The 144,179-nt window shown below is 51.0% G+C and overlaps 1 protein-coding gene across 1 annotated transcript; it reads left to right on the forward strand.

Annotated features, from left to right (window-relative positions):
* Positions 1 to 1,681: 1,681 nt before the first annotated feature.
* LOC103000418 (cilia- and flagella-associated protein 221-like) lies at positions 1,682 to 79,929 on the forward strand. Its single transcript, XM_057539718.1, has 23 exons — positions 1,682 to 1,738; positions 3,090 to 3,275; positions 5,854 to 5,954; positions 16,032 to 16,118; positions 16,280 to 16,378; positions 17,936 to 18,036; positions 42,092 to 42,195; positions 48,558 to 48,717; positions 50,924 to 51,008; positions 51,092 to 51,203; positions 51,366 to 51,474; positions 54,363 to 54,450; positions 56,195 to 56,284; positions 58,762 to 58,860; positions 62,993 to 63,098; positions 64,238 to 64,371; positions 66,023 to 66,103; positions 66,869 to 66,976; positions 67,063 to 67,197; positions 71,761 to 71,919; positions 73,269 to 73,360; positions 79,551 to 79,643; positions 79,854 to 79,929. Exons 2-23 carry the CDS (start codon positions 3,137 to 3,139, stop codon positions 79,927 to 79,929), a joined length of 2,358 nt encoding a protein of 785 aa, XP_057395701.1. The 5' UTR covers positions 1,682 to 1,738; positions 3,090 to 3,136.
* Positions 79,930 to 144,179: the final 64,250 nt, after the last annotated feature.

Raw genomic sequence — 144,179 nt, forward strand, 5'->3', positions numbered from 1 at the left:
AAAGTAAAAAGCAATCTACTATATAAGCAAGTGAATTAATTTTTTTGCCCACTTGACCAACAGTTACTGGGTACTCACTCTGATCAAAGAACTGTGCCAATGGCTGTGGGAGATGCAAAGAGAAGGCACGGTCTCCTCCTCCTAAGAATTCTGCAGCTTCAAACACACACATAATGATGGGTTTGGCATATAAAAAGTGCCCCAAAAATGACAGAACAAAGTGGATGGGAGCCCAGAGGAAGGAAACACTCCTTCTGGTCTGGATGGTAAAGGAGCAGGTAGAGGATACACCATCTCTAGTGATATCCTTGAAAGACGGGGTGATTTTTAATCAGGGGTGATGGTAGGGAGAAGGGAGGCGCTGGAAAATGGGAAGATGGGAAAAATGAGCATTCCAGGGTGGGAGGAGGGGGGAGGGGCACAAAAGCACATGCAACACAAGTGATGTGGGTTTGGGAAAGGCAGGTAGCCTTATTGGATTCCTACAATAATCTCTTATCAACATGAAGCCATAAATAACATCAAGTAAGTGCCAAGTCATACAAGGAGGGAGCAAGACATGGACAGCTCCTAGGAAGAGAGACCTGAGCCGTCTGTGTAAGGAAAAATGTCCATGTGTGAGCAGGGTGGAGTAAACAGGTCAAGAGGTCTGGGGAGCTGGCCCAGTTTCATGGTTTATAACCCCTAAGTACCATTATTAAACAGAAACAGTTTCTTCAATGAATAAATTGCAACAACAACAAAAAGACATGGAGAGATGATGAAGAGACCTAAAGGACATATCAATCTATTGTAATGTGTGGATTCTATTTGAATTGTGATTCAAAGTGTCAAACTAAAAAAATATTTTATGACGTTTATGAGACAATTGAGTACCCAGTATTTGAAGATGTTAAGAAATTATTGTAACGTTTTAGGTACTGATTGTGGTTATATTTTTAAAACGAGGCCTTTTCTTTTGGACGTATATTCTGAAATGTTTATGGTTGATACGATGTCTGGGATTTCAGACATCAAAAAAATACAGGGAGTAGAGGAAAGGTAAAGATGAAACAAGATTGGCCATGATTTGATAATTGTTGCGGGTTGGTGTTGAAGGTTCATCATACTATTCTGCCTGTATATGTTTGAAATTTGTCATAATAGAAAGTGTATATGTTTAAAATTTGTATATGTTTGAAATTTGTCATAATAGGAAGTGTAAAGTGAACTATATTACAGTAGGATGTCTAGGACTGAATGTCCCTCGGGGAAGCTCCACCCACTGAGCCTGGTAAGCCCCGCCCCTTCGGCCCCGCCCCTTAGGCCCCGCCCCATCAGCTTCAGCACCACCCCCTTAAGCCCCGCCCCTTCGGCCCCGCCCCTTCGGCCCCGCCCCATCAGCTTCAGCACCACCCCCTTAAGCCCCGCCCGTTTCAGCCCAGCTCTCCCGCCGTTTGCTCTCAGGGTATCCAGTTTATGGTGTGTTCCGACTTCCTCGTGTCCGCTCGGGAATTCTTTGTCCTCAGACCCTATAAGTCGCTCTCTTTGTTCTTCCCCAGGCCGGAGAGACTGCTCCGAGTCCCCAGAACTGACCCAAGGCCTCCAGACCTCCAGCAGCGGCCGCCCGGGTCCCCCCACGTCCCAGGGGAGTTTGGTCGCGTCCGGTTGTGACCCAGGGAGCGCGTCCGCGTCGTCATGGCGACGCTCGGGGAAGGTGGCGGCGCCCGCGGAATCCAGCCCGGGAACCCGCTCCGGGGTGAGCGTCCTGGGACCTGGGGCCGTGGAGGCAGCCCGAACCCCGGACGGGTGTCCAGCCGCAAGTCAGCCTGGGTGGGGGGCGGAGGAGAGCCCGGGCCCAAAGGGTTAAATGAGGATGCGGGTGGCGCGTGGGTCTGGGTTCGACCCTGCTCTGGAGTAAAGGGGTGCTGAGGGGAGCAGGCGTTTGTCAAGGGTGAGAGGCCCTGCCCCGTAGAGCATGGGGCCGCGAAACCGAGGATGCCTGGGGGGGTGGGGAGGTGGGGGGAAGGGGGACAGCTCACCTTGGGGGTGAGTGACCTGGGATGGGAGCTTGGGTGACAACGGTTTAGCTATTGTGTCTCCCTGAAGTACAGGCAGGGAATGTGAGGGGAGGGGGCTGGAGAGTGAACCGGGGCGGGTGTTGAAGGCGTGGAGGGGAAGGAGTTGGGCGAGGTGAATCTTCAGCCATGCTGGCGAGAGGGGATGGGCCGAGAGTGGAAAGGAGAACGTTCCTTCAGAAAGTGATTGTTAAGCACCTCTTCAGTGTGGTCAGTGTATTTTGCTTGATGCTGTACTCTTTGGGGAATCTAAAGCTATGAGCCTTCTCAAAACAAAAAACAAAAGAACACACGTAAAGATCCACACGTGACTTTACGTCAATCTCAGGGGCTTCACAGAGCAGCCCCCAAGCTTAGAGACGCAGCTGTGGGAGATATAAAGATGTGTGGGATTTGTAAAGTGCCATCACAAGGCAATACATTATTAATGCCAGAAGTAGTGTAGGCAGCAATTGCTAAAGAACGTTAAGGGGCATTGGGATCGGTGTGAACTTTATGAAGGCAAGCCTGGCAAAGGGTGTGACGGAACCGGGGCCCTCGGTCCTAGGACAGAGCTCCTAGGAAAGCGCCCAGTGGCGGGGGAGGAGGTCTATGGCTCTCCACCTCCTCTCCCCAGAGAGGGGCCCAGGAAGGTGGCTCAAAAATGCCAGTGTCTCCCAATGTTGAAGGGTTTCATGGTCATATCCATCTAAGAAACTGATTCGGAGAAATCTCAGAAAGGAAAGCCCTGTTTAACTGCTGACTTCAACATTTGCCAAACTTCATCAACTGTGAGAGCCTCAGGAAGCATCAGGGCTACATTTTGGGAAAAGCTCTTGGGGAGAATTAAGGACCACGGAAGGGTTTTGAGCAATGGCACGGCACTGGGTGCAGCGTGTGACGTGTGACGCAAGATGAGTGGGACGGCCTGCGTCGGGGGGGCCCTGAGCCGCAGTAAACCACGCAGTGACAAGAAGTACATTTGTCAAGGGTTGAGGAAAAACAGTGTGTGGTTTCCTGTGGATGATTATACGACTACTGTTTTCTTCCCAGGAAATGACCTTTGGCTCTAAAAAGAAGGCTCCATTTTTCATGATAAAATGGCAGCGGTGAAAACCCCCAGCAGAGAAGTAAAGAATGCTGAAGAACCATTTCATGATGTATCGCCCCTCCTTTTAAGGAGCCTAGTGGAGGAACCCAAGAAACCAAAAGAAGTACCTAATCACCTCCTGGAATCAAGTAGGTGGTTAGGAAACAGATATGCTTTACAACTCACGTCTTCCCAGAGGATCCAAAGTCCAGAAAGCAAAATGGAATGTTGGGTGCTGATTTCTCTGTATGGTTTTACAGGCTGGTAATAGTGTTCATCATTAAGAACAATGGTTCCATTTAGATCCATCCACTTCACTGGTAGACTTTATTTTTTTAATATTTATTTATTTTACTTATTCATTTTTTTGGCTGCGTCAGGTCTTAGTTGCAGCACATGGGATCTTCCATTGCGGCGCGGGCTCTTCGTTGTGGTGCTCGGGCTTCTCTCTAATTGTGGCGCTTGGGCTCCAGAGCGCATGAGGTCTGTAGTTTGCGACACGCGGGCTCTCTCGTTGAGGCACGTGAGCTCAGTAGTTGTGGCGTGCAGGCTCAGTTGCCCGGCCACATGTGGGATCTTGGTTCCCTCGACCAGAGATCAAACCCGCTTCCCCTGCATGGGAGTGTGGAGTCTTATCCACTGGACAGCCAGGGAAGTCCTGTAACTGGTAGACTTTTGTGGTGGAAATTGGTCGCCAAGTTCTGCCACCTCCACTTCCTCAAATATCTTTCCTCTCTGTCCCCACTTCATGCTCAGCAGGTCACCAGGACTATTGCAGGGCCCTCCTCCCTGGCCACACTCTTCACAGCCTTGGCATTGTCCTTCCTAGAATCCATGCTGGCTCCTGCCCCCGTCCTGTTTGGATGCTCTCAGGGGATCCCCTTGTGCGCAGTTCCTTTGCTTGGCATTTGGCCCCCTTTGCCGTCGATCTGGACCTGCCCACCCAGGGCCCCTCCAGTCCCCCAGCTCCGGCCATGCCTGTTACTCCTGCTCCTTCAAGAACACTTGCATTTTACACCTTCTTGCCTTTGCCCACGCACATCCCTTAGCCTGGAAAGCCTGTTAAATCCTATAGCTGTTATGCAGAAGGCTACTCATTTTGCCTACAGTCTTCTCACTGAATCCATCGTATCACCACAATACCGTCTATTTCCATTTTACTGCTGGGGAAGCTGAGGTGGCCCAGCTAAGCGGAGAGGTGGTGTTCAGCTGTTGCAGCCCGGTATCCAGCTCCCTACGTCCCACTAGCTTGTTTCCCACTTGCCATTCAAGGCCCATCACGAATGCTGGGAATGCAGCATTTGCTGTGGCTCTGTTGTCACTGAAGAACACACTGAGTGCGAGTTAGTATACTTGACTATTTCTGGGCATTAACAGAAAAATGCCCATTTTACATCTATTTTGTGGCCCTACAAACAAAATCTTCAGCATTAAAAAAAATTACCACGGGACTTCCCTGGTGGTCCAGTGGGTAAGACTGCACGCTCCCAATGCAGGGGGCCCGGGTTTGATCCCTGGTCGGGGAACTAGATCCCGCATGCATGCCGCAACTAAGAAGCCCACATGCCACATGTAAGGCCTGGTGCAGCCAAAATAAATATAAATAAATAAATTTTTAAAAAGTTACCAAGTAATGTTCAATACTTACAAGTAATTACCAATACTTAAAAATTTACCAAATAAACTACGGAGATCATAGTCCCCCTGAGACACCACCCTCACCCCAGTCCAGCCCTTCAGTTTGGCGCACAGTTGATGACAGTGACCATTCACCCACGGAGAAGAAAAACACCAAACGTTTCACACCCACTATAGATGGGTACGAAACACGGCAGGCGAAGGATGGGGTCAGGGTGTCTGTGACTCACAAGATTTAGCTATAGCCAAAGGGGAAAGGTTGTCATTTGTAGGAAACTGGACAGGGCATTCATACCGCAGGAGGCAGTTTACTGGTCGGAACCAGGCCTGGGCTTGATTTTTACAAAATGGAAAGAATGGAGGGTTATAAACAAATGCCTGGCATGAAGCACGGAAGGCACGGAAAGGCTTGTGACCCAGTGTCTTCTCCACACATCTCAGTTCCTGCTGCATGAAAAGCCGGGACAAGTTCTGTAGACCTGGACTCTTCTGTGAGCTCAGCTGTCCTAACCTTGTTCTCAAAACTGGGAGCAAAAAAAGACACTCACATGACAAGAGCAGTTTGAGACTTTACCGTCCAGAGGCATAATTTTTCAGAGCCTTAGGATTACTCTGTATTGCACTGTAATTCAGTTCAGAGGAAGTCAAATAATAGCAGTTAAATACACAGTAATAAAATTAAACCCTTGGTGTTTGGATTCTTTGAAATGGATATTCATTACATAAAAAGCAATTGCAGTGTTATACAGAGAAAACACAGGGTGTGTGCTCTTCACAAGCTTGTGTTATTATGAAGACTTGTATAAAATGTGTACAGAGCAAGTTATTTTAATAGATAATAAACAATAAATGTGAATTTGTATTATGATGATAATATCTCCCAAGTGATGTGTAAGAATAGAGGGAGAAGCAGTCCAGTTCATGTGGAACAATCATTAATCTTGTTGACCGCTGTATCCTCTGTCTGAGACTTTCATATGCTTAAAATACCCTAGATTAAAGGGAGCTCATGTTGATAGGATCTTCTTTCATTTAATATACGTTTTTATGTCTCAACTCATGATATACTTATCTGCATTGTTTCTATAGAGGTTTATGCAAATCTTCTGAATAATAAGGTCATACAGGCAAAACCTGGCATATTGCATTTTGGAGGCTATCAAGTAGAAAAACACCACCAGCAGATACTGGTAGGTACTTTAAAAAAAATTTTTTTTTAATTTCATTGAAATATAGTTGATTTACAATGTTGTGATAGTTTCTGCTGTACAACAACGTGATTCAGTTATACATATATATACATTCTTTTTCATATTCTTTTCCATTATGGTTTATCACAGGATACTAAATATAGTTCCCTGTGCTCTACAGTAGGACCTTGCTGTTTCTCTATATAATAGCTTGCATCTGCTAACCCCAAACTCCCAATCCATCCCTCCCCCACCCCTGGGTAGGTACTTTCTAAGTGGGATAATTAATCACAATAATGAAATGACATGCATGTTCTGCATTTATATTACTCACTCATCTGAAGAGCAGCAAAATCAGCAGAAGTGCAGATATAAACTGGACCGGAAAGGTAGTTCTAGGATGAGAAATTTTAAAGTTGCGTCAGCGTCCTTGGACAGCTTTCCTCCCCCTGCCAAAGGCTCCTCCCAACACTCTCTCCAAACTGGTACCGTTGCTGAGTGACCGCAGGGGCCAGGAACTGTGCTTTGCGTCTCACGTGGTCCAGTTTAGTCTTTACACTAGCTTTGCGGAGGTTGTATTGTGGCTCTCTTTGTAGAGACGAGGAAACCGTGATTCCAGAAGGTTAAATGCAATACTTGCCTCAGGAACACAGGGACGGAGACAGAGTGACTCTTAGGCTGCCTGCCTCCCAACCAGTGAACTTTTTCTTTCTTTTTTTTTAGATTTATTTTATTTATTTATTTTTTGGCTGTGTCGGGTCTTCGTTGCCGTGTACAGGCTTTCTCTAGTTGCGGCGAGCGGGGGCTACTCTGTTGCGGCGTGCAGGCTTCTCATTGCGGTCGCTTCTCTTGTTGCAGAGCACAGGCTCTAGGCGCGCAGGCTCAGTAGCTGTGGCGCACGGACTTAGTTGCTCCGCGGCATGTGGGATCTTCCCAGTCCAGGGCTCAAACCCGTGTCCCCTGCATTGGCAGGCGGGTTCTTAACCACTGCGCCACCAGGGAAGTCCCAACCAGTGCACTTTTGCTCCACGCCTCCACCGCCAGGGGAGGGGGTATCCCTTTCTTAGAAGGGCCCAGCAGAGGTTCCGTTTCGCCTGCTCAGGTCAGATGCCCAGGCCTAAATCAGTCACTGTGGCCAGAGATACTCTGGCGTGATCTGGGGCAGCAGCTCCGCTGAAAGGGCTCCGGAAGGGACAGGTGAAAGGGCGCACTGAGGAGTGGCTGAAGCTGTGGGGACAACAGTCCACCGCAGAGCCACCTGAGTTCTGGCCTTCCTGGCCCCCCTTCCTTGACCTGGATGTCCAGACTGGGGAGGGCTCGGGGTGGCTACAGCACCCCTAATCCGCCACGGAAAGGGGGCCTGAACATTAAAGCAGCTGCACCACCTCAGCGACCCCACCGTGACCCTCCAGAGTCACACTGAGCGGGACGTCAGGACTACGGCAGCCGGCCGTGGAGCCGAGCTAGAGCGGGCCGTGGGCATGTGTTGGAGTGGGGCCGATAGGCGTGGGCCCTCTCGCGTGGGCCCTGAGGCTCCGGCTGTGTGGGTGGCGTCCCCTCCCACCGCGGGCGTCTGCGTTTACACACAGTGCGTTCTTATAAGCCATGTCTTTCACTTATTTATTTATTTTTGTTTTCACATAGCATCTTTTCTAAAATTTTTTTAATTTAAGTTTTATTTTATATTGGAGTATAGTTGATTTACAATGTATTCGTTTCAGGCGTACAGCGAAGTGATTCAGTTATACACGTATATATATCCACTCTTTTTTAGATTCTGTTCCCATATAGGTCATTAGAGAGTATTGAGTACAGTTCCCTGTGCTGTACAGTAGGTCCTTGTTGATTATTTTGTATATATAATGTGTATATGTCAATCCCAAACTCCTCATTTATCCCTCCTGCCGAAACCGTGTCTTAAAGTGGATCATTTAGAGGGAGAATTCCAACTATCGTGTTAGACTCATTCTCAGAGTGAGGAAAATCGCTGGAGGAAACTGACAAGTGGTAAAGCTGTCAGGAAGTGAGGTCAGGTTCTATCGGGCAGACCCCTGCTGACAGAGAATGTAGCTTCCAGAGAAGAGTCCTTACACACCTAACAGGGTGGAGAGAGAAGGGATCAGGAGAGGAACCTGTTAGGTGCCCAGTGCTTCCTCTTAGGAAAAGGGTCAGGATTTAAAACTGTGATTAGGAACTTTACCCCTCAATCTATAAGGGCACATTCCTTAGGACACAGCATCAAAGACCAAGGTTAATCATTCATTTTGGAACTTGCTTTTCCTGGTTATTAGGTTTGCTATCTAGATGATGGTAGGGTAAATCTAAAATAATTATTGTTCATAATTACTCATTGTTTGCAATGAGTGAACAATTCACCACCCGTTCCCACCCGCCTCACTCTCCTCATTCCTTTACCCACCCACCCCCACCTACGCAGCCACTGATCCGCCTTCTGTTGGTATAGATTTGCCTATTCTGGACGTTTCGCATAAGTGGAATCACACAACATGTGGTCTTTTGCGACTGGCTTCTTTCATTCATCATGTTTTCCAGGCTTGTTCAATTTGTAGCATGAATCAGTACTTCATTCCTTTTTATGGCCAAATAATATTCTGTTGTATGGCTTTATTACATTTTGTTTTGTCTTTTTAATTTTTAAAAAAATTTTATTGAAATATAGTTGATTTACAATGCTGTGTTAGTTTCAGATGCACAGTAAAGTGATTCAATTATACATATCTATATAAATATATATATTCTTGTTTTACAGTCTCTTCCACTAAAGGTTATTGCAAGATATTGAGTATAGTTCCCTGTGCTATACAGTAGGTCCTTGTTGTTTATCTATTTTATATATAGTGGTGTGTATCTTTTAATCCCAAACTTCTAACTTATCCCTCCCCCACCTTTCCTCTTTGGTAACCATACGTTTGTTTTCTATGTCTGTGAGTCTATTTCTGTTTTGTAAATAAGTTCATTTGTATCATATTTTAGATTCCACATATAAGTGATATCATATGATATTTGTCTTTCTTTTTCTGACTGACTTCACTTAGTATGATAATGTCTAGGTCCATCCATGTTGCTGCAAATGACATTATTTCATTCCTTTTTATGGCTGAGTGCTATTCCATTGTATATATGAACCACATCTTCATTATCCATTCTTCTGTCGATGGACATTTAGGTTGCTTCCATGTCTTGGCTATTGTAAATAGTGTTGCTATGAGCATTGGAGTGCATGTATCTTTTCAAATTATGGCTTTCTCTGGATATATGCCCAGGAATGGGATTGCTAGATGATATGGTAGCTCTATGTTTAGTTTCTTAAGGAACCTTCATACTGTTCACATTCCATCTATTCATCAGTTGATGCACATTTGGATTTTGTTTTGGGGCTGCTAGGAATAATGTCATCGTGGACATTTGTGTCCATGTTTTTGTGTGGATATATTTTTAATTCTCTCGGATATATATTAAGTGGAATTGGGTTGTATGGTATGTTAGTTTTCTGTGGCTGCCATAACAAATTACTACAAATTTAGGGGCTTAGAAAACTAGAAACTTATTCTGGAGACCAGAGTCCAAAGTCAAGGTGTCAGCCGGGCCTCGCTCCTTCCACGGGCTCTTGGGAGGAAGCTTTCCTTGCCTCTTCCAGATTGTAGTGGCTCTAGGTGTTCTTTGTTTTGAGGCTTCATGATCCTAAACCTTGGCCTCCATCTTCACATGGCTTCTCCCACTCCCTTTTGTCTTCTCTTCTGTCTCCAAAAGGATACTTGTCATTGGACTTAGGGCCCATCCGGGTAATCCACGACGATCTCATCTCAAGGTCCTTAACAGCATCTGCAATCACTCTTTTCCCAAATAAGGTCACATTCACAAGTTCCAGTTATTAGGGTGTGGCTGTATCTTTTTTGAGTTCACCATTCAACTCACTGTTGTTCTATTTGCATTTCCTTAATCACTAATGATGTTGAGCATCTTTTCATGAGCTTACTGGTCACATTGCACCAAAGGCTTGTGGTGGAGAAGCCATTCGGGATAGCCCAAGAGCAAAGTGAGAAGTGGGGAGCGGACACCCAGGGCATAGAGGGAGACGTGGAGAGAGGCTCGGGGTGGGGGGGCAAGCATGTGGCATATTTGGAGACCATTGTGAGGTCTGCTTTACCCCGATCGTAGGCTTTTTGGAGGGAGGTAAAAGCTTCATTCTGTGGAAGAACAGAGGCCGTCTCTGTCTTTTGTACAACACAATGCCTAACACACACAAGGCACTCAATAAACACTTGTCAAGATATTGAACTCACTTTACTGGAAGAGAGTGACTTGGTAGAGACTCGTGAATTCCAAGTAAATACAGGCTAGAGTCGAAATAATCACACTGCTTCTATCAGACATTGAAACAAACAGAAATGGATGCAAGTACAAAATTATTTCATCTTAATAACATTCTGGGAGAGCCAGCCTCCTGTTTCTATCAGCAAAGTTAAGCAGAAGCCTAAGGGAATTACCTTGAGACGCTTGCCAAACAAGGGGGGAAATCCAACTCTGCCTTTATCTTGGTTTTGTTACAGGAAACTGTGTAAATTACCCAAGAATGGAATGATTGAATGTGTGTTTAAAACGACAATAAATTGTTCATTAACATTTGAGATTGATCCAGATCTGGTTAAAGGCTTTAAAGCCTTTTTTTTTTTACTTGGATTCATATCAAAATCAATCTTTCGATTTAAAAGTTGAGATAATGGTTCCCACTTTTCTCAAAACCAAGACCTCTTAAAATCCCTTTCCCTCTGCGGAAAGACTTTGTCTGGGAAACTATATTTATTGAGGAAATAATTAATCAGTTTTCCCATGAGACAACCAGTGTTACTGTGGCCGGCCCCAAACAAAGTTGTCAGCCTCTACAGCCTTATCTCATGCAGCGCAGCATTCCCTTCAGGCTCTCTGCAATAATTGTATTAGTTTTCAGGTCCCCGTTGCAGCATTCAGAGACACCCCTGCCCCAGGATCTGGGTTCTCAAACTGGGGCCGCGAATCCCAATGTCTTCTAGTCAGTGTGCGAGGGTGGGGACTTGAAGCTACAGTGTAAACATGGTGCATCCTCCTGGAGCATCAATTTTACTCTCCCATTTTGGAGAAATGCAGTATCGAGCAAAATTTTAGAGTAAAATCCATTACCAACCCGCATTTTAAGGTAAAACTGTTACCGACCAGGGTTCTTGGACTCCGTAATCAATAGAAATTAATAGGAGGCCAGAGGAGACATTCAGGCAAGGCTTTCCTGGGGGCCCTGCTGCAGCGGGGGGAGCGAGAACACATAGCAGGTTCCCTGCTCCCCTTGCTGCTCCTCGAGGCGGGGCGAGCTGGTTCCTCATACGGGGTGAGGCTGGGGGCGGGTCCAGGGGGCGGGGGGGGGGGCGGGGGGAGGGGTGGCCTAGGTGCTCTGCCCACCCCCTTGGTGGGCTGCGTGCAGGCACCCTAGCAGGGCCCTGCTTTTGCTCCCGGCTCTTCAGAAGCGGCAGTTGCGTTTTTGGTCTTTTTGTATCATGTTGACCATAATTTGCCCTGACTGCGCATGCACGCAGTTATTTTTAGTCCCTTATAGTTTCTTTGTATCTGTTGCTCCAGGAGACGTCTGTCCAGGTGCCAGCGCTGCAGCAAAGGGTCCCAGGTCCCAGGTCCCAGCCTGTCTCAAAACACTTTAAAGAACTTACAGGGCTGCTTGCATTTTGTCCCCAGATCCCTGGCGTTGGGTATTATCCTCTGAGAAGCCGTGTCCCTGAGGGGAGGGGCTGAAGGACCCCAACTTGGAGGCTGAACTGTGTTTGGAAAATACTCTGATTAGTGCTTGGGGTTGAAGGTTAGGCCCTACGCTCTGCTCTGCCCGGTGGAGCGGCTGGAAGGGAGGATCAGAGTGGGCAGGGAGGGGAAGGAGCTGTGAGCAGCCCCTGGGAGAGCCCTGTGACCCTTGAGTAAAAGCTGTTCAACCCGTGACTGCCTAGTTGGTGGTTCCGCGCTTGCTTGCCTGTGCTGGGGGCCGTTCTGAAACGCTGAAGCGGGGGCTGTCAGTTGGGGCCCCGGGGGAGTCAGGGGAGGGAGTGTCAAGGTCGTGAGGACCCACGGGGCCAGGAGAAGGTCAGCTCCCAGGGGCGCGGAGAGCTTGGGGGTGGGGGGGAGTAAGGGCATCTATTGACCCCAGAATTGCGGGACAGAATAGGGTTTTAGGTGAGTTTATCTTGTCTCGCCTCAAGGGCAATCCTGGGTTGCTCACGTTTTCAAATAAACTTTAAATATTAATTTAACATACAATTTCTAAACACTTCATCTTACCAAGGCTTTTTTTCCCCTTTCAATGATGATTATTAACCCCCCCCCAGTTTTAGTTATAAATGAAAAGGCAGGAATGCCATTTTAGCCCTGAAAGCATATTATTTTTTAAAAAGAAATCAAACTGACCTGCTGACAAAGTGTGAAAAAAAAGATAGGGAATGCAGTTTGGGTACTGAGACATCCTGAACTCTGAGACGGGAAGAGCCCTAGGTTCCAGGCATCCTGGGCCCCAGCATACCAGTGTCTCCTGGAAGGAACATTCTCCTGGGTAGGAGACCCAGGAGCCCACACCTCACCAAGATTCCCCCATGCAGACCCCCTGGAGGTCGAGAGAGACCTGGGCAACTTTTATTTTTTCAGGCTTCTCACATATTAAAGAGATATACCAGACTTCCCTGGTGGCACAGTGGTTAAGAATCTGCCTGCCAATTCAGGGGACACGGGTTCAGTCCCTGGTCCGGGAAGATCCCACATGCTGCGGAGCAACGAAGCCCATGCACCACAACTACTGAGCCTGTGCTCTAGAGCCCACGAGCCACAACTACTGAGCCTGCGTGTTGCAACTACTGAAGCCCACGTGCCTAGAGCCCGTGCTCTGCGACAAGAGAGGCCACCGCAATGAGAAGCCCGCGCACCACAACAGAGTAGCCCCCGCTCGCCACAACTAGAGAAAGCCCACGCGCAACAACGAAGACCCAACGCAGCCAAAAATAAATTTTTTTAAAAAGTAACTTTAAAAAAAAAATTTAAAAATAAAGAGATATGCCATGTTGCTGCAAACAGCAATATTTCCTTCTTTTTTTATAACTGAGTAATATTCCATTATATGTGTGTACCACATCTTCTTTATCCATTCATCTGTTGATGGACATTTAGGTTTGCAGCAGCATGGATGGACCTAGAGATTATCATACTAAGTGAAGTAAGGCAGAGAAAGACAGATATTATATCACTTATATATGGAATCTAAAAAAATAATATAAATCAACTTATTTACAAAACAAAAACAGACTCATAGACAAAGAAAACAACCTTATGGTTATCAGAGGGGAAAGGGGATGGGGGAGGGATAAATTAGGAGTTTGGGATTAACAGATACACACTACTATATATAAAATAGATAAATAACAGGCTTTTACTGTATAGCATAGGGAACTATATTCAGTATCTTGTAATAATCTATAATGGAAAAGAATCTGAAGCTTGAATTTGACATTTGAAACTAACACAGTATTGTAAATCAACTATAGTTAAAAAAAAAAAAAAAGATATGCCAAAACGGGGTCACAAAAATTGTGCTCCTTTAAGAATATTCACAGGTGAATAGATAACTAATAAGAATCTTCTATATAAAAAAATAAAATAAGATAAAATTCAAAAAAAATATTCACAGGCGACAAATGAGAACTTTTAACAAATGCAAGCATCAGTATAATCTCATCAAGAGATTATGTCTCAAGTCTGATTTAGGGCCTCAGTGAACTCGAGGCCTTGGGCAGTGGCCGTGTGACAGGCCCAGCCTCTGGCCTGGACTTTGGAGACCAAAGGCCTCTTAGCTGTCCTCTGGCCCAGGTGAAGGCCAGATCCCAGAACCCAAGGTCCTTGCTCTCCTTTCATGTAGAGGAAGGAAAAACCCCTCTACTCAGAGGCCCAGTTAACTGACCCAGCAGGTTGTCCTGCCTTGAATGAAGGCCTCCTCCCGACCCCATCCGAGAACTCCTGACTTTGTGTTCTTTGTTATCAGCCCTCGCGATGGATTGGAGGCTGTCCTCTCCACACTCCTTTTCCTGATTTTTTGACTGCCTTAGTGTCACCAGGTCCCCAGGACAAGTGGCATGTAATTAGAGAAACTGGGAGTGGGTGGGTGGCTGGCTTCTTAGCTCAGCTGAATCACAGGACTAAGTTGAGTTCAACAAAAAGGTGCACAGGTAACCAGTCAGGGCAGGAGGAGGGGAGTGTGCAAGGCCATGCCGGGGGGAACCTGGGGCTGTAGCTCTGGAGAAGTCTTAGGTTGGGCAGAGACACATGGACATATTTCATTACTCTTTAAGTGGTGTTGTGTTTATTTTATTATTCGTTAAGTGGTGTTTGATAGATTTTGAATCTCTTGAAGCGTTTAAATGTGCACTGAAGCCAAAGCAATCTTGAGAAAGAAAAAATGGAGCTAGAGGAATCAGGCTCCCTGACTTCAGACTATACTAGAAAGCCACAGTAATCAAAACAGTATGGGACTGGCACAAAAACAGACACACAAATCAATGGAACGGGATCGAAAGCTCAGAGATAAACCCACACACATATGGTCACCTTATTTTTGATAAAGGAGTCAAGAATATATAATGGAGAAATGACAGCCTCTTGGATAAGTGGTTCTGGGAAAACTGGACAGCTACATGTAAAAGAATGAAATTGGAACACTCCCTAACACCATACACAAAAATATACTCCAAATGGATTAAAGACCTAAATGTAAGACCAGACAGTATAAAACTCTTAGAGGAAAACATAGGCAGAACACTCTCTGACATAAATCACAGCAAGATCTTTTTGGATCCACCTCCTAGAGTAATAATGAAATAATGCCATTTGCAGTAACATGGATGGACCTAGAGATTATCATGCTTAGTGAAGAAAGTCAGACAGAGGAAGACAAATACCATATGATATCACTTACATGTGGAATCTTAAAAAATGATACAAATGAACTTATTTATGTACAAAACAGAAATAGAGACATAGAAAACAAACTTATGGGGACTTCCCTGGTGGTGCAGTGGTTAAGAATCTGCCTGCCATTGCAGGGGACACAGGTTCGATTCCTGGTCCAGGAAGATCCCACATGCCGTGGAGCAGCTAAGCCCGTGCGCCACAACTGCTGAAGCACACGTGCCTAGAGCCCATGCTCCGCAACAAGAGAAGCCACCGCAATGAGAAGCCTGCGCACCAATGAAGAGTAGCCCCCGCTGGCTGCAACTAGAGAAAGCCCACGTGCAGCAACAAAGACCCAATGCAGCCAAAAAAATTTAAAAAATTAAAAAAAACCCTTATGGTTACCAAGGGGAAAAGTTGGGGGAAGAAATAAATTAGGAGTTTGGGGGCTTCCCTGGTGGCGCAGTGGTTGAGAATCTGCCTGCCAATGCAGGGAACACGGGTTCGAGCCCTGGTCTGGGAAGATCCCACATGCCGCGGAGCGACTAGGCCAATGAGCCACAATTGCTGAGTCTGCGCGTCTGGAGCCTGTGCTCCGCAACAAGAGAGGCCGCGATAGTGAGAGGCCCGCGCACCGCGATGAAGAGTGGCCCCCACTTGGCCGCAACTAGAGAAGGCCCTCGCACAGAAACGAAGACCCAACACAGCCATAAATAAATAAATAAATAAATAAATAAATTATTTAAAAAATAAAAAATATTAGGAGTTTGGGATTAACATATACACACTCCTATAGATAAAATAAACAGCAAGGATCTACCGTATAGCACAGGGAACTCTACTCAATATCCTGTAATAACCTAAATGGGAAAAGAATCTGAAAAACAATATATATATGTATATGTATAACTGAATCACTTTGCTGTACACCTGAAATTAAGGCAACATTGTAAATCAACTATACATCAATATAGAATAAAAATTTAAAAAATAATAAAAGTGCACCGTATCTCCTCACATCCCTTCAGGAGCAAGGTGAGGTGCATGTGCAGGTAGGTAAAGCAGTGGATTCACGTGAATGCTTCTTTTTCTCTCCAGCATGTGGTCAATATTTGCAATGAAGATTTACGCGTTCATATTTTACCCCCCCAAACCAAACACTTTCAGATCAAGTATGTGAAGAAGGTAAGTGTCCCTGGGGGGGCGTGTTCTCCCAGGGTGTTCACTGGTGGGCGTGGCTTTCCGTGCAGCAGGTCTGCCCGGGGCGGCATGTAGCGTGTTGTCCCGGTGGTCCTGCTTCCGTGGGCCCTGGGGCTCGTCTGGACAGGAACCCCCGTGTCTTCTAGGAGCACCACCTTGTCCCTGGCTTGTCCCTCACGGTCACCGTTACATTTACTCCAGATGAGTGGCGATACTACTATGACAGCATCTGCATTCACTGTCAGGTATGTCCCTTAATATCAGGGGTTTTCTGGGGCTTGGGGGTGGCATCAAACCTTATTACATCTTCAAGGGAAGAAGAGAGACGGAGTGACAAGTATGAAGTTTCTCAGCCTGATGCCTTGGGCAGCTGGTCTGAGTGGCTTGAGGGTCCTGGTCCGGTGACGTGGGTCCCAGCTGGGGAAGCTCCAGGCTGCCAAGAACTGGGGCAGAGCCAGAGACACTGCTTGCTGCAGGTTCCCACCTGCCCTGGCCTAAAAATCTCATTTATCTTGTGGTGCTGGGAGTTGAGGAAGGCTTTTCAAATAATATAAACACCCTCTTTAAGAGCTAGGTGAGAAGATCAGCAACAACCCCGAGTTGTCACTGGGCACCGGCAGCAAATGTCCTCCGAGGCAGCCCTGGGGGTCTGCAGGGAGGATACTTGTGTGGTCCGACCCAGACGCTGTGCTGTAGGAGTTCTCGCCGGCCTTTTCCAGGTCACCTAATTCATCCCCGGCCTCCGGCCTCCAGCCCCACGTGCCGTCAGTCCTTCCCTTAAAACTGGCACCTCCACACCCCTCTGCTCTGGGTTCCACGCCCAGCCCTTACAAGTTGAGAAGCCTTAAGGTTAAGCAAATTTACCTTTAAAAAATTAAAGTGGAAGAGTGTGCTTTAGTAACGAATGAGTCTCAGTTTTTAAAAAGAGGGGGGAAAAAAACTAAAAATGAAACCAGAATAGTGCTTTCAGGAGGAATATTCTGTACCAAGAACAAAAATCCCTAGGACAGGCATTGCATAGAGCACCAGGGAAGGTGTCCTGCTACTTCATAGCAATGCTGTTAGTACCTTGTATTTATGTGGTGCTTTAAACTTTTTAAGGCCAGTGCCTGCTTTAATTCTCAAAAATACCTTTAAAGAAAGGTGGACGTATCCCCACTTGAAAGCAAAGGAAGAAACGAGCTGTGGAGAGGTCAGAGGTCTTACTCAAGGTCATGCACGGTGCAGGTCTAGAAGCAGGCCTCTGTGCCTGTGGCTGGTCCAGTGTTTACTGTTCGGCGCTGTCTAGATCAGCTGATTCTGTGCTGGTTTCTGTTTATCTCAGGCCGCTCACGGTTGTGTTTCCCTATAACTTTCTGAAGTCGAAACAGGTGACTGTTTTCACCTCTATGTGAAGGCATCATTAGCTTTCCTGGATAATATTGAATGTCATTTCAGTGAAATACACTAAAAATTTTCTATACTTTGTTTATAACTAAGAAAACTCATTATTTCAACTGTTATATTTAAGCACTCAGTTGTTTTTTTTTTTAAGGAAATGTTTTCCCTTTTTTTCTGGAAGTAATTTTTAATGATAGAAAACAAGATAAGAAATAAAGGATCTACAAATTCATCTTTGAAAATTATAGTCTTGGGACTTCCCTGGCGGTCCAGTTGTTCCAAAGCAGGGGGCGTGGGTTTGACCCCTGGTCGGGGAACTAAATTCCCACATGCTGTGAGGCGCAGCCAAAAACAAAGAAAAAGAAAAAAGAAAATTATAGTCTTAAGCATGGTAAACTTGACTTTTTTCCCATTAATTTTAGGGAGGTGAGACTTTGCTTGTCCCCATCCATGCCTATCCTGTCATGAATAGACTGGACTTTCCCTCATTTATAAACCTATCAAATGTTCTACTTGGTGAAAGGTAAGTTATCAAAATGAATTACCAAACTGTCATGGGATGTGAAAAGTTAAGAGAGACTCACATAGATAAAAACTTAGATTTCTATTTTTCCTAATGGAAAGTTTTCCTTCTAGCTGAGTTAGACTGGACTTGTAGTTGCAAAGGCAAAGCAAACAACCAGCAAACAAACCCAACCGAGTCAAAGTATCGTTAAGCAAGAAAGGAATTTATTGGGTCATCAGCCTGAAAGGTGCAAGATGGCATGCACCTTCAGGCATGGCTGGGTCTAGGGGTTTAACAGGGGTTGCAGGGACCTGACCCTCCCCAGATCTTGGTTTTGCTGCCCTGTGCAGGCTTCTTTCTCCACAGGCTTCCCTTCACAGGGCAGGGTAGCTGCCAGAAGGTCCAAATACTGTTGGCGGTAGTTGGAGGGCCTGCAGGGTTGGGAGTATCGGTGTCGGAGCCCCAGGGAGGCATCTCAGGCCTGTACATTAACCAGCATCTGTTTTTGGACGGAATGGCTGCAGGGAAGGCCGAGACCCTGGACAGTCACTGTGGAAGCCAAATCTCAAATCCTCCCTCCTTGTTGGGAAAATAGTTGATGACTCTAGTTGTACTTCAAGATGTGTCTTGATTTAGCAGTAAATATTTACTAAATACCTACTACCAGGCACAGTGCTGTCTGTCCCTAGGGACATAAGGAAGGTAGATATTGAGCTGTTAGACACCGAGATACAATGGCCATGCTGGTTGTTAAAATCTTGTTAAACGCTGAAATATTTCTGTACTGGTTAGGAAATATATACTGTCCTGAGGCCCCGATCCCTCCCTGCCAGCTGCCTGGCCCCCCTCCTGCCGCCCCTCCCCTCCAGTGATTCCGTAACTAAGTTGTGAATACCTAGACATCTGGCGGGGTGGGGGGGGACCTGCAGGACCTGGCTCCAGCTTTGTATCCACGCTAGTGGCGCACTGCCCGTGAAGTCCTGTGTGGGTGATATTTTGAATATCACCTATGGTAAAAAGATGAATAGACAAAAGTTCTCATTCTGAAGGTCTTCAAGTCTGATGGGGACAGAACCACGTCACTGATCAATTACACCGCGTGCTAAGCGTTGTAATCAGGGCCCACACAGGGTCTTGTGCAGGCCCAGAAGAGCGAGCACAGAGCTGATTGGCGGATGGGGAAAGTCCTCACGCCTAAGCAGGGGACGTCCGGTTATCCTATCCGGTTGTCCACCGTGGGGTGGGCTGTGAGGGTGGCGGTCCAGGCAGGGAAACAGCACGTACAAAAGCACGGTGGCGGCGAAGAGTGTGCACGACGTCTTGCAGGTGATGAAGCCACGCAGTAGCTGGTAGATACTAGATGCCTCGTGGTCTAGGCCCAGACGGTGAGCAAAGACTGTGGGCTTCAGCCTGTGTTTGGGGGTGAAAGCAAGTTCAGGTGCCTGCGGGCAGCTCTGAGCAGGGCATACAAGTTGCTAGTGACTGGGTAGTAGAGGTAGAGAGGGGGCAACTGAAGCTTTCTGGTGGTGGCGAGGGACCAAGGTGTATGAGCTTCAGAGCCCTTGAATGAAACTCACCATCTGGATCTGAACAATCGCGTTGGTTCAGCTGACGTGAGATCCCATCCCCCGCCCAGCGGCTTCGCATGAGCTTCTGATGCACCATCTCTCTTTACTTAGTTTTTAAAAACAACTCTTTAAGAACTGTCAATAAGGGACTTCCTTGGTGGTCCAGTGGTTAAGACTCTGCACTTCAAATTCAGGGGATGTGGGTTCGATCCCTGGTCAGGGAACCAAGATCCCTGCATGGCGCAGGCAAAAACTAAACTAAACTAAAATAAAATAAAATAAAAATTCTCAAAAAAAAGAATTGTCAATAAATTATACATACAAAAGAATATGTAATACTACATACAGTTTAAAGAATGATAGTATAATGAACATTGATTTTAAGACATTAAGACATAAAGCATTGCCAGTAATTTTACGACTACTATTCTGAATTTAGTGGGAATCCTTTCTTTCATTTATTTCAATAGTTTCAAGACGTACGTGGGCACCCCTAAATAACTCATGGTTTGGCTCTGCCAGTGTTTGATCTTTATATAAATGGAATCATACTGTATGTCGATTCTTTTGTAACTTGCTTTTTTTCTGCAACATTGTGTTTCCGTGGTCCAGCTGTGTTAACACAGAGCCGTAGTTCACTGCTGTGGGGTCTGCTGCGTGGATTTACCACAGTTTTAAAACTCTGCTCTGCTGCTAATGGACCCATGGCATTATTGCCACTGTTTTTTTTTTGCTGCGACCGGCACTGCTGTTGTATATCCTTGTGCATGGCCTGGGGCACATATTCCAGAGTTTTCCAGGTTGTACACCTCGAAGTGGAATTGCAGGTCCACACAGCTTCAGTGTCACTATTTAATGCCAAATCGTTTTCCAAAATCGGTGAACCCATCACACACCCACCGGAGACGCATGAGAATTTCTGCTTCCCCTGCATCGTTGCCGACAGTGGGTATTATCAGACTGTTACACTTTGGATGACGTATATTCTCGGCCCCTTGCTCTTCTTTTCTCTACTTTTCCCAAAATGTTCTGCCAGAACGCTTTCCCAGCACTTCTTCCCTCCCCTCATCAACCCAGTCTTCACTGGGTCCTTCTCAGCACTAAGTGGGCTGAGAAGGGACCCCAAGGGGCTAATAGAGGTGAATCCCTCCTGGCAGCACCCACTCACTCTATGCATTTTGAGGCCAAACATAGCTATTTCCTTTAAACGGGTGAATAAGCAATTTTTAACCAAAATTGAAGTAGCAGGAAACAACTAACTTCCTAGTTCATCTGTCTTCCTCCCTCCCTCCCTTCCTCTCTCTCTCTCTCCCTCTTTTTCTTTCTTTCCCTCCACAAATCACTCCTTGTTTGGACCGTAAGCCAGGCTGTCGAGGTTGAGAACACTGGTCCATAGGCAGGAGGAAATGATGCAGACATCAGCCTTGGTTCTTCTTCTTTTTTTTTTTTCAGTGGGGTATAATTGCTTTACAATGTTGTGTTAGTTTCTGCTGTATAACAAAGTGATTCAGCCATACGTATACATATATCCCCTCCCTCTTGGACCTTCTTTTTTTTTTTTAACATCTTTATTGGAGTATAATTGCTTTACAATGGTGTGTTAGTTTCTGCTGTACAACAAAGTGATTCAGCCATACGTATACATATATCCCCTCCCTCTTGGACCTTTTTTTTTTTTTAACATCTTTATTGGAGTATAATTGCTTTACAATGGTGTGTTAGTTTCTGCTTTATAACGAAGTGAATCAGTTATACATATATATATGTTCCCATATCTCCTCCCTCTTGCATCTCCCTCCCTCCCACCCTCCCTATCCCACCCCTCTAGGTGGTCACAAAGCACCGAGCTGATTTCCCTGTGCTATGCGGCTGCTTCCCACTAGCTATCTGTTTTACATTTGGTAGTGTATATATGTCCATGCCACTCTCTCACTTTGTCCCAGCTTACCCTTCCCCCTCCCCAAATCCTCAAGTCCATTCTCTAGTAGGTCTGTGTCTTTATTGCCGTCTTACCCCTAGGTTCTTCATGACCTTTTTTTTTTTTCTTTTTCTTAGATTCCATATATATGTGTTAGCATACTGTATTTGTTTTTCTCTTTCTGACTTACTTCACTCTGTATGACTGACTCTAGGTCCACCCACCTCACTACAAATAACTCAATTTCGCTTCTTTTTATGGCTGAGTAATATTCCATTGTATATATGTGCCACTTCTTCTTTATCCATTCATCCGATGATGGACACTTAGGTTGCTTCCATGTCCTGGCTATTGTAAATAGAGCTGCAATGAGCATTGTGGTACATGACTCTTTTTGAATTATGGTTTTCTCAGGGTATATGCCCAGTAGTGGGATTGCTGGGTCGTATGGTAGTTCTATTTTTAGTTTTTTAAGGAACCTCCATACTGTTCTCCACAGTGGCTGTATCAATTTACATTCCCACCAACAGTGCAAGAGGGTTCCCTTTTCTCCACACCCTCTCCAGCATTTATTGTTTGCAGATTTTCTGGACCTTCTTAACAGATAAATCTGCCCACTTCCCTGGAGGCTCCTCCCAAGCTATTTTATACATCATGCCCTTCATTTGTAATCAGAATGAAAATTTCAGCTAAACAGTTTATGAAGCTGAGTTACTGTGTGTAACACTGTGATATTTTTAAAAATCTTTCAAAAGATAAGCGTGCTACTTTGTTTCTCCAAGCATTCTGGCAGCAGAGCCTTCCCAAGACTTGATGCACTTGACTTAATGGCTTTTCCCCAACTTTTAACTATGCAAACTGCCCATCACTGCATTCCAGCCCGGCGTGGGGGGGAGGGGTGGTGGTGGTGGTGACTATTTGAAAGGGTTTTCACCTGAAATCTCCTCTATTAATCCTAGGCTGCCTTGTGGGTTGAAGATATTATTTGGGTAGGTTCTTTATTCAACATTCATTCATTCATTCATTTAACAAACCTTTATTGAATGCCTACTATGTGCCAGGCACAATGGTAGGTACTAAGGATGTAGAGGTGATTAAACCCTCATCTTGTGATTAAATAGACAATTCTTTGTTTTTATTTTATTGAAGTATAGTTGATTTACAATGCTGTGTTAATTACTGTATAGCAAAGTGATTCATATATATATATATACACACACACACACACACACACACACATTCTTTTTTTTATTTTTTATTTTTTTTTTCGCCTGCACCACATGATATGCGGGATCGTAGTTCCCCAACCAGGGATCAAACCCGTGCCCCCTGCAGTGGAAGTGTGGAGTCTTAACCACTGTACCGCCAGGGAAGCTCCCTACACACACATTCTTTTTCATAGTCTTTTCCATTATGGTTCATCACAGGATATTGAATAGAGTTCCCTGTGCTCTGCAGTAAGACCTTGTTGTTATCCATCCTCTATGTACTAGTTTGCACCTGCTGACCCCAAACTTCCACTCCTTCCCCCCACACCCCCCTCCTCAGCAACCATAAGTCTGTTCTCTACATCTGCAAGTCTGTTTCTGTCTCGTAAGTTCATTTGTGTCATATTTTAGATTCCACGTATAAGCGATATCATATGGTATTTGTCTTTCTTTTTCTGACTTACTTCACTTAGTATGAGGATCTCTAGGTCCATCCGTGTTGCTGCAAATGGCATTATTTCATTATTTTTTATGGCTGAGTAGTATTCCATTGTATATGTACTACATATTCTTTATCCATTCCTCTGTCGATGGACACTTATGTTGCTTTCATGTCTTGTCTATTGTAAATAGTGCTGCTATGAACATAGGGGTGCCTGTATCTTTTTGAATTATAGTTTTGTCTGGATATATGCCCAGGAGTGGGATTGCTGGATCATATGGCAGCTCTATTTTTAGTTTTTTGAGGAACCTCCATACTGTTCTCCATAGTGGCTGCACCAGTTTACATTCCCACCAACAGTGTAGGGGGTTTCCTGTTTCTCCACACCCTCTCCAGCATTTATTGTTTGTATACTTTTTGATGATGGCCATTCTGACCAGTGTGAGGTGGTACCTCACTGTAGTTTTGATCTGCATTTCTCTAATAAGTAGTGACGATGAGCATCTTTACACGGGCCTATTGTCCATCTGTATGTCTTCTTTTTTTTTTTTAAATAAATTTATTTATTTATTTTTGGCTGCATTGGGTCTTCGTTGCTGCACGTGGGCTTTCTCTAGTTGCGGTGAGCGGGGGCTACTCTTCATTGCAGTGTGCAGGCTTCTCATCGCGGTGGCTTCTCTTGTTACGGAGCACAGGCTCTAGGTGCGCGGGCTTCGGTAGTTGTGGCACGTGGGCTCAGTAGTTGTGGCTCGCGGACTTGGTTGCTCTGCAGCATGTGAGATCTTCCCGGACCAGGGCTCGAACCCATGTCCCCTGCATTGGCAGGCATATTCTTAACCACTGTGCCACCAGGGAAGCCCTGTATATCTTCTTTGGAGAAATGTCTATTTGGGTCTTCTGCCCATTTTTCGATTGGGATGTTTGCTTTTTTGTTGTTGAGTTGTTTGAGCTGTTTGTTAAATGGACGATTCTAATTTCTAATTCAGTGTGTTCTGAGGAAGGACACGTAACCCAGCTCAGTGTGAAGTGAGTTGGGGGCAGGTGGGAGGGCAGAGCTCAGACAAGACTTCCTAGAGGAGAATGCGCCCGCCCTGAGCTTTTGAAGGACGACTAGAAATCAGCCAGCGGAAGGGAGCAGGAGCGAAGAAGGGTGCTTCAGGCCGTGTGGAGGCTTGGGCACAGGCAGAGATGTGGAGGGCACAGCACCCGTGGACTGGTCTGGAGCGTTCGTGAGCCTGGACCTGGGTTATCAAGGCTGTGGCAGGGAAAGGACTGAGCGAGAAGGGCCTCAGAGGCTTTGCTGGCAAACGTGGATTTCACCGAGGCCACCACTGAACGAGGGAAGCAGAGAAATGCACGGTCGTATGTACCTTCTAGAAACTGCACTCCGGGGTCTTCCCTGGTGGTCCAGCGGCTAAGGCTCGGTGCTCCCAATGAGGGGCCCAGGTTTGATCCCTGGTCAGGGAACGAGATCCCGCATGCATGCCGCAGCTGAGTCCACGTGCCGCAACTGAGACCAGTGCAGCCAAATAAATAAATAAATAATTTTTAAAAAGAAACCGCTTCTCTTTGAAATTTGGGGCATATTATATTGCATTTGATTGTCAGACTTTTAAGAGTTTGACTTTTCAAAGCTTACATTCACGTCATATTTGTGTGGGCTTATGTGACTATAGTAAAACTGTTTTGTACCTTTCTTTAAAATTTGCTTATAAGAGGTAAAAATACTACAACGATCATCAGAAGTATAATCATTTCACTGGCGTCTTTGAGCTAATGAATTGTATCTGAAAGCTATGTGAAAGCCAGGTGTTGAATAGTAGAGATTGTGAATTGAAAGTGTTTTTATTTATTTATTATACAGCGGGTTCTTATTAGTTATCTATTTTATACATGTTAGTGTATATACGTCCATCCCAATCTCCCAGTTTATTCCACCACCACCCCCCGCCCACTTTCCCCCCTTGGTGTCCATACGTTTGTTGTCTACATCTGAAACAGTGTTTTTGATTAATTATGAATGTTGCTGACATATTGTTTATTTTAAAATTTGGATCTTTTTATACTCTTTACCTACCTCAGTTATCAGTGAGTTTCAGAAGGGGGCTTTGAAGTATAATCTTATGTTCTACTTGATACCGTAGCAATTTCTATATATAGTATAACAACTCTATTGAATAAACACATCATGTACTTAACACTGCTGTGGAGAGGGGCCTGGAACACCTCAAAAGCAGGCACTGATTGCAAGTATTTAAATGTAGTAGTGGGGCCTTAGGTTCCTTAGAAGCAGAAACAAGGGTTCATTGCGCCTGACTTATTAAGGCATAACCCATAAAGGAGTGCAGGACAGGGATGGGGGTGCCCAGCCCCTCAGCCAAGGGCACTTCTCTGGAGAAGGGCAAGGGGAGAGTCCTCAGTGCCAGCCCTCCCAGAGCCGGGCGATGGGTCCGCCAGCTGGCCAAGGGGAGAGCACACAGCGCCACCACGAATCCGCAGCCGGCGGGCAGGCCCTCGCTTCACACACCCGTCTGTCCACCCCCCGTCCGGCTTCATCGGGCGCTGGCATTGTCCTTCTCTGGAGTGATGGTGTGGATGTGTGCGAGGGTGAGCTGATGTGAGCTGCTGCCTGGCAGAGGTGACGGTCTCCCGGTGGACGGTGTCACGATGGAGAGTGTGGGGTGACTACGTGGCGGTCCATCTCTGGGCTGCCTTCCCTCCCTGGGACAGAGGGGCGTTTGAATGTGACCACGCACTGTTCAAGGGTTATTTATTGTTTTAGCTGGTACGACACTTGGGTAGTTGCTGCATTATTCACGTAGATTTTTCTTTTTTACATTACATGTCAACGTACACTATTCCGATACATATAGTACATAAAATAAGATTCTTTAGAACAGTTATGCACAAGACATGCAATACTGGATTTATACATTAGGTCCCAGGATGTGATTAATAGGAGGAAAAAAACGTTGGACTAGGCGTTTTGACTAAAGGAACCAGAAGTTATATAACACAGAGTAGACACACATCTGGTTTGAAGGGCAGCTGCTAAGTATTATCCGTGAGAAAACACTCCTCCCACAAGGGCGGGCTGGCTGCAGCCACCGCTGGGTGCAGAAGAAGCGGCGATGCCTCGTCTGTGACCTCCAGTCTCACTGTGGTCCCAAGGTCCCAAGCGTGCCACTCGCCTGGGAGCCCATCAGCCCTCGCCCTCGAGGCTGCATTGCAGTCCGGCTCCTGCTGTTTCTCTGCCTCAGGCCCGCAGCCCCCAGTCCCACGTGCACACGAATACCCCCGCTGTGCTCCGTCACTTCTTCAGGGGCTGCTTGTGAGGTCCGGCTGCAGGAGCAGGAACGACACACCTGCAGGCGCTGCCTCTCTGCGCTTGTCCCAGCTGCTCGGCAGCTTCTGCGCCCAACCTCACCCACTGTCCCCCCCACCCCGCCCACCCAGAGGACCAGCACGCCCTCCAGCTGCACCGCCAGCCTGTCACTGTGTCTTACGAGGTGGGCGCCTGGCTGCTGGCAGCTGTACCTCTGGCTCCTTCTCCCATCTCATCCCCTCAACCTCAGTCCTTCCCGTTGTAGCTCCCTGTGGGGAGTAAAGCCCAGGATGGTTCTCTGAGGAGTTTTTGGATTGTTGGGGAGAGTGGGGAGCGTCCCACCAATCCTCCTGTCTTGTCTGGTGCAGACAGTTTATCCCTCAGCCTGCCACCCACCCATCCGTTCTGAATTTGTGGCTCTGATTTCATTACACTGCTGACCTGCTCCATTTGGTCCACATGGTTGGGGCCCACGTGATTTATTTTTTGTAAACATTTCAGGCTTGTGGTTGCCAAAGGGGAGAGGTGGGTGTCGGGGGGTGGGGGATGGACTGGGAGTTTGGGATTGGCAGATGCAAACTATTATGTATAGAGAATAGATACACAACAAGGTCCTACTGCAGAGCACAGGGAACTACATCCAGTCTCCTGGGATAAACCATCATGGAAAAGAGTATGCAAAAGAATGTATACATATGTATAACGGAGTCACTTTGCTTACTGCAGAAATTAACACAACATTGGAAATCAACTAGACTCCAATAAAATAAATTTTAAAAATTCCAGTTAGTTGCCAACATTTAGAAATCAGAAGATTGCACATGAAAATTTAGATTTCCACTTTTTGTTAAAAAAAAAAAAAAAAAAAGAGGAAGATCCAGCAGTACTAGGCACACATTCCTGCATGACCACAATCAGTTCCTCAGGGACAGACTGGAAACTGCCCCTTCAGAGGGCAGTACCTTTGCCAGGCCGCCGCAGTCCCCACCGCTCCCTGTTACCTCACACGTAGCCCTCTCCTCTCACTGTTACCTGCCTGGCCTGCGAAGACCCTCAATAAAGAAACTAAAAAGGAGACGAGGCAGTGCAGTGTCTAGATTCCAATCCAGGCTCTGCTTCGTGATGGATGTACGACCCTGAAAGTGACCCAAAAAATTAGGGTTTTTTTTTCAAGTTTTTCTCACAGAATGTTGAATCCCAGACTTTTGACTCCTGGAGAAAGCCATCAAAAGGCTGAAAAACTGAAATTTGGGAAAGCAATACTGACCTTATTAGAGCCTAGCTTGAAAATTGTAATACTCTGCTTTTCTCCCTTCGATTTTGTGCAAAATTTTTTTTAATTTCATTTATTTATTTATTATTTTTGGCTGCGTTGGGTCTTCTCACTCAAAATTCTTACAGACTGCAATTTCAGAACCGAAAGTATTTGAAAATACGCTGCTTTGCTTTAAAAGTTCATTTCTTATTCCACTGCCAAGTGAGTTTTTGTCCTTATAATTTCTGGTGGGTGAGCGGCAGGGACTTGGAGCTGCAGCCGGGCGCCTGGCCGGCAGGACAGGTCATTCATCTCCAGCCGAGTGTGTTTTAATACCTTCAGTGGGGCCTTGCTTCTCCCTTGTCTCCTAAAAGAGGAAAAGGCCATCAATAGTTCTTAGTGTATCCTCTTATCTTCTCCCAATAAGTGCTATATTTTTCTCAACTAAAAAGGAAATCAATCTGCAGGAGGCTTTTCAAGCCTTTTCAAGGCCTATTTGGTGATGGTTGCATAACAGTGTGAATGCACCTAATTCCACTAAAGTGTACCTTAGAAATGGGTAAAATGGTAAATTTTATGTTATGTACATTTTACCACATTTTTAAAAAAGGCGTTTAACCAGTATGAATAAGGTACATACTATCTCTGCGGACGACATGTCATCTGGTCACCTCTAACTTTTCCAGAATTCAGTTCCCTTCCACCCCCCAGAGAAATACCGTAACTTCCTTTACCAAGTATGCAAAGGGGACCTCATTTAATTCCCATTGTTCCCTAGTGTTTTCAGCAGAACTCCACCTTTTCCTAAACTACTGGGGTGTGGGTGAGGGTGAGGTTTTACCAGTAGGGAGAACTAGGTAGGGTTGGGGAAGGAATTGAAGTAAGGGCAAGAAAGGAGCTTGAAGGCCAGGCCAGCAAGAGAAAAAACATCAAACCTCCCTGACACTTTGATTCTTTATCAGTCTTTGCCTCTAACACTGGTCTAAGCCTAGTCTAAAAAGAGTGTGGCGTTTAATTCTATAAGGGCAAAAGAATAATTAGACGCCTGTTCCCTGAACGTTTCTTTATGTGAATTTGTGCTTGTCTTTATTTGACTATATCATTACGGATCATGGGTCCACTGTGCTTCTGGATTCAGGCCCCAATCCCAGTGAAGTGAATTGTGTCTTTGAAAACAAGATAAGCAGCCTATGAAAGTTCACAAGAACATAAATCATCTGAGATAAAAGAGCATACTTTGAAATTTGAAACATAATTTACTCTCCACTCTTTGTATCTTTTCAAATTGTGGCCCATTCCTTTGGGGGTTTGGGGGTCTGGCTTATCCGGCAACTAATCACTATGTCTGATTTCTTTCTGTTTTTGTTGGTCACATTCTGAATACAGCAGTGTACATCTCAAGCTTAAAGGAAAATAACTGGCCAGGCCCCAGATTTCCCCCTTTCTCTCTACATGCATGCCAGGACTTGAGGGGAGGTGGGTAACATCTGAGAAAAGGTCTTGGGACTTTATAAGCCTTTGTTGCTGATGGGCTAATTAAAGGACACGTCTTTCAAAAACCTCAAGAAATAAAGCACAGAGGGATCAGGGTTTTTTGTTTGTTTTTTGTTTTGAATTTTATTTTATTTATTTTTTTATACAGCAGGTTCTTATTAGTTATCCATTTTTTACATATTAGTGTATATATGCCAATCCCAATCTCCCAATTCATCACACCACCACCCCTCCCCCCCGCCACTTTCCCCCCTTGGTGTCCATATGTTTGTTCTGTACATCTGTGTCTCAATTTCTGCCCTGCAAACCGGTTCATCTGTACCATTTTTCTAGGTTCCACATATATGCGTTAATATACGATATTTGTTTTTCTCTTTCTGACTTACTTCACTCTGTATGACAGTCTCTAGATCCATCCACTTCTCTACAAATGACTCAATTTCGTTTCTTTTTATGGCTGAGTAATACTCCATTGTATATATGTACCACATCTTCTTTATCCATTCTTCTGTCGATGGGCATTTAGGTTGCTTCCATGACCTGGCTATTGTAAATAGTGCTGCAGTGAACATTGGGGTGCATGTGTCTTTTTGAATTATGGTTTTCTCTGGGTATACGCCCAGTAGTGGGATTGCTGGGTCATATGGTAATTCTATTTTTAGTTTTTTAAGGAACCTACATACTGTTCTCCACAGTGGCTGTATCAATTTACATTTCCACCAACAGTCCAAGAGGGTTCCCTTTTCTCCACACCCTCTCTAGCACTTATTGTTTGTAGATTTTCTGATGATGCCCATTCTAACTGGTGTGAGGTGATACCTCATTGTAGTTTTGATTTACATTTCTCTAATAATTAGTTATGTTGAGCAGCTTTTCATGTGCTTCTTGGCCATCTGGATGTCTTCTTTGGAGAAATGTCTATTTAGGTCTTCTGCCCATTTTTGGATTGGGTTGTTTGTTTTTTTAATATTGAGCTGCAACAGCTGTTTATATAGTTTGGAAGTTAATCCTTTGTCCGCTGATTCGTTTGCAAATATTTTCTCCCATTCTGAGGGTTGTCTTTTCGTCTTGTTTGTAGTTTCCTTTGCTTTGCAAAAGCTTTTGTTTCATTAGGTCCCATTTGCTATTTTTGTTTTTATTTCCATTACTCTAGGAGGTGGATCGAAAAAGATCTTGCTGTGATTTATGTCAAAGAGTGTTCTTCCTATGTTTTCCTCTAAGAGTTTTATAGTGTCCAGTCTTACATTTAGGTCTCTAATCCATTTTGAGTTTATTTTTGTGTATGGTGTTAGGAAGTGTTCTAATTTCATTCTTTTACATGTAGCTGTCCAGTTTTCCCAGCACCACTTATTGAAGAGACTGTCTTTTCTCCGTTGTATATCCTTGCTTCCTTTGTCATAGATTAGTTGACCATAGGTGCGTGGGTTTATCTCTGGGCTTTCTATCCTGTTCCATTGATCTATGTTTCTGTTTTTGTGCCAGTACCATATTGTCTTGATTACTGTAGCTTTGTAGTATAGTCTGAAGTCAGGGAGTCTGATTCCTCCAGCTCCGTTTTTTTCCCTCAAGACTGCTTTGGCTATTTGGGGTCTTTTGTGTCTCCATACAAATTTTAAGATGATTTGTTCTAGCTCTGTAAAAAATGCCATTGGTAATTTGATAGGGATTGCATTGAATCTGTAGATTGCTTTGGGTAGTATACTCATTTTCACAATATTGATTCTTCCAATCCAAGAACATGATATATCTCTCCATCTGTTGGTATCATCTTTAATTTCTTTCATCAGTATCTTATAGTTTTCTGCATACAGGTCTTTTGTCCCCCCTGGTAGGTTTATTCCTAGGTATTTTATTCTTTTTGTTGCAATGGTAAATGGGAGTGTTTCCTTAATTTCTCTTTCAGATTTTTCATCATTAGGGTATAGGAATGCAAGAGATTTCTGTGCATTAATTTTGTATCCTGCAACTTTACCAAATTCATTGATTAGCTCTAGTACTTTTCTGGTAGCATCTTTAGGATTCTCTATGTATAGTATTGTGTCATCTGCAAACACTGACAGTTTTACTTCTTCTTTTCCAATTTGTATTCCTTTTATTTCTTTTTCTTCTGATTGCCGTGGTTAGGACTTCCAAAACTATGTTGAATAATAGTGGTGAGAGTGGACATCCTTGTCTCGTTCCTGATCTTAGAGGAAATGCTTTCAGTTTTTCACCATTGAGAATGATGTTTGCTGTGGGTTTGTCATATATGGCCTTTATTATGTTGAGGTAGGTTCCCTCTATGCCCACTTTCTGGAGAGTTTTTATCATAAATGGGTGTTGAATTTTGTCAAAAGTTTTTTCTTCATCTATTGAGATGATCATATGCTTTTTCCTCTTCAGTTTGTTAATATGGTGTATCACATTGATTGATTTGTGTATATTGAAGAATCCTTGCATCACTGAGATAAATCCCACTTGAACATGGTGTATGATCCTTTTAATGTGTTTTTGGATGCTGTTTGCTAGTACCTTGTTGAGGATTTTTGCATCTATATTCATCAGTGATATTGGTTTGTAATTTTTTTTTTTTTGTAGTATCTTTGTCTGGTTTTGGTATCAGGGTGATGGTGTCCTCATAGAATGAGTTTGGGAGTGTTCCTTCCTCTGCAATTTTTTGGGAGAGTTTGAGAAGGATGGGTGTTAGCTCTTCTCTAAATGTTTGATAGAATTCACCTATCCAGCCATCTGGTCCTGGACTTTTGTTTGTTGGAAGATTTTTGATTCTTTTTTTTTTTTTTTTTTTAATACTTTATTTATTTATTTATTTATTTTTGGCTGTGTTGGGTCTCTTAGTTTTAGTGTGAGGGCTTTCTCCAGTTGCGGCAAGTGGGGGCCACTCTTCATCGCGGTGCGGGGACCGCTCTTCATCGCGGTGCGCGGGCCTCTCACTATCGCGGCCCCTCCCGTTGCGGGGCACAGGCTCCAGGCGCGCAGGCTCAGTAGTTGTGGCTCACGGGCCCAGTTGCTCCGCGGCATGTGGGATCCTCCCAGACCAGGGCTCGAACCCGTGTCCCCTGCATTAGCAGGCAGGTTCTCAACCACTGCGCCACCAGGGAAGCCCTGTTGGAAGATTTTTAATCACAGTTTCAATTTCATTACTTGTGATTGGTCTGTACATATTTTCTATTTCTTCCTGGTTCAGTCTCAGAAAGTTATACCTTTCTAAGAATTTGTCCATTTCTTCCAGGTGTCCATTTTATTGGCATAGAGTTGCTTGTGGTAGTCTCTTACGATGCTTTGTATTTCTGCAGTGTCTATTGTAACTTCTCCTTTTTCATTTCTAATTTCATTGATTTGAGTCCTCTCCCTCTTTTTCTTGATGAGTCTGGCTAATGTTTTATCAATTTTGTTTATCTTCTTAAAGAACCAGCTCTTAGTTTTATTGATCTTTGCTATTGTCTTCTTTGTTTCTATTTCATTTATTTCTGCTCTGATCTTTATGATTTCTTTCATTCTACTAACTTTGGGTTTTGTTTGTTCTTCCTTGTCTAGTTCCTTTAGGTGTAAGGTTAGGTTGTTTATTTGAGATGTTTGTTGTTTCTTGAGGTAGGATTGTATTGCTATAAACTTCTCTCTTAGAACTGCTTTTACTGCATCCCATAGGTTTTGGATTGTCGTGTTTTCATTGTCATTTGTCTCTAGGTATTTTTTAATTTCCTCTTTGATTTCTTCAGTGATCTCTTGGTTATTTAGTAATGTATTGTTTAGCCTCCATGTGTTTGTGTTTTTTACGTTTTTTTCCATGTAATTGATTTCTAATCTCATAGCGTTGTGATCAGAAAAGATGCTTGATATGATTTCAATTTTCTTAAATTTACTGAGGCTTGATCTGTGCCCCAAGATGTGATCTATCCTGGAGAATGTTCTGTGCGCACTTGAGAAGAACGTGTAATCTGCTGTTTTTGGATGGAATGTCCTATAAATATCAATTAAATCTATCTGGTCTATTGTGTCATTTAAAGCTTGTGTTTCCTTATTAATTTTCTGTTTGGATGATCTGTCCATTGGTGCAAGTGAGGTATTAGAGTCCCCCACTATTACTGTGTTACTGTCGATTTCCTCTTTTATAGCTGTTAGCAGTTGCCTTATGTATTGAGGTGCTCCTATGTTGGGTGCATATATATTTACAATTGTTATATCTTCTTCTTGGATCGATCCCTTGATCATTATGTAGTGTCCTTCCTTGTCTCTGGCAACATTCTTCATTTTGAAGTCTATTTTATCTAATACGAGTATTGCTACTCCAGCTTTCTTTTGATTTCCATTTGCATGGAATATCTTTTTCCATCTCCTCACTTTCAGTCTCTTTGTGTCCCTAGGTCTGAAGTGGGTCTCTTGTAGGCAGCATTTATATGGGTCTTGTTTTTTGTATCCATTCAGTGAGCCTGTGTCTTTTGGTTGGAGCATTTAATCCATTCACGTTTAAGGTAATTATTGATATGTATGCTCCTATTACCATTTTCTTGATGGTTTTGGGTTTGTTTTTGTAGGTCCTTTTCTTCTCTTGTGTTTCCCACTTAGAGAAGTTCCTTTAGCGTTTGTTGTAGAGGTGGTTTGGTGGTGCTGAATTCTCTTAGCTTTTGCTTGTCTGTAAAGCTTTTGATTTCTCCATAGAATCTGAATGAGATCTTTGCCAGGTAGAGTAATCTTGATTGTAGGTTCTTCCCTTTCATCACTTTAAATATGTCATGCCACTCGCGTCTGGCTTGTAGAGTTTCTGCTTAGAAATCAGCTATTAACCTTATGGGAGTTCCCTTGTATGTTATTTGTCGTTTTTCCCTTGCTGCTTTCAATAATTTTTCTTTGTCTTTCATTTTTGCCAATTTGATTACTATGTGTCTCAGTGTGTTTCTCCTTGGATTTATCCTGTATGGGACTCTCTGCGCTTCCTGAACTTGGGTGGCTATTTCCTTTCCCATGTTAGGGAAGTTTTCGACTATAATCTCTTCAAATATTTTCTGAGGTCCTTTCTCTCTCTCTTCTCCTTCTGGGACCCCTATAATGCGAATGTTGTTGCGTTTAATGTTTTCCCAGAGGTCTCTTAGACTGTCTTCATTTCTTTTTATTCTTTTTTCTTTATTCTGTTCTGCAGCAGTGAATTCCACCATTCTGTCTTCCAGGTCACTTAGCCATTCTTCTGCCTCAGTTATTCTGCTATTGATTCCTTCTAGTGTAGTTTTCATTTCAGTTATTGTATTGGTCATCTCTGTTTGTTTGTTCTTTAATTCTTCTAGGTCTTTGTTAAACATTTCTTGCATCTTCTCAATCTTTGCCTCCATTCTTTTTCCAAAGTCCTGGATCATCTTCACTATCGTTATTCTGAATTCTTTTTCTGGAAGGTTGGCTATCTCCACTTCATTTAGTTGTTTTTCTGGAGTTTTATCTTGTTCCTTCATCTGGTACATCTGCCTTTTCATTTTGTCTATCTTTCTGTGAATGTGGTTTTTGTTCCACAGGCTGCAGGATTGTAGTTCTTCTTGCTTCTGCTGTCTGCCCTCTGGTGGATGAGGCTATCTAAGAGGCTTGTGCAAGTTTCCTGATGGGAGGGACTGGTGGTGGGTAGAGCTGGCTGTTGCTCTGGTGGGCAGAACTCAGTAAAACTTTAATCCGCTTGTCTGCTGATGGGTGGGGCTGGGTTCCCTCCCTGTTGGTTGTTTGGCCTGAGGCGACCCAACACTGGAGCCTACCGGGGCTCTTTGGTGGGGCTAGTGGCGGACTCTGGGAGGGCTCACGCCAAGGAGTACTTCCCAGAACTTCTGCTGCCAGTGTCCTTGTCCTCACAGTGAGACACAGCCACCCCCTGCCTCTGCAAGGGACCCTCCAACACTAGCAGGTAGGTCTGGTTCAGTCTCCTACAGGGTCACTGCTCCTTCCCCTGGGTCCTGATGCACACACTACTTTGTGTGTGCCCTCCAAGAGTGGAGTCTCCGTTTCCCCCAGTCCTGTCGAAGTCCTGCAGTCAAATCCCGCTAGCCTTCAAAGTCTGATTCTCTAGGAATTCCTCCTCCCGTTGCCACAGCCCCAGGTTGCGAAGCCTGACGTGGGGCTCAGAACCTTCACTCCAGTGGGTGGACTTCTGTGGTATAAGTGTTCTCCAGTTTGTGACTCGCCCGCCCAGCAGTAATGGGATTTGATTTTATTGTGATTGCGCCCCTCCTACCATCTCATTGCGGCTTCTCCAGTGTCTTTGGATGTGGGGTATCTTTTTTCGTGAGTTCCAGTGTCTTCCTGTCGATGATTGTTCAGCAGTTAGTTGTGATTCTGGTGCTCTCACAAGAGGGAGTGAGAGCACGTCCTTCTACTCCGCCATCTTGAACCAATCCTCAATAGAGTTTTAAAGCAAGGGGTCAGTTTTAAAGAGAAAGTCAATAGGGAAGAAGATGGCCGTGCTAACAGTGAGATGTTCTTAGCTCTTGGCTGCTATTAGAGACCGAGAAGAGAGGTATAGTATTGCAGTTAAGGGTCCTGGGGTCCTGGCTTTAATTTCCACCTCATCTCTTATTAACTGCATGTCCTTGGATGGCCCCACAGGTCAGTTTATTTGTCCATGAAATGGGCATGGTAATAGTACTCACCTCACAGGGTTGTTAAGAGGGTTAGCTGAGGGGCAAGCACAGTGTGACCAGGACATATGAAGGGCTACTACCAAAAAGAGAAAAAAGACTTAAAAATTGCCAAATTATTATTCCAACAAGAAATGGGGTAAGGTAATCATTCACTAAAGGAGAAATGAGATGAGGAAGAGAGAATGCTGTTTGGGTCTGTTTTCTCCTTACTGCTGTGTAACAAAACACCCTACAAGTAGTGGCTTAGAGTAACAGCAGTCGTTTGTTTTGCTCCTGGATCTACTATTTGAACATGGCCTGATGGAGAAGGCTGCTTTGCTTCGTGCAGAGTTAGCTGGGGGCTCAGAAATCCACTTCCTGAGATGGTCCACTCACACTCTGGCCATTTTCTGGGCTCAGCTGGGTGGAGGGCGGGAGCCTTGGTTCTCTCCACGTGGGCCTCTCCACAGGCTGCTTGGGCTTCCTGAGGGCATGGCAACGAGGTGAGTATCCAGGAGGAGCGAGAGATGGCAGTTTCCCAGGCGTGGCCTTTAGAAAGCAGTACGGCATCATTCCACTGCATTCTAGTAGCTGAGTGGCCAGAGAGCCCAGATTCCAGGGAAGGAAACCTCTCAATAGAAGAAATGTTGAAGAGTCCCTAGACTTTTTTGTTGTTGTTTGTTTGTTTTTTTAATATTTATTTATTTATTTATTTGGCTGTGCTGGGTCTTAGTTGCCACGTGCGGGCTCTTAGTTGTGGCATGCAGGATCTAGTTTCCTGACCAGGGATTGAACCCGGGCCCCCTGCATTGAGAGCACAGAGTATTAACCGCTGGACCACCAGGGAAGTCCCAATAGATGTGTTTTTAAACTGCCATAATATGTAGTCCCAAAGCTTGCTCAGATTTGATTTTCCCATGAGTCTTCTGTACATTTGGAAGGGAATGGATGTCACAGAAACATCATTGCTGTCCACATCTTCTGATCTATAAATGGTTCCTGTATCAGTGAGTAGTTGACAAAGGAGAAGTCCTGCTAAATTGACATGTTATAGTCTGTTATAGTTTAAATTATACATATGTCTCTGTGGGGAGGCTTCCCTTTATCTTGATGGTGTTTCTCTCAAAGTTTTGTACATGTGTAATAGCTAATGATTAATTCATTGTGCTGTCTGAATCCAGCATCTTGTAATAAGTTAGCATTTGTCATGCTTATTATTGTTACTGAACCAAACTTGGGTCTGCTCACCCATGTGCAGCAAAGCCAATCTACTGACACCGGGTCGTGGTGAAGGAAAGTGCAGCATTTATTGCGGGTGCCAAGCAAGGAGTCCAGGCAGCTAGTGCTTAAAAGGGCCAAACTCCTTGAAAGCTTTCAGGGAAAGTTTTTTTAAAGACAGGGTGAGGGAGGGGGGTTGTGGGGTGTGTAATCAGCTCGTGGGCATTCTTCTGCTCGGCTGGTGGTGCGGTGATTGGGAGTCAGTGTCATCAACCTTCCAGTTCCAGTGAGTCTGGGGTCTATGTGCTTGTGGGCAGCGTGCAGTTAACTTCTCCCACCTGGTGGGGGTTTCAGTATCTGCAAAACAGCTCAAAGGACATGGCTCAGAATATTCTCTACAGCCCTTGAGGAGGAACTAAAGGTCCTTGAGATTGTATAATAGCTAAACTATTATTGTTTTGTGTTGCTTGACGGTTTTCCTTTCTTTCTGCATTTTCTCACTTCTCTTATTAAATTTACTCTTTGGAACTCAGGGAAGGCCTAGGAGGCTACAGGTTTTCTACAGCAAAGAGGCAGGTAGAGGACATGAGTGGGGTGTGTGTCTGTTCCGGGAAGGCCCCACGGTGTCCTACTCACTTACATTATCAGTTATTACCATAATTCTCCAAAAAGGAGTCCAGCGCTATTGATGGCAAGATGGTTCACTCATTCCACTCTCTAAACATTGAGACTTTTTAATTAGGGAGGAAATTTGATTTTATGTTATATACAATAAGTTCACAAGATCATTCATTCTCTCAAGAAATCCTTGATTACTCCTGAGACAAACACAATGTGAGATTTTAGGGTAAATGATAAAATAAGATCAGAGTAAAGTAAAAACAAATGTTATATAATTTACTAGAAATTACTGTGGTGTCTGGCCCTCTACTTGCATTTATTTAGAGAAGGGACAAGAAAGAAATTTGAGTTTATATTAAGTTATTTTATAATATTTACTTTCTGTGAGGCAAATTTATACTCTTTTCTTCTAATAGGCACAGAGTTTGTACATGATCATAATATAAGTCTAGTATTTAAAAGGTGTGGGTTGGATTTTACTAAAAATAAGGAATAATTCTTTAAAAATACTTAATATATATTTTATACATAGCCTTAGCATGTTTGATTAAATGTTTAAATACTAAAGTAGCAGGGGACTTCCCTGGTGGTCCACTGGTTAAGACTCTGCACTTCCACTGCAGGGGGCGCAGGTTCGATCCCTGGTCGGAGAAGTTCCGCATGCCTTGCAGTGCGGCAAAAAAAAAACCACATAAAGTATCAGGGATAAAAGTTGTCATTACCTCCGAAAGGACTAACTTCTATCTGCTTTCCTATTTTAATTGACTGCTTTCTATAAGTTATGGAAGAACTCTTAATTCAGGCTCCAATTTGCATCTGAAGATTAATAGGCATAAGATATGTATATTTATTCATGTTTCTTCACTGCAGGTCAGTTTTAATTGTATTTAGCAATGGGGATTTAGTTGATAATTTTTAAGTTCCCCCAGAATTTAACGGTATTCTGTTTCCTGAATGGAAAACTTCTAAAAAAACTAAACTTCATATTTGCCAAAAGTGCTCTTGACCCAAGTTAATCTAGACTGTCCTTGATTTATGGTGAAGGAAGCCAGCCACACTAATTTGACATCCGTGATGTGAACAGCAGCAATGAAAGCAAAGGTCAGCGCTTCCACTGAATTTGCCTTCCTTGCCCTGCTGTGTCTCTTTCTGAATCAAGGCCCTTGGAATTTTGCGCCCTTAAGGAACTGTTTGTTTTTCCAACTGATTAATGCATTAGGAACTTGGCTTCATGTAATCATCATTAAACAAATGCTCTGACACTTTTTCTATGGGGATTATCAGAGCTCTGAAATTAGCTACAGATTAGGCATACATAAAAAGCCCTAGCAGTTTTTGTTTGTTTGTTTTAGTTCAGGAACATGCAAGCATTCAGCTTCTAGCAGGAGACCCCTGAGCAGCTGCTGGTGCAGCTCTGAGCAGACCCCCGGGGTACTAACTGGAGGGGCAGCTCTGAGCAGACCCCGGGGGTACTAACTGGAGGGGCAGCTCTGAGCAGACACCGGGGGTACTAACTGGAGGGGCAGCTCTGAGCAGACCCCGGGGGTACTAACTGGAGGGGCAGCTCTGAGCAGACCCCCGGGGGCACTAACTGGAGGGGCAGCTCTGAGCAGACCCCGGGGGTACTAACTGGAGGGGCAGCTCTGAGCAGACCCCGGGGGTACTAACTGGAGGGGCAGCTCTGAGCAGACCCCCGGGGTACTAACTGGAGGGGCAGCTCTGAGCAGACCCCGGGGGTACTAACTGGAGGGGCAGCTCTGAGCAGACCCCGGGGGTACTAACTGGAGGGGCAGCTCTGAGCAGACCCCGGGGGTACTAACTGGAGGGGCAGCTCTGAGCAGATCCCCGGGGGCACTAACTGGAGGGCCACGTAGCCCAGGTGGCCTGGGAGTCACTGGTCTATCTTCAGGGACCAGGTTCGGGCAGCTTCATGCTTCACGTTGACCATTACCCAAAGCTGCTTACATCTTGAGAGGCATGTGCAATTTGTAATGTTAGTTTTATCTACCCCGTGCTGTAAAGGACCTGATGCTTAGTGGGGCCTGAGTGTCTGTTAGGCTGAATTGCCTTGAAAATGTAACGACTTTTATGTACCCTGTATTTCCAAATTAGAAAGCATCTCAGAGTGTTAAGATGGATGAACTGATACTTCTAGTAGAGCCTGATTTAGGACAGAGTCTATGAGTTTGGTAAGACAAAACAAAACAAACAAACAAAAAAAACTATGAAGTATTCATCTCACTGTTGGCTGAAGTGATTACTCTGTATAATGACCCTTATCTAGAATTTATATCAGTGGATGTAATTGCCAAAATGGATATCTAGAATTTCCAAATTAATAAGAGAACAGAACAACCCAATAGAAAAATGGGCAAAGAATATGCACAGGCAGTTCATAGGAGAGGAAGCCCAAATGGGTACCCATGAGTAGAAGTTCAACCTCAAAGAAATGAAAATGAAAATAAAATGAGATACCATTTCACCCCCATCAGGTTGGAAGAAGTTAAAATGTCTGAGAATGCTGTGCTGGTAATCAGATGCTGCTTGTGGAAGGATAAATTGGTCCAAGTGCTTTGGAGGGTGTTTTGGCCGTATGTAGTAAAGCTGATATTTTCACTTTACTGCTAACCAGTAATTCCACTTCTTGGTTATAGCTAGAGCAGCTCTGGTCCAGATGCATAAGGAGTCCCACCCAAGGACTGTCCTCACCACATTGCAGTAGTGAAAAGGTGCAAACAACCTAAACGCTTTCAGCACGAGAGTAGAGAAACAAGGATGATGTCGTCATACAATGGACTACTCGTCACTGGTTAAGTCGAACGAACAGAACTTCATGGGTCAACCTCAAAAGCATAGTGCTGGGCAAAACTAGCACGTTTTAGAACCATATTGTTGAAAACAAATAATAACTATTATACATTTTATGGGTACATACATATGCGGTGATACTATAAAAATCCATGGATTGATGGTGAATCCAGGTGCGGTCACCCCCGGGAAGGCAGGAAGGAGCAGAGGCCCAGGGAGAGGGGGGGCAGGGAGCTTCAGCTGTTCTGCGGTGTTTTATTTCTCTAAGAATATGACATGGATTTACCCAAAGCAGAAGATTTGATAGAGGTTGGTAGTGGATAAAGGGATCTTTATTTTATTCTTCTCAATATTTTTCTTTATATTTGGAATATTTCAGAAATGTTTAAAAGATAATGAGTTTAAAGCCAAATAAAAATGCTCTTGGCATCGTTTTTCAAACCATGTTTGCACTATTACTGTATCCCCCAAATTCCTCCTGACAAAGGGTGATTTCACTTTGCTCCAGCAAATACTCGTTGGGCTCCTCTGTGCAGGACTCGGGGGCTTGGCTGAGGCAGTGCAGGAGAAGCCAGTCGACTCGGCTGTTCCTTCATGGGACTTGGAGCTCCCAGGCAGCCGGGCGCTGGCCGCTGAGGGCGTGGGCCGTGATGGGAAAGCCCACAGCCAGTCCGGCGGGGACGGGCACCTCCCAGAAGGCAGCACGAGAGCTGCCCAAACCCCTGCGATCTCGCCGTCCCGGAGTCGGAGCCGGGCGCGAGGGGCAGCGCAGCGGGCAGGGGGTCCTCGGAAGGCGGACAGGTGGGGGCCGGCGGCCGGGCGGGCTGGGCGTGCAGAAGGGCGCGCGCAGCCCCGAGGAGAGGGAGGAGCTGCTGGAAGGGGCCCAGGTGACCTGCCCCCGCCCCGCGCGGGATGCCACCGATCGCCTGGAGGGTTCTGTTCTCCCGCAGACTCGGGCCGCCCGGCGCGCCCCTCAGGAGGAGGGGCCGTCAGGGGAAGCGCACGGCTCTCCAAGAAGAGCAGGTGGCCTTGTCCCCGTGAGAGCATTTCTCTCCAGCTCCTCTGCTGGTTTGCAGCTTCTAACCAAATAGCCTCCAGCATATTTCGGCCAACGAAACCCACCGTGTGGTTTCTTCAACACGGGCCAGTTCCCGGCGCTGCCGGGGCCAGGGCTTCCCAGGCTGTCCATGACGCCTGCTTCTGCGGCGTCCCCAGGCTCCCCGGGGCCCGTCGTGTGGCAGAGACGCCCTTTGCCTGGCACTGAGCACCCGTAGGTTAAAGCTGCCCGGCTCGACAGGTGGCAGACAGAGCTGTCGTCGGGACGGTGGACCTGCACTGAATCCTGGTTCTGCCGCTAGCCAGCTGTGTCCCCTTGGGCACGACAGGAGCCTGCGCTGCGCCTTGGTTTCCTCTTCTGTCAGTGGAGAAATCATCTTACCACCTGCTAGGATTAGACTAGTTTACTGTCGGTTAGCTGGCACCCGGGAATTATTGTGTGAGCGTTGACTGTCCTCATGGTTGTGATTGTTTATTGCATAACCTGAGTTTCTTTTCCTTGATACCAGAGGATCTAGTTATAAAGAAAAATAATATTTTCCGTTTTTCTTTTCTTTTCTTTTCTTTTTGCAGCAAAAGCTATGTGATTCCTTTGCAATGCAGTTGCCCTGTAGATTTTGAGTTTCATGTTGCTTTGGTTCGGTCTCATCAAGCCTTTACTGTTGAGCCAACATCAGGTAAGGAGAATTAAATCTCAAGTTGCCAGAGTTCTCAGATCGAAGATGATTTGGGAAGTAGCTCTCAAGTTATGGAAAAGAATAAGCCACATTTGAATATATTATTTTCAAATGTGTAAGAGTAACAGACTTTTTACATGTCTGACATAATGTAAATTGGAACTGGAAATTTGGGAGTAAAAACAGTTTGGGATAATTTGTGTCATGCAGATAATTTTTAATAATGTCCAGGTAAATTTCTCCCAGAGTCAAAACTGGGAAATCAGAAGTTAATCCATTCTAATTCTAGTATTGACTCTTGGTACATCCTTGGTTTTGTAGTCACCTTTAATTCAGGTTCAAATAAAATGAGATTATTTCTTTCCAAGCCTTCAGAATCTTAGTGAAGGGTCTAAGGAATTTGTCTCACAGGTGGCGTGGACCATCTGTCTTTGCACACCCCAAAGGATATAGATCCCAAAGATGCTCGGGACCTCTGAGAGTGAAATCTCCACCTGAACTGATTTCTGCTTCCCAGTTTCTGTCTCTTGACGTTTAGGTTTCAGATTTAAATATCTGCCCACTGTGATCTGCTGTGAATGCTAAAATAGTTTTGTGTTTATTTTGTATTTTTTTCTTATTTTTGAAGTATAGTTGACACATAAAATTATTATCTTTTTAAAGTGTACAGTGTGATGATTTGACGTATGTACACATTGTGAAAGGATTCCTTCATTGAGTTAATTAATATATCCATCACATCACAGTTACTTTTTTTTTTTTTGGTGAAACATTTAAGTTCTACTCTACTCTTAGCAAATTTCAATTATACACTATGATGTTACCAACTATAGTCACCATGTTTTACATTAGGTCCTCAGACCTTATTCACCCTGCAGTTGGAAGTCTACACCGTTTTACCAACCTCTCCTTTTTCCCTCACCCCTCAGCCCCTGGAAATCACTTTTCTACTCTCTGTTTCTAAGAATTGGACTTTTTTCTTTTAGATATGCATATAAACGATACCATGCAGTCTTTGTCTCTGTCTGGCTTATCTTACTCAGCCTAATGCCCTCCAGGTTCATACATATTGTCGTAAATGGCGGGGTTTCCTTCTTTTTTAAGGCTGAATAATATTCCATTGTATATGTGTACCACATCTTCTTTTCCATTCAACTGTTGATGGACACAGATTGTTTCCATACCTTGGATATTGTGGATAATGCTGCAATGAACATAGGAGTACAGCTATCTTTTCAAAATAATGATTTCATTTCCTTTGCATATTATACCCAGATGTGGGATTGCGGACCATATGGTAGTTCTATTTTTTTAACGTTTTGAGGAACCTCCATACCGTTCTCCGTAGTGGCTGTGCCAGCTTGTATTTCCAACAGTGAACAGGGCTCCCTTTTCTCCACACCCTCACCAGGATTTGTTATCTCTTCTTTTTGATAATAGCCATTCTGATAGGTGTGAGGTGATATCTCATTATGTTTTTTATTTGCACTTCCCTGATGATTAGTGTTGTTGAACACGTACCTGTTGGCCATTTGTATATCTTCTTTGGAAAAATGTCTATGCAGGTCCTTTGCTCATTGAAAAAATTGGGTTATTTGGGTTTTTCTGCTATTGGGTTATACGAGATCCTTGTATATCTGGGGTATTAATGCCTTATTGGATATGTAGTTCGCAAATAATTTCCTTCCATTCCATAGGTTGCCTTTTCATTTTGTTGATGGTTTCCTTTACTGTGCAGAAGCTTTTGAATTTAATATAGTCTCACTTGTTTATTTTAGCTTTCGTTGCTTTTGCTTTTGGTATCAAATCCCCAAAATCATTGCCAAGACCAGTGTCGGGGAGCTTTTTTCTGTGTTTTGTTCTAGGAGTTTTATGGTCAGGTCTTACATTCAAGTCTTTAATCCACTTTGAAATCATTTCTTTTAATGTTTTAAAATTTTATTGAAATATAGTTGATTTACAATGTTGTGTTAGGGTAGGGTGTACAGCAAAGTGATTCAGTTATACATTCATATATATATTATTTTTTAGATTATTTTCCCTTATAGGTTGTTACAAACTATTGAGTAGAGTTCCCTGTGATATACAGTAGGTCCTTGTTGGTTGTCTGTTTTATATACAGTAGTGTGTACATGTCAATCCCAAACTCCTAAGTAATCCGCTTCCCACATTCACTTTTGTATGTGGTATAAGATAGTGGTTCAGTTTTGTTCTCTTACATGTGGCTGTTCAGTTTTTCCAACACTATTTATTGAAGAGACTGTCCTTTCCCCTGTGCATGTTCTGGGATCCTTTGTTGCCAATTAGTTGACCACGTATGCATGGGTTTATTCCTGGGCTCTCTATTCTTTTCCATGAATCTATTTATATATTTTTATGTCAATATCATTCCATTTTGATTACTGTAGCTTTGTGATAGGATCTGAAATCACAAAGCATGATGCTTTAGCTCTGTTCTCTCCCAAGATTGTTTTAGCTATTCTGAGTCTTTTGTGATTCCATACAAACTTTAGGATTGTTTGTTCTATTTCTTTTTTTTTTTTTAAGATTTTTATTTATTTTTTTAATTATTATTTTATTGATTGATTGATTGCTATGTTGGGTCTTCGTTTCTGTGCGAGGGCTTTGTCTAGTTGCGGCAAGTGGGGGCCACTCTTCATCGCAATGTGCGAGCCTCTCACTATCGCGGCCTCTCTTGTTGCGGAGCACAGGCTCCAGACACGCAGGCTCAGTAATTGTGGCTCATGGGCCCAGTTGCTCCGCGGCATGTGGGATCTTCCCAGACCAGGGCTCGAACCCGTGTCCCCTGCATTAGCAGGCAGATTCTCAACCACTGCGCCACCAGGGAAGCCCTGTTTGTTCTATTTCTATGAAAAGTACTGTTAGAAGTCTGATAAGGTTTCATTGAATTTGTATATCTCTTTGGATAGCATGGACATTTTAATAATATTAATTCTTCCAATCCATGAACATGGAATATCTTTCCATTTATTTGTGTCTTCTTCAATTTCTTTCATCAATGTCTTATAGTTTTCAGTGTACAGGTCTTTCACTTCCTTGGTTAAATTTATGCCTCATCACAAGAAGAATTTTTTCTTTTCTTTTTATTGTATCTATTTGAGATAATAAAGGTTAATTAAACCTATTGTGGTCATCATTTCACAAATATGTAAATCAAACCATCATGCTGTGTACCTTAAACTTATACAGAAATATATGTCAATTATTTTTCAATAAAACTGGAAAAAATTTATTCCTAGGTATTTTATTCTTTTTGTTGCTATTGTAAGTGGGATTTTTTTTTGGTTTTTGTTTTTAATTTTTATTTTATTTTTGGCTATGTTGGGTCTTTGTTGCTGCACGTGGGCTTTCTCTAGTTGCGGCGAGCGGGGGCTACTCTTCATTGCGGTGTGTGGGCTTCTCATTGCAGTGGCTTCTCTTGTTGTGGAGCATGGGCTCAAGGGCGCGCGGGCTTCAGCAGTTGTGGCATGTGGGCTCAGTAGTCGTGGCTCGCGGGCTCCAGAGTGCAGGCTCAGTAGTTGTGGCGCACGGGCCCAGCTGCTCTGCAGCATGTGGGATCCTCCCGGACCAGGGATCGAACCCATGTTCCCCGCATTGGCAGGCGGATTCTTAACCACTGTGCCACCAGGGAAGTCCCCAGTGGGATTGTTTTCTTAATTTCACTTTCTGATGATTTGTTGTTGGTGTATAGAAACACAACTGATTTTTCTATATTGATTTGTATCCTGCAACTTTACTGACTTTTTAAATTAATTCTAACAGGTGTTTTTGGCAGAGTCTTTAGGGTTTTCTGTAGTTTTCTGAAGCACCGTGCCTGGGATCTGGGAAGATAAAAGAGCTCTGGGGCCTGTTGTCTGCCTTAGGGGCTTGCAGTCTAGTTGGGAGACTGGTAGACATAGCAGGGTGACAGCTGGGGTGGCACCCGAGGACCGCAGCGTGATGGAGTGTCGGGGGTGGAGGCTCTTGGGGGTGGAGCGTCAGGAGGAGTTTGCTGTAACACGTAGGCTGACGCAGCCTTTGAAGTTTTATTTATTGAGCTGGGAACACCTGTAATGAGCAGGCACTTGCTTTGGTGAGACTTAGTAGGGGAGACAGACGGCAGAGAGATGGTTTCAGGGGTGGGAATCAGCAGCTGAAAGAAGACTTGGAGGAAGGGCTTTCCAGGCTGGGGAACGGCGATGCCAAGGCCCTGGGGTGCCGGAGCCCGTGTCTGGGGATTGGAGCAGAGGCCGCTCTCCTCCACGTGAGCCCGATGTCCCCGTCGCTCAGACAGCTCCTTGTGCTTCACTTGCCTCCCCAAGGCTTGCTCTGTATTCATGCCACGACTTGAGAGTTTATCATCTTCACTTGCTTATTCCTTTTTGTTTGCTATCCCGACTAGCATGTAAACCCGGGGAACTCCGGGACTTTGCTTTGTTTATTGCTGTGTCTCAAGTGCCTAAAAGAGCGCCTGGCACCCAGCAGTGCTCAGTGAATGCTTGGGTGGCTGAATGAAAGGGCTGTGCGGTTGGCACAGAGAGCAAGGCAGAGGCTGGGCCAAGATTCAGAGGCCCTGGATGGGAAGGGGGGATGCCAGGCATTTATGAGGGTGTGTACAAGGCCTCTGCAGGGACCATAGAAAGACCCGATGCACCGGGACAGAGGGAACCACCTAGAAAGCAAAGCAGAGAGCCTTCAGTGGAAGTCAGAAACGTGAGCGCCTCTCACACTTAGGGCATTGACCCACCCTCCCTCGCTGCCTCTTATTTTCCTTTGCATGTTTGTTGAGCACTTACTGGGCTCCAAGTGCTGCTGGTACCAGAGGTACAAAGGAGAAGGAAACACCGTGTGATATCTGACTTGGGAGCTCCTGAAGATTTGAAAGGAGAGAAGCAAATTACACAAAAGTATAGGGAACTGAATAATTTGGACACAAACTTTTATGTGTGTTCCTTGCTTTTCCTTGTGGCTTACGGCATGAACATTGACATGTGGGAATTAGCTTAAAGATTACGGTTTTGGGAATTCACTTCTGAGTCAGCAACGCTGATTGATAGGTATATGTTTATATAACTGACACAATCGAGTTATTATTATAAAGGATTAAGGTGGTAGTTGGATAAATAAGATCAATGTAAACGTGCAGAAGTTGATTCACATGTATTTAATGAAAAGACTATATAAAGATAATAGAAATACTGGTGTTTCTCATGGGAACAGTGTATTTGTGTGTGTGTGTGGTGTGTGTGTGTGGTGTGTGTATGGTGTGTGTGTTTGTATGGTGTGTGTGTGTGGTGTGTGTGTGGTGTATGTATGGGGTGTGTGTGTGTATTTGTGTGTGTGGTGGATGTGAGTGTATGGGGTGTGTGTGGTGTGTGTGTATGGGGTGTGTGTGTATGGTGTGTGTGTGGGGGGGTGTGAGTGTATGGGGTGTTTGTGAGAGTGTATGGGGGTGTGTGTGTGTATGGTGTGTGTGTGGTGTGTGTATGGTGTGTGTTTGTGTGTGGTGTGTGTGTGTGGTGTGTGTGAGTGTATGGGGTGTGTGTGGTGTGTGTGTATGGTGTGTGTGTGTGGGGGTGTGAGTGTATGGGGTGTGTGTGAGTGTATGGGGGTGTGTGTGGTGTGTGTGTATGGGGTGTGTGTGTATGGTGTGTGTGGGGGGGGTGTGAGTGTATGGGGTGTTTGTGAGAGTGTATGGGGTGTGTGTGTGTATGGTGTGTGTGTGGTGTGTGTATGGTGTGTGTTTGTGTGTGGTGTGTGTGTGTGGTGTGTGTGAGTGTATGGGGTGTGTGTGGTGTGTGTGTATGGTGTGTGTGTGGGGGTGTGAGTGTATGGGGTGTGTGTGAGTGTATGGGGGTGTGTGTGTGGTGTGTGTCTGTGGTGTGTGTGTGGTGTGTGTGAGTGTATGGGGTGTGTGTTGTGTGTGTGTGTGGTGTGTGTGTATGGTGTGTGTGTGTGTATGGTGTGTGTGTGTGGTGTGTAGTGTGTGTGTGTGTATGGTGTGTGTGGTGTGTGTGTGGTGTGTGTGTGTATGGTGTGTGTGTGGTGTGAGTGTATGGGGGGTGTGTGGTGTGTGTGTGTATGGGGTGTGTGTGAGTGTATGGGGTGTGTGTGGTGTGTGTGTGTATGGGGTGTGTGTGAGTGTATGGGGTGTGTGTGTATGGGGTGTGTGTGTGAGTGTATGGGGGTGTGTTTGTGTGGTGTGTGTGAGTGTATGGGGTGTGTGTGGTGTGTGTGGTGTGTGTGTGTGTGGTGTGTGTGGTGTGTGTGTGTATGTGTGTGTGTGTATGTGTGTGTCAGCCTCTTTGCCGGGACTTGGCAGGAAGAGAACGCATCACGTTTTCTCATGTCTTTCCTCCCAGGAATAATACCAGCGAACGGGAAGATGGATGTGACAGTGACGTTTACCCCCTTTCAGTGTGGGATCGCACAGATAAAAGTGCAGCTGTGGATTTCACAGTTCAACTCTCAGCCATACGAGTGTGTCTTCACCGGCACGTGCTACCCCAACATGGCTTTAAAGTACGGCCGCCTGGGGGGGGCTTCTGTGTATTCTTCAAACTTTTTCAAAACCCCAGGTTTTCCTTCCTTTCATTCTGTGTTTCTTTCTTGTAGCAGAATGCCATCAAAAGCGTACTTAATTAATGCCTGAAACTAATATACTGTTTTATGTCAATTCTATGTCAGTTTTAAAAACTTATTTAAATGATGAACCTTCATAAAATACACTTAAGATACAACAGCAATGCAGAGGATATCTTTGCACTTGTAGCAGTAGTTGCTTCTGGCAAGAGGGGAAGAGATGACTGAGGAAAGGAAAATGTCACAGTATAAACCCCAACCTTGGAAAACCCTTACAAATATTTTGAAAATGATAAAGAAAAAGTTTGATTTTCTCCTCTCCCCTTCAAGCACAGGTACACATCACACAGTAACATCATTAGGCATATTAAATAAAGTGGAGTAACAATCTAGTATCTGAATAAGAACTAGCTCCATGGTTTATTATATATTTATGTTATTATTTTTTTTCTAAAAAGCCAAAGCAGCTTAAGTCAACTATAGAATACTCGTGTGGCCCGCTGAGCCCAAATCTTGCAAGTTCCCACGGTGGAACTAAATGAGTCAGCCGATGAAGAAGCAGCGTTGGCTGTAAATGGAAACCGGCGCTCATTCTCCTGGCGTCAGTTACTGGCCGAGCAGACCGCCACTGGCCAGCTCGCGTCACGCGCTGCGACGCTCAGACCGCCTCCTTCACGCCATCGCCTGAGGGGGACGTTGACTTGTCCCTCTTAGACTCTGACTTCCACAGACGTGTCCGTACATACGATGGCGCTTTGCGCGGCCCAAGTTCCGTGCAGGAGCGGGAGCAGACCTTTTCTAACTGATGTTTTGGTTTCCCAACTGGAGTTTACTATCTTGTTTAGAGCACTCGATGTTTTCAAGGACTGTGTCTCCCCAGGCTGCAGGTGGGGCTAGAACAGACATTCCACCAGCAAGGAGAAAAATGACCCAGCTGCAGTGTGTTCTGGAGGCGTCATAGGTTGCTTTTTCGTTTCAGAGTTGGGTGCATGATGGATGCGTTTACACGTGTCCTGACTTTGGCACTGCCAATCCCACGTAACTCTTTAGTTTCTCGTTTTCTCATTTCCATCCTTAACGCTAGCCATCAGACTTCCTAAGGAGGCTGGGTGTTTGGCCGTTGCTGTTCATTTTCATCGCAGTATGGTTGCTTTAGGAGACTGGGTGTTGACACCCTCAGAAATCTGGGGTCGTTTCCCAGATGTTTACGGCAGAGGTGGTATCAGAGCTCTGTTGAGATGCAGATGCCGGGCCACAGCTCACTCGTCCCCGCACCTCACAGCGCGTCAGGCAGGGTGGACAGGTTCTCCCGTGCCGTGACCTTTCAGGACCCTCACACAGGCCACGTCAAGTTTGGGATCGCAGGCCTATGGCCCGTGTTGTGCAGTGGGGCCGGGTCAGTAGGCGCTAGGCCAATGCACCTGGCATGTCAGAATGCGTGAATGGTCGCAATCTCTCACCTTACCTCTGTAACGTCATGGACACGTGTCATCCCACAAACACGTGTTCACACATTCTTGCTTAAGGAAATGCTTTCATGGGTAGCATTTATAAACATACATGATTCTACTACATCTCATGATAAATGAGCAGTTTCTGCAGACATGGAAGCAGCCATGTCTATACCTGCCTATGTTTAAAGCAGTTTTCATTCACAGTAAAGATCTCAAACGTTAACCTGAATCACTTTATTTTAAAGATCTTGCTACAAACAGTGGGCAAAATTATTCTTTTACTAGGAACATGAATCAATGTAAGAGTTTTTAAATGTGGTAAGTAAATTTCGCTGTGGAAAACCAACAGCCCAGAAATGAATTATGCTGGACGCTGAGAGCATTTTCCAGCCTGTCCTGTTTTCCACTTGCTATGTTCTTTGAGAACATAAGGAAAACAGCCATCGAACAGCTGTTTGTATATGATTATGCTCTGGTATCCTGATCTTGCGTTTATTTTAGTAAACCACTGTTTTAGCACTCAGATTGATTTTTAGTTTAGATATAGTATTGATATTTAATGGAGTGTAAGTCATGGTATTATTGGAAAGAACTAAAATTAGGAGCCTTGAGTTGTTGCATTACATACTAATTTAATAATCTGTTTTCAACTCTAGCTTAGAAGAATTTGAAAGATTAAATACTCTTTCTAGGAAAGTAGTTGTACCTCCAGAAAAGGCAAGGACACATGTACATTTTCACCGACTGCCAGCAAAGGCAAAGCCTCCCAAGATTAAGGTAAAGTAGGCATTATGTGAACCACGATGGAAGGAATGACAGAGAAGGCAAATAATGACTTTTCCCTCCTGGTTTGGTCTCAGGAAATCGAATATCAGAACTTGAGATTTCCAGTAGACTTATCGAATCCATTTGCTGTGGCAACTGTTCTCAACCAAGAACCAGGAAAATTGAAGATTAAAGAATTAAGAGAAGGTAAGCAGTTGGTCCTCCGTAAGTCAGCCCCTGGGCAGAATCTGCAGCAGCAGCAAAACTCAGTTAGATCGCTGTTATGTTTTGCCATTAGAAATGTGTTTTTCTCTCATCCAGTGATTCTGATTTGTTTACTGGTATAATCGTGTTTGCTCCCTCCCTCAGTTTTGGACCAAGGCACTGAGGTTTCAAAAACAAGACAGATGAAGGAAGCACTCTTTGAACAGAAAGTCAGACAGGACACTAACGAAGAGCTCAAAAATCACCTTAAGTGGTAAATATTGCGCAATTATTTGCATCAAGTGACGGTGTTTTTGGTAATGGCTTTTTATCCATGAGACACAATGAAATGTAATACCTTTTTATGCCCTCTGAAAAATTTGATTATTCTCTCCCTTTAATGGACCTTCTGTTTCAGAGTGAAGTTTCTATTGGGAATAAACTAATGTGACCAAACCATGTTGCTTCCTAAGCATGACGAGTGGCAGAGCCAGAGCGCACCCCGCTTGCTCAGGACCGATTGAAGTGACAGGCACCCCGGGTCTCGCCCCGTCACCACTCCCCCCACCCCGAGCCCCCTGTGTCCTGGGCTGTGTGCCCCAAAGGCCGTCCGGGGACCCCGGCAGTGCAGGCTGGGGTCGGGGAGGCTCCCAGTGGGGGTTTTCAAACTCACATGCGGGGCTTCTTCTTTGTGCTCCTGCAAACAAAATGGAACCCTTTTTACAAATTTTTACCATATCACACCAGGCATATCTACGTGTGCAGATTCAGCTGAAGTAACTTTAGAAACTCTTAAACTGAGTTCAAACAGAGACTCCTGGAGGGACTTCCCTGGCGGTCCAGTGGTTAAGACTCTACGCTTCCACTGCAGAGGGTACGGGTCCGATCCCTGGTCGGGGAACTAAGAGCCCACATGCCACCCAGACAGGCTACGCGCCCTGAGCTCTGGGGCCGGCCCAGGTGTCCCCACCCTGCCACCCCCTCAGGAAAAACAGCCCCTTCGGTGAACTCACAGAATCCTGTGTGAGTCTGTACTCGGGGTCTGGCCTCAGTTGAATAGGGCGTATGCCAGTTTACCCAGGACCATTTTAAAAAAATACTCTTTCCCTGTTGTAAAAAAAGTGGACACGTTGTCATTTTAGAAACTTGAAGGTTTTTTTTTTTGAATGTAGAAGAGGAAAAAAAAAATCACTGTTAGTCCAGTGACCACTGTTAACCCTCGTGTTTTCCCTTCCACCTATGCTTCTTTGTAACAGACTCGAAATCACAACCGAAATTTTGGTTTTTGTTTATTTATTTATTTATCTATTTATTTATTTATTTATTTTGGGCTGTGCTGGTTCTTCGTTGCGGTGCATGGGCTTCTCATTGCAGTGGCTTCTCTTTGCTGTGGAGCACGGCCTCTAGTAGCTGTGGCTCAGTAGTTGTGGCACACGGGCTCAGTAGTTGCAGCACGCAGGCTCAGTAGTTGTGGCGCATGGGCTCTAGAGCGCAGGCTCAGTAGTTGTGGCACACGGGCTTAGTTGCTCCGGGGCATGTGGGATCTTCCCGGTCCAGGGCTCGAACCCGTGTCCCCTGCATTGGCAGGCAGGTTCTCAACCACTGTGCCACCAGGGAAGTCCCCCCTGAGCCCTTTGAAAGCAAGTTGCAGGTACAGTGCCATGAAGCCTCACCCCTAAAGGGTTTAGCACGTAGCTCCTAAAAGCAGGGACGTTCTCCAACATCACCATAATCACTTCCAAGAGGTTTACCATTGATGAAGCACCAAATAATCAGCCTATGTGCAGATTTACCTTGTTGTCCCAGTAATGACTCTTATACCAGGGGGCTTTGGTTTTTGGAGTGGGGAATCCAAGGTCCAATCAAAGATCATACAATTTGTGTGGAGTTTTCATGTCTCTTTAGTTTCCTTTAATCTAAGACAGTTCTCCAGAACTTTAAAAACCACAGCTACTGTACCTCTTTTTTTTTTTTTTTGGCCGAGCCATGCCGCTTTCGGGATCTTAGTTCCCCGACCAGGGATCGAATCCGCGTCCTCGGCAGTGAAAGCCGAGAATCCTAACCACTGGACTGCCGAGGAACTCTGCTATTATATACTTTGAACACGTATTGGACTCCATGATGGGTACATTACATACCAGAGGTGTTTTAAGTGTGATAAAATTCACATCACATAAAATGAACCATTTTAAAGTGTAGAAGCCAGAAGTTCTTAGTACGTTCACGGTGTTGTGCAACCATCACCACTTATTTCCAGAACATTTGCATCCCTCCAGAAAAGAAGCCCGTCGTAAGCATGAAGCAGTCACGCCCCGTCCTCTTTCCCCAGCCCCTGGCGACCACTAACCCACTTTCTGTCTCTGTGGCATTGCCCCTTATTTCATATGAATGCAGCCATAGAACACGTGGCCTTCAGTAACTGGCTTCTTTCACTGATCGTGTTTCCAAGCTTCATCCACGTCACAGCACCTGTCCGTACTTCATTCATTTTTATGGCTGAATAAGATTCTATTTTATGGACATACTACATTGTGTTTATTCATTCATCAGTTGATGGACACTTGGGTGGTTTCCGCCTTTGGGCTATTTTAAATAATGCTGCTACGAACATTTATATACAAGTTTTTGTGTGAACTTATCTTTTCAGGTCTCTTGGGTGTATGCGTAGGAGAGGAATCGCTGGGTCGTACGGTAATTCTATGTTTAACTTTTTGAGAACAGCCAAGCTGTGCTCTACATGGCTGCAGCATTTTACGTTCCCGTCCGCAACGTACGAAGCTTCCAGTTTCCCACCTCCTTGGCAATTCCTGTTATTTCCTCCGTTACGATTGTTGTCACCATCATCATCATGAATCGTCACAGCCACCCGAGTGGGTGAGCCGTGGTCCGTCGCTGTGGTTTTGATTTGCATTTCCCTAATGACGACTAAGGTTGAGGATCCAGGTTTTTTTATTCATAAATATTTTAGTGTGTGTCCCTAGAAGATGAGCTTCATCTTGTGGAACACATTATTCACCCTAGTTGTGTCGCTGTGGTCTCTGCAGCTTCTCTACCCCACGGTGTGTCCTCCCTCTTCAGCTGTGCAGTACGGCTAAGACACTCCATCCTGAAGTTGACTATGGTATTCTGATGGGTTCTGGACGCTGGTTTTTTTCTCCCCAGGCAGGTACACCTCGGTAAAGATCACATGTCCTTTAAATTTAAAAAAGACCTTACTGAGGAGCGGCAGAGAGTAAACAACAAATACAAGGTCAGAAACACTGCTAATTCGATGTCATTTATTTCACTAAATATTGTGAATTCCTGCTGTATGCAAGATGTCACATAAGGAGAAAAAACCTTACACTTAAGTTGGGAGGGGAGGCTGATAGCCAGCCCACGGTTAACTGTAAATCGAGGCTGCCTGTGACTGTCACCGAGACCGCTGCTAAGCAGTGTGGGGCTACCGAGTCCAGCTAGCAGAGGACTCGTCTAGCTGGAAAGCTTCCCAGAAGACACGGTATAAGTTTGAAAAGTAGTAAAGAGGAGAAAGGCGTCCAACTTAGAGGCAGGGAATGGCTCCAGTTCGGGCTGGAATGCTGGGTATGAGCTGCAGAGCACGAAGGTGAGAGAGACCCAGAGACGGTGACCAGGAGCAAAGCCAGAGCCAGGTCCAGACCAAAGGCGGAGGCCGAGCCCTGTGGCAGGAAACCGAGCAAAAGCGAGAGGGAGGGAGGGTGCAGAGCAAGTGGGCACGAGAGCCGCACGGCCCAGACCCTTGGGGGCGGCGACTTCTTGCTCAAGGGAGACGGCCAGTAATGCTAAATTCTGAAATGTTCATTGTAAATGAGTAGAGTCTAAATAAAGGTACAAGAAATTTCCCTCCTCTTTCGTCTAACAACGCATTTGCCAATCCTTTCTTTAAATGCCCTCTATTTTATTTGACTTTTAGTCGTCATGGAGGTCTGGGTCTCTCCCCACGGAATCTGTAATTTGAACCTAAGGTCCCCAGTCTCACACTCAACCTCCGGCTGCATGCAAATCGGACCGGACAGCTCACCGCCCTGGTGACAATCACAGACATCTGTTCTTGTTTTCTTGATTGCAGTAGAGTTGATTTACAATATTGTGTTAGTTTCAGGTATACAGCTCAGTGATTCAGTTACACACACACACACATACATCTATTCTTTTTCAGATTCTTCTCCCTTAGAGGTTATTACAAAATATTGAGTGTAGTTCCCTGTGCTCTCCAGTATGTCCTCTCATTTTCGAGTAGGGTGTTAATGTGGTGGTCGGATTTCTTCCAATTTAGTCTATAAAAATGTTTGTGAACAGCATACCTGAAAGCCAAGCTAGTTTTAGAAGTTACCTAACACACGAATAACAAAAACCACAGAGAGGCAAAGCTAACGCAGGTTTGCAGGTGCCCGGCCCTCCCGCCGTGGAGGCAGGTGTGGGGAGACACTGCCAAGGCCGGCGGCCTTCCTGGGGGCACCAGGCAGTGCCAGTGGCTCCGGGGTAGGGAAGATGGCTCGGGGGCCAGGGAGCAGGCGGCGGGGGACACCTAGCCACGGAAGGGACAGACCCCCCACTTCCACCGCCCGGGAAAGCGAAGGGATCACGTGCCTTTGTTAATACCTGATACTTGGATCATCAGCTCTGAGGAGCTTAAAGCTTCCCTGGGAGGTTAAATTTCTTTTAAAAGAAATCTCTCTACTCCCGTGTCACACGGTTTCCTAAGATCCATTCTGTGAATTTTAAATGCCTCAGAAATAATGTCCAGAGACTATCCTCTAATTGTAAGAAGAAGGTATTGGGTTTGTGCTTCTGTAGAAACTTTCCATGTTTAAACAGTAAGTGTACTTAAAACGATCATTTTAACCACCACTCCCAGCGGAACTTCATGGGTGGATTGGACCAGTGGCTTAATGGGTTTCTACCAGTTTCAACGAGAAATACAGTTGTGTGCCTTTGTATTCCATTTTAACATTTTTGATGATTGAAAACCCCAGCTAGATAGAGGAGATCCTGTTTTGGATGACGAATTCCAGCGACTCAAGACAGAAGTTCACCCCAAACGGGTTGTACGCGACCTGGAAGAAGTAAGTAACTTTCTTTATTTGGAAGCTAATTATCAGCAGCTCTTTATATGCTTATTTTTTAAGCATATAAACAATTTTATAGAAATCCTTTTACCAAGAGATTTTTAATAGTTTTTAATTTGCTTACCTTTCGGAGTGTTTTTTCTTACTACATATCCACAAGTCAGGCATCAACTTGTAATTAATGTTTCCCTTGAAATTAACAGCCTTGTATATGGGCCCTGCTTCCCACACCTCCAATTTCTCCTCTTGGTCTCCTTTGTTCTTCCCCTTTGCTGCCCATGCCCCTGTCCGCAGGTCCTCGGGGTGGGTCCCTGGGTGGGTTCCTTGCCCCCTCCCCTCCCCTTGTAAGAAGACAGCAAGTCAGACGCCAGAGCTCTGGCCTCAGCTCCACCTCGGATTTGGGACCCGGGAAGAGCCCTCTGAGCCCTCGTGCCTCGTGCTCAAACGTGAAGTGGGGACAGCAGCCCCCCCCCCCACCGGAGTTTCCTCTGTCATGTGATAGTTTCTGGTTAAAACCCCAATTTTTAATTTTTTTTACTTAAAAAAATTTTTTGAAGCATAGCTGATTTACAATGTGTTGATTTCTGCTGTACAGAAGTGATTCACTTATACATATATATACATTCTTTTTCATATTCTTTTCCATGATGGTTTATCACAGGATATTGAATATAGTTCCCTGTGTTCTACAGCAGGACCTTGTTGTTTACCCCAATTTTTAATTTTAACAACGAAGAAATGCTTCCTAGTCTCCCCACCTCCACCATTCTCAGCTTTCTCTTCTGGGTCTGCACGTCTGCACTGTTTTTACCTCTTTCTCCCCCTGCCCTGTCTCATCTGGCCCCACAGTCCTGCTAGGCGCCCTTCCATGAGGCCAGCCCCCGGTCCCCCTTCACGGCTCACCCTCAGCTCATCCCGCAGGTGAACCGTTTGTGTTCCGCCCCTCCGCCCTCTCCTCCGCGGCCCACTGCCCGGGCCAACGCAGGACGGACTCACTTCCGATGACTTTGTCTTCACGTTGCTCCCCTGTTCAGTGCCCTGCAGCGCCCAAGGCTCTGGCCGGCGTCACGACACCCCCAGACACCCTTTCCTTCCCAGTCATTACTGATCCACACACGCTTGTGCCCCCGGTGCGCGGGCTCCACGGGGGACCACGCGGTCTGGCCTCCTGCTTCTGCAGCATCCCAGCGCCCGACGCAGGGTTCTGATTTCTGTGTGACTTCATTCTTCCTCTCTAGACTGTACATTTCTTTCTTTCTTTCTTTTTCTTGATGTAATATTCACAGTTTTCTAAAAAGAAAACTCTTAACAAATGAGGGAAACAGAAGCTTTTGTAAACTCATAAATTGTTTTTTCAAAAAAATTGCAGTAAAAGTCATTCTAATTGGGGAAAAATTAGAAGTACTGTATATACAAACAAGTACAAACTCTTTTATTCAATATTGTGTTAGAGGTTCTGGATAGTACAGTATGATAAGAGAAAAATACAAGAAAAGTTAAGTATTGGAGAGAAAGAAATAAAAAGATCATTGATTTTATATGATATAATTAACTATGATTGTAGAAAATCTAAAAGCATCTATTGCCAGATTAATTAAACCTACTGAATTTGTAAGAGAATTTGGCAATTGCATATAAAATCATTATACAAGAATATCTACTGTATTTTCATATACAAGAAATAAAACGTTAACATATAATTTAATAGACATGTAATTTATAATAGCAAGCAAGTACCTAGAAGCAAATCTAGCAATTACAAAACTTTACATTAAAACAATAACAAAGATCTAAATAAATTGAAAGATATTTATAGACGTTTCATAGAAGAGAATAAGCATTGTAAAGATGTCACCTTTTTCCAAATTGATCTACAGATTAAATGCAATCCCAATTAATATCTCAATAGGCTTTGTCATGGAATTTTATAACTCTTTAAGTACATATATATGTATATATACACAACATGAACATGAATATTATGTATATATACGTATATATATGAAAGAGCGAAGACTCAAGAATTTTTTTTAACTTAAAATGAATAAACCGGGGGAGAGGACTTTCTCTGAAGGAGACAAAGCTTTATGACCAAGTTAGATCATTAAGGCAGTGTGGTATTATTGGCATACGGATAGACAAAAGATAAATTAAACCAAATAGAAAGACAGAAACAGATCCACATATATATCGAGTCTTGATATATGATAGATGTGGCATTGTAAGTCACTTGAAAAATGAGATTAGATTGTACGTTTCTTGAAACCCAAATCTTGTCTTTCACTTTTGGTCCCTAGCCCAAGAAGTGTTCCCTATAATGCTATGTACACCAAAAGTGCTTAATAAGTGCTCATTAGGTGGAAGAACAAATAATAACTTGGTTTGGGATCCAACTCTGAAACATTTTTATTAAATGCTTTTATGCCAGGAGTTAAAATTTAAATCTAACATGCGCCTATATTTTGTGTTCACAGAAAACCAGGGAATTTCATCCTAATTTTGATCCGCTCATAAATAACACTTGGGTCAACAGGTTCTGGGTGCAGAGACGATTTCAGCAAGCAGCACGCAAGGTAAGTCTCAGCATCAGGTTGAAAATTTAATTTCTTTAGTTATCAGCACAGGGAAATTGAACGGTGAGGTTTTTTTTAATAGCAGCTTTATTGAGATGCAATTCACATGCCTTATAATTCACTCCTGTAAAGTGTACAGTTCAGTCGTTTTTAGTAGAGTACGGCCATCACCACTGTCTGATTTTAGGGCGTTTTTATCACTGCTTAAAGAAGCCTGGTCCCCAGCAGCAGTCGCTCTCCATCCCCCACCCCCTTCCCTGTTCACTTTCTGCCTCTGTGAATTTGCCTATTCTGGATGTTTCGTATACACGGAATCCTACAATACATGGCCTTTTGTAACTGGCTTCTCTCACTTAACATGTTTTCAAGGTTCATCCACGGCGTAGCATGTTTCAGTACTTCAATCCTTTTTCAGGATGAATAGCATTCCATTGAACGGAGATACCACACTCTTTATCTAGTCATTGGTTGAAACATTTGGGCTGTTCTCAGCTTTTGGCTGTCATGGTGAGAATATCGGTGCTACAGACATTTATGTGCAAGTCTGTGGACGTGTTTTCAGCTCTCTGGGGCGCTCACCTAGGAGTAGCATTGCTGGGCCGTATGGAAGGGTGCTGGCTAGTGATTTCTAGAGAGGCCAGTGGGGCATGGTGAGAACATCGGTGCTACAGACATTTACGTGCAAGTCTGTGGACGTGTTTTCAGCTCTCTGGGGCGCTCACCTAGGAGTAGCATTGCTGGGCCGTATGGAAGGGTGCTGGCTAGTGATTTCTAGAGAGGACAGTGGGGCATGGTGAGAACATCGGTGCTACAGACATTTATGTGCAAGTCTGTGGATGTGTTTTCAGCTCTCTGGGGCGCTCACCCAGGAGTAACATTGCTGGGCCGTATGGAAGGGTGCTGGCTAGTGATTTCTCGAGAGGACAGTGGGGCATGGTGAGAACATCGGTGCTACAGACATTTATGTGCAAGTCTGTGGACATGTTTTCAGCTCTCTGGGGCGCTCACCCAGGAGTAGCACTGCTGGGCCGTATGGAAGGGTGCTGGCTAGTGATTTCTCGAGAGGACAGTGGGGCATGGTGAGAACATCGGTGCTACAGACATTTATGTGCAAGTCTGTGGACGTGTTTTCAGCTCTCTGGGGCGTGCTCACCCAGGAGTAGCACTGCTGGGCCGTATGGAAGGGTGCGGGCTAGTGATTTCTCGAGAGGACAGCGGGGAGCTCCTGTGCCCCTCAGCCTCGACGGCCCATAATGGGTGTGAGGCGGCCCGCTGGCCTGGCTCCGCCTCCCTTCCCCAGCTGCCCGCCCTCACCTTCTCCCAGCACACCAGCTCGTTCCCCGCCCCTCAGTGCTCCCCTGAAATCCATCCCCTCTCCCTTCCCTCTGCCCACACGTGTCCTCCGGGCCAGCTCAGCATACCCCTCCTCCAACAAGCAGTCCCGTAAGCATCAGCGCTTGGCCGTCTTGCGGTGCCTCTCGCGTCTATGCTGCCCGTCGACCTCTCGTCCCAGCCACTGGAGCGCGGCTGCCTGGGGGGCAGAACCCCTCCCGCCCCCGCCCAGCAGGGAGACCAGTGGTGGAGACACGGACTCTGCAGACAGGCTGCTTGCCCTTCAGTCTTTTTTCTTTTTTTAAAATAAATTCTTTCATTTTTATTTTAGATAATCATTTTACTCTTTTTTTCCACTAGTAAATGTGTTTGATTTATTGATGGATTGATGGGTTGATTTTTGGTCACGCCGTGCAGCATGTGGGATCTAGTTCCCCAACCAGGGATCAAACCTGTGCCCCCTGCAGTGGGAGCGCAGAGTCCTGACCACTGGACCGCCAGGGAAGTCTCTTGCCCTTCATTCTGGGTGCTACTTCTCTTTTTATGGTTTTTAAAAGTTTTTTATTCAAGTATAGCTGATTTACAATGTTGTGTGAATTTCTGGTGTACAGCAAAGTGATTCAGTTATACATATATATTCTTTTTTTATTCTTTTCCATATGGTTTATCACAGGGTATTGAATAGAGTTCCCTGTGCTCTGCAGTAGGACCTTGTTGTTTATCCGTCCTATATATAGTAGTTTGCGTCTGCTAAACCCAAACTCCCGATCCATCCCTCCCCCGCACCCCCTCCCCCTTGGAAACCACAAGTCTGTTCTCTATGTCTATCAGTCTGTTTCTGTTTTGTAGATAGGTTCCTTTGTGTCATATTTTAGATTCCACATATAAGTGATACCATGTGGTATTTGTCTTTCTCTGTCTGACTTGCTTCACTTAGTATGAGAATCTCTAGGTCCATCCATGTTGCTGCAGATGGCATTATTTCATTCTCTTTGATGGCTGAGTCATATTCCATCATATATATGGACCACATCTTCTTTATCCATTCCTCTGTTGGTGGACTTTTAAGTTGTTTCCATATCTTGGCTATTGTGAATATTGCTGCTATGAACATAGGGGTGCATGTATCTTTTCAAATCAGAGTTTTGTCCAGATGTATGCCCAGGAGTGGGAATGCTGCATCATATCGCAGCTCTATTTGTAGTTCTTTGAGGAACCTCTGTACTATTCTCCATAGTGGCTGCACCAACTTACATTCCCACCTTGGTGCTACTTCTCATGAGGTTTCCAATCTTGGACAAGTTCCATGACCTCTGTGCCTTCGTTTCCTCATCTGTCACCGAGGAGACCAGTAAGACCTATCTCAGGGCTGTCATGAAGGTCAGGTGAGCCAACACGTAGAAGACTCCAAGAGTTTACGTTACAGGTGATCTCTCAAGCAGTGCTTGCAGCCTAGGCTGACGCCTGTAAACCAGTGTCCCTGCCGGGGCTTTGTCTGGGTGGGCTGTGCGCGTGTGCAGGACAGAGGTGGCCACGCGACACTTGCTGCTCGTGGGACAGCCCCGGCCACGCTGGAGCCAGTCCTCCTGGGTCAGCACTGTGCGTCTGGCTCTGAGCGGAGGCTCCGTCTTTCCCGCGCGCTCCGCAGCGCATGCTGCCAGTTAGATGTGCCAACACGGCCCAGTCACGGCCCCGCCCAGTCACGGCCCCGCCCAGTCACGGCCCCGCCCTCTCTGCCTGGAGCACCGCAGCCAGAAGAGGCCTCCCAGAGCTTGGACGTGATCGGACGTCGCCCCTGGCACAACCTTCCAAAGGCCCCCGTTGCAATTGGAATAAAAGGCGCGATTTTTGTCGCGGCGACAAGGCCCTACTGGGTTTCGCTCCGCCCTTTAAGCGTGTCTCCTCTGTTCCTGCATCAGGATCTTTGCACCTGCCGCTTCCTCTGCTCTGCACTCTTTCCAAGGCCAGCGTCTCCTCATTGTTCAAGTCTCAGATCAAACCTCACCTCCCAGAAAGGCCTTCCTCACGTCGCCCCTGCGGGAGTGGCCAGACCCCCGCCCGGCCCCTCAGTCATGCCCCCGTGTGTTTAGTCTTCCTCATTTTCTTCACGGTGTTCAGCGTGTGCACTCGCTTGTCTCCTGCCGTCCCACGCCGCACACACGCACGTAGAGGACGTCAGCTCTGTGCGGGCTGGACCCTTGTCCGCTCCCCACTGTGTCCGCGGTACCTGAACAGGACTGTGTACGGAGCGGCCGCCTCATCGTATCGGAGAAGTGGCAGGTCCGTGGGCAGATATGCGAAGGAGTGGGAACCGTGAAAGGAGCGGCCCAGCTCTGGGCGCAGGGACCGCTCACCTCCAGCCGCGCCTGCTCTGGACGCAGAGCGTGGGGTGTGCAGCCAGCGCCGCCCAGACCACTGCCCGACGTCTGTGGAATTGTCCGCTTAGTTTGTCCTTCAGCTCTGAAAATAACATGGCAGCAGTGTCACGACTCAGATGGACCGAGAAGAAAGACCGTAGAACTAGCCACTCTTTCCCCTCTGGAAATACGAGAAAACGGGGGCTCATAAACTGGGAGGGTCAAGGCCCGACGACAGCCGGGTCTCTGTTTGCGTTCAGGCGGGTCCGCACTGCCCAGACCTCGATGCCCGTGGCCTTGTCCAGGGCGCTGTGACCCTCCCTGGGAATCCCACGTAGATCGGTGGCCTCAGCCCCTGGCTGTGGTTGAGGAAATTGAGCTAAACTGAATGCCAAAGTGAGCACCGATGAACACTGTGAAATCGTTCTTCTTTCTAATTCCAGGTCATGATTCATCGCCGCTTGCTGAGCACGCTGAGTGCGATCCGTAACATGCACAGAGACGCCGTCGTGAAAGGGTCCACGCACGGAAGACAGTCCATGGCACGAGGTAGAGCCGGCTGCGAACAGCTGTACTTCCATCCGCATGTGCCCTGAGCAGCAGGAAGTTCGCTGGGTACAAACACGTGGTTTCATAAATCACATATACTGGATGTAAAAAAAACTGTATTGAAGTCTAGTTGATTTACAGCATTGCATTAATTTCTACTGTACATCACAGTGATTCAGTCAGTTATACACATATATTCATATTCTTTTCCATGATGGTTTATCACAGGATATTGAATGTAGTTCCCTGTGCTATACAGTAGGGCCTTGTTGTTTATCCATCCTATATATACTAGTTTGCATCTGCTAACCCCAAACTCCCAATCCTTTCCTCCCCCATCCCCCACCCCTTGGCAACAGCAAGTCTGTTCTCTGTGTCTGTGAGTCTGTTTCTGTTTTGTAGATAAGTTCATTTGTGTCATATTTCAGATTCCACATATAAGTGATACCATATGATATTTGTCTTTTCTTTTTCTGACTTACTTCACTTAGTATGATCATCTCTAGGTCCATCCATGTTGCTACAAATTGCATTCTTTCATTCTTTTTTATGGCTGAGTAATATTCCATTGTATATATGTACCACATCTTCTTTATCCATTCTTCTGTCGATGGACATTTAGGTTGCTTCCATGTCTTGGCTATTGTGAATATTGCTGCTATGAACATAGGACATTTTATTACATTTTAATTATCCTTTTTCCTCCTATATTATTTTATCTCTGATGCTGACGTTTCTAATAAAGAAACTCTTAAAAAACATTGTAAAATTTACCTGTGAGTTACATATGGACACCTGTAAAATGTCTTTACATGCTTCTTTAATTTGATCTTTTTCTTTGCTGACAAGGGCAAAGAATATTCATCAGAGAGACTTTCACTACGAATTATAGTTTTTTGGAAATAAAAACAAATTTTTTTAAAAATTGGAGAAGGGGTTGAGGTAAAGAACAAAAGAGAAACTAAAAACGAGACTACACACGTACATACGTACGCACACACGTTCTTTCTGAAATGGCGTGTGCCGAGGACCCAGTAACTGGTGTGTGGCAAACGCACACACGCACACAACCAAAGACGGTGGTTTCGCACAAATACCTTACGATTCTCCCAAAGCGCTGTTTCGTTTTTCACCCGCAGACAAGAATTCCTCCAGACACCTTCGGGCGCGGGTCAGTCAGGACGATTACCGCAGCTGCTTCTCTGTGTCACCGCAGCAAGTGCTGCCCTTCGCCTTCCCGGCCTCCAGCGCCCCCCAGGGCTCCAGCGAGCTGGTGGGTGTGCCGGGCTGCGGTGGCCCAGGCGCCATCAGGGTCGCAGGCAGGTGCCGAGGGGAGCCCCGCCCTGCCTCTGCCCCTGCGCTGCCTCCTGAGGGGCTCCCAAGGCAGACCTGCGTCCAGGTTATTGTGGTGAACGGGAAACCGAGTGGCCCCCGCTGGCCCCTGCCTGGCCCCCGGGACGCCCGTGCTCAGGCCCTGCCCAGCCTGGAGGCCGCCGAGCCCTGCCACACGGCCGGGGAATGGGGCCTGAGGGCCGCGGCAGACGGAGGGCCAAGAGGGCCTGGCCTGGCCCTGAGAGGCAGGCCCAGCCCAGCCGAGCCCTCCGGGTGCGTGGGATCTGCGGGGGCCGGGGACGGGCGGCCACAGCCTCTAACAGGCCAACCTCGGACCCACAGGTCCATCCCTCTCTCCCTCTCAGTGGCAAGAAGTGTGACAGTTGGCCAAATGATGCATCATCATAATTCAGATCGTGGCTAGACCACGAGTCAGGCAGTTTCTTAAGCACTTCAGTTCTGGCAATTCATTTAACCTTCAACAAGTCTGCATGGTAGGTTTATCCTCTTACAGCTGAGAAGGAGCCTGGGACACAAGGTCACAGAGCCAGCGATGAAATGTTGCCCGAGTTCCCCAAGTTCACGTAGTTAGCAATAAAAAGTGTGTTTTAATCGATAGTGAAAGGGCACAAGCAAAACAGTTTTTTGGTTTCAAAGAATGAATTTGCCATTCGCATCCTGTAAAATGTGTTAAGCCTTGCAGGTTAATCTACTCAAGAATTACAGGACTGACTTTAGAAATTCCATGTGTTTTCCGCATTAGAAAATCAAATGACTTATAAGATGAGAGTATTTAGTTCCTAGGAAATGATAAATCTGAGCTTTTCAAGCACTAAGAATTATCTGATACTCAATTATTACTGGGTGGAAAGAGTGATGGGAATGGGAAAGAGGTTATCCCTGTGCTGTGGAGCCTGGCTTTTTTCTTTTTTTTTTCTAATAATTCAAAGCTTATCATTTCACTTGGTACTTGAGTTAGTGCTGCAGGAACTTCTGTGCTGCTCAGGGTTGATGAAAAACACAATGCTCAGCATTCCTGTCCATAGAGAATTCTGTAATTCATTCCGGAAATACTGTATTTCACCTATTCTAAGATCATGTTTTAAAATATACAGCACCTTTGAGATTGGGAAATGTCTTATAACTGGTGGCACGTTCGCACTGCATCGTATCAGTCTAACGACGGTGTCTCAGCTCGGTGAGACGTAGTATTTACTGAGGGCCTGTCACAGGTGGGGCGCTGTTGCAGGCTCTGGGTGATGCAGCAGATCTGCGTGCAGGACGTCTGTGAGGTGGTGCTTCGGGATTAGCATCCGTGGAAGGGAAGCAGCCGCAGTGGGCAGAGGAGAAGTTAGGCTGCATCCCTTGACAGAGGCCTCAGCTGCCGTCCTGAGAATCACACCCTAAGAGACAAGGGGGGCGGGGGCCCACGCTGCCTCCAAGCCACTCGCGGGAAGCAGCAGCTGTGGTCACGGGAAGGGTCACTTAGAGGGAGGGGCTCTTCCTGTAACGTGCAAAATGTAGAGAAATAGAAGCATAGCTGCTCTCCCTCCGTGATGATCACGTGTCACTTTTTTGAATTCACATTTTAGGCTCCTGATGGCCTTGGACCTGTTCCAATTAAACCTTCAGAAATTCAAATCAAGCAGACCTATTCCTTCTTCAATCTGCAGGTTAGACCTGCCATGTGGTTTTGTTCATTGGGTTTCTTATGAAGTGAACAGAATATTCTTGAATTGCGCTATTTTTATTAGTTTTGTTCTATGATGGATTGTACCGTGTAGCCTACTGTATTTCTCTGCTGTTATTTTATGTGACGGGCGAGGTGTAGCAGATTCTCTTTTCCTAATGTGGCTTATGGAAACCAGTATCTTTATTCTGTGGATATAACACATAGTATGCATATCTGAAGCTGTCTGAACTACATATGTTAGAAACTTGAAAAAAGACACAAGTGAACAAAAGTGGGTCAGCCTTTGTGTATGACCACTTCTGTTTTTGAAAATATGCATGCTTTATTTCTTTTTTCTTTTCTTTCTTTTCTTTTTTTTAATTGAAGTATAGTCGAATCCCAATATCTTGTTAGTTTCAGGCATACAGCACAGTGATTCAGTTATACACACACACGTATGTATATTCTTTTTCAGATCCTTTTCCCTTTTAGGTTATTACAAAATATTGAGTATAATTCCCCGTGCTGTCCAGTAGGTCCTTGTAAAATATGCATGTTTTAAACTGACAAACCAGTGTTCAGTGTATTGCAGAGTGAAGCCCTAAGACAGGGGCGAGGAACTGTGAACACCGCTGTGTGCTGGGACGCGGAACAGGGTCTGCGCTGACACAGCTGCTGGTTAAGCGCGGCGCTCGTTTTCCTTCTGCCCCCAGGCGACTGGGAAGTGCCTCCCGAGGGCTTCGAGCGCCTGCCTTCTCTCCCCCAGGTTCCTCAGCTGTACCAGATCAAGAGGTACCAGCCGGTCTCTGTGCAGATGTCCTCCACCAGCTACTGGCCTCAGAAGCTTGCCCGGGCCCTGAAGCCAGGAGCTGAGGTAACGGGTCCCCACCCTCGGGCACCGCCCCACCTTCCCGCCGCCCTGGCGCATGGACTAACGCACTGTCCTTGGTCCTGGCCCAGGACGAAGCCACCGCCGTCACAGCCCTGCCCAAGCAGGACTCGGCGCCCCAGCTCCCCGGCGAGACCTCCGTCCTGAGCATAAGACTCCCTGAGGCCTTGGCCCGGGCTCCGGAGTACGACCCGCTTTATATCTTTGTAAGTGACATCAGCAGAAGTCATTGTTCCCTGTCCCTTCATCCAGCAGTTACTTCATAAGAAAACAGAAACAAAGAGAAAACAATCTTATTTTTGGTTACGAAAGGGGAAAGGGGGGAGGGGTAAACTAGGGGTGTGGGATTAGCAGACACACACTACTGCACGTAAAAAAGATAAGCAGCAAGGACTGACTGTGTAGCACAGGGAAATGTACTCACGATCTTGTAATAACCTATAGGGGAAAAGAATCTGGAACAAAATATATATATATATGTAACTGAATCACTTTGCTGTACACCTGAAACTGACACAATATTGTACGTCAACTATACTTCAGTTTTTTTAAAAAAACATTGAGAAAAAGAAGACAGAAGCACTAATTGGGAATATTTTTCTCTCTTTGGAATTTCAAGGGTTAAACCACATCTCACCTTTGAAATTGCTGGCCAGCCTTTATCATTTGGAGACTATCAATGTTTTTGTCTTTTAACAACTCCAGCATTTATTTTTTTATGACAATAGCTTTATGATCTTTTCTAATTATCTATAATATGCACATGTGTATTTTTGTGTTTCTTTTAAGTATAGTTGCTGTGCAATATTATGTAAATTACAGGTGTACAGTACAGTGATTCACAATTTTTAAAGGTAGTATATATGTATATATATTTTAAGAAGAAAATACAACAGAAAAAAAGTAAAGTCACCCCAGCCCCGTCCCGCGGCGCTTAGTTGATTCTTTATCCCATCTTCGGGCACCGTGTCCCTGCCACACTGACGCCTGAGTCCCTGTCTTCTACCAAATTGAGTCCAGTCTCCCAACGATGTGGGGTCCAGCCAGTTCTTCCCCCTCCCCTGCGTGTGTCCTGCTGTCACCTGCCCTCGGGCATCCCCCTTCCCCCTTCTACTTCTAGGTACCCAAGCCCTAAGTGACTGAAGGCCAGACAGGAAATCTGAGGAGGTCCTATGTAAGAACGGAATCGTTGGTGAAATGCCACAGTAGTTGCCCTAGTTACAGTCTGTTTTGTAAGGACACGCGCACACACACGTACACACGCACACATGCAGAATGAGGAAGGTCCTCAGACACTACCTGAGAGAGTCTCCTCTGGGAGAATCTGCACGTGAGCCTCTGAATCTCTGACAGGGCAGAGATGCTGGTGGTCACGCCCAAGGGCAGAGCTGGGACAGACGCCTGCCCGTCTCCTGGCTGTCTGCCTCGGGGCTCCTCCTCTGAGCTCTGCTGCTCTCCCACAGGGAGCTGTGAGGCTTGTGTTTTGGCCACTGTGGGGCGTGCTCTGGTAGTCTCATTGGGGGCGGGGGGGGGGCTGTCCCTCAGAGACATAGCGTCAGGGCTGGGATGGCCTCACGGGACATCTAACTCAGTGATTTTCAGACTTCACTTAGCACCAGCACCCTTCCACCAGCTGAAATTTTACATAGAAGGGCAATATGTAAAAGGGGGTCCCGGCTGCTGGGCTGGCAGTGGGTAAGGGGCTTTCCTGAGGAGGGTATCCCTGCAAAACCCCGGGGTCCTCACAGTCTCCCCCAGACCCACCCTCTACCACCCCTCACCACTCTGCAAGTGAGAAAGCTGGTCTAGAGACCGGTTTTGCAGATGTAACATACATCAACATTTACCAAATTACATACTTTTCACATGGGCAGTTTATTGCATATCACTTATACATCAGTATGGATATAAAAGAAAGAATTCGGAAAGCCTAAGAAAAGAAACAAAAATAAAAGGCAAGCAATGCTGGTCGCAACGAGTAGAGCATTGCAGTGGAGCCTTGGGGTGACATCTGTGCACTGTCTGCAGGAGATGGGGTAGAGGGCTCTGGGGAGGAGACCCTGGGGCAGGGTGGCCTGCACGCACCGACGGTGCAGCTGAGGCCATGGAAACGCTGGAGGGTTTTATAGAGGCGCGTTACTAAAGCAAAACGCAAGGCCCTTATAAACTCCAGGGGGGAGAGTCAACTCTCAATCGATGTATGTTCCCAATAGGAAGCCAAACTGAAATCTGGCATGATTTTTAAGACTTGATGGAAAATTGAAAAATAGAATCCATCTGGCCTTGACACTAGAACTTCCCTCTGTCACGGACCCAGAGGTCGTGATAGTGAACCTTCACCAAAAAGCTATAATCCAGGCCTCTGCTTGGCCTGGCAGAGGGACATACTTGCACAGTTAAGACAAAATAAATGCTGTTTACTAGTTTCCAGCTTTCAGAGACAACTTACGAACGAAGCATACAGGTCTTGGCGTGGTTCCAGAATGCAGATGTTGACGATCTCAATAATACAGAAGTAAAACCGTGGAAGAGAGGAAGAAAGGAACGAGGAAGCATGGGCGTGGGAACGCCTTCATTTCACCTGAGGGGGAGTTGAAATACTCAGCCAAAGATGATGAAACAGGAAATAGGTGGAGCAGTGCATCATTGCAAGTCGCAGCAAAACTAACAATAACCGTGTGATTTTCAAAGTCCGGAAGGAGCCTTTGTGTACATGAGCAAGAGCCTTACCTCACCTGGCAATGCGTCAGCAGATGCCGTGAGGCCGGGAGCCCAGAGAGGGAAGAAGCGGCACGATGTTTAGGGTTAGTGACCATCCCAGGCACAAACCCAGACCCGAGCCTGGGGCAGGAGGCTCCCGCACGAGCCCCCTGGCTTTGCACCACGAATCCTTCCAGCCCGGGTGAGCCGCTCCCATGTGCACGCAGTGGCCTGAGGGAACTTAAAATTAAAGTAGTCACGGGCTGACCACTCAGACCTCCTGCTCTGGTAGCGATGGCCACCCTGGGGGAGGTGAGGTGTGACAACTATTAGAGACGGTGGCGTGGCCATTTCCAGAAAGATTTCATCCACTGCACTTGACCCAAGGCAGGTCCAGAGAGTTGCCCACACGGCGGGTGCCCCCCCACCCCCGTGCTGTGCACCTTTGCCCCCGTCCCCGGCCCCGTGAGACTGCCAGCCCCTCCCCCATCGGTGACTCCACCTCTTGGTCACACTGTGACCAGGCCCAGCTGGGGTCTCTGTCATCCTGCCCCGAATCCCTGAGGCATCCCTTCCCACGGGCTGTCCTGATTGTCCTTTGTCACCACAGGGGTGACTCCTGGTGACGGAGGTCAGCAGCCTCCAGATTCGGGTCCTCGCCCTATTTCTGGGGAAGTAATTGTGCCGAGAGCACCTGGGCGGCTCAGGCTGGGTGCTTGCCCTGTCTCCTGTCCTTTGCTCCTCCTTCCGGCACGTCCTCGCACGCTGGGGGATTTAAGGGGCCCTGCACGGCAGCAGGACGCGTCCCCCACTTGCCCACCCACACCCGCCTTCCTCTGCATCCTCAGCCTCCCCGGCTTTGTCTCGCCAGGCCCCACCTTTCCCCTTGTTCCCTCCCAGCCCCCCAGCCCCGACCTGGGTCAGGGTGGGGACCCAATGTCTGCCTTCACCTCTGTCCGTGTCCCCATCTCGTGTGGCACGGGAGGAGAGCTGCTGTGCACACACAGATACTCCACTCCTGACTCCCTCGGGGGTCATCGCCTCCCTGCCGGCCTGCTGCCTTTACATCCATGAGTTCGTGCAAGAGCTTCTCTGCGGCCCTGGCTGCAAATCAGCCTCCCTGCGTGACCGGAGCACAGGCGGCCCAGGGTTTGTGGCCGGGACGCCTTCATCACACCCACGATAGCCGGGCCCTCCTCTGGGTGCTGTCATGTCGCCTTCAAGTTGTTGGGGACACTTGTTTCTTGGCGGTGAGACTGGGTTCCTGTCAGTCGTGTGGAGTTCGGTGGGTTTTTTAAAAAATATTTTTTAAAATTATTCAAACAAAAAGAACAGAATCTCAACTTAGTGGTTCCTAAACATCTGCAATTAAACAACCCCAAGGGAGCTAAAAGCTATGTTGTTTGGGACGAGAGCCGGGTTTTTGTTGGACAGGCCCCAGAAGGAGCATTAAAAGGCTCCACATTTTCGTATATTTTGATATAACTGCTCTGTGCCTCCGTTAGTTCTGCTGGAAAATTAGTAAAAAACAGGAACTCCCTTAAAGCCAGATACTGCATCCAAATGGAGCCTTCCTGAATTAAAAACATCACCAAAACAGTGTTAAACGCTGATGTTTCCTGATATATCACATGCCACCCTCTCCTTTGTCTTCTCTTTAAAGTTACTTTTTAGAAGCTATTCTTTTGTTTCCAAAACCAGAAGCTCATTGCTTTTTAAAACCAGCTTCCTTATTTAATAAATCCCCCTAATTGATCAAATTTAGAAACAAATACTTTAAGCTGTTTAAGCTGCAATTTCATTTGTACTCGTTTCCATGGGAGCTCAGTGAATCCGCGTGGTAGGTAATGAAGCGCTTCAACCAGAAAAGTGACATTTGTGAATGGCCGTGACCACTGCCCATCTGAAGCCACCTCTGCTCTCCTGCTTCTCTTTCCCAGACGGGCTGACAGAGGTGGGGTCAGAGCGCGGGGCCGGGGGCGCCGAAGGGAGCCTTAGCTGACGCCTGTCCTGTGGTGGAGGAGGAAACCGGTCCACAAAAGAGACCCCGTGTTCCGTCTCTCCCGCAGAACCCCAGCCCAGGGTTATTTGCCGTGAAGCACCCGCTGACCTACGCGGAAACCTCGATCGATTACCATCTGTGCACCCACCCCAAGTACAAGTTCACCAAGGAGTCCCACTGCAGCTCCAGCGTCCCCCTCACCCAGAAGCAGTTTCTCCATCACACGGTAAAGCCATCCCGGCTCAGCGGCAGAGCTGGCCCCGGGCTGCGGGGACGGGCAGGGGACAAGGAGGGAGGGTCACCGCTGGGACCGAGGAATAGAGGCTTTGCCGCCACAGCTGCAGGACAAGGACGGTAAGCGTGGCGCTGTGCACCCTGTCATGCCCCAGCCCTGAAGGGGGGCAGGTGGGGACTCAGCGTCACCCCCGTCCGCCCGTACCCAGCTCCCGGCTTCACGGTGCCCCCTTTTCAACATTCTTACTCTCTTTTTCCCTTGAAGGTCATGCCTAATATTCATCTTATCCCCACTGCAACCGTGGAAAAACAGTCACGTGGCAGCCATAACCCCGTGGCCTGACCCCCCCCCCCCTTTGTTTGGTCCCCAACAAGGACAGAAAGGTCCTAATGGACAAGGTGGCGCTATGACAAACGCGCAGTGAGGAAGAGGCTCCCAAGAGCTCCTTCTTCCCCCGAATAACCAGCCTGACCTCAGCCTCCAGGCACCTCCCACTCGGGCTGGAACCCTAACTTAGGTCGCGTCTCAGCCCCGCCCCGCCAGCCCCGCCGCACCTCTGCCCGCATCACCTTCCTGCCTCCGGGTTCTGGGACTCAAGCGCCGATCCCTGGGGGCCGTGCTCCCTCCCTCTCCCCCAGCCCCGCATCCAGCCGCCCCTGGATCCTCCCTGGATCCCACCGGTCGGCCTCACACACCATGTGACCCCCTGTCCCGCACCCCAGGGCCCAGCAGCGCGCCGTCACCCTCCGGAGAAGCCTTCCTTCCACACAAATCCGATCCGGTCGTTTTCCGGTTTGGAAACCCTCCGTGGTCCCTGCTGCCCCTGGGAGCAGCTCCAGGCTCATTAGCTTGGCCCACGAGGCCCTTCACGGCCAGCCTGCCTCTCCAGCCTCATTTCCTGTCACCCCCGTCACCCGCCCTGCACTCGGTGCTCTCCTGACCGCACCCTCCTCGCATTTTCCACGCATTTGCACGCGCTAACCCCTGCCTGGAAAGCCCTCTGATGAACTGACCCGTCCTCTGAATGTTGCGTTAGCATCACATGCACAGTAGTCAGAACGGATGGAAAGGCCAGACCTGTCCTCCACCAGCAGGACCGTTGCTCCTGTGCCTCATAAGTCAGGGGCGGGAGCCTCTCCGTCCTCCCTGCCTTAATGCCTGTTGCAGCAGTTGCAGCAGTTGCTGGAGCAGTTGTCTTTTTTAGCCTCAGAAAAGTTCTACTAAACTTAATGAAATGATACATTTTAGAGCTCAACTTGGATTGAAAACTACTGAGTTTAATGAAGTGGAAGTCCTTCCTAAACTTTACACGTGGTCCCCCTGTGCCGGCTCTGTTACAGGATGTCATTCCTGGAGTGATGAGCTGGAAGAGGTTCCAGTGCCTGCTCCTCTCGACCCTGCCCGAAACCTCTCAGACGGAGATGGCGCAGAGGTGAGCCCAGCTCCCCGTCGCCTCGCAGAGGCGTGTGTGCCCCGCAGAGCGCAGAGGCTGCAACCCCAAAAGTTACCTGCCAGTAGTATGTCAGAGCATACTTGTAGTGCATCGTGAGGGAAGTCTGCTAGCCAGAGGAATATGATGGTGTGTAAAAAGTCATATCTTGACTTTATCTTAATTGAGATATACTTTATTTTTTTTAACTTTTACTGAAATATAGTTGATTTACAATGTTATGTTAATTTCGGATGTACAGCAAAGTGACTCAGTTCTATGTGTGTGTATATATATATGTATATATATACATATATTCTTTTTTACATTCTCTTCTGTTATAGGCTATTACAATGTACCGAATATAGTTCCCTGTGCTATGCAGTAGGTCCTTGTTGTTTACTTTATATAAATTAGTGGTGTGTATCTGTTGATCCCAAACTCCTGATTCATCCCCACCCACCTCCTCCACCCCCTGTCCCCACTGGTAACCACAAGTTTGCTTTCTATGTCTGTGAGTCTATTTCTGTCTTGTAAATAAGTTCATTAGTATCATTTTTTTAGATTCCACATATAAGTGATATCATATGACATTTGTCTTTTTCTTTCTGACTGACTTCACTTAGTATGACCGTCTCTAGGTCCATCCATGTTGCTGCAAATGGCACTATTTTGTTCTTTTTTATGGCTGAGTAATATGCCATTGTATCTATGTACCGCATCTTTTTTTTTTAACATCTTTATTGGAGTTTAACTGCTTTACAATGGTGTGTTAGTTTCTGCTTTATAACAAAGTGAATCAGTTATACATATACATATATCCCCACATCTCCTCCCTCTTGCGTCTCCCTCCCACCCTCCCTATCCCACCCCTCTAGGTGGTCACAAAGCACGGAGCTGATCTCCCTGTGCTATGCAGCTGCTTCCCACTAGCTATCTACTTTACATTTGGTAGTGTATATATGTCCACGCCACTCTCTCACTTTGTCCCAGCTTACCCTTCCCCCTCCCCGTGTCCTCAAGTCCATTCTCTACGTCTGCATCTTTATTCCTGTCCTGCCCCTAGGTTCTTCAGAATCATTTTTTTTTATTTTTAGATTCTATATATATGTGTTAGCATACAGTATTTGTTTTTCTCTTTCTGACTTACTTCACTCTGTATGACAGACTCTAGGTCCATCCACCTCACTACAAATAACTCAATTTCGTTTCTTCTTATGGCTGAGTAATATTCCATTGTGTATATATATACCATATCTTCTTTATCCATTCATCTGTCGATGGACACTTAGGTTGCTTCCACGTCGTGGCTATTGTAAATAGTGTTGCTATGAACATAGGGATACAAGAGTTTTACTCAGATACACGCCCAGGAGTGGGATTGCTGGATCATATGGTAGCTCTTGAGATTTACTTGAAAAAAGTCAACGTCACAGGTGGCTAGTTGGCCATACTTCAATAAAAGCAGACAACCAATCCATGTAATTCAGCCGAAATAGTCGTGGTCCATTTTTAACATTTCAGAGTTGCCAAGATTAGCCGTCCACACCCTCCATAGCCACTCCCAAAGCATCCATCTCTCTCCACGCCCCAGCCCCGTCCACCAGGCGGCCCCGCAGCTGTCAGCACGGAGACGGAGCAGGCAGATGAGAGTACTGTTAGACCAAAGAAGGAGGAAATTTAGAGCGAGCACATTTTTGCTAATTTGCTCATTTAACACCTCTTCAGAGCCCGAGGACCTCAAACAAGTAGACGGATGCCTTTTCTTTAAGACGCGGCCTGGTCAGTGACCTGCTCCTGAGCCCTGGAGTTTGCTTCTTTGGTCCACTGTCCTTATAAACGCAGTGAAATGAGTCGCTGGTGAGCAAACGTGACGAGTGTCCCAACACGATGATCATCAGCAGTGACCTTTTGTTCAAATCCTTCGATCCAGAGTGAGGCCCACCCCAAGGGGCAGAGCCCTGCCACGGCCCAGGAGTGGTCAGCTCTGCCGGAGCACTGCCACCAACCAGGGTCAGCAGGGACTTACACCCTCGACTGCCACCAGCGTGTCCCGGCTCCCCCACGTCACCAAAAGGCCCCGCGGCCTCCCGGAGCTGTGTGACCCTGGCCACGCTCTGCGGCCACTCTCTGGGCCCAGTCCTCTCGTGCAGAACACAAGCCGAGCGGACTTGCTGGGAAGACCCCGCTCAGCCGTGACATTTTCGTTTTAGCAGAGGTAGGAAGGCGCACCCCGAAGTGCACCGACCCCGTATGTACTACCCGTCACCTGCCCCTCCCCGGGTATTGGAGGTGGTCGTTGAAATCCAGTTTGTGACCCTGGAACACTTACCTTTACTTCTTCCCGCACTGTCAGCCAAAAAGCTCCTCCTGAATGAAGCAGAATCGAGGCTGGTCCACATGCTGTTCCCTTCGGGTTATTTCCTCAGCACTTCTCAGCTGCCCCCCTTTGCCTGGAGATTAACATGAGACCAAGATGTGGCCCATGGTAGGGGCTCGAAAATATAGTTCCTTTTCTGTGAGTTCATGTTACTGAACCAAACTTGGGTCCACTCGCCTGTGCACAGCAAAGCCAATCTACGGACACCGGCTTGTGGCGGAGGCAAGCACAGCCTTTGTTGCAGGTGCCAAGCAAAGAGTCAGGGACAGTTACAGCTCAGGAACCCCCAGCTCCCCGATGGCTTCCAGGGAAGCATTTTTAAAGGCCAGGTGATGGAGGGGTGTCGCAGGGTGTGTGATCAGCTCATGCACAATTCTCTGATTGGTTGGTGGTGAGGCTACAGGGTGGTGTCTCATCGTCAGTCCTCAGGTCTGGGGGCTACGTGCTCGTGGTCGTCAAGTAGTTAACGTCTTCCGTTTGACAGGGGTTTTGGCATCCGTAAGACAACTGAGGAATGTGCGTCAGACACTGTTATCTGGGTTCCCCTCAGACAGGAGCAAGGGCAGAGGACATGGGGAGGGGTCTGTACCTCCCCACCAGCCGGACAGAGACGGTCACACACCCTGCAGCCCTCACCCCAAAGTGTGCCTTTAAAAACGCCTGCCTGAAAACCACTGGGCAGTTCTGGGGTTTGGGGCACAAGCCACCTCGTCTCCTTGCTGGCCCTGAACCTTTCTCTGCTCCAGACTCTGACGTTTCGGGTTGCTTGGCCTTGCTCTGCGTCAGGCACACGAAATTGTGTTTGGTAACATTAGCATATTTCTAAAATCTGAAATCTCCAGAATCGAGGGCTGGATGGAACAGTGACCTTGTAGGGAGAAGGAACGCTTTGGTGTCTGAGAGACCTGCCTCGTAACCCGCTAGCCCTGTCACCCACTCTGTGTCCCTGGGCCACCGTTACCTATTACTGAAGCCCGTTGAGCAATCATTTCCTCGTCTGTGAAACGGGGACGGTGAAGGGGTCCTCACGGACCACATGAGTTGTAAGGACTCAAGTGGTGCATCTAGCACCATCCTTAGTAACCCTTCCCCCTTCTGCCCTCCCCCACCCACTAAACCTTGCGGTAACTCTGCTGCCACCATACGGCGATGACCCGCCACCACCTGGACACACGGCCTCGTTTTGCTGTGGGGTGAGGGCACTTCTGAATGGACCGCAGTCATCAGTAGACCAAACACAGCTGCATGTGGGTACCGTCCAGAGACTGAATACGCAAATCGAGCAACGGTGGGCAGTGGACACGCCGGGGTCCTCCAGCTGTCGGCAAGCACCGGTCTCAGGAATTAAGAAAAAAATCCTGTTTTTTTTCCCAAAGCAATGTTCTTGGAAAAATCTCCCGAGGCTGTTCTTTCAAAAGGCACTCAGAATGCAGTCACCTTGGGCTTGAACTAGCCATGAATTAAACAAGAAAACTCCCCAACTAGGTCTTGTTACCTCCAGCTTCTGTGCCCAAGTGCTCTGTTGGCCAATTTGTTTCAAAATAAACCATAACTGCACCACAGATTATAAAATCAAGAGAGGATTCTTTATTTCTTTATCATGGATTTCTATGATATAAGACCCTAGATAATGTTTTTATTTCTAAAAGAGTTACAGAATTATAATAGTATTCCTTTTTAAACTTCCTACACATCTGCTAATAATACTTCAACTTTGCAGTCATTTTTCTTGAATAGATTACCTATTTCTTAGTTGCTATTTCCCCTGTATTTCTGCCCCTGAGAGTTATTGTTAAACCACGCAGTATCCTTAGTTAATGTTTATTCACTCCAAGTCATTTTTGCATTTGTAATGATCAAAACAGCTCACTTGGGTGCTTTGCTCGTTAATAAATTCAGAGAGAATTTACTGAGTCTCTGTGACTTCCATGAAATCTGAGTAAGCAGCGACAAAGAAGTCATCTAATCCAGTGGTGCCCAGACTTTGGGGTTTTACAGACAACTGAAATTTCCAGAAGAATCTTAGGAACTGACTTAGAGTTGTTGGCGTTTTACTTTTCCAAGAAAGGCATGAAACAAAACAAAGCAAAACAAAACACCCAACCTCCGTCCACTGCCACCACCCTTTCAATTCCAGAGGAACATATTAACACATAGAAAAGTAAGCAAGACATGGTCTCAGAATTTTAAAATTAGGTAAGTTTGGTCTCATGAAAAACCCTTGGTTGTTGCCATTCTGTCTTCCAGACCACGCTGGCCCCTGGGGAGTGGTCCAGGCTTCCACCGTCTCCCACCCTCCTCTCGGCTACACGCGCTCTGAGGTCTCAGTGGGATTGTCCGTTAGAACCTGCATTCTCTGTCACCAAGTCAGTAAATAGGACTGATTTCTGGGTGGTGGAGGCCAGGTCCCTTTTCAGTGAGGAATGGTATTAGAGACCAAAATCTGGGTTCCTGGTGCACACATCGTTACTGGGGGTGGAGCGGGGAGGTCGTCTCTTGGCCTCCTCAGCAGACAAGCCAGAGTGTGTACGTGGGGAAATGCATACATATATATGCACACACATACACACGTATGTACACATTCATACAAAAGTACACGACCACCTACATCTACACACATATGCACACGTCCATGTGCACGTAAGCACACATATACACACCTACACCCATTTCAGGCATCATGAACCCACGCCGGTGCTTGTAATCCAAGTCCACATTCATGGTGTTGCTGCTTGCTTCTCCCCGTTCCGTAGTTGTCTGTCTCTTCTTTCCCCGTGAGAACCCCGGTCTCCTAACACACTCACCCCCTCAGCTTTATAGAACGTCAAAAATAGTTTCAGAATGGCTTCACCTATAACCACTTTAATAGACAAGCATTTTTGCTTATTCAACAAGGAGAAGAAGCTTATCTCCACGACGTATCTGCACACACCAAGGAGGCTTCAGTTAACCTCCTGGTTTTCCATTCCTGCCGCCTGCCTTACCCTCCGCCTGCAGCCTTTCTAGAGCCTGCGAGGAGGTCAGTTTCCTGCCGTGGGTCACTCTTCACTCTCTTCTATGAGACAACACTCCTCTCAGCTTCTAGAAACTTATTCCAGAAAATTATTTTAAAAGTTTATCCATTTGTGACTCTTTTCCTATTCTCTTTGCTGTTGTGGGTTCAGTTTTTATTCCTCTAATATCATTTGAGAGGCATGTTAAGAAGGAGTTGAGACCAAAAAAAGGGGAAAATTTTTTAAAAGGTGAGTGTTTGCTCCACCAACTTGAAACAGAAGTCTGCCGCCGACTTTAAAAACAACAAAATGTTTTTTCTCCCCATCTCAATTCTTTTAATGTCCTCAACACCCAGTAATTTGTATATGAAGCTGTAAAATCATGATACCAAACAGTATATAAGGGGGTGGGGAGGGGGCTGAAACTGAATAAACAGCTAAGGAAGAGTATAAACATGGGAAAAAATATTAAGAACAAAAAGCGAACTAACTGCCCCACGCCAGCCCGACCCCCAGGAAATAGTGTAAGTTTAGACACCACAAGTTTGACAGTTCTGTTTCTAAACTCTGGGAAATGTCTTTTTTAAAACTGAAGTATAGTTGATTTACAGTAACACTGGGAAGTGTCTTCTTTGGCCCCATTCTCTTGGGTTTGACTGGTACCTATCGCAGCCCCGCCTTTACCTCTAGGGAGACGTGAGTGGGTTTGCAGGAACGAAGGAGGGCAGAACGGTAGCGTAAAACAGCAGTGGTGGAAAGAAAAGTGCTTTAGGAAATTGTGTAAAGACCCCGAGACTAGTAATGTGTGATTTTTCCACAGCTGTGATTCCTTCAATTTAGCCATGCTTCCTATAGACGTCCCTGCCGTTCTTGACGCCTTACCAGAAGAAGACAGAATGGAGACCATCGAACGGTACTCTTTTACTTTTGGTCTCTTGTGTTGTCTATTTTCCAGAAATAGTCCCGGTGCTATGAGAGATTTCCAAGGAGCACACAGTGCCCGACCTTGCACCCCAGCCGAGACACGGCTAACACCCAGCCATGCCCCCAACTAGATAGGATGCTGGATCCGTGGTGGAGAACAGTCTAAGGTCTCACGCTGGCTGGTCTTACCGTGCTGCAGGCGCTCAGGGGAGGGGCGAGCGCAGGGGGTGCTGAGTGGGCTTCCAAGGCTGCAGAGTCGCGTGGACTTGGGTTAGTGCTCGAAGGCTGGGTGGGATTTGGAGGGACATAAAGAAATATAGCGCCCCCAGGTAAATAAAAAATTTTAAAAAGAAAAAAACAAAAACAAAGGAAATTTTAAAAGAAAGAGCGAAAACAAACAAAAAGAAAAAAGAAAAAAATAAAAAGAACTATCAGCCCAAAACCAGGCTGCTTAAGGTGTGTGGTGTGTGACCTTCCCCAGCTGTCTCCATATCACAGGTACGTGACAACGCCCAGCTCTCTTCCATTTACAGGTGGGTGACAGCACCCAGCTCTCTCCCCATCCAAGGTGAGTGAGAGCCCCCCTCTCTCTCGCCATTACAGGTGAGTGACAGCCCCCAGCTCTCTCCCCATCACAGGTATATGATAGGCCCCAGCTTTCTCCACATCACAGGTATGTGACAGCCCCCAGCTGTCTCCCCATTATAGGTATGTGACAGCCCCCAGCTATCTCCACATCACAGTTATGTGACAATCCCAAGCTCTCGCCCCATCACAGGTGTGTGACATTCCCCAATTGTCTCCATATCACAGGTGTGTGACAACGCCCAGCTCTCTGCATGACATGTGTGTGACAGCCCCCAGGTCTCTCCCCATGACAGGGGAGTGACAGCACCCAGCGGTCTCCGCTTCACAGGTGCCCGACAGCCCCCAACTCTCTCCCCATCACAGGTATGTGACAGCCCCCAGCTTTTTCCGCATCACAGATGCCTGACAGCCCTCAACTCTCTACCCTTCACAGGTATGTGACAGCCCCCACCTGTCTCCACATCACAGCTATGTGACAGTCCCCAGCTCTCTCCCCATCACATGTGTGTGACAGCCCTCTGCTCTCTCCACAGCACAGGTGTTTGACCGTCCCCAGCTGTCTCTATATCACAGGTGCGTGACAGCCCCAGCTCTCTCCCCATCACAGGTATGTGACAGCCCCCATCTCTCTCCCCAGCACAGGTGAGTGACAGCCCCCAGCTCTCTCCCCATCACAGGTGATTGACATCCCCCATCTCTCTTCCCATTACAGGTGAGTAAAAACCCCCAGCGCTCTCCCCATCACAGGTGTGTGACAGCCCCCAGCGGTCTCCGCCTCACAAGTGCGTGACAGCCCCCAACTCTCTCCCCATCACAGGTATATGACAGGCCCCAGCTGTCTCCACATCACAGGTATATGACAGCCCCCAGCTGTCTCCCCATTATATGATACAGCCCCCAGCTGTCGCCACATAAGTGTTATGTGACAACCCCAACCTCTCTCCCCATCACAGGTGTGTGACCTTCCCCAGCTGTCTCCATATCACAGGTACGTGACAACGCCCAGCTCTCTTCCATGTACAGGTGGGTGACAGCACCCAGCTCTCTCCCCATCCCAGGTGAGTGAGAGCCCCCCTCTTTCTCCCCATTACAGGTGAGTGACAGCCCCCAGCTCTCTCCGCATCACAGGTGTTTGACAGTCCCAATCTCTCTCACCATCAGAGGTGTGTGACAGCCCCCAGCTCTCTCCCCATAACAGGTGAGTGACAGCCCCCAGCTCTCTCCCATCACAGGTGTGCGACTGCCCCCACCTCTCTCCCTATCACAAGTGAGTGACAGCCCCCTGCTTTCTCCCCATCACAGGTATGTGACAGCCCCCAGCTGTCTCCTCGTCACAGGTGCCTGACAGCCCCCACCTTTCTCCCCATCACAGGTATGTGTAAGCCCCCAAATGTCTCCACTTCACAGGTATCTGAAAGACACCAGCTGTCTCCGCATCACAGGTATGTGACAGCCACCAGGTCTCTCCCCATCACAGGTGTTTGACAGTCCCCATCTCTTTCCCCATCACAGGTGTGTGACAGCCCCCAGCTCTCTCCCCATTACAGGTGCGTGACAGCCCCCTGCTCTCTCCCCATCACAGGCGTGTGACAGCCCCCAGGTCTCTCCCCATGACAGGGGAGTGACAGCCCCCAGCTCTCTCCCCATCACAGGTATATGATAGGCCCCAGCTTTCTCCACATCACAGGTATGTGACAGCCCCCAGCTGTCTCCCCATTATAGGTATGTGACAGCCCCCAGCTATCTCCACATCACAGTTATGTGACAATCTCAAGCTCTCTCCCCGTCACAGGTGTGTGACATTCCCCAATTGTCTCCATATCACAAGTGTGTGACAACGCCCAGCTCCCTCCGCATCACAGGGGTGTGACAGCCCCCAGGTCTCTCCCCATGACAGGGGAGTGACAGCACCCAGCTGTCTCCGCTTCACAGGTGCCCGACAGCCCCCAACTCTCTCCCCATCACAGGTATGTGACAGCCCCCAGCTTTTTCCGCATCACAGATGCCTGACAGCCCTCAACTCTCTACCATTCACAGGTATATGACAGCCCCCACCTGTCTCCACATCACAGCTATGTGACAGTCCCCAGCTCTCTCCTCATCACAGGTATGTGACAGCCCCCATCTCTCTCCCCAGCACAGGTGAGTGACACCACCCAGCTCTCTCCCCATCCCAGGTGAGTGAGAGCCCCCCTCTCTGTCCCCATTACAGGTGAGTGACAGCCCCCAGCGCTCTCCCCATCACAAGTGAATGGCAGCCTCCAGGTCTCTCCCCATCACAGGTATGTGACAACCGCCAGCTGTCTCAGCGACTCAGGTATGTGACAGTCCCCAATCTCTCTCCCCATCACAGGTGTGTGACAGCCCCCAGCTCTCTCCCCATTACAGGTGAGTGACAGCCCCCTGCTCTCTCCCCATCACAGGTGTGTGACAGCCCCCAGGTCTCTCCCCATGACAGGGGAGTGACAGCCCCCAGGACTCTCCCCATCACAGGTATATGATAGGCCCCAGCTGTCTCCACATCACAGGTATGTGACAGCCCCCAGCTGTCTCCCCATTATAGGTATGTGACAGACCCCAGCAGTCTCCACATCACAGGTATGTGACAGCCCCAAACTCTCTCCCCATCACAGGTGTGTGACTGTCCCCAGGTGTCTCCATATCACAGGTGCGTGACAATGCCCAGGTCTCTCACCTTCACAGGTGGGTGACAGACCCCAGCTCCCTCCCCATCACAGGTATGAGACAGCCCCCATCTCTCTCCCCAGCACAGGTGAGTGACAGCCCCCAGCTCTCGCCCCATCACAGGTGATTAACATGCCCCATCTCTCTTCCCATTACAGGTGAGTAAAAACCCCCAGCGCTCTCCCCATCACAGGTATATGACAGGCCCTAGCTGTCTCCACATCACAGGTATATGACAGCCCCCAGCTGTCTCCCCATTATATGTGACAGCCCCCAGCTGTCTCCACATAAGTGTTATGTGACAACCCCAACCTCTCTCCCCATCACAGGTGTGTGACCTTCCCCAGCTGTCTCCATATCACAGGTACGTGACAACGCCCAGCTCTCTTCCATTTACAAGTGGGTGACAGCACCCAGCTCTCTCCCCATCCCAGGTGAGTGAGAGCCCCCCTCTCTCTCCCCATCACAGGTATGTGACAACCGCCAGCTGTCTCAGCGACTCAGGTATGTGACAGTCCCCAATCTCTCTCCCCATCACAGGTGTGTGACAGCCCCCAGCTCTCTCCCCATTACAGGTGAGTGACAGCCCCCTGCTCTCTCCCCATCACAGGTGTGTGACAGCCCCCAGGTCTCTCCCCATGACAGGGGAGTGACAGCCCCCAGGTCTCTCCCCATCACAGGTATATGATAGGCCCCAGCTGTCTCCACATCACAGGTATGTGACAGCCCCCAGCTGTCTCCCCATTATAGGTATGTGACAGACCCCAGCTCCCTCCCCATCACAGGTATGTGACAGCCCCCATCTCTCTCCCGAGCACACGTGAGTGACAGCCCCCAGCTCTCGCCCCATCACAGGTGATTAACATGCCCCACCTCTCTTCCCATTACAGGTGAGTAAAAACCCCCAGCGCTCTCCCCATCTCAGGTATGTGACAGCCCCCAGCGGTCTCCGCCTCACAAGTGCGTGACAGCCCACAACTCTCTCCCCATCACAGGTATATGACAGGCCCCAGCTGTCTCCACATCACAGGTATATGACAGTCCCCAGCTGTCTCCCCATTATATGTGACAGCCCCCAGCTGTCTCCACATAAGTGTTATGTGACAACCCCAACCTCTCTCCCCATCACAGGTGTGTGACCTTCCCCAGCTGTCTCCATATCACAGGTACGTGACAACGCCCAGCTCTCTTCCATTTACAAGTGGGTGACAGCACCCAGCTCTCTCCCCATCCCAGGTGAGGGAGAGCCCCCCTCTCTCTCCCCATTACAGGTGAGTGACAGCCCCCAGCTCTCTCCCCATCACAAGTGAATGGCAGCCTCCAGCTCTCTCCCCATCACAGGTATGTGACAACCGCCAGCTGTCTCAGCGACTCAGGTATGTGACAGTCCCCAATCTCTCTCCCCATCACAGGTGTGTGACAGCCCCCTGCTCTCTCCACATCACAGGTGAGTGACAGCGCCCAGCTCTCTCCCCATCACAGGTATCTGACAGCCCCCAGCTATCTCCGCATCACAGGAGCCTGACAGCCCCCAAGTCTCTCCCCATCACAGGCTTTGACAGTCCCCATCTCTCTCACCATCAGAGGTGTGTGACAGCCCCCAGCTCTCTCCCCATAACAGGTGAGTGACAGCCCCCAGCTCTCTCCCATCACAGGTGTGCGACTGCCCCCACCTCTCTCCCTATCACAAGTGAGTGACAGCCCCCTGCTTTCTCCCCATCACAGGTATGTGACAGCCCCCAGCTGTCTCCTCGTCACAGGTGCCTGACAGCCCCCACCTTTCTCCCCATCACAGGTATGTGTAAGCCCCCAAATGTCTCCACTTCACAGGTATCTGAAAGACACCAGCTGTCTCCGCATCACAGGTATGTGACAGCCCCCAGGTATCTCCCCATCACAGGTGTTTGACAGTCCCCATCTCTTTCCCCATCACAGGTGTGTGACAGCCCCCAGGTCTCTCCCCATGACAGGGGAGTGACAGCCCCCAGCTCTCTCCCCATCACAGGTATATGATAGGCCCCAGCTTTCTCCACATCACAGGTATGTGACAGCCCCCAGCTGTCTGCCCATTATAGGTATGTGACAGCCCCCAGGTATCTCCACATCACAGTTATGTGACAATCCCAAGCTGTCTCCCCATCACAGGTGTGACATTCCCCAATTGTCTCCATATCACAGGTGTGTGACAACGCCCAGCTCTCTCCGCATCACAGGTGTGTGACAGCCCCCAGGTCTCTCCCCATGACAGGGGAGTGACAGCACCCAGCTGTCTCCGCTTCACAGGTGCCCGACAGCCCCCAACTCTCTCCCCATCACAGGTATGTGACAGCCCCCAGCTTTTTCCGCATCACAGATGCCTGACAGCCCTCAACTCTCTACCCTTCACAGGTATGTGACAGCCCCCACCTGTCTCCACATCACAGCTATGTGACAGCCCCCAGCTCTCTCCCCATCACAGGTGATTGACATCCCCCATCTCTCTTCCCATTACAGGTGAGTAAAAACCCCCAGCGCTCTCCCCATCACAGGTATGTGACAGCCCCCAGCGGTCTCCGCCTCACAAGTGCGTGACAGCCCCCAACTCTCTCCCTATCACAGGTATATGACAGGCCCCAGCTGTCTCCACATCACAGGTATGTGACAGCCCCCAGCTGTCTCCCCATTATAGGTATGTGACAGCCCCCAGCAGTCTCCACATCACAGGTATGTGACAACTCCAAGCTCTCTCCCCATCACAGGTGTGTGACCGTCCCCAGGTGTCTCCATATCACAGGTGCGTGACAATGCCCAGCTCTCTTACCTTCACAGGTGGGTGACAGACCCCAGCTCTCTCCCCATCACAGGTATGTGACAGCCACCATCTCTCTCCCCAGCACAGGTGAGTGACATCCCCCATCTCTCTTCCCATTACAGGTGAGTAAAAACCCCCAGCGCTCTCCCCATCACAGGTATGTGACAGCCCCCAGCGGTCTCCGCCTCACAAGTGCGTGACAGCCCCCAACTCTCTCCCCATCAAAGGTATATGACAGGCCCCAGCTGTCTCCACATCACAGGTATATGACAGCCCGCAGCTGTCTCCCCATTATGTGTGACAGCCCCCAGCTGTCTCCACATAAGTGTTTTGTGACAACCCCAACCTCTCTCCCCATCACAGGTGTGTAACCTTCCCCAGCTGTCTCCATATCACAGGTACGTGACAACGCCCAGCTCTCTTCCATTTACAAGTGGGTGACAGCACCCAGCTCTCTTCCCATCCCAGGTGAGTGAGAGCCCCCCTCTCTCTCCCCATTACAGGTGAGTGACAGCCCCCAGCTCTCTCCCCATCACAAGTGAATGGCAGCCTCCAGCTCTCTCCCCATCACAGGTATGTGACAACCGCCAGCTGTCTCAGCGACTCAGGTATGTGACAGTCCCCAATCTCTCTCCCCATCACAGGTGTGTGACAGCCCCCTGCTCTCTCCACATCACAGGTGAGTGACAGCGCCCAGCTCTCTCCCCATCACAGGTATCTGACAGCCCCCAGCTGTCTCCGCATCACAGGAGCCTGACAGCCCCCAAGTCGCTCCCCATCACAGGCTTTGACAGTCCCCATCTCTCTCACCATCAGAGGTGTGTGACAGCCCCCAGCTCTCTCCCCATAACAGGTGAGTGACAGCCCCCAGCTCTCTCCCATCACAGGTGTGCGACTGCCCCCACCTCTCTCCCTATCACAAGTAAGTGACAGCCCCCTGCTTTCTCCCCATCACAGGTATGTGACAGCCCCCAGCTGTCTCCTCGTCACAGGTGCCTGACAGCCCCCACCTTTCTCCCCATCACAGGTATGTGTAAGCCCCCAAATGTCTCCACTTCACAGGTATCTGAAAGACACCAGCTGTCTCCGCATCACAGGTATGTGACAGCCCCCAGGTCTCTCCCCATCACAGGTGTTTGACAGTCCCCATCTTTCTCCCCGTCACAGGTATGTGACAGCCCCTATCTCTCTCCCCAGCACAGGTGAGTGACAGGCCCCAGCTCTCTCCCCATCACAGGTGATTGACATCCCCCATCTCTCTTCCCATTACAGGTGAGTAAAAACCCCCAGCGCTCTCCCCATCTCAGGTATGTGACAGCCCCCAGCGGTCTCCGCCTCACAAGTGCGTGACAGCCCCCAACTCTCTCCCCATCACAGGTATATGACAGGCCCCAGCTGTCTCCACATCACAGGTATATGACAGCCCCCAGCTGTCTCCCCATTATATGTGACAGCCCCCAGCTGTCTCCACATAAGTGTTATGTGACAACCCCAACCTCTCTCCCCATCACAGGTGTGTGACCTTCCCCAGCTGTCTCCATATCACAGGTACGTGACAACGCGCAGCTCTCTTCCATTTACAAGTGGGTGACAGCACCCAGCTCTCTCCCCATCCCAGGTGAGGGAGAGCCCCCCTCTCTCTCCCCATCACAAGTGAATGGCAGCCTCCAGCTCTCTCCCCATCACAGGTACGTGACAACCGCCAGCTGTCTCAGCGACTCAGGTATGTGACAGTCCCCAATCTCTCTCCCCATCACAGGTGTGTGACAGCCCCCTGCTCTCTCCACATCACAGGTGAGTGACAGCGCCCAGATCTCTCCCCATCACAGGTATCTGACAGCCCCCAGCTGTCTCCGCATCACAGGAGCCTGACAGCCCCCAACTCTCTCCCCATCCCAGGTGTTTGACAGTCCCCATCTCTCTCACCATCAGAGGTGTGTGACAGCCCCCAGCTCTCTCCCCATAACAGGTGAGTGACAGCCCCCAGCTCTCTCCCCATAACAGGTGAGTGACAGCCCCCAGCTCTCTCCCATCACAGGTGTCCGACTGCCCCCACCTCTCTCCCTATCACAAGTGAGTGACAGCCCCCTGCTTTCTCCCCATCACAGGTATGTGACAGCCCCCAGCTGTCTCCTCGTCACAGGTGCCTGACAGCCCCCACCTTTCTCCCCATCACAGGTATGTGTAAGCCCCCAAATGTCTCCACTTCACAGGTATCTGAAAGACACCAGCTGTCTCCGCATCACAGGTATGTGACAGCCCCCAGGTCTCTCCCCATCACAGGTGTTTGACAGTCCCCATCTCTTTCCCCATCACAGGTGTGTGACAGCCCCCAGCTCTCTCCCCATTACAGGTGCGTGACAGCCCCCTGCTCTCTCCCCATCACAGGCGTGTGACAGCCCCCAGGTCTCTCCCCATGACAGGGGAGTGACAGCCCCCAGCTCTCTCCCCATCACAGGTATATGATAGGCCCCAGCTTTCTCCACATCACAGGTATGTGACAGCCCCCAGCTGTCTCCCCATTATAGGTATGTGACAGCCCCCAGCTATCTCCACATCACAGTTATGTGACAATCTCAAGCTCTCTCCCCGTCACAGGTGTGTGACATTCCCCAATTGTCTCCATATCACAAGTGTGTGACAACGCCCAGCTCCCTCCGCATCACAGGGGTGTGACAGCCCCCAGGTCTCTCCCCATGACAGGGGAGTGACAGCACCCAGCTGTCTCCGCTTCACAGGTGCCCGACAGCCCCCAACTCTCTCCCCATCACAGGTATGTGACAGCCCCCAGCTTTTTCCGCATCACAGATGCCTGACAGCCCTCAACTCTCTACCCTTCACAGGTATGTGACAGCCCCCACCTGTCTCCACATCACAGCTATGTGACAGCCCCCAGCTCTCTCCCCATCACAGGTGATTGACATCCCCCATCTCTCTTCCCATTACAGGTGAGTAAAAACCCCCAGCGCTCTCCCCATCACAGGTATGTGACAGCCCCCAGCGGTCTCCGCCTCACAAGTGCGTGACAGCCCCCAACTCTCTCCCTATCACAGGTATATGACAGGCCCCAGCTGTCTCCACATCACAGGTATGTGACAGCCCCCAGCTGTCTCCCCATTATAGGTATGTGACAGCCCCCAGCAGTCTCCACATCACAGGTATGTGACAACTCCAAGCTCTCTCCCCATCACAGGTGTGTGACCGTCCCCAGGTGTCTCCATATCACAGGTGCGTGACAATGCCCAGCTCTCTTACCTTCACAGGTGGGTGACAGACCCCAGCTCTCTCCCCATCACAGGTATGTGACAGCCACCATCTCTCTCCCCAGCACAGGTGAGTGACATCCCCCATCTCTCTTCCCATTACAGGTGAGTAAAAACCCCCAGCGCTCTCCCCATCACAGGTATGTGACAGCCCCCAGCGGTCTCCGCCTCACAAGTGCGTGACAGCCCCCAACTCTCTCCCCATCAAAGGTATATGACAGGCCCCAGCTGTCTCCACATCACAGGTATATGACAGCCCGCAGCTGTCTCCCCATTATGTGTGACAGCCCCCAGCTGTCTCCACATAAGTGTTTTGTGACAACCCCAACCTCTCTCCCCATCACAGGTGTGTAACCTTCCCCAGCTGTCTCCATATCACAGGTACGTGACAACGCCCAGCTCTCTTCCATTTACAAGTGGGTGACAGCACCCAGCTCTCTTCCCATCCCAGGTGAGTGAGAGCCCCCCTCTCTCTCCCCATTACAGGTGAGTGACAGCCCCCAGCTCTCTCCCCATCACAAGTGAATGGCAGCCTCCAGCTCTCTCCCCATCACAGGTATGTGACAACCGCCAGCTGTCTCAGCGACTCAGGTATGTGACAGTCCCCAATCTCTCTCCCCATCACAGGTGTGTGACAGCCCCCTGCTCTCTCCACATCACAGGTGAGTGACAGCGCCCAGCTCTCTCCCCATCACAGGTATCTGACAGCCCCCAGCTGTCTCCGCATCACAGGAGCCTGACAGCCCCCAAGTCGCTCCCCATCACAGGCTTTGACAGTCCCCATCTCTCTCACCATCAGAGGTGTGTGACAGCCCCCAGCTCTCTCCCCATAACAGGTGAGTGACAGCCCCCAGCTCTCTCCCATCACAGGTGTGCGACTGCCCCCACCTCTCTCCCTATCACAAGTAAGTGACAGCCCCCTGCTTTCTCCCCATCACAGGTATGTGACAGCCCCCAGCTGTCTCCTCGTCACAGGTGCCTGACAGCCCCCACCTGTCTCCCCATCACAGGTATGTGTAAGCCCCCAAATGTCTCCACTTCACAGGTATCTGAAAGACACCAGCTGTCTCCGCATCACAGGTATGTGACAGCCCCCAGGTCTCTCCCCATCACAGGTGTTTGACAGTCCCCATCTTTCTCCCCGTCACAGGTATGTGACAGCCCCTATCTCTCTCCCCAGCACAGGTGAGTGACAGGCCCCAGCTCTCTCCCCATCACAGGTGATTGACATCCCCCATCTCTCTTCCCATTACAGGTGAGTAAAAACCCCCAGCGCTCTCCCCATCTCAGGTATGTGACAGCCCCCAGCGGTCTCCGCCTCACAAGTGCGTGACAGCCCCCAACTCTCTCCCCATCACAGGTATATGACAGGCCCCAGCTGTCTCCACATCACAGGTATATGACAGCCCCCAGCTGTCTCCCCATTATATGTGACAGCCCCCAGCTGTCTCCACATAAGTGTTATGTGACAACCCCAACCTCTCTCCCCATCACAGGTGTGTGACCTTCCCCAGCTGTCTCCATATCACAGGTACGTGACAACGCCCAGCTCTCTTCCATTTACAAGTGGGTGACAGCACCCAGCTCTCTCCCCATCCCAGGTGAGGGAGAGCCCCCCTCTCTCTCCCCATTACAGGTGAGTGACAGCCCCCAGCTCTCTCCCCATCACAAGTGAATGGCAGCCTCCAGCTCTCTCCCCATCACAGGTACGTGACAACCGCCAGCTGTCTCAGCGACTCAGGTATGTGACAGTCCCCAATCTCTCTCCCCATCACAGGTGTGTGACAGCCCCCTGCTCTCTCCACATCACAGGTGAGTGACAGCGCCCAGATCTCTCCCCATCACAGGTATCTGACAGCCCCCAGCTGTCTCCGCATCACAGGAGCCTGACAGCCCCCAACTCTCTCCCCATCCCAGGTGTTTGACAGTCCCCATCTCTCTCACCATCAGAGGTGTGTGACAGCCCCCAGCTCTCTCCCCATAACAGGTGAGTGACAGCCCCCAGCTCTCTCCCCATAACAGGTGAGTGACAGCCCCCAGCTCTCTCCCATCACAGGTGTCCGACTGCCCCCACCTCTCTCCCTATCACAAGTGAGTGACAGCCCCCTGCTTTCTCCCCATCACAGGTATGTGACAGCCCCCAGCTGTCTCCTCGTCACAGGTGCCTGACAGCCCCCACCTTTCTCCCCATCACAGGTATGTGTAAGCCCCCAAATGTCTCCACTTCACAGGTATCTGAAAGACACCAGCTGTCTCCGCATCACAGGTATGTGACAGCCCCCAGGTCTCTCCCCATCACAGGTGTTTGACAGTCCCCATCTCTTTCCCCATCACAGGTGTGTGACAGCCCCCAGCTCTCTCCCCATTACAGGTGCGTGACAGCCCCCTGCTCTCTCCCCATCACAGGCGTGTGACAGCCCCCAGGTCTCTCCCCATGACAGGGGAGTGACAGCCCCCAGCTCTCTCCCCATCACAGGTATATGATAGGCCCCAGCTTTCTCCACATCACAGGTATGTGACAGCCCCCAGCTGTCTCCCCATTATAGGTATGTGACAGCCCCCAGCTATCTCCACATCACAGTTATGTGACAATCTCAAGCTCTCTCCCCGTCACAGGTGTGTGACATTCCCCAATTGTCTCCATATCACAAGTGTGTGACAACGCCCAGCTCCCTCCGCATCACAGGGGTGTGACAGCCCCCAGGTCTCTCCCCATGACAGGGGAGTGACAGCACCCAGCTGTCTCCGCTTCACAGGTGCCCGACAGCCCCCAACTCTCTCCCCATCACAGGTATGTGACAGCCCCCAGCTTTTTCCGCATCACAGATGCCTGACAGCCCTCAACTCTCTACCATTCACAGGTATATGACAGCCCCCACCTGTCTCCACATCACAGCTATGTGACAGTCCCCAGCTCTCTCCTCATCACAGGTATGTGACAGCCCCCATCTCTCTCCCCAGCACAGGTGAGTGACACCACCCAGCTCTCTCCCCATCCCAGGTGAGTGAGAGCCCCCCTCTCTGTCCCCATTACAGGTGAGTGACAGCCCCCAGCGCTCTCCCCATCACAAGTGAATGGCAGCCTCCAGGTCTCTCCCCATCACAGGTATGTGACAACCGCCAGCTGTCTCAGCGACTCAGGTATGTGACAGTCCCCAATCTCTCTCCCCATCACAGGTGTGTGACAGCCCCCAGCTCTCTCCCCATTACAGGTGAGTGACAGCCCCCTGCTCTCTCCCCATCACAGGTGTGTGACAGCCCCCAGGTCTCTCCCCATGACAGGGGAGTGACAGCCCCCAGGACTCTCCCCATCACAGGTATATGATAGGCCCCAGCTGTCTCCACATCACAGGTATGTGACAGCCCCCAGCTGTCTCCCCATTATAGGTATGTGACAGACCCCAGCAGTCTCCACATCACAGGTATGTGACAGCCCCAAACTCTCTCCCCATCACAGGTGTGTGACTGTCCCCAGGTGTCTCCATATCACAGGTGCGTGACAATGCCCAGGTCTCTCACCTTCACAGGTGGGTGACAGACCCCAGCTCCCTCCCCATCACAGGTATGAGACAGCCCCCATCTCTCTCCCCAGCACAGGTGAGTGACAGCCCCCAGCTCTCGCCCCATCACAGGTGATTAACATGCCCCATCTCTCTTCCCATTACAGGTGAGTAAAAACCCCCAGCGCTCTCCCCATCACAGGTATATGACAGGCCCTAGCTGTCTCCACATCACAGGTATATGACAGCCCCCAGCTGTCTCCCCATTATATGTGACAGCCCCTAGCTGTCTCCACATAAGTGTTATGTGACAACCCCAACCTCTCTCCCCATCACAGGTGTGTGACCTTCCCCAGCTGTCTCCATATCACAGGTACGTGACAACGCCCAGCTCTCTTCCATTTACAAGTGGGTGACAGCACCCAGCTCTCTCCCCATCCCAGGTGAGTGAGAGCCCCCCTCTCTCTCCCCATTACAGGTGAGTGACAGCCCCCAGCTCTCTCCCCATCACAAGTGAATGGCAGCCTCCAGCTCTCTCCCCATCACAGGTATGTGACAACCGCCAGCTGTCTCAGCGACTCAGGTATGTGACAGTCCCCAATCTCTCTCCCCATCACAGGTGTGTGACAGCCCCCTGCTCTCTCCACATCACAGGTGAGTGACAGCGCCCAGCTCTCTCCCCATCACAGGTATCTGACAGCCCCCAGCTGTCTCCGCATCACAGGAGCCTGACAGCCCCCAAGTCGCTCCCCATCACAGGCTTTGACAGTCCCCATCTCTCTCACCATCAGAGGTGTGTGACAGCCCCCAGCTCTCTCCCCATAACAGGTGAGTGACAGCCCCCAGCTCTCTCCCATCACAGGTGTGCGACTGCCCCCACCTCTCTCCCTATCACAAGTAAGTGACAGCCCCCTGCTTTCTCCCCATCACAGGTATGTGACAGCCCCCAGCTGTCTCCTCGTCACAGGTGCCTGACAGCCCCCACCTTTCTCCCCATCACAGGTATGTGTAAGCCCCCAAATGTCTCCACTTCACAGGTATCTGAAAGACACCAGCTGTCTCCGCATCACAGGTATGTGACAGCCCCCAGGTCTCTCCCCATCACAGGTGTTTGACAGTCCCCATCTTTCTCCCCATCACAGGTATGTGACAGCCCCTATCTCTCTCCCCAGCACAGGTGAGTGACAGCCCCCAGCTCTCTCCCCATCACAGGTGATTGACATGCCCCATCTCTCTTCCCATTACAGGTGAGTAAAAACCCCCAGCGCTCTCCCCATCTCAGGTATGTGACAGCCCCCAGCGGTCTCCGCCTCACAAGTGCGTGACAGCCCCCAACTCTCTCCCCATCACAGGTATATGACAGGCCCCAGCTGTCTCCACATCACAGGTATATGACAGCCCCCAGCTGTCTCCCCATTATATGTGACAGCCCCCAGCTGTCTCCACATAAGTGTTATGTGACAACCCCAACCTCTCTCCCCATCACAGGTGTGTGACCTTCCCCAGCTGTCTCCATATCACAGGTACGTGACAACGCCCAGCTCTCTTCCATTTACAAGTGGGTGACAGCACCCAGCTCTCTCCCCATCCCAGGTGAGGGAGAGCCCCCCTCTCTCTCCCCATTACAGGTGAGTGACAGCCCCCAGCTCTCTCCCCATCACAAGTGAATGGCAGCCTCCAGCTCTCTCCCCATCACAGGTATGTGACAACCGCCAGCTGTCTCAGTGACTCAGGTATGTGACAGTCCCCAATCTCTCTCCCCATCACAGGTGTGTGACAGCCCCCTGCTCTCTCCGCATCACAGGTGAGTGACAGCGCCCAGCTCTCTCCCCATCACAGGTATCTGACAGCCCCCAGCTGTCTCCGCATCACAGGAGCCTGACAGCCCCCAACTCTCTCCCCATCCCAGGTGTTTGACAGTCCCCATCTCTCTCACCATCAGAGGTGTGTGACAGCCCCCAGCTCTCTCCCCATAACAGGTGAGTGACAGCCCCCAGCTCTCTCCCATCACAGGTGTCCGACTGCCCCCACCTCTCTCCCTATCACAAGTGAGTGACAGCCCCCTGCTTTCTCCCCATCACAGGTATGTGACAGCCCCCAGCTATCTCCTCGTCACAGGTGCCTGACAGCCCCCACCTTTCTCCCCATCACAGGTATGTGTAAGCCCCCAAATGTCTCCACTTCACAGGTATCTGAAAGACACCAGCTGTCTCCGCATCACAGGTATGTGACAGCCCCCAGGTCTCTCCCCATCACAGGTGTTTGACAGTCCCCATCTCTTTCCCCATTACAAGTGAGTGACAGCCCCCTGCTCTCTCCCCATCACATGTGTGTGACAGCCCCCAGGTCTCTCCCCATGACAGGGGAGTGACAGCCCCCAGCTCTCTCCCCATCACAGGTATATGATAGGCCCCAGCTTTCTCCACATCACAGGTATGTGACAGCCCCCAGCTGTCTCCCCATTATAGGTATGTGACAGCCCCCAGGTATCTCCACATCACAGTTATGTGACAATCCCAAGCTCTCTCCCCATCACAGGTGTGTGACATTCCCCAATTGTCTCCATATCACAGGTGTGTGACAACGCCCAGCTCTCTCCGCATCACAGGTGTGTGACAGCCCCCAGGTCTCTCCCCATGACAGGGGAGTGACAGCACCCAGCTGTCTCCGCTTCACAGGTGCCCGACAGCCCCCAACTCTCTCCCCATCACAGGTATGTGACAGCCCCCAGCTTTTTCCGCATCACAGATGCCTGACAGCCCTCAACTCTCTACCCTTCACAGGTATGTGACAGCCCCCACCTGTCTCCACATCACAGCTATGTGACAGCCCCCAGCTCTCTCCCCATCACAGGTGATTGACATCCCCCATCTCTCTTCCCATTACAGGTGAGTAAAAACCCCCAGCGCTCTCCCCATCACAGGTATGTGACAGCCCCCAGCGGTCTCCGCCTCACAAGTGCGTGACAGCCCCCAACTCTCTCCCTATCACAGGTATATGACAGGCCCCAGCTGTCTCCACATCACAGGTATGTGACAGCCCCCAGCGGTCTCCCCATCACAAGTGAATGGCAGCCTCCAGCTCTCTCCCCATCACAGGTGTGTGACCGTCCCCAGGTGTCTCCATATCACAGGTATGTGACAGCCCCCAGCTTTTTCCGCATCACAAATGCCTGACAGCCCTCAACTCTCTACCCTTCACAGGTATGTGACAGCCCCCACCTGTCTCCACATCACAGCTATGTGACAGCCCCCAGCTCTCGCCCCATCACAGGTGATTAACATGCCCCACCTCTCTTCCCATTACAGGTGAATAAAAACCCCCAGCGCTCTCCCAATCACAGGTATGTGACAGCCCCCAGCGGTCTCCGCCTCACAAGTGCGTGACAGCCCCCAACTCTCTCCCCATCACAGGTATATGACAGGCCCCAGCTGTCTCCACATCACAGGTATATGACAGCCCCCAGCTGTCTCCCCATTATATGTGACAGCCCCCAGCTGTCTCCACATAAGTGTTATGTGACAACCCCAACCTCTCTCCCCATCACAGGTGTGTGACCTTCCCCAGCTGTCTCCATATCACAGGTACGTGACAACGCCCAGCTCTCTTCCATTTACAAGTGGGTGACAGCACCCAGCTCTCTCCCCATCCCAGGTGAGGGAGAGCCCCCCTCTCTCTCCCCATTACAGGTGAGTGACAGCCCCCAGCTCTCTCCCCATCACAAGTGAATGGCAGCCTCCAGCTCTCTCCCCATCACAGGTATGTGACAACCGCCAGCTGTCTCAGCGACTCAGGTATGTGACAGTCCCCAATCTCTCTCCCCATCACAGGTGTGTGACAGCCCCCTGCTCTCTCCACATCACAGGTGAGTGACAGCGCCCAGCTCTCTCCCCATCACAGGTATCTGACAGCCCCCAGCTGTCTCCGCATCACAGGAGCCTGACAGCCCCCAACTCTCTCCCCATCCCAGGTGTTTGACAGTCCCCACCTCTCTCACCATCAGAGGTGTGTGACAGCCCCCAGCTCTCTCCCCATAACAGGTGAGTGACAGCCCCCAGCTCTCTCCCCATAACAGGTGAGTGACAGCCCCCAGCTCTCTCCCATCACAGGTGTCCGACTGCCCCCACCTCTCTCCCTATCACAAGTGAGTGACAGCCCCCTGCTTTCTCCCCATCACAGGTATGTGACAGCCCCCAGCTATCTCCTCGTCACAGGTGCCTGACAGCCCCCACCTTTCTCCCCATCACAGGTATGTGTAAGCCCCCAAATGTCTCCACTTCACAGGTATCTGAAAGACACCAGCTGTCTCCGCATCACAGGTATGTGACAGCCCCCAGGTCTCTCCCCATCACAGGTGTTTGACAGTCCCCATCTCTTTCCCCATTACAAGTGAGTGACAGCCCCCTGCTCTCTCCCCATCACAGGTGTGTGACAGCCCCCAGGTCTCTCCCCATGACAGGGGAGTGACAGCCCCCAGCTCTCTCCCCATCACAGGTATATGATAGGCCCCAGCTTTCTCCACATCACAGGTATGTGACAGCCCCCAGCTGTCTCCCCATTATAGGTATGTGACAGCCCCCAGGTATCTCCACATCACAGTTATGTGACAATCCCAAGCTGTCTCCCCATCACAGGTGTGACATTCCCCAATTGTCTCCATATCACAGGTGTGTGACAACGCCCAGCTCTCTCCGCATCACAGGTGTGTGACAGCCCCCAGGTCTCTCCCCATGACAGGGGAGTGACAGCACCCAGCTGTCTCCGCTTCACAGGTGCCCGACAGCCCCCAACTCTCTCCCCATCACAGGTATGTGACAGCCCCCAGCTTTTTCCGCATCACAGATGCCTGACAGCCCTCAACTCTCTACCCTTCACAGGTATGTGACAGCCCCCACCTGTCTCCACATCACAGCTATGTGACAGCCCCCAGCTCTCTCCCCATCACAGGTGATTGACATCCCGCATCTCTCTTCCCATTATAGGTGAGTAAAAACCCCCAGCGCTCTCCCCATCACAGGTATGTGACAGCCCCCAGCGGTCTCCGCCTCACAAGTGCGTGACAGCCCCCAACTCTCTCCCTATCACAGGTATATGACAGGCCCCAGCTGTCTCCCCATTATAGGTATGTGACAGCCCCCAGCAGTCTCCACATCACAGGTATGTGACAACTCCAAGCTCTCTCCCCATCACAGGTGTGTGACCGTCCCCAGGTGTCTCCATATCACAGGTGCGTGACAATGCCCAGCTCTCTTACCTTCACAGGTGGGTGACAGACCCCAGCTCTCTCCCCATCACAGGTATGTGACAGCCACCATCTCTCTCCCCAGCACAGGTGAGTGACATCCCCCATCTCTCTTCCCATTACAGGTGAGTAAAAACCCCCAGCGCTCTCCCCATCACAGGTATGTGACAGCCCCCAGCGGTCTCCGCCTCACAAGTGCGTGACAGCCCCCAACTCTCTCCCCATCAAAGGTATATGACAGGCCCCAGCTGTCTCCACATCACAGGTATATGACAGCCCGCAGCTGTCTCCCCATTATGTGTGACAGCCCCCAGCTGTCTCCACATAAGTGTTTTGTGACAACCCCAACCTCTCTCCCCATCACAGGTGTGTAACCTTCCCCAGCTGTCTCCATATCACAGGTACGTGACAACGCCCAGCTCTCTTCCATTTACAAGTGGGTGACAGCACCCAACTCTCTCCCCATCCCAGGTGAGTGAGAGCCCCCCTCTGTCTCCCCATTACAGGTGAGTGACAGCCCCCAGCTCTCTCCCCATCACAAGTGAATGGCAGCCTCCAGCTCTCTCCCCATCACAGGTATGTGACAACCGCCAGCTGTCTCAGCGACTCAGGTATGTGACAGTCCCCAATCTCTCTCCCCATCACAGGTGTGTGACAGCCCCCTGCTCTCTCCACATCACAGGTGAGTGACAGCGCCCAGCTCTCTCCCCATCACAGGTATCTGACAGCCCCCAGCTGTCTCCGCATCACAGGAGCCTGACAGCCCCCAACTCTCTCCCCATCCCAGGTGTTTGACAGTCCCCATCTCTCTCACCATCAGAGGTGTGTGACAGCCCCCAGCTCTCTCCCCATAACAGGTGAGTGACAGCCCCCAGCTCTCTCCCATCACAGGTGTCCGACTGCCCCCACCTCTCTCCCTATCACAAGTAAGTGACAGCCCCCTGCTTTCTCCCCATCACAGGTATGTGACAGCCCCCAGCTGTCTCCTCGTCACAGGTGCCTGACAGCCCCCACCTTTCTCCCCATCACAGGTATGTGTAAGCCCCCAAATGTCTCCACTTCACAGGTATCTGAAAGACACCAGCTGTCTCCGCATCACAGGTATGTGACAGCCCCCAGGTCTCTCCCCATCACAGGTGTTTGACAGTCCCCATCTTTCTCCCCATCACAGGTATGTGACAGCCCCTCTCTCTCTCCCCAGCACAGGTGAGTGACAGCCCCCAGCTCTCTCCCCATCACAGGTGATTGACATCCCCCATCTCTCTTCCCATTACAGGTGAGTAAAAACCCCCAGCGCTCTCCCCATCACAGGTATGTGACAGCCCCCAGCGGTCTCCGCCTCACAAGTGCGTGACAGCCCCCAACTCTCTCCCTATCACAGGTATATGACAGGCCCCAGCTGTCTCCACATCACAGGTATGTGACAGCCCCCAGCTGTCTCCCCATTATAGGTATGTGACAGCCCCCAGCAGTCTCCACATCACAGGTATGTGACAACTCCAAGCTCTCTCCCCATCACAGGTGTGTGACCGTCCCCAGGTGTCTCCATATCACAGGTGCGTGACAATGCCCAGCTCTCTTACCTTCACAGGTGGGTGACAGACCCCAGCTCTCTCCCCATCACAGGTATGTGACAGCCACCATCTCTCTCCCCAGCACAGGTGAGTGACATCCCCCATCTCTCTTCCCATTACAGGTGAGTAAAAACCCCCAGCGCTCTCCCCATCACAGGTATGTGACAGCCCCCAGCGGTCTCCGCCTCACAAGTGCGTGACAGCCCCCAACTCTCTCCCCATCAAAGGTATATGACAGGCCCCAGCTGTCTCCACATCACAGGTATATGACAGCCCGCAGCTGTCTCCCCATTATGTGTGACAGCCCCCAGCTGTCTCCACATAAGTGTTTTGTGACAACCCCAACCTCTCTCCCCATCACAGGTGTGTAACCTTCCCCAGCTGTCTCCATATCACAGGTACGTGACAACGCCCAGCTCTCTTCCATTTACAAGTGGGTGACAGCACCCAGCTCTCTTCCCATCCCAGGTGAGTGAGAGCCCCCCTCTCTCTCCCCATTACAGGTGAGTGACAGCCCCCAGCTCTCTCCCCATCACAAGTGAATGGCAGCCTCCAGCTCTCTCCCCATCACAGGTATGTGACAACCGCCAGCTGTCTCAGCGACTCAGGTATGTGACAGTCCCCAATCTCTCTCCCCATCACAGGTGTGTGACAGCCCCCTGCTCTCTCCACATCACAGGTGAGTGACAGCGCCCAGCTCTCTCCCCATCACAGGTATCTGACAGCCCCCAGCTGTCTCCGCATCACAGGAGCCTGACAGCCCCCAAGTCGCTCCCCATCACAGGCTTTGACAGTCCCCATCTCTCTCACCATCAGAGGTGTGTGACAGCCCCCAGCTCTCTCCCCATAACAGGTGAGTGACAGCCCCCAGCTCTCTCCCATCACAGGTGTGCGACTGCCCCCACCTCTCTCCCTATCACAAGTAAGTGACAGCCCCCTGCTTTCTCCCCATCACAGGTATGTGACAGCCCCCAGCTGTCTCCTCGTCACAGGTGCCTGACAGCCCCCACCTTTCTCCCCATCACAGGTATGTGTAAGCCCCCAAATGTCTCCACTTCACAGGTATCTGAAAGACACCAGCTGTCTCCGCATCACAGGTATGTGACAGCCCCCAGGTCTCTCCCCATCACAGGTGTTTGACAGTCCCCATCTTTCTCCCCATCACAGGTATGTGACAGCCCCTATCTCTCTCCCCAGCACAGGTGAGTGACAGCCCCCAGCTCTCTCCCCATCACAGGTGATTGACATCCCCCATCTCTCTTCCCATTACAGGTGAGTAAAAACCCCCAGCGCTCTCCCCATCACAGGTGTGTGACAGCCCCCAGCGGTCTCCGCCTCACAAGTGCGTGACAGCCCCCAACTCTCTCCCCATCACAGGTATATGACAGGCCCCAGCTGTCTCCACATCACAGGTATATGACAGCCCCCAGCTGTCTCCCCATTATATGTGACAGCCCCCAGCTGTCTCCACATAAGTGTTATGTGACAACCCCAACCTCTCTCCCCATCACAGGTGTGTGACCTTCCCCAGCTGTCTCCATATCACAGGTACGTGACAACGCCCAGCTCTCTTCCATTTACAAGTGGGTGACAGCACCCAGCTCTCTCCCCATCCCAGGTGAGGGAGAGCCCCCCTCTCTCTCCCCATTACAGGTGAGTGACAGCCCCCAGCTCTCTCCCCATCACAAGTGAATGGCAGCCTCCAGCTCTCTCCCCATCACAGGTATGTGACAACCGCCAGCTGTCTCAGCGACTCAGGTATGTGACAGTCCCCAATCTCTCTCCCCATCACAGGTGTGTGACAGCCCCCTGCTCTCTCCACATCACAGGTGAGTGACAGCGCCCAGCTCTCTCCCCATCACAGGTATCTGACAGCCCCCAGCTGTCTCCGCATCACAGGAGCCTGACAGCCCCCAACTCTCTCCCCATCCCAGGTGTTTGACAGTCCCCATCTCTCTCACCATCAGAGGTGTGTGACAGCCCCCAGCTCTCTCCCCATAACAGGTGAGTGACAGCCCCCAGCTCTCTCCCCATAACAGGTGAGTGACAGCCCCCAGCTCTCTCCCATCACAGGTGTCCGACTGCCCCCACCTCTCTCCCTATCACAAGTGAGTGACAGCCCCCTGCTTTCTCCCCATCACAGGTATGTGACAGCCCCCAGCTATCTCCTCGTCACAGGTGCCTGACAGCCCCCACCTTTCTCCCCATCACAGGTATGTGTAAGCCCCCAAATGTCTCCACTTCACAGGTATCTGAAAGACACCAGCTGTCTCCGCATCACAGGTATGTGACAGCCCCCAGGTCTCTCCCCATCACAGGTGTTTGACAGTCCCCATCTCTTTCCCCATTACAAGTGAGTGACAGCCCCCTGCTCTCTCCCCATCACAGGTGTGTGACAGCCCCCAGGTCTCTCCCCATGACAGGGGAGTGACAGCCCCCAGCTCTCTCCCCATCACAGGTATATGATAGGCCCCAGCTTTCTCCACATCACAGGTATGTGACAGCCCCCAGCTGTCTGCCCATTATAGGTATGTGACAGTCCCCAGGTATCTCCACATCACAGTTATGTGACAATCCCAAGCTGTCTCCCCATCACAGGTGTGACATTCCCCAATTGTCTCCATATCACAGGTGTGTGACAACGCCCAGCTCTCTCCGCATCACAGGTGTGTGACAGCCCCCAGGTCTCTCCCCATGACAGGGGAGTGACAGCACCCAGCTGTCTCCGCTTCACAGGTGCCCGACAGCCCCCAACTCTCTCCCCATCACAGGTATGTGACAGCCCCCAGCTTTTTCCGCATCACAGATGCCTGACAGCCCTCAACTCTCTACCCTTCACAGGTATGTGACAGCCCCCACCTGTCTCCACATCACAGCTATGTGACAGCCCCCAGCTCTCTCCCCATCACAGGTGATTGACATCCCCCATCTCTCTTCCCATTACAGGTGAGTAAAAACCCCCAGCGCTCTCCCCATCACAGGTATGTGACAGCCCCCAGCGGTCTCCGCCTCACAAGTGCGTGACAGCCCCCAACTCTCTCCCTATCACAGGTATATGACAGGCCCCAGCTGTCTCCACATCACAGGTATGTGACAGCCCCCAGCGGTCTCCCCATCACAAGTGAATGGCAGCCTCCAGCTCTCTCCCCATCACAGGTGTGTGACCGTCCCCAGGTGTCTCCATATCACAGGTGCGTGACAATGCCCAGCTCTCTTACCTTCACAGGTGGGTGACAGACCCCAGCTCTCTCCCCATCACAGGTATGTGACAGCCCCCATCTCTCTCCCCAGCACAGGTGAGTGACATCTCCCATCTCTCTTCCCATTACAGGTGAGTAAAAACCCCCAGCGCTCTCCCCATCACAGGTATGTGACAGCCCCCAGCGGTCTCCGCCTCACAAGTGCGTGACAGCCCCCAACTCTCTCCCCATCAAAGGTATATGACAGGCCCCAGCTGTCTCCACATCACAGGTATATGACAGCCCGCAGCTGTCTCCCCATTATGTGTGACAGCCCCCAGCTGTCTCCACATAAGTGTTTTGTGACAACCCCAACCTCTCTCCCCATCACAGGTGTGTAACCTTCCCCAGCTGTCTCCATATCACAGGTACGTGACAACGCCCAGCTCTCTTCCATTTACAAGTGGGTGACAGCACCCAACTCTCTCCCCATCCCAGGTGAGTGAGAGCCCCCCTCTCTCTCCCCATTACAGGTGAGTGACAGCCCCCAGCTCTCTCCCCATCACAAGTGAATGGCAGCCTCCAGCTCTCTCCCCATCACAGGTATGTGACAACCGCCAGCTGTCTCAGCGACTCAGGTATGTGACAGTCCCCAATCTCTCTCCCCATCACAGGTGTGTGACAGCCCCCTGCTCTCTCCACATCACAGGTGAGTGACAGCGCCCAGCTCTCTCCCCATCACAGGTATCTGACAGCCCCCAGCTGTCTCCGCATCACAGGAGCCTGACAGCCCCCAACTCTCTCCCCATCCCAGGTGTTTGACAGTCCCCACCTCTCTCACCATCAGAGGTGTGTGACAGCCCCCAGCTCTCTCCCCATAACAGGTGAGTGACAGCCCCCAGCTCTCTCCCCATAACAGGTGAGTGACAGCCCCCAGCTCTCTCCCATCACAGGTGTCCGACTGCCCCCACCTCTCTCCCTATCACAAGTGAGTGACAGCCCCCTGCTTTCTCCCCATCACAGGTATGTGACAGCCCCCAGCTATCTCCTCGTCACAGGTGCCTGACAGCCCCCACCTTTCTCCCCATCACAGGTATGTGTAAGCCCCCAAATGTCTCCACTTCACAGGTATCTGAAAGACACCAGCTGTCTCCGCATCACAGGTATGTGACAGCCCCCAGGTCTCTCCCCATCACAGGTGTTTGACAGTCCCCATCTCTTTCCCCATTACAAGTGAGTGACAGCCCCCTGCTCTCTCCCCATCACAGGTGTGTGACAGCCCCCAGGTCTCTCCCCATGACAGGGGAGTGACAGCCCCCAGCTCTCTCCCCATCACAGGTATATGATAGGCCCCAGCTTTCTCCACATCACAGGTATGTGACAGCCCCCAGCTGTCTCCCCATTATAGGTATGTGACAGGCCCCAGGTATCTCCACATCACAGTTATGTGACAATCCCAAGCTGTCTCCCCATCACAGGTGTGACATTCCCCAATTGTCTCCATATCACAGGTGTGTGACAACGCCCAGCTCTCTCCGCATCACAGGTGTGTGACAGCCCCCAGGTCTCTCCCCATGACAGGGGAGTGACAGCACCCAGCTGTCTCCGCTTCACAGGTGCCCGACAGCCCCCAACTCTCTCCCCATCACAGGTATGTGACAGCCCCCAGCTTTTTCCGCATCACAGATGCCTGACAGCCCTCAACTCTCTACCCTTCACAGGTATGTGACAGCCCCCACCTGTCTCCACATCACAGCTATGTGACAGCCCCCAGCTCTCTCCCCATCACAGGTGATTGACATCCCCCATCTCTCTTCCCATTACAGGTGAGTAAAAACCCCCAGCGCTCTCCCCATCACAGGTATGTGACAGCCCCCAGCGGTCTCCGCCTCACAAGTGCGTGCCAGCCCCCAACTCTCTCCCTATCACAGGTATATGACAGGCCCCAGCTGTCTCCACATCACAGGTATGTGACAGCCCCCAGCTGTCTCCCCATTATAGGTATGTGACAGCCCCCAGCAGTCTCCACATCACAGGTATGTGACAACTCCAAGCTCTCTCCCCATCACAGGTGTGTGACCGTCCCCAGGTGTCTCCATATCACAGGTGCGTGACAATGCCCAGCTCTCTTACCTTCACAGGTGGGTGACAGACCCCAGCTCTCTCCCCATCACAGGTATGTGACAGCCACCATCTCTCTCCCCAGCACAGGTGAGTGACATCCCCCATCTCTCTTCCCATTACAGGTGAGTAAAAACCCCCAGCGCTCTCCCCATCACAGGTATGTGACAGCCCCCAGCGGTCTCCGCCTCACAAGTGCGTGACAGCCCCCAACTCTCTCCCCATCAAAGGTATATGACAGGCCCCAGCTGTCTCCACATCACAGGTATATGACAGCCCGCAGCTGTCTCCCCATTATGTGTGACAGCCCCCAGCTGTCTCCACATAAGTGTTTTGTGACAACCCCAACCTCTCTCCCCATCACAGGTGTGTAACCTTCCCCAGCTGTCTCCATATCACAGGTACGTGACAACGCCCAGCTCTCTTCCATTTACAAGTGGGTGACAGCACCCAGCTCTCTTCCCATCCCAGGTGAGTGAGAGCCCCCCTCTCTCTCCCCATTACAGGTGAGTGACAGCCCCCAGCTCTCTCCCCATCACAAGTGAATGGCAGCCTCCAGCTCTCTCCCCATCACAGGTATGTGACAACCGCCAGCTGTCTCAGCGACTCAGGTATGTGACAGTCCCCAATCTCTCTCCCCATCACAGGTGTGTGACAGCCCCCTGCTCTCTCCACATCACAGGTGAGTGACAGCGCCCAGCTCTCTCCCCATCACAGGTATCTGACAGCCCCCAGCTGTCTCCGCATCACAGGAGCCTGACAGCCCCCAAGTCGCTCCCCATCACAGGCTTTGACAGTCCCCATCTCTCTCACCATCAGAGGTGTGTGACAGCCCCCAGCTCTCTCCCCATAACAGGTGAGTGACAGCCCCCAGCTCTCTCCCATCACAGGTGTGCGACTGCCCCCACCTCTCTCCCTATCACAAGTAAGTGACAGCCCCCTGCTTTCTCCCCATCACAGGTATGTGACAGCCCCCAGCTGTCTCCTCGTCACAGGTGCCTGACAGCCCCCACCTTTCTCCCCATCACAGGTATGTGTAAGCCCCCAAATGTCTCCACTTCACAGGTATCTGAAAGACACCAGCTGTCTCCGCATCACAGGTATGTGACAGCCCCCAGGTCTCTCCCCATCACAGGTGTTTGACAGTCCCCATCTCTTTCCCCATTACAAGTGAGTGACAGCCCCCTGCTCTCTCCCCATCACAGGTGTGTGACAGCCCCCAGGTCTCTCCCCATGACAGGGGAGTGACAGCCCCCAGCTCTCTCCCCATCACAGGTATATGATAGGCCCCAGCTTTCTCCACATCACAGGTATGTGACAGCCCCCAGCTGTCTCCCCATTATAGGTATGTGACAGCCCCCAGGTATCTCCACATCACAGTTATGTGACAATCCCAAGCTGTCTCCCCATCACAGGTGTGTGACATTCCCCAATTGTCTCCATATCACAGGTGTGTGACAACGCCCAGCTCTCTCCGCATCACAGGTGTGTGACAGCCCCCAGGTCTCTCCCCATGACAGGGGAGTGACAGCACCCAGCTGTCTCCGCTTCACAGGTGCCCGACAGCCCCCAACTCTCTCCCCATCACAGGTATGTGACAGCCCCCAGCTTTTTCCGCATCACAGATGCCTGACAGCCCTCAACTCTCTACCCTTCACAGGTATGTGACAGCCCCCACCTGTCTCCACATCACAGCTATGTGACAGCCCCCATCTCTCTCCCCAGCACAGGTGAGTGACATCCCCCATCTCTCTTCCCATTACAGGTGAGTAAAAACCCCCAGCGCTCTCCCCATCTCAGGTATGTGACAGCCCCCAGCGGTCTCCGCCTCACAAGTGCGTGACAGCCCCCAACTCTCTCCCCATCACAGGTATATGACAGGCCCCAGCTGTCTCCACATCACAGGTATATGACAGCCCCCAGCTGTCTCCCCATTATATGTGACAGCCCCCAGCTGTCTCCACATAAGTGTTATGTGACAACCCCAACCTCTCTCCCCATCACAGGTGTGTGACCTTCCCCAGCTGTCTCCATATCACAGGTACGTGACAACGCCCAGCTCTCTTCCATTTACAAGTGGGTGACAGCACCCAGCTCTCTCCCCATCCCAGGTGAGTGAGAGCCCCCCTCTCTCTCCCCATTACAGGTGAGTGACAGCCCCCAGCTCTCTCCCCATCACAAGTGAATGGCAGCCTCCAGCTCTCTCCCCATCACAGGTATGTGACAACCGCCAGCTGTCTCAGCGACTCAGGTATGTGACAGTCCCCAATCTCTCTCCCCATCACAGGTGTGTGACAGCCCCTGCTCTCTCCACATCACAGGTGAGTGACAGCGCCCAGCTCTCTCCCCATCACAGGTATCTGACAGCCCCCAGCTGTCTCCGCATCACAGGAGCCTGACAGGCCCCAACTCTCTCCCCATCACAGGTGTTTGACAGTGCCCATCTCTCTCACCATCAGAGGTGTGTGACAGCCCCCAGCTCTCTCCCCATAACAGGTGAGTGACAGCCCCCAGCTCTCTCCCCATAACAGGTGAGTGACAGCCCCCAGCTCTCTCCCATCACAGGTGTCCGACTGCCCCCACCTCTCTCCCTATCACAAGTGAGTGACAGCCCCCTGCTTTCTCCCCATCACAGGTATGTGACAGCCCCCAGCTATCTCCTCGTCACAGGTGCCTGACAGCCCCCACCTTTCTCCCCATCACAGGTATGTGTAAGCCCCCAAATGTCTCCACTTCACAGGTATCTGAAAGACACCAGCTGTCTCCGCATCACAGGTATGTGACAGCCCCCAGGTCTCTCCCCATCACAGGTGTTTGACAGTCCCCATCTCTTTCCCCATTACAAGTGAGTGACAGCCCCCTGCTCTCTCCCCATCACAGGTGTGTGACAGCCCCCAGGTCTCTCCCCATGACAGGGGAGTGACAGCCCCCAGCTCTCTCCCCATCACAGGTATATGATAGGCCCCAGCTTTCTCCACATCACAGGTATGTGACAGCCCCCAGCTGTCTCCCCATTATAGGTATGTGACAGCCCCCAGGTATCTCCACATCACAGTTATGTGACAATCCCAAGCTGTCTCCCCATCACAGGTGTGACATTCCCCAATTGTCTCCATATCACAGGTGTGTGACAACGCCCAGCTCTCTCCGCATCACAGGTGTGTGACAGCCCCCAGGTCTCTCCCCATGACAGGGGAGTGACAGCACCCAGCTGTCTCCGCTTCACAGGTGCCCGACAGCCCCCAACTCTCTCCCCATCACAGGTATGTGACAGCCCCCAGCTTTTTCCGCATCACAGATGCCTGACAGCCCTCAACTCTCTACCCTTCACAGGTATGTGACAGCCCCCACCTGTCTCCACATCACAGCTATGTGACAGCCCCCAGCTCTCTCCCCATCACAGGTGATTGACATCCCGCATCTCTCTTCCCATTATAGGTGAGTAAAAACCCCCAGCGCTCTCCCCATCACAGGTATGTGACAGCCCCCAGCGGTCTCCGCCTCACAAGTGCGTGACAGCCCCCAACTCTCTCCCTATCACAGGTATATGACAGGCCCCAGCTGTCTCCACATCACAGGTATGTGACAGCCCCCAGCTGTCTCCCCATTATAGGTATGTGACAGCCCCCAGCAGTCTCCACATCACAGGTATGTGACAACTCCAAGCTCTCTCCCCATCACAGGTGTGTGACCGTCCCCAGGTGTCTCCATATCACAGGTGCGTGACAATGCCCAGCTCTCTTACCTTCACAGGTGGGTGACAGACCCCAGCTCTCTCCCCATCACAGGTATGTGACAGCCACCATCTCTCTCCCCAGCACAGGTGAGTGACATCCCCCATCTCTCTTCCCATTACAGGTGAGTAAAAACCCCCAGCGCTCTCCCCATCACAGGTATGTGACAGCCCCCAGCGGTCTCCGCCTCACAAGTGCGTGACAGCCCCCAACTCTCTCCCCATCAAAGGTATATGACAGGCCCCAGCTGTCTCCACATCACAGGTATATGACAGCCCGCAGCTGTCTCCCCATTATGTGTGACAGCCCCCAGCTGTCTCCACATAAGTGTTTTGTGACAACCCCAACCTCTCTCCCCATCACAGGTGTGTAACCTTCCCCAGCTGTCTCCATATCACAGGTACGTGACAACGCCCAGCTCTCTTCCATTTACAAGTGGGTGACAGCACCCAACTCTCTCCCCATCCCAGGTGAGTGAGAGCCCCCCTCTGTCTCCCCATTACAGGTGAGTGACAGCCCCCAGCTCTCTCCCCATCACAAGTGAATGGCAGCCTCCAGCTCTCTCCCCATCACAGGTATGTGACAACCGCCAGCTGTCTCAGCGACTCAGGTATGTGACAGTCCCCAATCTCTCTCCCCATCACAGGTGTGTGACAGCCCCCTGCTCTCTCCACATCACAGGTGAGTGACAGCGCCCAGCTCTCTCCCCATCACAGGTATCTGACAGCCCCCAGCTGTCTCCGCATCACAGGAGCCTGACAGCCCCCAACTCTCTCCCCATCCCAGGTGTTTGACAGTCCCCATCTCTCTCACCATCAGAGGTGTGTGACAGCCCCCAGCTCTCTCCCCATAACAGGTGAGTGACAGCCCCCAGCTCTCTCCCATCACAGGTGTCCGACTGCCCCCACCTCTCTCCCTATCACAAGTAAGTGACAGCCCCCTGCTTTCTCCCCATCACAGGTATGTGACAGCCCCCAGCTGTCTCCTCGTCACAGGTGCCTGACAGCCCCCACCTTTCTCCCCATCACAGGTATGTGTAAGCCCCCAAATGTCTCCACTTCACAGGTATCTGAAAGACACCAGCTGTCTCCGCATCACAGGTATGTGACAGCCCCCAGGTCTCTCCCCATCACAGGTGTTTGACAGTCCCCATCTTTCTCCCCATCACAGGTATGTGACAGCCCCTCTCTCTCTCCCCAGCACAGGTGAGTGACAGCCCCCAGCTCTCTCCCCATCACAGGTGATTGACATCCCCCATCTCTCTTCCCATTACAGGTGAGTAAAAACCCCCAGCGCTCTCCCCATCACAGGTATGTGACAGCCCCCAGCGGTCTCCGCCTCACAAGTGCGTGACAGCCCCCAACTCTCTCCCTATCACAGGTATATGACAGGCCCCAGCTGTCTCCACATCACAGGTATGTGACAGCCCCCAGCTGTCTCCCCATTATAGGTATGTGACAGCCCCCAGCAGTCTCCACATCACAGGTATGTGACAACTCCAAGCTCTCTCCCCATCACAGGTGTGTGACCGTCCCCAGGTGTCTCCATATCACAGGTGCGTGACAATGCCCAGCTCTCTTACCTTCACAGGTGGGTGACAGACCCCAGCTCTCTCCCCATCACAGGTATGTGACAGCCACCATCTCTCTCCCCAGCACAGGTGAGTGACATCCCCCATCTCTCTTCCCATTACAGGTGAGTAAAAACCCCCAGCGCTCTCCCCATCACAGGTATGTGACAGCCCCCAGCGGTCTCCGCCTCACAAGTGCGTGACAGCCCCCAACTCTCTCCCCATCAAAGGTATATGACAGGCCCCAGCTGTCTCCACATCACAGGTATATGACAGCCCGCAGCTGTCTCCCCATTATGTGTGACAGCCCCCAGCTGTCTCCACATAAGTGTTTTGTGACAACCCCAACCTCTCTCCCCATCACAGGTGTGTAACCTTCCCCAGCTGTCTCCATATCACAGGTACGTGACAACGCCCAGCTCTCTTCCATTTACAAGTGGGTGACAGCACCCAGCTCTCTTCCCATCCCAGGTGAGTGAGAGCCCCCCTCTCTCTCCCCATTACAGGTGAGTGACAGCCCCCAGCTCTCTCCCCATCACAAGTGAATGGCAGCCTCCAGCTCTCTCCCCATCACAGGTATGTGACAACCGCCAGCTGTCTCAGCGACTCAGGTATGTGACAGTCCCCAATCTCTCTCCCCATCACAGGTGTGTGACAGCCCCCTGCTCTCTCCACATCACAGGTGAGTGACAGCGCCCAGCTCTCTCCCCATCACAGGTATCTGACAGCCCCCAGCTGTCTCCGCATCACAGGAGCCTGACAGCCCCCAAGTCGCTCCCCATCACAGGCTTTGACAGTCCCCATCTCTCTCACCATCAGAGGTGTGTGACAGCCCCCAGCTCTCTCCCCATAACAGGTGAGTGACAGCCCCCAGCTCTCTCCCATCACAGGTGTGCGACTGCCCCCACCTCTCTCCCTATCACAAGTAAGTGACAGCCCCCTGCTTTCTCCCCATCACAGGTATGTGACAGCCCCCAGCTGTCTCCTCGTCACAGGTGCCTGACAGCCCCCACCTTTCTCCCCATCACAGGTATGTGTAAGCCCCCAAATGTCTCCACTTCACAGGTATCTGAAAGACACCAGCTGTCTCCGCATCACAGGTATGTGACAGCCCCCAGGTCTCTCCCCATCACAGGTGTTTGACAGTCCCCATCTTTCTCCCCATCACAGGTATGTGACAGCCCCTATCTCTCTCCCCAGCACAGGTGAGTGACAGCCCCCAGCTCTCTCCCCATCACAGGTGATTGACATCCCCCATCTCTCTTCCCATTACAGGTGAGTAAAAACCCCCAGCGCTCTCCCCATCACAGGTGTGTGACAGCCCCCAGCGGTCTCCGCCTCACAAGTGCGTGACAGCCCCCAACTCTCTCCCCATCACAGGTATATGACAGGCCCCAGCTGTCTCCACATCACAGGTATATGACAGCCCCCAGCTGTCTCCCCATTATATGTGACAGCCCCCAGCTGTCTCCACATAAGTGTTATGTGACAACCCCAACCTCTCTCCCCATCACAGGTGTGTGACCTTCCCCAGCTGTCTCCATATCACAGGTACGTGACAACGCCCAGCTCTCTTCCATTTACAAGTGGGTGACAGCACCCAGCTCTCTCCCCATCCCAGGTGAGGGAGAGCCCCCCTCTCTCTCCCCATTACAGGTGAGTGACAGCCCCCAGCTCTCTCCCCATCACAAGTGAATGGCAGCCTCCAGCTCTCTCCCCATCACAGGTATGTGACAACCGCCAGCTGTCTCAGCGACTCAGGTATGTGACAGTCCCCAATCTCTCTCCCCATCACAGGTGTGTGACAGCCCCCTGCTCTCTCCACATCACAGGTGAGTGACAGCGCCCAGCTCTCTCCCCATCACAGGTATCTGACAGCCCCCAGCTGTCTCCGCATCACAGGAGCCTGACAGCCCCCAACTCTCTCCCCATCCCAGGTGTTTGACAGTCCCCATCTCTCTCACCATCAGAGGTGTGTGACAGCCCCCAGCTCTCTCCCCATAACAGGTGAGTGACAGCCCCCAGCTCTCTCCCCATAACAGGTGAGTGACAGCCCCCAGCTCTCTCCCATCACAGGTGTCCGACTGCCCCCACCTCTCTCCCTATCACAAGTGAGTGACAGCCCCCTGCTTTCTCCCCATCACAGGTATGTGACAGCCCCCAGCTATCTCCTCGTCACAGGTGCCTGACAGCCCCCACCTTTCTCCCCATCACAGGTATGTGTAAGCCCCCAAATGTCTCCACTTCACAGGTATCTGAAAGACACCAGCTGTCTCCGCATCACAGGTATGTGACAGCCCCCAGGTCTCTCCCCATCACAGGTGTTTGACAGTCCCCATCTCTTTCCCCATTACAAGTGAGTGACAGCCCCCTGCTCTCTCCCCATCACAGGTGTGTGACAGCCCCCAGGTCTCTCCCCATGACAGGGGAGTGACAGCCCCCAGCTCTCTCCCCATCACAGGTATATGATAGGCCCCAGCTTTCTCCACATCACAGGTATGTGACAGCCCCCAGCTGTCTGCCCATTATAGGTATGTGACAGTCCCCAGGTATCTCCACATCACAGTTATGTGACAATCCCAAGCTGTCTCCCCATCACAGGTGTGACATTCCCCAATTGTCTCCATATCACAGGTGTGTGACAACGCCCAGCTCTCTCCGCATCACAGGTGTGTGACAGCCCCCAGGTCTCTCCCCATGACAGGGGAGTGACAGCACCCAGCTGTCTCCGCTTCACAGGTGCCCGACAGCCCCCAACTCTCTCCCCATCACAGGTATGTGACAGCCCCCAGCTTTTTCCGCATCACAGATGCCTGACAGCCCTCAACTCTCTACCCTTCACAGGTATGTGACAGCCCCCACCTGTCTCCACATCACAGCTATGTGACAGCCCCCAGCTCTCTCCCCATCACAGGTGATTGACATCCCCCATCTCTCTTCCCATTACAGGTGAGTAAAAACCCCCAGCGCTCTCCCCATCACAGGTATGTGACAGCCCCCAGCGGTCTCCGCCTCACAAGTGCGTGACAGCCCCCAACTCTCTCCCTATCACAGGTATATGACAGGCCCCAGCTGTCTCCACATCACAGGTATGTGACAGCCCCCAGCGGTCTCCCCATCACAAGTGAATGGCAGCCTCCAGCTCTCTCCCCATCACAGGTGTGTGACCGTCCCCAGGTGTCTCCATATCACAGGTGCGTGACAATGCCCAGCTCTCTTACCTTCACAGGTGGGTGACAGACCCCAGCTCTCTCCCCATCACAGGTATGTGACAGCCCCCATCTCTCTCCCCAGCACAGGTGAGTGACATCTCCCATCTGTCTTCCCATTACAGGTGAGTAAAAACCCCCAGCGCTCTCCCCATCACAGGTATGTGACAGCCCCCAGCGGTCTCCGCCTCACAAGTGCGTGACAGCCCCCAACTCTCTCCCCATCAAAGGTATATGACAGGCCCCAGCTGTCTCCACATCACAGGTATATGACAGCCCGCAGCTGTCTCCCCATTATGTGTGACAGCCCCCAGCTGTCTCCACATAAGTGTTTTGTGACAACCCCAACCTCTCTCCCCATCACAGGTGTGTAACCTTCCCCAGCTGTCTCCATATCACAGGTACGTGACAACGCCCAGCTCTCTTCCATTTACAAGTGGGTGACAGCACCCAACTCTCTCCCCATCCCAGGTGAGTGAGAGCCCCCCTCTCTCTCCCCATTACAGGTGAGTGACAGCCCCCAGCTCTCTCCCCATCACAAGTGAATGGCAGCCTCCAGCTCTCTCCCCATCACAGGTATGTGACAACCGCCAGCTGTCTCAGCGACTCAGGTATGTGACAGTCCCCAATCTCTCTCCCCATCACAGGTGTGTGACAGCCCCCTGCTCTCTCCACATCACAGGTGAGTGACAGCGCCCAGCTCTCTCCCCATCACAGGTATCTGACAGCCCCCAGCTGTCTCCGCATCACAGGAGCCTGACAGCCCCCAACTCTCTCCCCATCCCAGGTGTTTGACAGTCCCCACCTCTCTCACCATCAGAGGTGTGTGACAGCCCCCAGCTCTCTCCCCATAACAGGTGAGTGACAGCCCCCAGCTCTCTCCCCATAACAGGTGAGTGACAGCCCCCAGCTCTCTCCCATCACAGGTGTCCGACTGCCCCCACCTCTCTCCCTATCACAAGTGAGTGACAGCCCCCTGCTTTCTCCCCATCACAGGTATGTGACAGCCCCCAGCTATCTCCTCGTCACAGGTGCCTGACAGCCCCCACCTTTCTCCCCATCACAGGTATGTGTAAGCCCCCAAATGTCTCCACTTCACAGGTATCTGAAAGACACCAGCTGTCTCCGCATCACAGGTATGTGACAGCCCCCAGGTCTCTCCCCATCACAGGTGTTTGACAGTCCCCATCTCTTTCCCCATTACAAGTGAGTGACAGCCCCCTGCTCTCTCCCCATCACAGGTGTGTGACAGCCCCCAGGTCTCTCCCCATGACAGGGGAGTGACAGCCCCCAGCTCTCTCCCCATCACAGGTATATGATAGGCCCCAGCTTTCTCCACATCACAGGTATGTGACAGCCCCCAGCTGTCTCCCCATTATAGGTATGTGACAGGCCCCAGGTATCTCCACATCACAGTTATGTGACAATCCCAAGCTGTCTCCCCATCACAGGTGTGACATTCCCCAATTGTCTCCATATCACAGGTGTGTGACAACGCCCAGCTCTCTCCGCATCACAGGTGTGTGACAGCCCCCAGGTCTCTCCCCATGACAGGGGAGTGACAGCACCCAGCTGTCTCCGCTTCACAGGTGCCCGACAGCCCCCAACTCTCTCCCCATCACAGGTATGTGACAGCCCCCAGCTTTTTCCGCATCACAGATGCCTGACAGCCCTCAACTCTCTACCCTTCACAGGTATGTGACAGCCCCCACCTGTCTCCACATCACAGCTATGTGACAGCCCCCAGCTCTCTCCCCATCACAGGTGATTGACATCCCCCATCTCTCTTCCCATTACAGGTGAGTAAAAACCCCCAGCGCTCTCCCCATCACAGGTATGTGACAGCCCCCAGCGGTCTCCGCCTCACAAGTGCGTGACAGCCCCCAACTCTCTCCCTATCACAGGTATATGACAGGCCCCAGCTGTCTCCACATCACAGGTATGTGACAGCCCCCAGCTGTCTCCCCATTATAGGTATGTGACAGCCCCCAGCAGTCTCCACATCACAGGTATGTGACAACTCCAAGCTCTCTCCCCATCACAGGTGTGTGACCGTCCCCAGGTGTCTCCATATCACAGGTGCGTGACAATGCCCAGCTCTCTTACCTTCACAGGTGGGTGACAGACCCCAGCTCTCTCCCCATCACAGGTATGTGACAGCCACCATCTCTCTCCCCAGCACAGGTGAGTGACATCCCCCATCTCTCTTCCCATTACAGGTGAGTAAAAACCCCCAGCGCTCTCCCCATCACAGGTATGTGACAGCCCCCAGCGGTCTCCGCCTCACAAGTGCGTGACAGCCCCCAACTCTCTCCCCATCAAAGGTATATGACAGGCCCCAGCTGTCTCCACATCACAGGTATATGACAGCCCGCAGCTGTCTCCCCATTATGTGTGACAGCCCCCAGCTGTCTCCACATAAGTGTTTTGTGACAACCCCAACCTCTCTCCCCATCACAGGTGTGTAACCTTCCCCAGCTGTCTCCATATCACAGGTACGTGACAACGCCCAGCTCTCTTCCATTTACAAGTGGGTGACAGCACCCAGCTCTCTTCCCATCCCAGGTGAGTGAGAGCCCCCCTCTCTCTCCCCATTACAGGTGAGTGACAGCCCCCAGCTCTCTCCCCATCACAAGTGAATGGCAGCCTCCAGCTCTCTCCCCATCACAGGTATGTGACAACCGCCAGCTGTCTCAGCGACTCAGGTATGTGACAGTCCCCAATCTCTCTCCCCATCACAGGTGTGTGACAGCCCCCTGCTCTCTCCACATCACAGGTGAGTGACAGCGCCCAGCTCTCTCCCCATCACAGGTATCTGACAGCCCCCAGCTGTCTCCGCATCACAGGAGCCTGACAGCCCCCAAGTCGCTCCCCATCACAGGCTTTGACAGTCCCCATCTCTCTCACCATCAGAGGTGTGTGACAGCCCCCAGCTCTCTCCCCATAACAGGTGAGTGACAGCCCCCAGCTCTCTCCCATCACAGGTGTGCGACTGCCCCCACCTCTCTCCCTATCACAAGTAAGTGACAGCCCCCTGCTTTCTCCCCATCACAGGTATGTGACAGCCCCCAGCTGTCTCCTCGTCACAGGTGCCTGACAGCCCCCACCTTTCTCCCCATCACAGGTATGTGTAAGCCCCCAAATGTCTCCACTTCACAGGTATCTGAAAGACACCAGCTGTCTCCGCATCACAGGTATGTGACAGCCCCCAGGTCTCTCCCCATCACAGGTGTTTGACAGTCCCCATCTCTTTCCCCATTACAAGTGAGTGACAGCCCCCTGCTCTCTCCCCATCACAGGTGTGTGACAGCCCCCAGGTCTCTCCCCATGACAGGGGAGTGACAGCCCCCAGCTCTCTCCCCATCACAGGTATATGATAGGCCCCAGCTTTCTCCACATCACAGGTATGTGACAGCCCCCAGCTGTCTCCCCATTATAGGTATGTGACAGCCCCCAGGTATCTCCACATCACAGTTATGTGACAATCCCAAGCTGTCTCCCCATCACAGGTGTGTGACATTCCCCAATTGTCTCCATATCACAGGTGTGTGACAACGCCCAGCTCTCTCCGCATCACAGGTGTGTGACAGCCCCCAGGTCTCTCCCCATGACAGGGGAGTGACAGCACCCAGCTGTCTCCGCTTCACAGGTGCCCGACAGCCCCCAACTCTCTCCCCATCACAGGTATGTGACAGCCCCCAGCTTTTTCCGCATCACAGATGCCTGACAGCCCTCAACTCTCTACCCTTCACAGGTATGTGACAGCCCCCACCTGTCTCCACATCACAGCTATGTGACAGCCCCCATCTCTCTCCCCAGCACAGGTGAGTGACATCCCCCATCTCTCTTCCCATTACAGGTGAGTAAAAACCCCCAGCGCTCTCCCCATCTCAGGTATGTGACAGCCCCCAGCGGTCTCCGCCTCACAGGTATATGACAGCCCCCAGCTGTCTCCCCATTATATGTGACAGCCCCCAGCTGTCTCCACATAAGTGTTATGTGACAACCCCAACCTCTCTCCCCATCACAGGTGTGTAACTTTCCCCAGCTGTCTCCATATCACAGGTACGTGACAATGCCCAGCTCTCTTCCATTTACAAGTGGGTGACAGCACCCAGCTCTCTTCCCATCCCAGGTGAGTGAGAGCCCCCCTCTCTCTCCCCATTACAGGTGAGTGACAGCCCCCAGCTCTCTCCCCATCACAAGTGAATGGCAGCCTCCAGCTCTCTCCCCATCACAGGTATGTGACAACCGCCAGCTGTCTCAGCGACTCAGGTATGTGACAGTCCCCAATCTCTCTCCCCATCACAGGTGTGTGACAGCCCCCTGCTCTCTCCACATCACAGGTGAGTGACAGCGCCCAGCTCTCTCCCCATCACAGGTATCTGACAGCCCCCAGCTGTCTCCGCATCACAGGAGCCTGACAGCCCCCAAGTCGCTCCCCATCACAGGCTTTGACAGTCCCCATCTCTCTCACCATCAGAGGTGTGTGACAGCCCCCAGCTCTCTCCCCATAACAGGTGAGTGACAGCCCCCAGCTCTCTCCCATCACAGGTGTGCGACTGCCCCCACCTCTCTCCCTATCACAAGTAAGTGACAGCCCCCTGCTTTCTCCCCATCACAGGTATGTGACAGCCCCCAGCTGTCTCCTCGTCACAGGTGCCTGACAGCCCCCACCTTTCTCCCCATCACAGGTATGTGTAAGCCCCCAAATGTCTCCACTTCACAGGTATCTGAAAGACACCAGCTGTCTCCGCATCACAGGTATGTGACAGCCCCCAGGTCTCTCCCCATCACAGGTGTTTGACAGTCCACATCTTTCTCCCCATCACAGGTATGTGACAGCCCCTATCTCTCTCCCCAGCACAGGTGAGTGACAGCCCCCAGCTCTCTCCCCATCACAGGTGATTGACATCCCCCATCTCTCTTCCCATTACAGGTGAGTAAAAACCCCCAGCGCTCTCCCCATCTCAGGTATGTGACAGCCCCCAGCGGTCTCCGCCTCACAAGTGCGTGACAGCCCCCAACTCTCTCCCCATCACAGGTATATGACAGGCCCCAGCTGTCTCCACATCACAGGTATATGACAGCCCCCAGCTGTCTCCCCATTATATGTGACAGCCCCCAGCTGTCTCCACATAAGTGTTATGTGACAACCCCAACCTATCTCCCCATCACAGGTGTGTGACCTTCCCCAGCTGTCTCCATATCACAGGTACGTGACAACGCCCAGCTCTCTTTCATTTACAAGTGGGTGACAGCACCCAGCTCTCTCCCCATCCCAGGTGAGGGAGAGCCCCCCTCTCTCTCCCCATTACAGGTGAGTGACAGCCCCCAGCTCTCTCCCCATCACAAGTGAATGGCAGCCTCCAGCTCTCTCCCCATCACAGGTATGTGACAACCGCCAGCTGTCTCAGCGACTCAGGTATGTGACAGTCCCCAATCTCTCTCCCCATCACAGGTATCTGACAGCCCCCAGCTGTCTCCGCATCACAGGAGCCTGACAGCCCCCAACTCTCTCCCCATCCCAGGTGTTTGACAGTCCCCATCTCTCTCACCATCAGAGGTGTGTGACAGCCCCCAGCTCTCTCCCCATAACAGCTGAGTGACAGCCCCCAGCTCTCTCCCCATAAGAGGTGAGTGACAGCCCCCAGCTCTCTCCCATCACAGGTGTCCGACTGCCCCCACCTCTCTCCCTATCACAAGTGAGTGACAGCCCCCTGCTTTCTCCCCATCACAGGTATGTGACAGCCCCCAGCTATCTCCTCATCACAGGTGCCTGACAGCCCCCACCTTTCTCCCCATCACAGGTATGTGTAAGCCCCCAAATGTCTCCACTTCACAGGTATCTGAAAGACACCAGCTGTCTCTGCATCACAGGTATGTGACAGCCCCCAGGTCTCTCCCCATCACAGGTGTTTGACAGTCCCCATCTCTTTCCCCATTACAAGTGAGTGACAGCCCCCTGCTCTCTCCCCATCACAGGTGTGTGACAGCCCCCAGGTCTCTCCCCATGACAGGGGAGTGACAGCCCCCAGCTCTCTCCCCATCACAGGTATATGATAGGCCCCTGCTTTCTCCACATCACAGGTATGTGACAGCCCCCAGCTGTCTCCCCATTATAGGTATGTGACAGCCCCCAGCTATCTCCACATCACAGTTATGTGACAATCCCAAGCTCTCTCCCCATCACAGGTGTGTGACATTCCCCAATTGTCTCCATATCACAGGTGTGTGACAACGCCCAGCTCTCTCCGCATCACAGGTGTGTGACAGCCCCCAGGTCTCTCCCCATGACAGGGGAGTGACAGCACCCAGCTGTCTCCGCTTCACAGGTGCCCGACAGCCCCCAACTCTCTCCCCATCACAGGTATGTGACAGCCCCCAGCTTTTTCCGCATCACAGATGCCTGACAGCCCTCAACTCTCTACCCTTCACAGGTATGTGACAGCCCCCACCTGTCTCCACATCACAGCTATGTGACAGCCCCCATCTCTCTCCCCAGCACAGGTGAGTGACATCCCCCATCTCTCTTCCCATTACAGGTGAGTAAAAACCCCCAGCGCTCTCCCCATCTCAGGTATGTGACAGCCCCCAGCGGTCTCCGTCTCACAAGTGCGTGACAGCCACCAACTCTCTCCCCATCACAGGTATATGACAGGCCCCAGCTGTCTCCACATCACAGGTATATGACAGCCCCCAGCTGTCTCCCCATTATATGTGACAGCCCCCAGCTGTCTCCACATAAGTGTTATGTGACAACCCCAACCTCTCTCCCCATCACAGGTGTGTGACCTTCCCCAGCTGTCTCCATATCACAGGTACGTGACAACGCCCAGCTCTCTTCCATTTACAAGTGGGTGACAGCACCCAGCTCTCTCCCCATCCCAGGTGACGGAGAGCCCCCCTCTCTCTCCCCATTACAGGTGAGTGACAGCCCCCAGCTCTCTCCCCATCACAAGTGAATGGCAGCCTCCAGCTCTCTCCCCATCACAGGTATGTGACAACCGCCAGCTGTCTCAGCGACTCAGGTATGTGACAGTCCCCAATCTCTCTCCCCATCACAGGTGTGTGACAGCCCCCTGCTCTCTCCATATCACAGGTGAGTGACAGCGCCCAGCTCTCTCCCCATCACAGGTATCTGACAGCCCCCAGCTGTCTCCGCATCACAGGAGCCTGACAGCCCCCAACTCTCTCCCCATCCCAGGTGTTTGACAGTCCCCATCTCTCTCACCATCAGAGGTGTGTGACAGCCCCCAGCTCTCTCCCCATAACAGGTGAGTGACAGCCCCCAGCTCTCTCCCATCACAGGTGTCCGACTGCCCCCACCTCTCTCACTATCACAAGTGAGTGACAGCCCCCTGCTTTCTCCCCATCACAGGTATGTGACAGCCCCCAGCTATCTCCTCGTCACAGGTGCCTGACAGCCCCCACCTTTCTCCCCATCACAGGTATGTGTAAGCCCCCAAATGTCTCCACTTCACAGGTATCTGAAAGACACCAGCTGTCTCCGCATCACAGGTATGTGACAGCCCCCAGGTCTGTCCCCATCACAGGTGTTTGACAGTCCCCATCTCTTTCCCCATTACAAGTGAGTGACAACCCCCTGCCCTCTCCCCATCACAGGTGTGTGACCGTCCCCAGGTGTCTCCATATCACAGGTGCGTGACAATGCCCAGCTCTCTTACCTTCACAGGTGGGTGACAGACCCCAGCTCTCTCCCCATCACAGGTATGTGACAGCCACCATCTCTCTCCCCAGCACAGGTGAGTGACATCCCCCATCTCTCTTCCCATTACAGGTGAGTAAAAACCCCCAGCGCTCTCCCCATCACAGGTATGTGACAGCCCCCAGCGGTCTCCGCCTCACAATTGCGTGACAGCCCCCAACTCTCTCCCCATCAAAGGTATATAACAGGCCCCAGCTGTCTCCACATCACAGGTATATGACAGCCCGCAGCTGTCTCCCCATTATGTGTGACAGCCCCCAGCTGTCTCCACATAAGTGTTTTGTGACAACCCCAACCTCTCTCCCCATCACAGGTGTGTAACCTTCCCCAGCTGTCTCCATATCACAGGTACGTGACAACGCCCAGCTCTCTTCCATTTACAAGTGGGTGACAGCACCCAGCTCTCTTCCCATCCCAGGTGAGTGAGAGCCCCCCTCTCTCTCCCCATTACAGGTGAGTGACAGCCCCCAGCTCTCTCCCCATCACAAGTGAATGGCAGCCTCCAGCTCTCTCCCCATCACAGGTATGTGACAACCGCCAGCTGTCTCAGCGACTCAGGTATGTGACAGTCCCCAATCTCTCTCCCCATCACAGGTGTGTGACAGCCCCCTGCTCTCTCCACATCACAGGTGAGTGACAGCGCCCAGCTCTCTCCCCATCACAGGTATCTGACAGCCCCCAGCTGTCTCCGCATCACAGGAGCCTGACAGCCCCCAAGTCGCTCCCCATCACAGGCTTTGACAGTCCCCATCTCTCTCACCATCAGAGGTGTGTGACAGCCCCCAGCTCTCTCCCCATAACAGGTGAGTGACAGCCCCCAGCTCTCTCCCATCACAGGTGTGCGACTGCCCCCACCTCTCTCCCTATCACAAGTAAGTGACAGCCCCCTGCTTTCTCCCCATCACAGGTATGTGACAGCCCCCAGCTGTCTCCTCGTCACAGGTGCCTGATAGCCCCCACCTTTCTCCCCATCACAGGTATGTGTAAGCCCCCAAATGTCTCCACTTCACAGGTATCTGAAAGACACCAGCTGTCTCCGCATCACAGGTATGTGACAGCCCCCAGGTCTCTCCCCATCACAGGTGTTTGACAGTCCCCATCTTTCTCCCCATCACAGGTATGTGACAGCCCCTATCTCTCTCCCCAGCACAGGTGAGTGACAGCCCCCAGCTCTCTCCCCATCACAGGTGATTGACATCCCCCATCTCTCTTCCCATTACAGGTGAGTAAAAACCCCCAGCGCTCTCCCCATCACAGGTGTGTGACAGCCCCCAGCGGTCTCCGCCTCACAAGTGCGTGACAGCCCCCAACTCTCTCCCCATCACAGGTATATGACAGGCCCCAGCTGTCTCCACATCACAGGTATATGACAGCCCCCAGCTGTCTCCCCATTGTATGTGACAGCCCCCAGCTGTCTCCACATAAGTGTTATGTGACAACCCCAACCTCTCTCCCCATCACAGGTGTGTGACCTTCCCCAGCTGTCTCCATATCACAGGTACGTGACAACGCCCAGCTCTTTTCCATTTACAAGTGGGTGACAGCACCCAGCTCTCTCCCCATCCCAGGTGAGGGAGAGCCCCCCTCTCTCTCCCCATTACAGGTGAGTGACAGCCCCCAGCTCTCTCCCCATCACAAGTGAATGGCAGCCTCCAGCTCTCTCCCCATCACAGGTATGTGACAACCGCCAGCTGTCTCAGCGACTCAGGTATGTGACAGTCCCCAATCTCTCTCCCCATCACAGGTGTGTGACAGCCCCCTGCTCTCTCCACATCACAGGTGAGTGACAGCGCCCAGCTCTCTCCCCATCACAGGTATCTGACAGCCCCCAGCTGTCTCCGCATCACAGGAGCCTGACAGCCCCCAACTCTCTCCCCATCCCAGGTGTTTGACAGTCCCCATCTCTCTCACCATCAGAGGTGTGTGACAGCCCCCAGCTCTCTCCCCATAACAGGTGAGTGACAGCCCCCAGCTCTCTCCCCATAACAGGTGAGTGACAGCCCCCAGCTCTCTCCCATCACAGGTGTCCGACTGCCCCCACCTCTCTCCCTATCACAAGTGAGTGACAGCCCCCTGCTTTCTCCCCATCACAGGTATGTGACAGCCCCCAGCTATCTCCTCGTCACAGGTGCCTGACAGCCCCCACCTTTCTCCCCATCACAGGTATGTGTAAGCCCCCAAATGTCTCCACTTCACAGGTATCTGAAAGATACCAGCTGTCTCCGCATCACAGGTATGTGACAGCCCCCAGGTCTCTCCCCATCACAGGTGTTTGACAGTCCCCATCTCTTTCCCCATTACAAGTGAGTGACAGCCCCCTGCTCTCTCCCCATTACAGGTGTGTGACAGCCCCCAGGTCTCTCCCCATGACAGGGGAGTGACAGCCCCCAGCTCTCTCCCCATCACAGGTATATGATAGGCCCCAGCTTTCTCCACATCACAGGTATGTGACAGCCCCCAGCTGTCTGCCCATTATAGGTATGTGACAGTCCCCAGGTATCTCCACATCACAGTTATGTGACAATCCCAAGCTGTCTCCCCATCACAGGTGTGACATTCCCCAATTGTCTCCATATCACAGGTGTGTGACAACGCCCAGCTCTCTCCGCATCACAGGTGTGTGACAGCCCCCAGGTCTCTCCCCATGACAGGGGAGTGACAGCACCCAGCTGTCTCCGCTTCACAGGTGCCCGACAGCCCCCAACTCTCTCCCCATCACAGGTATGTGACAGCCCCCAGCTTTTTCCGCATCACAGATGCCTGACAGCCCTCAACTCTCTACCCTTCACAGGTATGTGACAGCCCCCACCTGTCTCCACATCACAGCTATGTGACAGCCCCCAGCTCTCTCCCCATCACAGGTGATTGACATCCCCCATCTCTCTTCCCATTACAGGTGAGTAAAAACCCCCAGCGCTCTCCCCATCACAGGTATGTGACAGCCCCCAGCGGTCTCCGCCTCACAAGTGCGTGACAGCCCCCAACTCTCTCCCTATCACAGGTATATGACAGGCCCCAGCTGTCTCCACATCACAGGTATGTGACAGCCCCCAGCGGTCTCCCCATCACAAGTGAATGGCAGCCTCCAGCTCTCTCCCCATCACAGGTGTGTGACCGTCCCCAGGTGTCTCCATATCACAGGTGCGTGACAATGCCCAGCTCTCTTACCTTCACAGGTGGGTGACAGACCCCAGCTCTCTCCCCATCACAGGTATGTGACAGCCCCCATCTCTCTCGCCAGCACAGGTGAGTGACATCTCCCATCTCTCTTCCCATTACAGGTGAGTAAAAACCCCCAGCGCTCTCCCCATCACAGGTATGTGACAGCCCCCAGCGGTCTCCGCCTCACAAGTGCGTGACAGCCCCCAACTCTCTCCCCATCAAAGGTATATGACAGGCCCCAGCTGTCTCCACATCACAGGTATATGACAGCCCGCAGCTGTCTCCCCATTATGTGTGACAGCCCCCAGCTGTCTCCACATAAGTGTTTTGTGACAACCCCAACCTCTCTCCCCATCACAGGTGTGTAACCTTCCCCAGCTGTCTCCATATCACAGGTACGTGACAACGCCCAGCTCTCTTCCATTTACAAGTGGGTGACAGCACCCAGCTCTCTTCCCATCCCAGGTGAGTGAGAGCCCCCCTCTCTCTCCCCATTACAGGTGAGTGACAGCCCCCAGCTCTCTCCCCATCACAAGTGAATGGCAGCCTCCAGCTCTCTCCCCATCACAGGTATGTGACAACCGCCAGCTGTCTCAGCGACTCAGGTATGTGACAGTCCCCAATCTCTCTCCCCATCACAGGTGTGTGACAGCCCCCTGCTCTCTCCGCATCACAGGAGCCTGACAGCCCCCAAGTCTCTCCCCATCACAGGCTTTGACAGTCCCCATCTCTCTCACCATCAGAGGTGTGTGACAGCCCCCAGCTCTCTCCCCATAACAGGTGAGTGACAGCCCCCAGCTCTCTCCCATCACAGGTGTGCGACTGCCCCCACCTCTCTCCCTATCACAAGTAAGTGACAGCCCCCTGCTTTCTCCCCATCACAGGTATGTGACAGCCCCCAGCTGTCTCCTCGTCACAGGTGCCTGACAGCCCCCACCTTTCTCCCCATCACAGGTATGTGTAAGCCCCCAAATGTCTCCACTTCACAGGTATCTGAAAGACACCAGCTGTCTCCGCATCACAGGTATGTGACAGCCCCCAGGTCTCTCCCCATCACAGGTGTTTGACAGTCCCCATCTCTTTCCCCATTACAAGTGAGTGACAGCCCCCTGCTCTCTCCCCATCACAGGTGTGTGACAGCCCCCAGGTCTCTCCCCATGACAGGGGAGTGACAGCCCCCAGCTCTCTCCCCATCACAGGTATATGATAGGCCCCAGCTTTCTCCACATCACAGGTATGTGACAGCCCCCAGCTGTCTGCCCATTATAGGTATGTGACAGCCCCCAGGTATCTCCACATCACAGTTATGTGACAATCCCAAGCTGTCTCCCCATCACAGGTGTGTGACATTCCCCAATTGTCTCCATATCACAGGTGTGTGACAACGCCCACCTCTCTCCGCATCACAGGTGTGTGACAGCCCCCAGGTCTCTCCCCATGACAGGGGAGTGACAGCACCCAGCTGTCTCCGCTTCACAGGTGCCCGACAGCCCCCAACTCTCTCCCCATCACAGGTATGTGACAGCCCCCAGCTTTTTCCGAATCACAGATGCCTGACAGCCCTCAACTCTCTACCCTTCACAGGTATGTAACAGCCCCCACCTGTCTCCACATCACAGCTATGTGACAGCCCCCAGCTCTCTCCCCATCACAGGTGATTGACATCCCCCATCTCTCTTCCCATTACAGGTGAGTAAAAACCCCCAGCGCTCTCCCCATCACAGGTGTGTGACAGCCCCCAGCGGTCTCCGCCTCACAAGTGCGTGACAGCCCCCAACTCTCTCCCCATCACAGGTATATGACAGGCCCCAGCTGTCTCCACATCACAGGTATATGACAGCCCCCAGCTGTCTCCCCATTATATGTGACAGCCCCCAGCTGTCTCCACATAAGTGTTATGTGACAACCCCAACCTCTCTCCCCATCACAGGTGTGTGACCTTCCCCAGCTGTCTCCATATCACAGGTACGTGACAACGCCCAGCTCTCTTCCATTTACAAGTGGGTGACAGCACCCAGCTCTCTCCCCATCCCAGGTGAGGGAGAGCCCCCCTCTCTCTCCCCATTACAGGTGAGTGACAGCCCCCAGCTCTCTCCCCATCACAAGTGAATGGCAGCCTCCAGCTCTCTCCCCATCACAGGTATGTGACAACCGCCAGCTGTCTCAGCGACTCAGGTATGTGACAGTCCCCAATCTCTCTCCCCATCACAGGTGTGTGACAGCCCCCTGCTCTCTCCACATCACAGGTGAGTGACAGCGCCCAGCTCTCTCCCCATCACAGGTATCTGACAGCCCCCAGCTGTCTCCGCATCACAGGAGCCTGACAGCCCCCAACTCTCTCCCCATCCCAGGTGTTTGACAGTCCCCATCTCTCTCACCATCAGAGGTGTGTGACAGCCCCCAGCTCTCTCCCCATAACAGGTGAGTGACAGCCCCCAGCTCTCTCCCCATAACAGGTGAGTGACAGCCCCCAGCTCTCTCCCATCACAGGTGTCCGACTGCCCCCACCTCTCTCCCTATCACAAGTGAGTGACAGCCCCCTGCTTTCTCCCCATCACAGGTATGTGACAGCCCCCAGCTATCTCCTCGTCACAGGTGCCTGACAGCCCCCACCTTTCTCCCCATCACAGGTATGTGTAAGCCCCCAAATGTCTCCACTTCACAGGTATCTGAAAGACACCAGCTGTCTCCGCATCACAGGTATGTGACAGCCCCCAGGTCTCTCCCCATCACAGGTGTTTGACAGTCCCCATCTCTTTCCCCATTACAAGTGAGTGACAGCCCCCTGCTCTCTCCCCATCACAGGTGTGTGACAGCCCCCAGGTCTCTCCCCATGACAGGGGAGTGACAGCCCCCAGCTCTCTCCCTATCACAGGTATATGATAGGCCCCAGCTTTCTCCACATCACAGGTATGTGACAGCCCCCAGCTGTCTCCCCATTATAGGTATGTGACAGCCCCCAGGTATCTCCACATCACAGTTATGTGACAATCCCAAGCTCTCTCCCCATCACAGGTGTGTGACATTCCCCAATTGTCTCCATATCACAGGTGTGTGACAACGCCCAGCTCTCTCCGCATCACAGGTGTGTGACAGCGCCCAGGTCTCTCCCCATGACAGGGGAGTGACAGCACCCAGCTGTCTCCGCTTCACAGGTGCCCGACAGCCCCCAACTCTCTCCCCATCACAGGTATGTGACAGCCCCCAGCTTTTTCCGCATCACAGATGCCTGACAGCCCTCAACTCTCTACCCTTCACAGGTATGTGACAGCCCCCACCTGTCTCCACATCACAGCTATGTGACAGCCCCCAGCTCTCTCCCCATCACAGGTGATTGACATCCCCCATCTCTCTTCCCATTACAGGTGAGTAAAAACCCCCAGCGCTCTCCCCATCACAGGTGTGTGACAGCCCCCAGCGGTCTCCGCCTCACAAGTGCGTGACAGCCCCCAACTCTCTCCCCATCACAGGTATATGACAGGCCCCAGCTGTCTCCACATCACAGGTATATGACAGCCCCCAGCTGTCTCCCCATTATATGTGACAGCCCCCAGCTGTCTCCACATAAGTGTTATGTGACAACCCCAACCTCTCTCCCCATCACAGGTGTGTGACCTTCCCCAGCTGTCTCCATATCACAGGTACGTGACAACGCCCAGCTCTCTTCCATTTACAAGTGGGTGACAGCACCCAGCTCTCTCCCCATCCCAGGTGAGGGAGAGCCCCCCTCTCTCTCCCCATTACAGGTGAGTGACAGCCCCCAGCTCTCTCCCCATCACAAGTGAATGGCAGCCTCCAGCTCTCTCCCCATCACAGGTATGTGACAACCGCCAGCTGTCTCAGCGACTCAGGTATGTGACAGTCCCCAATCTCTCTCCCCATCACAGGTGTGTGACAGCCCCCTGCTCTCTCCACATCACAGGTGAGTGACAGCGCCCAGCTCTCTCCCCATCACAGGTATCTGACAGCCCCCAGCTGTCTCCGCATCACAGGAGCCTGACAGCCCCCAACTCTCTCCCCATCCCAGGTGTTTGACAGTCCCCATCTCTCTCACCATCAGAGGTGTGTGACAGCCCCCAGCTCTCTCCCCATAACAGGTGAGTGACAGCCCCCAGCTCTCTCCCCATAACAGGTGAGTGACAGCCCCCAGCTCTCTCCCATCACAGGTGCCCGACAGCCCCCAACTCTCTCCCCATCACAGGTATGTGACAGCCCCCAGCTTTTTCCGCATCACAGATGCCTGACAGCCCTCAACTCTCTACCCTTCACAGGTATGTGACAGCCCCCACCTGTCTCCACATCACAGCTATGTGACAGCCCCCAGCTCTCTCCCCATCACAGGTGATTGACATCCCCCATCTCTCTTCCCATTACAGGTGAGTAAAAACCCCCAGCGCTCTCCCCATCACAGGTATGTGACAGCCCCCAGCGGTCTCCGCCTCACAAGTGCGTGACAGCCCCCAACTCTCTCCCTATCACAGGTATATGACAGGCCCCAGCTGTCTCCACATCACAGGTATGTGACAGCCCCCAGCGGTCTCCCCATCACAAGTGAATGGCAGCCTCCAGCTCTCTCCCCATCTCAGGTGTGTGACCGTCCCCAGGTGTCTCCATATCACAGGTGCGTGACAATGCCCAGCTCTCTTACCTTCACAGGTGGGTGACAGACCCCAGCTCTCTCCCCATCACAGGTATGTGACAGCCCCCATCTCTCTCCCCAGCACAGGTGAGTGACATCTCCCATCTCTCTTCCCATTACAGGTGAGTAAAAACCCCCAGCGCTCTCCCCATCACAGGTATGTGACAGCCCCCAGCGGTCTCCGCCTCACAAGTGCGTGACAGCCCCCAACTCTCTCCCCATCAAAGGTATATGACAGGCCCCAGCTGTCTCCACATCACAGGTATATGACAGCCCGCAGCTGTCTCCCCATTATGTGTGACAGCCCCCAGCTGTCTCCACATAAGTGTTTTGTGACAACCCCAACCTCTCTCCCCATCACAGGTGTGTAACCTTCCCCAGCTGTCTCCATATCACAGGTACGTGACAACGCCCAGCTCTCTTCCATTTACAAGTGGGTGACAGCCCCCAGCTCTCTCCCCATCACAAGTGAATGGCAGCCTCCAGCTCTCTCCCCATCACAGGTATGTGACAACCGCCAGCTGTCTCAGCGACTCAGGTATGTGACAGTCCCCAATCTCTCTCCCCATCACAGGTGTGTGACAGCCCCCTGCTCTCTCCGCATCACAGGAGCCTGACAGCCCCCAAGTCTCTCCCCATCACAGGCTTTGACAGTCCCCATCTCTCTCACCATCAGAGGTGTGTGACAGCCCCCAGCTCTCTCCCCATAACAGGTGAGTGACAGCCCCCAGCTCTCTCCCATCACAGGTGTGCGACTGCCCCCACCTCTCTCCCTATCACAAGTAAGTGACAGCCCCCTGCTTTCTCCCCATCACAGGTATGTGACAGCCCCCAGCTGTCTCCTCGTCACAGGTGCCTGACAGCCCCCACCTTTCTCCCCATCACAGGTATGTGTAAGCCCCCAAATGTATCCACTTCACAGGTATCTGAAAGACACCAGCTGTCTCCGCATCACAGGTATGTGACAGCCCCCAGGTCTCTCCCCATCACAGGTGTTTGACAGTCCCCATCTCTTTCCCCATTACAAGTGAGTGACAGCCCCCTGCTCTCTCGCCATCACAGGTGTGTGACAGCCCCCAGGTCTCTCCCCATGACAGGGGAGTGACAGCCCCCAGCTCTCTCCCCATCACAGGTATATGATAGGCCCCAGCTTTCTCCACATCACAGGTATGTGACAGCCCCCAGCTGTCTGCCCATTATAGGTATGTGACAGCCCCCAGGTATCTCCACATCACAGTTATGTGACAATCCCAAGCTGTCTCCCCATCACAGGTGTGTGACATTCCCCAATTGTCTCCATATCACAGGTGTGTGACAACACCCATCTCTCTCCGCATCACAGGTGTGTGACAGCCCCCAGGTCTCTCCCCATGACAGGGGAGTGACAGCACCCAGCTGTCTCCGCTTCACAGGTGCCCGACAGCCCCCAACTCTCTCCCCATCACAGGTATGTGACAGCCCCCAGCTTTTTCCGCATCACAGATGCCTGACAGCCCTCAACTCTCTACCCTTCACAGGTATGTGACAGCCCCCACCTGTCTCCACATCACAGCTATGTGACAGCCCCCAGCTCTCTCCCCATCACAGGTGATTGACATCCCCCATCTCTCTTCCCATTACAGGTGAGTAAAAACCCCCAGCGCTCTCCCCATCACAGGTGTGTGACAGCCCCCAGCGGTCTCCGCCTCACAAGTGCGTGACAGCCCCCAACTCTCTCCCCATCACAGGTATATGACAGGCCCCAGCTGTCTCCACATCACAGGTATATGACAGCCCCCAGCTGTCTCCCCATTATATGTGACAGCCCCCAGCTGTCTCCACATAAGTGTTATGTGACAACCCCAACCTCTCTCCCCATCACAGGTGTGTGACCTTCCCCAGCTGTCTCCATATCACAGGTATGTGACAACGCCCAGCTCTCTTCCATTTACAAGTGGGTGACAGCACCCAGCTCTCTCCCCATCCCAGGTGAGGGAGAGCCCCCCTCTCTCTCCCCATTACAGGTGAGTGACAGCCCCCAGCTCTCTCCCCATCACAAGTGAATGGCAGCCTCCAGCTCTCTCCCCATCACAGGTATGTGACAACCGTCAGCTGTCTCAGCGACTCAGGTATGTGACAGTCCCCAATCTCTCTCCCCATCACAGGTGTGTGACAGCCCCCTGCTCTCTCCACATCACAGGTGAGTGACAGCGCCCAGCTCTCTCCCCATCACAGGTATCTGACAGCCCCCAGCTGTCTCCGCATCACAGGAGCCTGACAGCCCCCAACTCTCTCCCCATCCCAGGTGTTTGACAGTCCCCATCTCTCTCACCATCAGAGGTGTGTGACAGCCCCCAGCTCTCTCCCCATAACAGGTGAGTGACAGCCCCCAGCTCTCTCCCCATAACAAGTGAGTGACAGCCCCCAGCTCTCTCCCATCACAGGTGTCCGACTGCCCCCACCTCTCTCCCTATCACAAGTGAGTGACAGCCCCCTGCTTTCTCCCCATCACAGGTATGTGACAGCCCCCAAATGTCTCCACTTCACAGGTATCTGAAAGACACCAGCTGTCTCCGCATCACAGGTATGTGACAGCCCCCAGGTCTCTCCCCATCACAGGTGTTTGACAGTCCCCATCTTTCTCCCCATCACAGGTATGTGACAGCCCCTATCTCTCTCCCCAGCACAGGTGAGTGACAGCCCCCAGCTCTCTCCCCATCACAGGTGATTGACATCCCCCATCTCTCTTCCCATTACAGGTGAGTAAAAACCCCCAGCGCTCTCCCCATCACAGGTGTGTGACAGCCCCCAGCGGTCTCCGCCTCACAAGTGCGTGACAGCCCCCAACTCTCTCCCCATCACAGGTATATGACAGGCCCCAGCTGTCTCCACATCACAGGTATATGACAGCCCCCAGCTGTCTCCCCATTATATGTGACAGCCCCCAGCTGTCTCCACATAAGTGTTATGTGACAACCCCAACCTCTCTCCCCATCACAGGTGTGTGACCTTCCCCAGCTGTCTCCATATCACAGGTACGTGACAACGCCCAGCTCTCTTCCATTTACAAGTGGGTGACAGCACCCAGCTCTCTCCCCATCCCAGGTGAGGGAGAGCCCCCCTCTCTCTCCCCATTACAGGTGAGTGACAGCCCCCAGCTCTCTCCCCATCACAAGTGAATGGCAGCCTCCAGCTCTCTCCCCATCACAGGTATGTGACAACCGCCAGCTGTCTCAGCGACTCAGGTATGTGACAGTCCCCAATCTCTCTCCCCATCACAGGTGTGTGACAGCCCCCTGCTCTCTCCACATCACAGGTGAGTGACAGCGCCCAGCTCTCTCCCCATCACAGGTATCTGACAGCCCCCAGCTGTCTCCGCATCACAGGAGCCTGACAGCCCCCAACTCTCTCCCCATCCCAGGTGTTTGACAGTCCCCATCTCTCTCACCATCAGAGGTGTGTGACAGCCCCCAGCTCTCTCCCCATAACAGGTGAGTGACAGCCCCCAGCTCTCTCCCCATAACAGGTGAGTGACAGCCCCCAGCTCTCTCCCATCACAGGTGTCCGACTGCCCCCACCTCTCTCCCTATTACAAGTGAGTGACAGCCCCCTGCTTTCTCCCCATCACAGGTATGTGACAGCCCCCAGCTATCTCCTCATCACAGGTGCCTGACAGCCCCCACCTTTCTCCCCATCACAGGTATGTGTAAGCCCCCAAATGTCTCCACTTCACAGGTATCTGAAAGACACCAGCTGTCTCCGCATCACAGGTATGTGACAGCCCCCAGGTCTCTCCCCATCACAGGTGTTTGACAGTCCCCATCTCTTTCCCCATTACAAGTGAGTGACAGCCCCCTGCTCTCTCCCCATCACAGGTGTGTGACAGCCCCCAGGTCTCTCCCCATGACAGGGGAGTGACAGCCCCCAGCTCTCTCCCCATCACAGGTATATGATAGGCCCCAGCTTTCTCCACATCACAGGTATGTGACAGCCCCCAGCTGTCTGCCCATTATAGGTATGTGACAGTCCCCAGGTATCTCCACATCACAGTTATGTGACAATCCCAAGCTGTCTCCCCATCACAGGTGTGACATTCCCCAATTGTCTCCATATCACAGGTGTGTGACAACGCCCAGCTCTCTCCGCATCACAGGTGTGTGACAGCACCCAGGTCTCTCCCCATGACAGGGGAGTGACAGCACCCAGCTGTCTCCGCTTCACAGGTGCCCGACAGCCCCCAACTCTCTCCCCATCACAGGTATGTGACAGCCCCCAGCTTTTTCCGCATCACAGATGCCTGACAGCCCTCAACTCTCTACCCTTCACAGGTATGTGACAGCCCCCACCTGTCTCCACATCACAGCTATGTGACAGCCCTCAGCTCTCTCCCCATCACAGGTGATTGACATCCCCCATCTCTCTTCCCATTACAGGTGAGTAAAAACCCCCAGCGCTCTCCCCATCACAGGTATGTGACAGCCCCCAGCGGTCTCCGCCTCACAAGTGCGTGACAGCCCCCAACTCTCTCCCTATCACAGGTATATGACAGGCCCCAGCTGTCTCCACATCACAGGTATGTGACAGCCCCCAGCGGTCTCCCCATCACAAGTGAATGGCAGCCTCCAGCTCTCTCCCCATCACAGGTGTGTGACCGTCCCCAGGTGTCTCCATATCACAGGTGCGTGACAATGCCCAGCTCTCTTACCTTCACAGGTGGGTGACAGACCCCAGCTCTCTCCCCATCACAGGTATGTGACAGCCCCCATCTCTCTCCCCAGCACAGGTGAGTGACATCTCCCATCTCTCTTCCCATTACAGGTGAGTAAAAACCCCCAGCGCTCTCCCCATCACAGGTATGTGACAGCCCCCAGCGGTCTCCGCCTCACAAGTGCGTGACAGCCCCCAACTCTCTCCCCATCAAAGGTATATGACAGGCCCCAGCTGTCTCCACATCACAGGTATATGACAGCCCGCAGCTGTCTCCCCATTATGTGTGACAGCCCCCAGCTGTCTCCACATAAGTGTTTTGTGACAACCCCAACCTCTCTCCCCATCACAGGTGTGTAACCTTCCCCAGCTGTCTCCATATCACAGGTACGTGACAACGCCCAGCTCTCTTCCATTTACAAGTGGGTGACAGCACCCAGCTCTCTTCCCATCCCAGGTGAGTGAGAGCCCCCCTCTCTCTCCCCATTACAGGTGAGTGACAGCCCCCAGCTCTCTCCCCATCACAAGTGAATGGCAGCCTCCAGCTCTCTCCCCATCACAGGTATGTGACAACCGCCAGCTGTCTCAGCGACTCAGGTATGTGACAGTCCCCAATCTCTCTCCCCATCACAGGTGTGTGACAGCCCCCTGCTCTCTCCGCATCACAGGAGCCTGACAGCCCCCAAGTCTCTCCCCATCACAGGCTTTGACAGTCCCCATCTCTCTCACCATCAGAGGTGTGTGACAGCCCCCAGCTCTCTCCCCATAACAGGTGAGTGACAGCCCCCAGCTCTCTCCCATCACAGGTGTGCGACTGCCCCCACCTCTCTCCCTATCACAAGTAAGTGACAGCCCCCTGCTTTCTCCCCATCACAGGTATGTGACAGCCCCCAGCTGTCTCCTCGTCACAGGTGCCTGACAGCCCCCACCTTTCTCCCCATCACAGGTATGTGTAAGCCCCCAAATGTCTCCACTTCACAGGTATCTGAAAGACACCAGCTGTCTCCGCATCACAGGTATGTGACAGCCCCCAGGTCTCTCCCCATCACAGGTGTTTGACAGTCCCCATCTCTTTCCCCATTACAAGTGAGTGACAGCCCCCTGCTCTCTCGCCATCACAGGTGTGTGACAGCCCCCAGGTCTCTCCCCATGACAGGGGAGTGACAGCCCCCAGCTCTCTCCCCATCACAGGTATATGATAGGCCCCAGCTTTCTCCACATCACAGGTATGTGACAGCCCCCAGCTGTCTGCCCATTATAGGTATGTGACAGCCCCCAGGTATCTCCACATCACAGTTATGTGACAATCCCAAGCTGTCTCCCCATCACAGGTGTGTGACATTCCCCAATTGTCTCCATATCACAGGTGTGTGACAACACCCATCTCTCTCCGCATCACAGGTGTGTGACAGCCCCCAGGTCTCTCCCCATGACAGGGGAGTGACAGCACCCAGCTGTCTCCGCTTCACAGGTGCCCGACAGCCCCCAACTCTCTCCCCATCACAGGTATGTGACAGCCCCCAGCTTTTTCCGCATCACAGATGCCTGACAGCCCTCAACTCTCTACCCTTCACAGGTATGTGACAGCCCCCACCTGTCTCCACATCACAGCTATGTGACAGCCCCCAGCTCTCTCCCCATCACAGGTGATTGACATCCCCCATCTCTCTTCCCATTACAGGTGAGTAAAAACCCCCAGCGCTCTCCCCATCACAGGTGTGTGACAGCCCCCAGCGGTCTCCGCCTCACAAGTGCGTGACAGCCCCCAACTCTCTCCCCATCACAGTTATATGACAGGCCCCAGCTGTCTCCACATCACAGGTATATGACAGCCCCCAGCTGTCTCCCCATTATATGTGACAGCCCCCAGCTGTCTCCACATAAGTGTTATGTGACAACCCCAACCTCTCTCCCCATCACAGGTGTGTGACCTTCCCCAGCTGTCTCCATATCACAGGTACGTGACAACGCCCAGCTCTCTTCCATTTACAAGTGGGTGACAGCACCCAGCTCTCTCCCCATCCCAGGTGAGGGAGAGCCCCCCTCTCTCTCCCCATTACAGGTGAGTGACAGCCCCCAGCTCTCTCCCCATCACAAGTGAATGGCAGCCTCCAGCTCTCTCCCCATCACAGGTATGTGACAACCGTCAGCTGTCTCAGCGACTCAGGTATGTGACAGTCCCCAATCTCTCTCCCCATCACAGGTGTGTGACAGCCCCCTGCTCTCTCCACATCACAGGTGAGTGACAGCGCCCAGCTCTCTCCCCATCACAGGTATCTGACAGCCCCCAGCTGTCTCCGCATCACAGGAGCCTGACAGCCCCCAACTCTCTCCCCATCCCAGGTGTTTGACAGTCCCCATCTCTCTCACCATCAGAGGTGTGTGACAGCCCCCAGCTCTCTCCCCATAACAGGTGAGTGACAGCCCCCAGCTCTCTCCCCATAACAGGTGAGTGACAGCCCCCAGCTCTCTCCCATCACAGGTGTCCGACTGCCCCCACCTCTCTCCCTATCACAAGTGAGTGACAGCCCCCTGCTTTCTCCCCATCACAGGTATGTGACAGCCCCCAAATGTCTCCACTTCACAGGTATCTGAAAGACACCAGCTGTCTCCGCATCACAGGTATGTGACAGCCCCCAGGTCTCTCCCCATCACAGGTGTTTGACAGTCCCCATCTTTCTCCCCATCACAGGTATGTGACAGCCCCTATCTCTCTCCCCAGCACAGGTGAGTGACAGCCCCCAGCTCTCTCCCCATCACAGGTGATTGACATCCCCCATCTCTCTTCCCATTACAGGTGAGTAAAAACCCCCAGCGCTCTCCCCATCACAGGTGTGTGACAGCCCCCAGCGGTCTCCGCCTCACAAGTGCGTGACAGCCCCCAACTCTCTCCCCATCACAGGTATATGACAGGCCCCAGCTGTCTCCACATCACAGGTATATGACAGCCCCCAGCTGTCTCCCCATTATATGTGACAGCCCCCAGCTGTCTCCACATAAGTGTTATGTGACAACCCCAACCTCTCTCCCCATCACAGGTGTGTGACCTTCCCCAGCTGTCTCCATATCACAGGTACGTGACAACGCCCAGCTCTCTTCCATTTACAAGTGGGTGACAGCACCCAGCTCTCTCCCCATCCCAGGTGAGGGAGAGCCCCCCTCTCTCTCCCCATTACAGGTGAGTGACAGCCCCCAGCTCTCTCCCCATCACAAGTGAATGGCAGCCTCCAGCTCTCTCCCCATCACAGGTATGTGACAACCGCCAGCTGTCTCAGCGACTCAGGTATGTGACAGTCCCCAATCTCTCTCCCCATCACAGGTGTGTGACAGCCCCCTGCTCTCTCCACATCACAGGTGAGTGACAGCGCCCAGCTCTCTCCCCATCACAGGTATCTGACAGCCCCCAGCTGTCTCCGCATCACAGGAGCCTGACAGCCCCCAACTCTCTCCCCATCCCAGGTGTTTGACAGTCCCCATCTCTCTCACCATCAGAGGTGTGTGACAGCCCCCAGCTCTCTCCCCATAACAGGTGAGTGACAGCCCCCAGCTCTCTCCCCATAACAGGTGAGTGACAGCCCCCAGCTCTCTCCCATCACAGGTGTCCGACTGCCCCCACCTCTCTCCCTATTACAAGTGAGTGACAGCCCCCTGCTTTCTCCCCATCACAGGTATGTGACAGCCCCCAGCTATCTCCTCATCACAGGTGCCTGACAGCCCCCACCTTTCTCCCCATCACAGGTATGTGTAAGCCCCCAAATGTCTCCACTTCACAGGTATCTGAAAGACACCAGCTGTCTCCGCATCACAGGTATGTGACAGCCCCCAGGTCTCTCCCCATCACAGGTGTTTGACAGTCCCCATCTCTTTCCCCATTACAAGTGAGTGACAGCCCCCTGCTCTCTCCCCATCACAGGTGTGTGACAGCCCCCAGGTCTCTCCCCATGACAGGGGAGTGACAGCCCCCAGCTCTCTCCCCATCACAGGTATATGATAGGCCCCAGCTTTCTCCACATCACAGGTATGTGACAGCCCCCAGCTGTCTGCCCATTATAGGTATGTGACAGTCCCCAGGTATCTCCACATCACAGTTATGTGACAATCCCAAGCTGTCTCCCCATCACAGGTGTGACATTCCCCAATTGTCTCCATATCACAGGTGTGTGACAACGCCCAGCTCTCTCCGCATCACAGGTGTGTGACAGCACCCAGGTCTCTCCCCATGACAGGGGAGTGACAGCACCCAGCTGTCTCCGCTTCACAGGTGCCCGACAGCCCCCAACTCTCTCCCCATCACAGGTATGTGACAGCCCCCAGCTTTTTCCGCATCACAGATGCCTGACAGCCCTCAACTCTCTACCCTTCACAGGTATGTGACAGCCCCCACCTGTCTCCACATCACAGCTATGTGACAGCCCCCAGCTCTCTCCCCATCACAGGTGATTGACATCCCCCATCTCTCTTCCCATTACAGGTGAGTAAAAACCCCCAGCGCTCTCCCCATCACAGGTATGTGACAGCCCCCAGCGGTCTCCGCCTCACAAGTGCGTGACAGCCCCCAACTCTCTCCCCATCAAAGGTATATGACAGGCCCCAGCTGTCTCCACATCACAGGTATATGACAGCCCGCAGCTGTCTCCCCATTATGTGTGACAGCCCCCAGCTGTCTCCACATAAGTGTTTTGTGACAACCCCAACCTCTCTCCCCATCACAGGTGTGTAACCTTCCCCAGCTGTCTCCATATCACAGGTACGTGACAACGCCCAGCTCTCTTCCATTTACAAGTGGGTGACAGCACCCAGCTCTCTTCCCATCCCAGGTGAGTGAGAGCCCCCCTCTCTCTCCCCATTACAGGTGAGTGACAGCCCCCAGCTCTCTCCCCATCACAAGTGAATGGCAGCCTCCAGCTCTCTCCCCATCACAGGTATGTGACAACCGCCAGCTGTCTCAGCGACTCAGGTATGTGACAGTCCCCAATCTCTCTCCCCATCACAGGTGTGTGACAGCCCCCTGCTCTCTCCGCATCACAGGAGCCTGACAGCCCCCAAGTCTCTCCCCATCACAGGCTTTGACAGTCCCCATCTCTCTCACCATCAGAGGTGTGTGACAGCCCCCAGCTCTCTCCCCATAACAGGTGAGTGACAGCCCCCAGCTCTCTCCAATCACAGGTGTGCGACTGCCCCCACCTCTCTCCCTATCACAAGTAAGTGACAGCCCCCTGCTTTCTCCCCATCACAGGTATGTGACAGCCCCCAGCTGTCTCCTCGTCACAGGTGCCTGACAGCCCCCACCTTTCTCCCCATCACAGGTATGTGTAAGCCCCCAAATGTCTCCACTTCACAGGTATCTGAAAGACACCAGCTGTCTCCGCATCACAGGTATGTGACAGCCCCCAGGTCTCTCCCCATCACAGGTGTTTGACAGTCCCCATCTCTTTCCCCATTACAAGTGAGTGACAGCCCCCTGCTCTCTCCCCATCACAGGTGTGTGACAGCCCCCAGGTCTCTCCCCATGACAGGGGAGTGACAGCCCCCAGCTCTCTCCCCATCACAGGTATATGATAGGCCCCAGCTTTCTCCACATCACAGGTATGTGACAGCCCCCAGCTGTCTGCCCATTATAGGTATGTGACAGCCCCCAGGTATCTCCACATCACAGTTATGTGACAATCCCAAGCTGTCTCCCCATCACAGGTGTGTGACATTCCCCAATTGTCTCCATATCACAGGTGTGTGACAACGCCCAGCTCTCTCCGCATCACAGGTGTGTGACAGCCCCCAGGTCTCTCCCCATGACAGGGGAGTGACAGCACCCAGCTGTCTCCGCTTCACAGGTGCCCGACAGCCCCCAACTCTCTCCCCATCACAGGTATGTGACAGCCCCCAGCTTTTTCCGCATCACAGATGCCTGACAGCCCTCAACTCTCTACCCTTCACAGGTATGTGACAGCCCCCACCTGTCTCCACATCACAGCTATGTGACAGCCCCCAGCTCTCTCCCCATCACAGGTGATTGACATCCCCCATCTCTCTTCCCATTACAGGTGAGTAAAAACCCCCAGCGCTCTCCCCATCACAGGTATGTGACAGCCCCCAGCGGTCTCCGCCTCACAAGTGCGTGACAGCCCCCAACTCTCTCCCCATCAAAGGTATATGACAGGCCCCAGCTGTCTCCACATCACAGGTATATGACAGCCCGCAGCTGTCTCCCCATTATGTGTGACAGCCCCCAGCTGTCTCCACATAAGTGTTTTGTGACAACCCCAACCTCTCTCCCCATCACAGGTGTGTAACCTTCCCCAGCTGTCTCCATATCACAGGTACGTGACAACGCCCAGCTCTCTTCCATTTACAAGTGGGTGACAGCACCCAGCTCTCTTCCCATCCCAGGTGAGTGAGAGCCCCCCTCTCTCTCCCCATTACAGGTGAGTGACAGCCCCCAGCTCTCTCCCCATCACAAGTGAATGGCAGCCTCCAGCTCTCTCCCCATCACAGGTATGTGACAACCGCCAGCTGTCTCAGCGACTCAGGTATGTGACAGTCCCCAATCTCTCTCCCCATCACAGGTGTGTGACAGCCCCCTGCTCTCTCCACATCACAGGTGAGTGACAGCGCCCAGCTCTCTCCCCATCACAGGTATCTGACAGCCCCCAGCTGTCTCCGCATCACAGGAGCCTGACAGCCCCCAAGTCGCTCCCCATCACAGGCTTTGACAGTCCCCATCTCTCTCACCATCAGAGGTGTGTGACAGCCCCCAGCTCTCTCCCCATAACAGGTGAGTGACAGCCCCCAGCTCTCTCCCATCACAGGTGTGCGACTGCCCCCACCTCTCTCCCTATCACAAGTAAGTGACAGCCCCCTGCTTTCTCCCCATCACAGGTATGTGACAGCCCCCAGCTGTCTCCTCGTCACAGGTGCCTGACAGCCCCCACCTTTCTCCCCATCACAGGTATGTGTAAGCCCCCAAATGTCTCCACTTCACAGGTATCTGAAAGACACCAGCTGTCTCCGCATCACAGGTATGTGACAGCCCCCAGGTCTCTCCCCATCACAGGTGTTTGACAGTCCCCATCTTTCTCCCCATCACAGGTATGTGACAGCCCCTATCTCTCTCCCCAGCACAGGTGAGTGACAGCCCCCAGCTCTCTCCCCATCACAGGTGATTGACATCCCCCATCTCTCTTCCCATTACAGGTGAGTAAAAACCCCCAGCGCTCTCCCCATCTCAGGTATGTGACAGCCCCCAGCGGTCTCCGCCTCACAAGTGCGTGACAGCCCCCAACTCTCTCCCCATCACAGGTATATGACAGGCCCCAGCTGTCTCCACATCACAGGTATATGACAGCCCCCAGCTGTCTCCCCATTATATGTGACAGCCCCCAGCTGTCTCCACATAAGTGTTATGTGACAACCCCAACCTCTCTCCCCATCACAGGTGTGTGACCTTCCCCAGCTGTCTCCATATCACAGGTACGTGACAACGCCCAGCTCTCTTCCATTTACAAGTGGGTGACAGCACCCAGCTCTCTCCCCATCCCAGGTGAGGGAGAGCCCCCCTCTCTCTCCCCATTACAGGTGAGTGACAGCCCCCAGCTCTCTCCCCATCACAAGTGAATGGCAGCCTCCAGCTCTCTCCCCATCACAGGTATGTGACAACCGCCAGCTGTCTCAGCGACTCAGGTATGTGACAGTCCCCAATCTCTCTCCCCATCACAGGTGTGTGACAGCCCCCTGCTCTCTCCGCATCACAGGTGAGTGACAGCGCCCAGCTCTCTCCCCATCACAGGTATCTGACAGCCCCCAGCTGTCTCCGCATCACAGGAGCCTGACAGCCCCCAACTCTCTCCCCATCCCAGGTGTTTGACAGTCCCCATCTCTCTCACCATCAGAGGTGTGTGACAGCCCCCAGCTCTCTCCCCATAACAGGTGAGTGACAGCCCCCAGCTCTCTCCCCATAACAGGTGAGTGACAGCCCCCAGCTCTCTCCCATCACAGGTGTCCGACTGCCCCCACCTCTCTCCCTATCACAAGTGAGTGACAGCCCCCTGCTTTCTCCCCATCACAGGTATGTGACAGCCCCCAGCTATCTCCTCGTCACAGGTGCCTGACAGCCCCCACCTTTCTCCCCATCACAGGTATGTGTAAGCCCCCAAATGTCTCCACTTCACAGGTATCTGAAAGACACCAGCTGTCTCCGCATCACAGGTATGTGACAGCCCCCAGGTCTCTCCCCATCACAGGTGTTTGACAGTCCCCATCTCTTTCCCCATTACAAGTGAGTGACAGCCCCCTGCTCTCTCCCCATCACAGGTGTGTGACAGCCCCCAGGTCTCTCCCCATGACAGGGGAGTGACAGCCCCCAGCTCTCTCCCCATCACAGGTATATGATAGGCCCCAGCTTTCTCCACATCACAGGTATGTGACAGTCCCCAGCTGTCTCCCCATTATAGGTATGTGACAGCCCCCAGGTATCTCCACATCACAGTTATGTGACAATCCCAAGCTCTCTCCCCATCACAGGTGTGTGACATTCCCCAATTGTCTCCATATCACAGGTGTTTGACAACGCCCAGCTCTCTCCGCATCACAGGTGTGTGACAGCCCCCAGGTCTCTCCCCATGACAGGGGAGTGACAGCACCCAGCTGTCTCCGCTTCACAGGTGCCCGACAGCCCCCAACTCTCTCCCCATCACAGGTATGTGACAGCCCCCAGCTTTTTCCGAATCACAGATGCCTGACAGCCCTCAACTCTCTACCCTTCACAGGTATGTGACAGCCCCCACCTGTCTCCACATCACAGCTATGTGACAGCCCCCAGCTCTCTCCCCATCACAGGTGATTGACATCCCCCATCTCTCTTCCCATTACAGGTGAGTAAAAACCCCCAGCGCTCTCCCCATCACAGGTATGTGACAGCCCCCAGCGGTCTCCGCCTCACAAGTGCGTGACAGCCCCCAACTCTCTCCCTATCACAGGTATATGACAGGCCCCAGCTGTCTCCACATCACAGGTATGTGACAGCCCCCAGCGGTCTCCCCATCACAAGTGAATGGCAGCCTCCAGCTCTCTCCCCATCACAGGTGTGTGACCGTCCCCAGGTGTCTCCATATCACAGGTGCGTGACAATGCCCAGCTCTCTTACCTTCACAGGTGGGTGACAGACCCCAGCTCTCTCCCCATCACAGGTATGTGACAGCCCCCATCTCTCTCCCCAGCACAGGTGAGTGACAGCCCCCAACTCTCTCCCCATCAAAGGTATATGACAGGCCCCAGCTGTCTCCCCATTATGTGTGACAGCCCCCAGCTGTCTCCACATAAGTGTTTTGTGACAACCCCAACCTCTCTCCCCATCACAGGTGTGTGACCTTCCCCAGCTGTCTCCATATCACAGGTACGTGACAACGCCCAGCTCTCTTCCATTTACAAGTGGGTGACAGCACCCAGCTCTCTTCCCATCCCAGGTGAGTGAGAGCCCCCCTCTCTCTCCCCATTACAGGTGAGTGACAGCCCCCAGCTCTCTCCCCATCACAAGTGAATGGCAGCCTCCAGCTCTCTCCCCATCACAGGTATGTGACAACCGCCAGCTGTCTCAGCGACTCAGGTATGTGACAGTCCCCAATCTCTCTCCCCATCACAGGTGTGTGACAGCCCCCTGCTCTCTCCACATCACAGGTGAGTGACAGCGCCCAGCTCTCTCCCCATCACAGGTATCTGACAGCCCCCAGCTGTCTCCGCATCACAGGAGCCTGACAGCCCCCAAGTCGCTCCCCATCACAGGCTTTGACAGTCCCCATCTCTCTCACCATCAGAGGTGTGTGACAGCCCCCAGCTCTCTCCCCATAACAGGTGAGTGACAGCCCCCAGCTCTCTCCCATCACAGGTGTGCGACTGCCCCCACCTCTCTCCCTATCACAAGTAAGTGACAGCCCCCTGCTTTCTCCCCATCACAGGTATGTGACAGCCCCCAGCTGTCTCCTCGTCACAGGTGCCTGACAGCCCCCACCTTTCTCCCCATCACAGGTATGTGTAAGCCCCCAAATGTCTCCACTTCACAGGTATCTGAAAGACACCAGCTGTCTCCGCATCACAGGTATGTGACAGCCCCCAGGTCTCTCCCCATCACAGGTGTTTGACAGTCCCCATCTTCCTCCCCATCACAGGTATGTGACAGCCCCTATCTCTCTCCCCAGCACAGGTGAGTGACAGCCCCCAGCTCTCTCCCCATCACAGGTGATTGACATCCCCCATCTCTCTTCCCATTACAGGTGAGTAAAAACCCCCAGCGCTCTCCCCATCTCAGGTATGTGACAGCCCCCAGCGGTCTCCGCCTCACAAGTGCGTGACAGCCCCCAACTCTCTCCCCATCACAGGTATATGACAGGCCCCAGCTGTCTCCACATCACAGGTATATGACAGCCCGCAGCTGTCTCCCCATTATGTGTGACAGCCCCCAGCTGTCTCCACATAAGTGTTTTGTGACAACCCCAACCTCTCTCCCCATCACAGGTGTGTAACCTTCCCCAGCTGTCTCCATATCACAGGTACGTGACAACGCCCAGCTCTCTTCCATTTACAAGTGGGTGACAGCACCCAGCTCTCTTCCCATCCCAGGTGAGTGAGAGCCCCCCTCTCTCTCCCCATTACAGGTGAGTGACAGCCCCCAGCTCTCTCCCCATCACAAGTGAATGGCAGCCTCCAGCTCTCTCCCCATCACAGGTATGTGACAACCGCCAGCTGTCTCAGCGACTCAGGTATGTGACAGTCCCCAATCTCTCTCCCCATCACAGGTGTGTGACAGCCCCCTGCTCTCTCCACATCACAGGTGAGTGACAGCGCCCAGCTCTCTCCCCATCACA

Source organism: Balaenoptera acutorostrata, chromosome 2 (genome assembly GCF_949987535.1).
Source record: "Balaenoptera acutorostrata chromosome 2, mBalAcu1.1, whole genome shotgun sequence".
Classification (NCBI taxonomy): domain Eukaryota; kingdom Metazoa; phylum Chordata; class Mammalia; order Artiodactyla; family Balaenopteridae; genus Balaenoptera; species Balaenoptera acutorostrata.

Bases quoted from the DNA above. Each gene is read 5' to 3' on its own strand.
- LOC103000418 (XM_057539718.1), top strand. From the start codon at position 3,137: ATGGCAGCGGTGAAAACCCCCAGCAGAGAAGTAAAGAATGCTGAAGAA. The intron at 3,276-5,853 runs GTAGGTGGTTAG...TTGTTTCTATAG, and splicing joins TAATCACCTCCTGGAATCAA to AGGTTTATGCAAATCTTCTG. The intron at 18,037-42,091 runs GTAAGTTATCAA...TTCTTTTTGCAG, and splicing joins AATGTTCTACTTGGTGAAAG to CAAAAGCTATGTGATTCCTT.